Raw genomic sequence first — 142,224 nt, 5'->3', positions numbered from 1 at the left:
CAGGATGATGAGACAGAACAACAGGAAGGAAAAGCTTTGCTATAAAGAGCTGGGCATGGGGAGAGTGTTACTGTTCAGTAGACTGTCTGATCCCCAGAGGATGTAACCGATCCCCAGAGGCACTGCCATCAGCAGCCTTCATTTCCCCTCCCTCCTAAGATTATGACTCCCCATACCTACCCCCACCTTGCCATGTCTTTCCTCAGGATGCCCTAGCAGCCCACCCTCTACTCTCTAGACCCTCCCTGAGTCAGCGATAGTCCAGACAGGCTGGGCTTGAGCAAGGGACTGAGCATATGGCCTGGGCTCAGGCTAGAAAGCAGCCAGGTTTAGCACTGGAGCCTGGGATAAGATGCTTCCAGACTCCCATGATGCTCCCTTCCCCGCCCGGCTCTGCAGCTAAGGAGCACGTCCATGTGGGGGCTGTGAACAGAACTGTCAAAACAGTACCCTGGTTCCCAGGCTGCGGGCTTATATAATGCAGCCTGCCACCCCCACTCTCTGTCAGCCCCTTGGCTGTATCACAAAGTACAGGGCCACCAGGAAGCCACAGCCAGAGCATTCATGGAATTCAGTGCCTTGGACTCACAAGGCTCTGGGTGCAAGGCTGCCATCCTCTCTGGCTCTCTTTCCCCTGCTATATTCTCTACCTTCAGTATCCAGGACATACATGCCAGCCAGGCAAATATAGATGAATGAACTAAAAGCATCAGTAATACTAACACAACCTCAGAGAAAATACCCTGGGCCCAGCATTGACACATTAATCCTAAACTCCCACAATGTAGGTAGTATTAGCCCCACGGTATAAGCAGTTGGATGCAGGCACACATGAATGGACAAGCAGGTGGACAGAAAATACCACATTCTCCCCCTAGAAAGGCACTGAACCAGGAGAAATCAAACCCATGCTCGGGCAGAATAACAGAATGTATAAGTGCAGGAAACAAGGAGGAATAAATACACTGCTGCACAAAAACATGTCTTTTGATTATTGCATCAGGCTAGAAAGTCCAGAAACATTGTCAAAATCCTCATTTCTGATCAGTATTAGTTAGGATAGATGAGATTAAGACGAGTAACAAAAGAACCCACTGTCTCAGCACCATAAAACTAAGGCTAATTGCAGGGGTGAAGACAGAGTTCTCATGCTGTTCTTCCTAGGGACCTGAGGTGGCTCTGGTTGCTGAGGAAGAAAAACGGCTAGAGAAATGGCACATTAAGCTGGGCGGTGGTGGCGCATACCTTTAATCCCAGCACTTGGGAGGCAGACGCAGGAGGATCTCTGAGTTCAAGGCCAGCCTGGTCCACAGAGAGAGTTCCAGGACAGCCTAGGCTACACAGAGAAACCCTGTCTTGAAAAACGAGAGAGAGAGAGAGAGAGAGAGAGAGAGAGAGAGAGAGAGAGAGAGAGCGCGAGAGAGAGCGCCAGTCACTGGATCACTATACATTTTTGCTCTTTCTGAGACAGAAAGGTTTCTCTGTGTAACCTTGGCTGCCCTTGATACTCTTTGTAGGCCAGGCTGGCCTTGAACTCAGAGATTCTGCCTCTTTTTTTTTCTGCTACTTTTTCATCCATGTATTATTGTGCGTATGCATATACATCAAATGTTTTGTTCATCTATGTTGTTTGATTGGGACAAAAATTCCAAACATGCTGTCTCTAAAATCATCGGAGGCTGTCAGGTTCCCTTCATTTGGATGCCAGCTTTGCTCCATGCTGAAAACTTAACATCTCTGTGCTTCCGTTTTCTGTGATGGGGACATCCATTTCCTTAGGTCAGGAAACCCCAGTGAGCAGCAAGGCCTTTGATCACAGACAGTGGTGATCACTGGGTCTACTGGGTTGCTGAGGCCCAGCAGGGAAGCTTCTGGATTCTTAAGGCTGGATTCTGGCTGAGGTTCCAGGGAGACTGCCAAAGAGCCTTGGGGCAGATCAAACTGGGCTTTACCTGGTATTCTTTCGCCCCCTTGTGGACGCCAAGGCAGGCCAAACTGGGCTTTACCTGGTACTCTGCCCCCTGGTGGACACCATCCTCCTAAAGCTGCTGACAGAGTCAAGCAAACCCACATATAACAAAATGTCCTTTTGGGAAATCTTTGAAAAGGGGGCCATTGGGCATAGTGTACATCTTTAATCCCAGCACTCAGAAGGTAGAGGCAGAGAGGTCTGTAGATTTGGGTCTATAGAGAGAGTTCTAGGACAGCCAGGTCAGAGATTGTGGGAGGGAGGGAGAGATTTTTAAAAAGACAAAAGGAGGGCAAGGCGAGGGACAGATAAGTTTCACAGGCTTCTTGGAGCACCTAACCCAGTACACAGATGTTGGAAAGCCTGGATGTTATCTTCAGGAGTACAGACAAAGAGAGACCAAGAGTGCCACCGTGGGACACAAAGCTTCAAGCCCTGCTCCCCAGAGGACTAAGTCCATCTTTGATAGATGGAGTACAGGGACTACCTGTATGCACACACGCACGCGCACACACACACCCCAAGAGCTACCTGTCACTGAGGGGCAGTACATTACTCTTAGGGTTGTGGGGCAGGGGACACTGCAGATTGTGTGGGTGTTTCCTACTGCTTGGAACATAGTGAGTGCAGTAGTGTCACCACTCACTCATAAGCAGGTGCTGAGAAAGCCTACCACCTGCATGTGGACTCCAGAACATCTTGGCAGAAGAAAGCACTGGAAAGCTCTGGCCCCTCCACAAAATGCTTGCCCAGACCCCTCTCCAAATCCTATGTCCTCACACCACCAGAGCAGAAACTTGGTTCACTGTTGCCTGAGGTTGTTGACTCTTGAGCCACTTTGCTCCCCATCTAATACCCGTTCCTCTTCATGGTGTCACACAAGGAATCTTCCAAGTGCCCTTAGACACACTGTTCGCAACTGGGACTTGTACCCAGCCCCCCATTCCTTCTGTCATAGATAGAAGTCGTTTACCCCACCAAACTCATCAAAAACCCTAGACCCCAGCACCTCAGACCTAAATACAAGCATTTTTTTAAAAAAAGATTTATTATTTATATAGTATTTTGCCTGCATGTGTATGCCTCCATACCAGAAGAGGGCACCAGATCTCATAGATGGCTGGGAATTGAACTCAGGACCTCTGGAAGAGCAAATACTGCTCTGAACCTGAGCCATCTCTCCAGCCCTAAATACAAGAATTTAAGAAAGTAGTTATGGAACAGGTATAATAGCACTTGTGTTTATTTCCAGCAGAGGCAGGCAGATCACAGCAAGTCCAAACCAGCCACGCTACATAGTGAAATCCATCTTTGAAAAAAGATACCTGGTGTGGAGGTGCACACCTGTAATCCTAGCAATCTGGAGGCAGAGACAGTCAGATCTCTGAGTTCAAGGCCAGCCAGAACTACAAGAGAAACCCTGTATTGAAAAACCAAAAAGAAAAAAAGTGGGCTCTAACTATCATGATTGATATCTTTCCATTATTATAACTTGCACACACACACGCCAGAACAGGGGACATGAAAAAAGATACTGCAGGCTAGATTTCAGACACCAACCCAGCCATTCCTTGGGCCTGTGCACAACACCCTTCCCCCTTTGCTGACTGGAGGACATGCAGAATCCCAACCCACCCTCATGGCTGTTCTGAGCTCTGAGAATGGAGCAACAAAAGGATCCTAAGCTGCCTGTCCTTTGGGATTTAAGTTCCCTAATATGTCTCCAAAATTTGCTGTCAGACAGCTCATCAGTCCCCAGCAGAACCTGCCCCACCCACTGGCCCTGCCACATCCTCAGAAGAGTATTCACACCATCCCTATTTCTGTCTGTCTGTCTTCTTTTTCCCCACTTCAAGACAGGGTTTCTGTGTAGCCCTGACTCCCCTACTTGCAAATGGGAGGAGAGGGGGGGTAAAGTGCAAGCCCAAACTATGTCAGCCATACTTGCAGGGCTACAGTAGCTTAGCCACACCAGCTCACGTCAGCATCTTGTAGAATTAAGGGTTAGGATCCAGTTCAGATTCAGAAACCAATTAATCTTGAATTCCTAGGTGTTTTCTTGGCCATTTTCCCTCATGCTGCTGCAGTCTGAGCACTGCCCACTTCTCTGCAAACCAAGTTTGTCATATCCCTTAGCACTGTCTGTCAGCCATGGTCTACCAAGAGACGGGTACTGTACTGGTATCTTCCACTCAACTAACCACTCCGACAGGCCAATGTGACTATGCATCCTACTCAAAGCCTCAAGTACCCACAACGAAATGCTCGTGCCAACCTGCCTTCCAGATAACAAGCACACTCCATTCTGAGTTTGCAAACCAATTAAAAAGAAATGGCTACCAAAATGGTCGGGAGCCAGTACAATTCTAGGAGGCAAAGAGGCAAACACCCCATCAACAGTGATTTCAGCACAGGACACAACTATGAGAGGCTTGTTTGTACTTTCTGTTCTCCTACAGCGGCTTTCCTGTCAGTAACTGAAGTGTTTCAGCATGCTATGCTCACAGCTCATTTGATGCTTCCCATTTATAAGCATGCTTAAAATAACAAATACTTTATTTCAATGACATTTTCTTAATTTTGTGAATTCTAGACTTCTAAAAGCACAACAAAACTCTTTAGTGGTATCTTTCTTTAACAGTGCTGTCACTAGTACTTCCTACCATGCTACCTGGGTCAGGCCCTCCAGCTCCTCTACTGACAAATCCCAGAGTGCAGGTCTTCTCCTAGTGATACACGGCAGAGGTCCGAGCAACTCTTCTAGCCCACTTTGCTGTAAATACATCCCTATTGATGGAGGCTTTCAACACTGCAACCTACTTGAATTTTTACAGCCACTCACTTGGAGATTAGGAAACTGAGGCACCAATAGGTTCAGTGAACGGTCCAGTTGTCACGACAGGTGCTGCTGAAGAAAGCTGAATTAACAAGCTGGTACTTCACACAGTACTACTGTCACACTGGCTCCACTGTCCTTAGCAGCCAGGGACTCACTTTATTTCTTCTGAACACATGAAGAAGCTTGGCAGCCAGGCAGCCCAGGAGCCACTATACAGACCTGTTTACCTCCTGAGCTTGTTCCTGCACCAGATGCATCTTGTTGAGGAGGCAGGACAGGGCCCAGGCATGCAGAACAGAGCCTCAGACACCCACGCAGTATATGAGGCCAACATAAGAAAGCCCATTTCCAGGGACTGCAGATGCACTGCAGACAGCACTCTGAGGCAGTGAGGAAGGACAAAAGGAGGTATAGGGAAATGCAAGACAATGACTAGGAGGTGGGGTGGTGCGGCATTCCAGGTTTGAGGGTTGATGCGCAGTAGGATCACTTGAGGCGATAGAGCACCTTGCGCTGCATGCGGTGTTGGACCTCACCCCTGCGCAGCATGAGCTGCAGCACCTTTCGGATGGCGTGTTCTGGATATTTCTGTAGGAGGGAGTACAAGACAGATGCAGATGTGTATCATCAGAACCCAAGAAAGCCCATGAACCCCCTTATCAAAGACAACTTTAAAGCAAGAAGCACCCACCACCTTCATTCTCATACTTCCTGATGTGCCCACTTGCCCACGTGCCAGGTAAGTATAGTCCTTTATCAACTTTACACAACTAGCATTAAATACAATCTCATTTATAAAGGAACAAACAGGCAGAGAGTGCCACTCATCTGAGGTCACACAGCAATTAAGTGAGCTTAAGTCCCTGTGACCTCAGAAATCAATTTCCTCCAGCCCCAGGAAATGCTCATCTCTTCACCTATAGAGTACGGCCAGCACCAGTTACTGTATAAATTACTTTCAGGAGCAAACTGAGGGTACACAGGAAAGGGAGCCAAGAACAGAAACCAGAGCTATCATAATGATTTTAAAGGGCACAGGCTCCTCCTCGCACATTATCTCCTCTGCATGGGATTGGTAGCCCTCTCCACAATGGGCTGCAAGGCTCATTCATCTGGTTCTGGTCCTCCCTACCCTATAAGGAGCCAAACAACAAGTGAAAGACTAAGAGAGGGGGAAATTAGGTGTTGGTTTCTCTGGGCCTGGCTTCTTCCTTTCCTAGTTCATGGGACACATACACGTAGTCAACCTCAACTGTAGACTGTAGCAGTTCCTAGGGAAGGAATGGTGGCTCAAACACCCCAGGCCAGCATCCATCTGCTGAGCATATACACTGTGTGTGATGGCTTACCGGGAACTATTAGGACACCCTCTGTATCCTGGGCCTGCCTTGTAGACCCCAGTGTCAAGGAGGCTTACCTGCTTGGTGAAGTCCTGGACAATGCTGTGTTCAGACACCTGGGAGCCAATGGCAAAGCGTCGCTTAAGTTGCTTCTCAATGCGGCTCAGCATCTCCTGGTCCTCCTGGCTAGTGAAGCCTTCCACTCCTGAGAGTATAGCAGGGAATTAGGTGATAGAAACCCCAGTTCATTCATACTGGGAAGGGCAGAGAAATGACAGCCTCTAACTAGAGTGTCCTGAACCCAGGCACCGTATGCCACAGTATGCCAGGTGACAGCGTGGGCCTCACCAGGGAAGTCAGAACCAAGCAGTATCGGGAAGAGTGTTCTAGGCAGAAGAGAAGGTAACAAAGGCCACGCAACAGACCCAGCATTGGGTGGCAAAGACATACCCCCCCATTGTAACTGAGAGCTAGATGTCATGAGGCCTGTGTCATGAGGCTTCCACAAGGAAGCAAAGTTTTTGTTTGTTTGCGTTTACTTATTTATTATGAGGAAAGGTCTCATTTGTATAGCCCTACTGGCAGCAAACCTCACACTCAAGAGATCATCCTGCCTCTATACCACCATGCCCAATGAAGCATAAATTATGAGTTAGAACAAGAAGCGGGGGCTGCCCAGGGTCCAAATCTGGGAGATGCCATCCATGAGAATCCCCTGGTAGGCAGCACGCTTATCATTTTTACCAGATGGGAAAGGGAACCGGTCCTTCTCGAACACACCTGGCTCAGCTGCTGCCACTCTCCCCCATTCCTTTCACTACCTATACCTGTGCCCTCACTGTAGCCCACCAGGAAAGATGATAAAGCCTGTGGAATGGGCCGGAAGGGACCTTGGGAACTGACTGCTTACAGCTTTGGCACCTAGACAGTGATTGGCAAATGCTAAGCCAAAATCACTACCAGATTGGGGTGGATCTTCTAACTCTAAGGAGGCCACACATCACCAGTCTCAGAAGGCAGAATGAAAGCAGGCAGGAGATGGCAGGGCTCAGGGGCCTATAGGCCTGTGTTGTACTAAGACTGGTGACCATGGCACCAAAGAAGCTGTGTCAGTCTCATCTCCACAATGGAACATGACAGCCTGGTGTCCCAGACGTGGCTGTTGAGAAGAATGAGGCCAGACTGGGAAATGCTACAGCAGTTCTGAGCACAACAAGGAGAGAGCTGACAGCCATGCCTCACCAGTGATGGGCCTATACAATTACTTTTAATGAATTGTCTCAAATCTAGGGAGAGGCTCTTCCTCCCACAATAGTGAAAAGAGCCAAGGGAGAAGAGGGGAAATGTTTTTATCAAGCACATCCAGACAACATCCTGCAGGCCACCAACTAACTATATCTCTTCTCTAGGGTACAAGACCACAGCTCAGCACTTACTCACCTGACAGATTGCCAGACAACGCAGCATCCAGGGTGGACACCTGGAATAGCCTTAGCGCCTCCTCCACATCAGCCTCAGTGGCAAAGGGCTGTAGTTTCATCTTACTGAGGGCCTCAGCAATGCGCACAATAGCCTCCAGCTGCCTGTTGGAGCAACAGAGCATTCAAAGACCTCAGCGCACATTCCCTCCCCTGATCCTCCAGGAAGGAGCATGACCAAGGTAGTTAGGACTATAGGCGAGTTTGCTGGCTATCCTCATAATCTCTTACCATTCATTCTTAGTACTAGAACCCTATTTTTATTCTAGCACATGCTGCCTGCTAAAAGCAAGATATTTCTTGCCTCTTTGGTCTAGGTGTCTGTGACCAAGACATGGCCTTGGAGTTCTAAACCCATGTATCATATGAAAATGTCAGAAGTGGCTTAAAAAAAAAAAAAAAAAAAAAAAAAAATCATGTCCTCGCCAGGTGGTGGTGGTACACACCTTAAATCCCAGGCAAAGGCAGAAGCAGGTGGATCCCTGAGTTGGAGGCCAGCCTAGTCTATAGAGTGAATCCAGACAGCCAGAGTGGCAAAGAAACCCTGTCTCAAATAAACAAAAACAAAAGTATGTCCTCCTCCCAATGCCTGTCCTGATGTCCAAAATGTTGAAATGATGATAGACCATCTAGAACTGTATGGGACTGAAAGGCTGGCAAGGGTGGACTGGACGTAATGGGGCCCAGGCTGACAGTTCTGGGGGGGGGGGGGGAATCACCAAAAACTACTACTTCCCAAAGTTTAATAATGAAAATAAACTCCCACCTCGAGCTACTCTCTTCAAGTTTCATTATACACAACGAAATCTACTTGCAACTAATCAATGCTAGAGGCAGGGGCGAGCTTAGGTAGGCCCCAGCTCTTACTCTCCATATTGTCTATAAACGCACAACCTTAGCAGGATAAGTATAAAGGAAAGTTGAGACCCAGTGAAGATCAGTTTCCCTGTAGTTACATAGCTGGCCAGAGGCTGGCACAGAGAGAGACCTTGCTTACCTCCAAGGAAGGAGTCCTCCCCTAACTTCAGTCTGCCTCTCAGACAGGGAAGCCAGGCAAAATACAGGCCCACCCAGGCACCCCCAGGCTCAAGCATACAAAAAATAGAGAGAATTAGGAGGCCACAGCACACAGTCCCACAGGCCCCCCTGCCCTGCTCTGTGAGGTGAGGCCCACTTGCTCACCGCACAGTGATGGGGATGCTGGAACGGCGGTCGTTGTCCCTCTCATGCTGACGAGCCCCACTCCGCATGATGATGTAGCGGTTCTTCAGCTTCTCTGCTGCCTCTGCTGAGAGCCGAGGGCCGCACCTCCTGCAGATTGCACAGTGAAATAGTGAGGCCAGGAAGGAACCTCTCAGATTGCTTACCTGCAGACACAAACGTTCCTACCGCACAGCTTCCTCGTCATACAGTTGGCAAGCCATTGGCAAGAGATTGAAGAGAAACTTGGACTGACTATGAGCAGGCATCAGAGATCTTCATAGCATCTCTGAGAAAGCAGGCAATGAGACTCTGAGCAGTGTACAGAAAACTACTCTTCCTGCTGCTGGCTGAAGCATGCTGTCTAGCCACCAGATGTGTACTCCTCCAGCAGCCACGGAGGGCTCCACAGGAGCAGGAGGCCCATGAGGGAGCAGGCTCTCCAGCAGTCTCCAGCTCCTTCACTCCACCTCCCCAATTTAAGATGAGGATCTCCCTCAAGGCTTCCCAAAGCTCAGAACTACCACAAAGACACAGGAACTACCGGGCTCCAGTGCACACTCACTCTGGCAGAGGTGGTGCATGAATGGGGAGCCACTCAACTGATGACTGACAAGAACCCCGTCTCTGGGACTTAGCCCTTTTGAAGATAACAAAGCCTGAGAACCTGAATGGGGAGGCTAAGGGCGCAGCCTTTGGAGCAGGTACCTGTCCGTCCCCGCTACTCTCGCATACGGCATCAGACATGTCGTCTAACCTTGCCCCACAGTTTTCTAGAACAGACCTACAGGTCATTTATATACAAAAACCAGAACCATGCCTAGAACAGAAGAAACACCATGTGTATGGTCTGATGACAGTTACAGCTGAAATCTACTGAGTACAGATCTGGTGCGGGAAGAGGCCAAGAACAGAATCATCTTGAGGAGTCCTTATAACACATCAACCTTGGGACAGTGAGGCTCAGAAAGCTTGAGCAACCTGCCCAAAGCCATGCAGTGGGGTTGTGGAGCCCACAACTACAGTGACCTTGATGCAAGGAAACTTAAAACTCAGGGAGAAGCACAGTGGCAGATGAGAACAGAACAAAGTTCAGAACAAGGTTGCCAGGTAATCCTGGGTAAGGAGCACAACAGGACTGGGCTCTCCCCCATCCAAAGAGCCCACCATGTCTCCCGTCAGGGTCTTCTCCCAGCACTCACGCTCGGCAGTAGGCAATGAACTTCTTCATCTTGGCCAGGTCGATCTCACCCTCCACAGCCTGTGTCTGTGTCAGCGCACTAACATGCAAAGTGATCACATGTTTGGCCAGCATCTGAGGAGCACAGGGAACAGAGTCAGCTCACAAGTTTAACAGACATGATGAAATCATGTGCTTCTGTTCCAGGCACTCCGGCCTGTCTACCCTCACTAGGCCAAGTGTCTACTTAAGGACAGACCCTGGACATAACCAAGCCAATGAGTCCATTCTGGGGCTTTTACCAACCTAGTGGAAAAGGCTTCTTCTCATCCTTTTGTGACAGTTAAATCACCAGCTAACAAGCTGAGTATTTTTTTCCTTTTTTCTTTCTTTTTGGGTCTTTCTTTCTTTCTTTTTTGTTCTGTTTGCATGTACACCTGCACACCAGCTCTCATTATAGATGGTTGCGAGCCACCGTGTGTTTGCTGGGAATTGAACTCAGGACCTCTGGAAGAGCAGCCAGTGCTCTTAACCGCTGAGCTATCTCTCCAGCACCACCCCCCCCCTTTTTGGTTTTTCGAGACAGGGCTTCTCTGTGTAGCCTTGGCTGTCCTGGACTCGCTTTGGTGACCAGGCTGGCCTTGAACTCACTTCGATCCACCTGCCTCTGCCTCCCGAGGCTGGGATTAAAGGTGTGCGCCACCATCGCCCAGCCGAGTATTTTTATTCTTTTGGAATTGAGAATTGAGGCAGGACTTCTTACATACTAAAGGTGCGTTCCACCACTGAGCAAAATTCCCACCCCTTTTTTATTTTACTTATTTTGAAGTATGGGTCTAAGTTGCCCAAGCTGCCTTAAATTTGCAATTCTCCTGCCTCAGCCTCCACTGGAAGTACAGGCCTACACCCCTCAGCCTGGCCAAGGCAGGGTTTGTCTTTATTCTCAGGCAGTTGTTCCAAAAGGGACATAGAAGCAGACAGAGCGGAACCAACAACCCAGATCCACATGGGCACTAAACCTATGGCCTTACCAAATTCCATAAGCTACTTTCTCTCAGAAATTTACTAACAACAAAAATTTACTAACAAGGACGAGGAGCAGAGTCCAGTGGTTGCTTCTTGCTAAAATCACACAGCACCTCCCTCAGAGCATTAAGTAGAACTAGGCCATAGGACTCTAGGTCCCTCTCCAACACTCTGCAAGCCACTAACAGCCATTTCCTGTGCTTCCCACTGACAGACTAACTGAGCAGCAGCATTTCCGTGACTAAATAAATCTCTTGTTCACTTTCAGGACCATGAGCCCATGGAGGTTCCAGCCCAGTCGCTGAGACGTACCATATCCCTCTCCTCATTGTGCTCATCCTTGACAATGAAGATCATGTCAAATCGGGACAAGATGGTAGGCATGAAGTCAATATTGTCCTCCCCTTTTGTCTCATCCCATCGGCCAAACACTGAGTTGGCTGCAGCCAGAACAGAGCAGCGAGAGTTCAAGGTGGTAGTGATCCCAGCCTGGAAGGGGAGTAAAAGGAGGAGACAACCAGAACTCCTGGGATAGGCCTCTCTATAATATATGGACTCATACATACACACCCACATGCTATGTGTGCATGCTTATGGTGTATATACATGTGTGTGTTCCCTCTCTCTCCACCCTCCATCCAGGCCTGCTGCTCTCAGCACAATCCTGGGTAAAATGGACTTGGCACACCCACCAGAACACCTGAGGAGGACCACCAGGCCGGACTGCTAAAGAATGGCTGCCAGAAAGGGCCACTCACCTTGGCAATGGAGATAGTCTGCTGCTCCATGGCTTCATGGATTGCCACACGGTCATCTTCCCGCATCTGCATTGGAAACAGATATCTATCAGAAGCCTCGCCCAGGCAGGAGAAGGTGGCAGAAGAGTAGCTAAGAACTGCTACCCTTCTGTAGTTGACTTTAGGTCAGCCAATAGCAGACAATTTCCAGAGTATCCCAGAGAGGTAAAGCATCTCTAAGTTACCCCAGAGGCATGAGCACAAGAAGTGGTATCTGCTACCGCACCTGAGGCCACACACCCCAGTTCTGTGACTAGAAGACTTAGACTCACCTTGTCAAACTCATCAATACAGACAACCCCACCATCGGCCAGAACCATGGCTCCACCTTCCATGATGAAGTTTCGAGATGAGGGGTCCCGTATCACTGAGGCAGTCAAGCCAGCAGCACTACTGCCTTTCCCAGATGTGTACACCTGCAAGACAGGAGAGGTGTCAGTACCTAGTGCTAGTCCTAAAAGTCAAGAGCCCAGAAGGCGGTAACTTACCATATCACACCGCAAAGCTGGTTGTATAGCACAAAACCCAAGGCCCAGCTGGGCCTCAGCCTGGCCTAAGGGTCTCTTTGAAAGAAAAATGGCTCACTTGAGGTAAGGCACAGCTCTCAATCTAGGCATTAAAGGCCACAAAAGAAAGGATACATTCCAAGCCGACCTGAGGGCTAGGGACTCCTGTCTCCTAGGTTGCCTCTACCCTGAGTCCATCATGTGTGAAGACCTGTATGCTACATACATGCTGCCAGACCCCTTAAAATATCCTAAGTCCAGCCCGAGAAGAAAGGCCATTGCTTTGGGGAGCTTGAAGCTCCAAGAACTGGGAGCTTTCTGGACTCTGCCCTGGAACTTTCTGAATTGTCTTGTCAAGTGCCAGGCCATAGCAATTCCTGTTCAATTTGAAACAAGAGGCTAAGCCAGGTCCTAGCACTTGGGAGGCAGAGGCAGGTGGATCTCTTGAGTTCAAGGCCAGCCTGCTCTTCTACAGAGTGAGCTCCAAGGCAGCCAAGGCTACACAGAAAAACATCCCAAAAAAACAAAATAAGAAGAAAAAGAAAAGAAAGAAATATAATAAGTCCTACCTGAGGTGCATATAAAGTGAGATAACACATACATACTCAGATCTAAGTGTTCTATACTAAGCCTGGGATGCACCTCAGTGGCAAAATACTTGCCCAGCACGCAAGATTTTGGATTCCACCTACACTGAAAAAAATTGTGTATATTAAACAACAGGTTAAACAGATTATACAAATTAATTTTACCTATTCCTGTATTTCTTTTTTAAATATTTATTTATTTACTATGTATACAATATTCTGACTGTATTTACAACTGCACACCAGAAGAGGGCACCAGATCTCATTATAGATGGTTGTGAGCCACCATGTGGTTGTTGGGAATTAAACTCAGGACCTCTGGAAGAGCAGTCAGTGCTCTTAACCTCTGAGCCATCTCTCCAGCCCTACTGCTATTTTTCTTTTTCGTTTGAGACAGGGTTTCTCTGTGTAACAAGCCCTGGCTGCCCTGTACTCACTTTGTAGGCTAGGCTGGCCTCAAACTCAGAGATCCGCCTGTCTCCCATGATGGGTTTTAAAGGTGTGAGTCCCCACATCCAGCTCGCTCTATTCTTACTTTCTAAATATGGCTACTACCAGATTTACATGGCACAGCTCATATTTTTCAGGCCTTGATGTTTCTATGGGTTGGTCCCAACGTGGTTAACTTAGCACACACCCTCTCTAGCTAAAACCACCACTTCTCACTGCATAGCCCACTGGCCGGTTTTCACATCCATCCCTAGCCTGATCCTCCCAGACCCAGGGAACCTGGGTGATTAGACACACTGGCCTGAACCTTGCTCTAAAGTTTCCCAGCAGTGGGATCTCGAGCAAGACACTTTACTGCTCCATTTCTACCTCCAATGCATAAATAACATGGGTGGTATCACTCATAAGGAAACTGTTGAATGAATAAAAACTTGGCAGGCTCTTCAGGAAGCATCTGGTCCTTCTTGATTCCAGCTATCATTAGCAGTGTCATTATGCGATAATGGATAAGCTGATGCTCAGGGAGTCTGGGCTACCTCTTCCAAGTCTACATGAGACTACTGCCAGGCTGAGAAGTAAATCAGGCCTGACTCAGTCCAATGTTCTTACAACCCATTCCTAACCAACACACACACACACAGCCTTCATTCTCACATACCCTCTATCATCCTGACCACAGCAAGAGGATCTGGTTGAACCAGATCCCACAGATGTCCAACCATACCTAGGCAACCATACCTTCTTTCCTGCTGGGACAACCAAAGCAGGGAGAAAGTTATTCCCAGCCACTTACACCAATGGGAGAGCACTTCTCCACAAACTTCAGAAGCTGTGACTTGGCTGTGCCAGGGTCCCCCAACATCAGCAGGTTGATGTCACCTCGCCGAGTGAGTCCATCTGGAAGCCTAGAGACAACAAGTAGGTAGAAGAATCTATCTGAGGGCTGTCCTTTGAATTAATAATGATCGTCCCTCCTCAGTCTTCCAGATTCTGGGATTATAGTTGTGCATCACCACTCCTGGCCTTGTGTGGGCTGCTTACCCTCCCCTAAGAGTCTCAGAACAGGCGGAAATGAGTCTGGCCCAGAAACATGTTCACCCACTTCTTTAGTCCCTAGCCTAACACTGGAAGGCAAGGCTCATTCACTTCCCAGGTAGGGCAGTAAAGGAAATAGCATTGAGGGATGTGCACACTGGATTCATTCCTACCAGCTTTGAGGGGACCCAAGCACCATGCACACTGCACAGAGTATCCACAAGGCAGGATCCAGCCCAACCTGGTACTGAGCAAGTGCCTCAGTTTCCTCATCTATGAAACAGACACAACAGCAACATGCTTGTCGTCTGCTGAGGACAGGATGGATTCAGGACACATTGAACACTTCAAAGAATGCTCTGAACATACAAAACATGTATTATAAACAGCAGCCAGTAGTACACTGTCATTGCTGCTGTCTGTAATTCTATTATCTTAAGAGTTTCAAAAGGACATAGGAACCCAGATGGTGACCCACACCTATTATAATCTTAGACCTGAGAGAGAAAGCAGGAAGGTCGTGAATTTCAAGTACAGCTTGATTACATGAGAACTGTTTCAAGAAAGAAAAGTAGAGGGGATTAGAGAGATGGCTCAGCGGTTAAGAGCACTGTCTGCTCTTCCAAAGGCCCTGAGTTCAATTCCCAGCACCCACATGGTGGCGCACAACCATCTATAATGAGATCTAATGCCCTCTTCTAGCTTGCAGGCATATATGCAGACAGAACACTGAATACATAATAAATAAATCTTAAAAAAGAAAAAAAATGAAAAAAAAAACAAAAAACAAAAAACAAAAAAAACAAAAGGAAAACCAAAACAAAAAAATAAAGAAAATGGACACACGAAACCTTCTAAGTGTCAAGTACTTCATTTGACTCATGCATAAAAACTTTGTTCCGGGCTGGAGAGATGCCTCAGCCATTAAAGGGTAGGCTCACAACCAAAAATGTAAGAAACTTTGTTGTTCCAAGATGGTGTTCCTTACTCTAAGCCACAGGCCACAGGCATCTAGAGCAGAGTACAACTCCTTGGTCCAAGCTCAGTGCATTCCCACTGTGCTCCCCAGTGCCAGCAGGCTGAAGGACCTGGCAGACATGGAAGAACATCTGGTCCTCACACAGATGGCCTCCTGCAACAGTTTGATCATCAGCACCCTCCTCCCAGGCCCCTCACCTCTTCCGGGAACCCCCAAAGAGCAGGCAGGCAATAGCCTTCTTCATATCCATGCCCCCAAAGATGGAGGGGGAAATACTCTTGGAGATGAGCTCATATATGTTGGGGAGGGCCGCCAGGCGCCGAAATTCTTCCTCTTCCTGTGGGCTGACAGAGCTGGTAAAGCTGCGGCCTAGGACAGAACAGGTGCGTAAGTGAGCAGGAGGCTTCTCTTTCAGCCTACTGCTAGGCCTCACTCTACATCAGGAACCTCCTTACCCCTTACTATACACACACAAACAGAAGGTCCTCAACACCAGCAAGACAGTCTCACTCAGGAAAGTTAGAGTACAGGGCTATCCAAGTCTTCCAAATCAATAGTCAAGAGAGGAAGGAGATTCCAAACCATCAGAGGCCTAGAACATCTGCCCACTGGGGACCACTGGCAAGTCTCTCCTAACTCGGATAAGGTAGAGAGCCAATGCAATTGCTTAACCACTTCAGGTGCTGAGGAATGGAGAAGGTAGGACCAAGTGGCGGGGGCTTGAAAGAACATCTAGGAGAAAGAATAGGACTCAGACCAGGGTAGTAAGAAGTTGTCGATCCTCAGCATGAGACAGAGCATGCACGCTTGCAGATGAGATGAAAGGATTAAAAGGTGGGTAGGTTTGGGACTGAGGAGGACGTGGAGGGTCTGCTGAGCAAGGGAAGGGAAATCTAAGCAAAAACCAGTGTCAGAAGATGGAAAATAAGTGTTTAACTGTAGCCACTTAAGTCTGGTATGGCAAGTCAAAAAGAGTGAGATTTAAGTTTAGAATATGGCTAGATGAACAGGTGGCTTTTCCAGTTTTAACTGAGGGAGACCCTACCAACATGGAATATGGACACAGTACTCAGAACTCCAGCATTCTAGACCAGAGTTTGGGACCAATCCTCAAAGTGGCTCCCCCACTGCCCCTGGGTGCAAGCATGAGCTCTCCACTCCACACTGCATCTACTGTACTGAGTCATGCAACTCAAGCATGCGTTTAGGCAACAACCCCAGGACAGGAGCCACAGCTACACCAATAAATACACAGACATTTTAGGCAACAAATTTTTGCTTACTGTAAAAATGAACACCCTGGGATTGGGAATATAGCTCAGGGTTAAATAGTTGCCTGGTATGCACAAGGCTCTAGATTTGAGCCCCACCACAAAAAAAGCAAAACACATCCTAACGGTTTGATTTAAGAATCAAGAATGCCTGGGCTACTGCATGAGCAGCGAATTAAGGGAAGTGTAAAAATTCAAAGCAACTCACCAGACCCATCTGTGTCCACCTGGATGCCCAGGACCCGGATGTAGGAACTCCGGATACCTACACCCACCCTGTCCCGGCCCTTGCTGTGGTTCAAGCCAAACTTCTTGATAGAATAGATGCCCATGATGGTGACCCTGTTCCCAGGAACAACCTTGTCACACAGGTACCTGAGTAAAGTGCAGGGGAGGATAAAGAAAAGCAAGTTAGTTGGCTCTGTCCTCACACAGCCTAGAGCAGAGACCATTCCCTACTGCCGCTACCCACCCATGTCTGTCTGGATGGTTAGTTTATGATGCCAGGCTGACTCTCACTGAATTTAAGAGGTCAGGTGTTGTACTGCAGAAGCTAGGCTCAGTGTCCTTGCCCAGCCTTCAGAAGCCATTCTAGCTGTGGCCAGCCTCAAAGAGTGTCTCCACTTTGCTTCCTTAGGGGAAGCCTTTTCCTCAAATCCTCAAAGACTACTTGCAAGAGCCACCTCCATTTTTGCCTCTGCAACACTCCCTGAGCTCAGTCAGGTCAGTCTGCCTCTAGATTTTTAGTCACTTCTTTTTTTGTTTTTGTTTGTTAGTTTTGTTTTGTTTTTTTAAGATAGGGTTTTTCTGTGTAGCCTTGGCTATCCTGGACTCACTTTGTAGGGCAGGCTGGCTTCAAACTCACACCTCTGCCTCCCAAGTGCTGGGATTACAGGCTTGCGTCATCTTGCCCAGCTTTAGTCACTTTTTAAAAAAATAACATGCTAAGTGATTAGAAGCCCTCCACTCCCCTTTCCCCAGAAGCAGTGTGGCTTAAAGGAGCAGAGTGGCTGTGTGAACTCAGATATGTCACTATGCTTCTCTGAGCTTAGAGATGATAACCTTAACTCAACTATTGGGAAATCAAGCAAGGTAACAAACTCAAAGGTATTCCATATAGACTACCAAATCATAGTCTCACAGAGGACTCTTTCCGCCACCTATATGTCCTATTAACCTCCTCCTACTCCTTCCATGACTTAGTTCTCAAGCCCTTTGGATACATAAGAGAATACTCTAATCCCTATCCTCAATTGTGCTAAGGAACTGTGTTCCTTAGACACACATTTTCAGGCAGGCTGAGACAGTCCAGGCCCTGTTTTACAGAGGGGGAAATGGAGCTTAGTGTATAGCTCTCCCAAGATCCTGAGCTTGCCAGTGATAAAGAGGACAACTGTGGATCCCTCACTCCCCAGAAAGCTTTACATCTGCACTTGACCTCAGGTGTATGAGGCTAGGTAGGATATTACTCAGGGATCTATAGGCCTTCACCCAGGTCATTTCATAACTACTCAAAAAAACCCACAGACAGATTCTTAGCAGGAAGACTGGTGAGAGCAGTAGGATGCATAGGGATGGAGACTGGTCCTGGAAGATGCACAGACCTCACTTCCACTCACAAAGTCATCTGACCTCCCCCAGGTACAGTTTCCGTGTAAAATAAATAGGGGTAGACATGCCTTGCAGACTATGGGAAATGGGAAACAAGAGGTAACAAAGTCAGTGAGACACAGACACAGCAAGAGCTCCACTCTGTGTACTGTGCACCAACCCATAGCCCCTGCCAACTTACCTGTCACAGTAGAGCTGCATGTGCCTGGGCATCTCACCATGAGGCACTGCATCGGGCAGCTCCTGTAGTTTCAGGGTCTGGAAGTCCACACACTTGCACTTGTCAGGCATGATAAAGTATGGGTCCAGTGGGCACTTTGGACGCCCGGCCTGATCCCTAGGCAGGAAAGGAAGTTGTCACTAGAACCACCCTGAGAACCCAAAAGAAGGGCTCATCCATTCAGAGTCAGCCTTGAGATGCAGCAGCAATGAGGCAAACTGGGATACATTTAGGGAAAGGCCTGGGAAGGACAGTTTTCATGATAGCAGGATGCTAGATCCAAAGTCAGAACTTCAGGTGTCTTAGATTCTCCATGGCCCACTGAGGTGGCAGTCACTCATAGTTCCCTCATCATAAGGCCTCTTGTCCCCATAGGTGAAGGAAAGGCTTTATCATCAAATCCCTCACTAAACTCTATCCATAGCCCAGGATCTTTCCCAGTGAAATTTTGCCACCTCTAGACCATTCTGTGGGTGCAGACTCTCTGAGGCCTATACAGTAAGTCTCTTCAACAGATATAGGTGGAGACATAGCAGTGAACCAAAAGTCCCTGGTCTGTGAAGCTAAGTTCCCATCAGGATTGAAAACTATCTGCATAGTATAATGGCATGCAGGAAAAATAGGCAGGTGGGTGTGAGCAGATATATGTCTTCCAAAAGCAAGCATAGAATAAGGAAGGCATCTTTGGTGAGAGGACATGTAAGGAGCCTGAAAAAGAGGTAGGGACACTGGCCGCCTGAGGGAAGACCATTTAGGCAAAAGAGAAGGCAAGAGCAGACCCAAGGCAGCCTGTGAAAGGGCCAAGCCACCTAGCTCCTGGACTGGGGAAAGACTGAGGAGCAGTGAAGGTGCACATGGGGATCGGGAGGGGCTTCTCTGTGCCCCAGATGAGAGGGTAGGCAATAGCCTAGGATAATGCTAGCATGCCTCAGGCAATGTGGAAAGCCAAAAGCAGCCAGGATGCAGGTAGAGTTTATTAGGTCAGAGTTAGCAAACACTTTCTGTTCAGAATAGTACAGTATTATTTAAGTCCTAACTGGAAGACCATGCTTTTCAGTCGCTATAGTGAAGCAATACATTTAAGTATTAAGTAGCACAGCCATGCTTTTGTCGGTACAGTGGGAACACTGAGTCTAGGCCAGCAAGTCAGTTTGCTTTAGGATATTCCATTTAATAAGCCAGGCATGGTGATGCAACCTTTAATCCCAGCACTTGGGAGGCAGAGGCAGGTGGATCACTGAGTTCAAGGCCAGCCTGGTCTACAAAGCAAGTCCAGGACAGCCAAGGTTACACAGAGAAAGAAACCCTGTCTTAACCCCCCCAAAAAACAACAAAAACAAGCACACCCAAAAAAATTCCATATAGGGGCTAGAGAAGGCTCAATGGTGCTCTTCCAAAGGACCTGAGTTCAATTCCCAGCACCCACAAGGCAGTTCACAACTGTCTATAACTCCAGTCCTAGGGTGTCTGACACCCTCACACAGGCATACATGCAGGCAGAACACCAATATTCATAAAATAAAAAAATAAAAATAAAAGATCCATATAGACAAATCCCCTGGACAATTTCCTCCCCAACCTTGGGGTTCCTTCCATACACAGGCTGTGTGGACATCCAGATAGGGCAAAAGTTCAATCACATGAAGGATGCTGTGCTGGGTTCACAGGCCCTGCCCAACCCCAGGATACAGTGCTATGCAGCCCCTCCCAGAGCTGTCAGCTTTTTGATGCCTTAGGTCATTTCCTCCAGAGTCCCTCCTGACTATACACTCACATATTACACTTCCTGGGAAGGGCATAGCCCTCTAGGCCTGGGCGCATGGCGATATTAGTGAGGGTGTTATGACAGCTGCGGCACTGAATGGAGATCCGAGTAGCCTTGGCACGGACTGCGGAGGCCGAGATGATGATGCCAGGGATCTTCACCAGGTGTGACATCATGTCTGACTGTAACAAAGCCACAGGGTGGTTTGATTATTAAGGAGAAAACAGGAGACATGAGCAAGATCTGGAGGAGGTGACAAAGCCATGGCTCATAGTTTAACTCAGACTTTCCAGAGCACCCAACTAAGGCCTGACTACCTGGACACCAGGTTCACAAACCTCAGGCATAGGCCTTCACTTTCAAGGGCCTTGCAGAACAATGGCAGAAGACTGGGGAGATAAAGGAAATACGAAACACATTTTACAACAATCCAGAAGATCCAAGCCCCAGCTGACAGTAGTTTACTGCGCTGTACCAGAGAACTGACATGGGACAAAGGCCCAGTGTTTCTATCTAGCTCCAGTTAGGTCACCAGCTGCTATGGACCTTCTGTCAGCCTTGGAGTTCCATCTCAATGACTACACCTCACTGGATACTAACACTAATTGTTAAGTATAATATTACCAAACTTAGGTCACACCTATACACCAAGAAGCCAGGTTCAGCTACCCATCGTCAAGTAGCCAGTTAGAACAGTAAAATTCATAGTAAAAGCCGAAAGAGATTTATTCAGTAAGGCCACACCAGGAAGAGCAAAGACTCACCAGGCATCCTGAAGAAAGAACACTTTAAAGAGAGACAGGGACATATCTATCTATGCAGTCTTGATCAAGGTGGGTAACCCCACCTACCACTGACCCAATGATTCTGTAATCAATCTCTCTTTTTCTCCATCTCTCTCTGGTTTGGTTTTTCGAACCAAGATTTCTCTGCATAGCCTTGGCTGTCCTGGACTTGCTTTGTAGAGCAGGCTGGCCTTGAACTCACAGAGATCTTAAGCCTTTTAGAGAAGAGTTTCCACTGATGATCCAGACTTCTCTTTTCTCAGTGTAAGATTTGCAAGGAAATTTCAATTTTTGGGGATCCATTGTTTTAATAGTCTGATAGCTAAAGTGTTTCTTTAGAAAATGTACTCATTTCGGGCCAGGCGTGGTAACACATGTCTTTAATCCCAACACTCGAGGCAGAGGCAGGTGGATGGCTGTGAGCTCAAGGCCAGCCTGGTCTACAAAGTGAGTCTAGGACAGCTAAGATAGCACAGAAAAACCCTGTCTCGGAAAAAAAAAAATAAATAATAATAATAATAATAAATAAACAAAATGCATTCATTTCTACCGGGCCATTTACAGTCATGCTTCAAAAATTATTCCTTGCTGGGCGGTGATGGTGCACGCCTTTAATCCCAGCACTTGGGAAGCAGAGGCAGGCGGATCGCTGTGAGTTAGAGGCCAGCCTGGTCTCCAAAGCAACTCCAGGACAGCCAAGGCTAACACAGAGAGGCCCTGTCTCGAAAAACGAAAACAAACAAACAAAAAAAGATCCCTTGACCCAGGTGTGGTGGAGCACACCTTTGATTCCATCACTTGAGAGGCAAAGGCAAGTGGATCTCCGAGTTCAAGGCCAGACTTTATCTATATAGTGAGATCCAGAACATCTTTCAGGGATGTAAACTGCTAACAGTTTCACGTGAAATGACATGACAGATCAGACTTGTTTCAAGAGTTCCAGGGCCTTCTAGAGACAGAAAGACTAGCCTGTTACTAATCACTAAGCTGGATGACAAGTACCAAAGGACACATCTTCTTTTTATATTCTATTTTCCTTACTGTCAACATTCTCACATTCTGTGCTGCTCGTGCCAACCTCACAGAGTCTACAGGACTGAGACAATCTCCTGACATCTCTCCACCTTAGGGTATCTTGGCCTAGATAAGAGGACACATGAAGGAGCTACGGGAATGCCAGTGACTGGGTGTAGCACAAAGCATCAATATCACCCATGAACATCCTGCTCAGTATGTTAAACTGGAAGGCAGCCTGAACCAACCTTCAGGTTCTAAATAATACAGGTGTGCTTCAATCCAGCCAAGCAGGCTACAATATAAATCTACAGGACCACAAACTCCTCCAGGAGAGCCAGCCCTTCCTCTTCCACAAGCTGGTAACTGAAAAAGGAATTATGTTCACAAGTGTAAGGACGGTTGCTCTGGAATAAGACACTTAAGAGCAGTAACAACCTAAGACAACACAAGCTATGAAACCTAAGACTACACATTCAGTATCATCACCCTCATACAGGCATACATGCAGGCAAAACACAAATGTGCATAAGATAAAAATAAATTTTAAAAATTAAATGGTGCATCTTTAATCCCAGCACTTGCGAGACAGAGGAAGGCTGATCTCTGTGAGTTTGAGGCCAGCCTGGTCTACTGAGTGAGTTCCAGAACAGAACTCACAGAAAAACTTGAGTGGGAGGGAAAAAATAAAACAGCCAGGCATGGTGCTATATACCTTAAATCCCGGCACTTAGGAGGCAGAGGCAGGTAGATCTCTCAGTTCAGGGCCAGTCTGGTCTACAAAGTAAATTCCAAGACAGCCAGGACTATGTTTAAAAAATAAAAAAATAAAAAAAACTGTCTCGAAAAACTAGGGGAAAAAAATTACATACTGGGAGGCTATCAGGTGGCTCAGAGGTTAAGGGCATTGACTGTTCTTCCAGAGGTCCTCAGTTCAATTCCCAAAAACCACATAACAAGCCGGGTGTGGTGGTGCAGGCCTTTAATCCCAGCACTCGGGAGGCAGAGGCAGGCGGATCGCTGTCGAGGCCAGCCTGGTCTACAGAGCGAGTACAGGACAGCCAAGGCTACATAGAGAAACCCTGTCTTGAAAAACCCAAAAAAAAAAAAAACCCACATAACAGTTCACAACCATCTATAATGTGATCTGATCCCCTCTTCTGGCATGTAGGTGTACATGCAGGCAGAACAATGTATATATACTAAATAATTTAAAAAAAAAAAAAAAGATGATTGAACAGGTAAAAACATTTGTCATCAAGATCAATCCCCAGGGCCCTCATGGAAGAGTCCCTCATGTTGTCCACTAACTACCACACTGCCCCACACAGACACAACCAAATGTAGTAAAATATTGGGTATTTAAGGATAAAATGTCATGTGTAATTTACTTTTTTTTTTGGTTTTTCGAGACAGGGTTTCTCTGTGTAGCCTTAGCCGTGCACCACCACGCCCGGCTCCACCTACTGTTTCTTGAGCCTGGCGGATGGAATGAGCTTCCAGGTTTGGACCTGGCTGGCTACACATCACTCGGCATCAGTTCCTCGCATGTTTTCCTTGTCAATCTCCACCCCTCTCAGCCATACCCACACCACAAGCTCTCACTATGTAGACCAGGCCTCTGCCTCTACCCTCCCCAGTTACGGATGGCATTTACTGGTGTGTTTGCTTGTTTGTTTGTTTGGGTCTCCCTGATAGATAGGAATTTACTGTTGTTCTGCCAAGACTGAACTGTGCCTTCCCCTTGGGACATCAACCCACAGAGGTAATTTTACAGAGGAGGATAAAGGTTTATTAGTTAAATGTCTTGGTCAGGGTTACACATCTGGTCCCCCAGGCTACCTGTCTCAGAAGCCTCTGCACCACACTGCACGCGTGCCACCCTGACTGACCACTCAACAGACTCCTACCTTCAGAATCCGAATGCAGGAAGGGCTGGCATCTGACTTAAGCATGACCTGGATGTCCTGCAGCAGCTCATCCCCGGCAGGCCGGGGCCGGGTCACCTCATCAGCCACCTCCTTGGCAGCTTCCTCAAGCTGAAGAAGAGCAAAGACATAAGCTGGTGGTGATGGGACAGGGCCGGGCAGTAGGGGGGCTCAGAAACGGGGCTACTCACCAGCTGCAGATGCTCGGCTGGCTGTTTGTACAAGTAGTCAGCCAGTTCCTCGTCAAAGCTGGCCAGATCCTCCATCTCCACCTCGATCCAGTATTCCCCCAAGTTGTAATGCCGCTTGAGTTCATCCCTTTAGTGGTTAACGGGGGGAGGGGGGGGGACGGACGGACAGGAAAGAGGGCATTGAGGAAGCGACAGCAGCAGTTCACATGCTCCTCTGGCATCGGTCCCCACACAGGCACCAGTGAACCACCCCCCCAAAAAAAACCAAAACACCTAGTTCTAGACCAATCTATCCTTTTTAGGACGGAAGAGAGACTGCCAAGAAAAGGCGTCTTCCTAAGAACGATTCGCGGAAGCGGTCCCACCTGTACTTGAAGGTGAAGCCCGTGCGATCCGTGCCCACTCGGTACTGCCGTAAGAACTCCTTGAAGCGCTTCTGCAGCTGCGACTTGCGGGCCTGGCCCTCGTCGGCGCCGGGGTCGCCACCGAAGCTGTCGCTGTAGAAAATGCCGGGATCGTCGAAGCCCGACATGATTGCACCTGGGGCAAGGAGACAGAGGGCTGAGCGGCCTGAGGCAGCGCACCTGCCTCAGCCAGGCCTCCGAGGTGTCTCTCTGCCCCCTCACCTCAACGCCGCGCCACAGAACCTCAGTCCACCTAGAGGAAGCCGACTTTCGCGGGAAAAAAACAGCCTCGGCGTTCGTCTGCCGCGGTTTCTGCGCTCCTATTGGCTCGTCCGGTCCCGCGGACAGCTATTGGGCCGCTCTCGCCGACCAAGTCCCGCCTCCGAGACCAGGTTCCCAAGATGATTGGCTGTGGTGTCTCAGTGACGTCATATCCCGGCTTCTTCCGGTCTCCATTTTGTGAGCGGAACGTTTTGGCGCGAAACTTCTGAGCGAGTGGGAAGCTGTAACCCTGGCGCGAGCCGAGCCACGCAAAGATGGCTGTGAGGCGTTCCAGCTCTCTGCACGTTTCTTAAGTCTTTTAGGTCTTGCGAGAAAACCAAGCCTAGCGGCGCAGGCTCATCAACCCCATTACCTGTAAAGTCTAGGCAGGAGGAACGCAAGTTCAAGGCCAGCCTGGGCAACTTAGGGAGGCCCTGTCTCAAGTAAAAGGGAGACTGGAGAGATGGATCAGTGGTCAAGAGCGCTTGCTGTACTTTCAGAGGACCCAATCTCTGTTCTCAGCACCTATGTCGGGCGCGCACAACTACCTGTAACTTCAGCTCCAGGGGCTCGAACATTCTTTTCTGGCCTCTATGGGCACACATACACTTACATACATACATACATACATACATACATACATACATACATACATACATACATACATACACACACACACACACACACACATATATATATATATTATTTTATTTTATTTTATTTTTTAAGTAAAAACAAGCTGGAGCATTGGCTCTGCACTGTAAAGAGCGTACTGCCCTTCCAGAGGACCTGGGTTTGTTTCCCAGCACCCGTATCAGGCATCTCACAATCCTGTGGCCTCTGCAGACACTAGCACTTAATTGGATACACAGACACACATAAGTAAAATGTAGTTATCAATCTTGTCCTATGCCCACCGAGTATGGTGATTTGTTCTACCACTGGGGAGGTTCAAGAAACCCTGCCTTAAAAAAAAAAAAAAAAAAAAAAGAGCCGGGCATGGTGGTGCACGCCTTTAATCCCAGCACTCGGGAGGCAGAGGCAGGCGGATCACTGTGAGTTCGAGGCCAGGCTGGTCTACAAAGTGAGTCCAGGATGGCCAGGGCTACACAGAGAAACTCTGTCTCGAAAAACCAGAAAACAAAAACAAAAACAAAAAACCTATGTAGAAAATGCATGAGAAAATGACACCTTTCCTAGCTACTGGGACAAAGGAGTATCCGGAGAGGTGTCTTTTTGCCCCAGCCAGCAGGGCTGCCAGCTAGGCAGCTTTTGAGGCAGGTCAGTTCCAATGCAACTCGTGTAGCCAAGGCCAGATGGTACCTAAACCTAAGTTGCCAGAGGTTTTCTTTCATCCAGATGCTAATGAATGATGACGATGATGATGGTTGTAGAAAGTTTTTAATTCTATGGCAATACTCAAAGCATGCGAAGTTCGGCACGTGAGGTGGCGCCCGCCTGTAATCCCAGCACTAGGGGAGGCAGAGGCAGGCAGATCTCTCTGAGTTCAAGGCCAGCCTGGTCTACAAAGGGGGTCCAAGATAGTCAGGGCTACACAGAGAAATCCTGTCTCAAACAAAGAAAAGCATATGAAATTTCCAAGTAGAAATCTTGCCGAGGGAATGACAGACTTGGCACAGCAATACTAGTTATGTAATTTCCCCTTGGTTGAGTTCCTATGGTCCACATGAACAAGTGTAAACCTGTGGCCTGCACAGCCACTCAAATACGTATTTACAGAGAATAAAGTATGAGCACTTTTGCAGCTTATAAACAACATTAAGTGAATCTAAGACTTGGTTTTCTCAACATTTCATGGCCATCCCCGTGTGCCAAAACAAGTTTAACACATTCTATTTTAAGCTGCTTTATTCTCTTCTTGGACAAAGTCTAGGCTCTGAGTCTGTTCTCAACAATTGTCACCAACAGCAGAATGTAAATCCACATTGTTGGCTGGGGCCACCCTGCGGTGCAGGTGGGACACTTGACTTCCTGCACAGAAAAGAAGTTTAGGGAGAGACAGAGTGAAGCAGAGTCAGCAAGTTTAGTGGTCAAGAGACTGAGTACCGGAAAGGTGGCCGAGCAATTAAAAGGACTGGCTGCTCTCACAGAAAATCCCGGTTCAGTTCCCAGCACATATGTGGTGGCTCACAACCATTTGTAATTCCAGTTCCCGGGAGCCTGATGCTCACTTCTGGCTTCTACAGGCAGTATGCATGCATGTAGTGAACATACATAGATACAGGCAAAACACTCACACATAAATATATCTTTCAAAATAAATAGACAGGTAGTGGTGGTGCATGCTTTAATCTCAGCACTCAGGAGGCAGAGACAGGTGGATCTCTGAGTTGGAGGCCAGCCTGGTCTACAGACTGAGCTCCAGGGCATCCAGGCCTACATAGAAACCCTATGTGGGGGTGGGGGTGGGAAGCAAAAAGCAAAAACAAAAATTAAAATAAATCTTTTTTAAAGGGGGGGGGGCTGTGCTGGAGAGATGGCTTCACAGTCAAGTGCACTGTCTGCTCTTCCAGAGGTCCTGAGTTCAATTCCCAGCAACCACACAGTGGCTCACAACCATCTATAATGTGATCTGATGCCCTCTTCTACATGAGGGTGTACAAACAAATAGAGCACCTTACCCAGAAAATAAACAAATAAATCTTTAAAAAGAATTGGACAGATGCACTTGAGAAAAAATGCAGGTGTAAGTACTTCAGATGCATTAAACAGGCAACTCTGGAGCTTTGGAGTTCACCTGCTTACAGGACTGAACCTACACTAATGTGGTGGGAGGAGAGAGCAATGGTGGTCTACTCATTTCCTTATCAAAAGGTTTGTTTTGTTTTTTGAGAGAGGGTTTCTCTGTGTAGCCTTGGCTGTCCTTGTAGACCAAGCTGGCCTCGAAGTCACAGATATCTACCTGCCTCTTCCTCCCCAAGTGCCAGAATCACAGGGCGTGTGCCACCATGCCCGGCTTCAAAGGTTTTCTTAATATTACCAAAAGGGGTTTGTATGGCTATATGGCCGGGTGTGGTGACATGTGCCTTTCATCCCAGCACTCAGGAGGCAGAGGCAGGCAGATGGATGTGAGTTCGAGGCCAGGCTGGTCTACAAAGTGAGTCCAGGACAGCCAAGGATACACAGAGAAACCCAGTCTCAAAAAACAAAAACAAAAACAAAAAACAAACAAGCAAACAAAAACCTGAACACAGCATTGCTTATAACCCCAGTGCTGGAGGAGATAGGGAATCCCTGGGGCTTGCTGGCCAACCAGTCTAAGCAGCTGGTAAGTTCTAAATTCAGTGAGAGACCTTGTCCTAAAACATAGCACAGGGCTGGGAATATAGCTCAGTGGTAGAGGGCTTTCCTAGCATGTGTGAGGCCCTGAGTTCACTTCTCAATACTAAATATAAAATAAATAAAAAATAAAGTGGATAATGACTGAAAAGACACCTAATACTGACCTGTGGCCTGCACATATTTGTGCACAGCACCCCACACATGTGCACCTATACACAGGTATACACACAAGAGCTTAAGACATATCATGATCTTAAGCATGGCTCACTAGTATTTTTTAATTTTGTTGATTTTGATTTTGTTTTGGTTTGGGTTTTTTTGTTTTTGTTTTTCTGGATTTTTGTTATTTTGGTTTTTCGAGACAGGGTTTCTGTGTAGCTTTGGCTGTCCTGGACTCACTTTGTAGATCAGGCAGGCCTAAACTCATGATCCACCTGGGATTAAAGGCATGCACCACCACACCTGGCCTATTAGTCTTCTTAATAAGTTTCCTGGGATATTTTTAGTTAGGAGTATTATAGTTTCTGTGGATCGAGTCACTCTCTAGTCAGACGGTTTGAAACTTTTTTAAAAATTTTATTTTATTAACTTATTACATCTCAATGGTTATCCCATCCCTTGTATCCTCCCATTCCTCCCTCCCTCCCATTTTCCCCTTACTCCCCTCCCCTATGACTGTGACTGAAGGGGACTTCCTCCCCCTTTATATGCTCATAGGGTATCAAGTCTCTTCTTGGGAAACTTTTTTTTATATTTAAATTTTTTATTTCATCCTCATTAGATATGAGTCTTGGGGCTGAAGAGATAGGTCAGTCAGTAAAGACCTGAGTTGGAGCCCATGTGAAACAGGCATGGTGAGGGGTACTTGTAATCCTAGCACCGGGGAATTAGGGAAACAGCAGGATCCCTATGGCTGGGTGTGGGGACACACATATGTAATCCCAGCATGATAGAGAGGCAGGCAGATCTCTGTGAGTGCAAGGCCAGCTGGTCTACACAGCAAGTTCCCCCAACCAGGGTCACATAGTGAGATCCTTTCTAAATAAAAACCAAGGTACATAGTTCCTAAAAAATACCCCAGGCTGACCTCTGGCCTCTCCACCCACACATGCACATATCCCCACCCACAGTCAGTAAGATCTGCCCAACTGCTTAAAGGTCACTTCCAAATATCAAGCACAGTCCAACATTGCAGCTACCAAGCCACCATCACCTGCCCTCCTCCTTCCAGGCACCTTAGAGATGAGGGGTCGGGCCCTGTTCATGGACAGCAGAGACAAGCAGACACTAGCAGTGACTGTCAGGTAATTCCATTTATTATTTCACATAGAAGTTGGAGACCAAGGTTACAACTGTTAAATACCTTACCCACCCCTCAAAAGACAGCCCAACTTTGTTAGAAAAAAACAACACAACGAGATACCACCATTCAGGCAGAACTGGGGAAATAACAAAAACAAGACAGAAACACAAGACAGAAAATCTGCACACTGATATCAAAGTGGCCGAGACACGGGGGAAGCAGTCATGGTCAGTCAACATGGACACAGACAACCGAGGGCACTGGGCTCAGAACAGCTGCCTCTGCAGGCCACAGCTTTTGAGCTCTGCTGCAGGAATCGGGAACTGCTGGTTTCAAAGTTCAGGATACTGGCTGGATGTGGTTTGGGTGAGGGAAAAATGTGTCAGGCATCTCCCTCTCCATTCCAGAGAGAGAAGAGGAGGACACAGGAGTGGACTAGGAGCACCAAAAACTTCTTAGAGGCCCAAGAGAAGAGAGCCAGGCAAGATTCTCCCCTACAGAGAGAGAAGGCTACATTGGACAGAGTTCACAGGCCTGGGGGCCAGCCCATTTGCATTTACATGGCATAAATTCCCACTGCCACCGTTGCCACCAGAAAGCTGAGAGTGAGGACCCATCGGAGGAACGGTGACTGGGAGGTGCTAGTGCTGGTCTGGGGTTTCCCGTTGGGTGTCTCTGCAGGGGTAGTGCCTGAAAGAGAAAGACAGACAAAGTCAAACTCATGCAGCCTGTGGTATATGACATTAAAGTGCACAGAGCAGAGGAGCCTTGGTGTCTAGTCCAAGGCCAGGATTTTGCTATCACAGAGTGTCCATCCCACTAGCCACTGCTTGAACACCTTCAAAGCTAGGAGCTCACTAACTCCCCCAAAGCTGTTCATTCTTCCACACCCAGCCATGCCAAGGCAAAGTCCCCTGACCAATCAGGTGCCTGATTCCATCAGGAATGGCCACATTTCAGCCCACCAGAAGTACTACTACTAGTAACAGGGTTGTGGGGTACTGCCCCAGTTGGGAGAGGCTTAGGCAGAAGGTGGGTTAGGGTGGCATCGAGCAAGATAGCATCACATGGCCTGCCCTGCCTATCCTCTCTTCCATCACCCACTCCCTGCCAAACTCCATCCCAGGGGTGACAGGCTCAGGGAAGGCGCAGGATGTGTCGTCACGTTAGTCCTTTTGGAACTCTTTCTACAGCTCCAGCTACTATGAAACAAGGCACGGGAGAGAGGGGCTGGCACCAACAGTCCAGTAATTACATGGCTTAGTGTCCCCTGGAGGGTGAGCGCTAGAAATAGGTTCCCAAATCCTTGCCTCATAGGGGCCTGCTTGGGGGCCTTTAGTGGGTCTGAAAGGCAAACACAATCCCAGCTATTTGTCAAAGACTGAGGCAGGAGGATTGTTTCAGCCCAAGGGTGAAGAGGTCTAAAGGAAAAGATTTCTGTGTCAGTGAACTACACATTTCCCCAGTGTGGGGAAACTGAGGTAGAAGTCTTAAAGTTCATCCACAGTCACATGGGACAGGCTAACCCTGGGCCCTTGGTCTACATCCTAGTTCTAATTTAAAACATTCAGAAAAGAGGAGAGTAAAGAAACCCCAGCTGGGCCATGCTCATGCCAAGAAGAGCCATGAGCACCTTTACCTTGCACCAGGCCACCAGGCCGCCGGCGAAGCCGCTTCATCTGTGAGGAGCCCTGATCCTTGTGGTCCTGTGTCAGCAGCCCCTGCAGCTCCTCAAACAGCTGAAAACAAGACAGACCGCCATGTTAATGGGACACGCTGGAGACCCCAGCTGAAGGGTTCTTGCCTGCTGGAACTTGTTTGTTTGTTTGTTTGTTTGAGACAGAGTTTCTCTATGTAGCCTTGGCTTTGTAGACCAGGCTGGCCTTGAACTCACAGCGATCCTCCTGCCTCTGCCTCCTGAGTGCTGGGATTACAGGTGGGTGCCACCATGCCTGGCACCTGCTGAACTTCTAAGGGGTCCTTGGCTAAAAGTGGGAGCCAGGAGGTCACAAATTGGAATCCTGACCACCATAGCAACCCCATCAACAGGACACTATACCCCTCCAGCTAGAGAGATGGTTCAGAGGTTAAGAGCAGTATTTTCTCTCCAGAGGACCAGGGTTCAAAATTCCCAGTACCCACATAGCAGCTCACAACTGGCTGTAACTCTAGCTCCAGGGAACTCTAGCACCATCAACAGACATACATGCAGGCAAAACATCAGTACACATAAAATAAAAATCAGTAAATGCCACCTGAAGCATTCCAGGACCTGAAACCCTTACAATGAAAACTGGGCTATGCACAAGCTCCTCATGTACAGACACAGCCTTGTCACAAGATGCCCATCTCTTTGATGGTCACGTTCCACAGCACAAGAGCAATGCTATCCCAGTGCTTCCCTATGCCAGCGCCCCCAGGGACTGAACTGGATCAACTTGCTTGCCTCTCACACCTTGAAGATGGGTGCTAATATTATCCCTATTTTGCAGACATAGAAACTGAGGACCAGGGAGATGAAGAGATTTGCCTAGAACCATCCAGCTAGTAAGTAGCAAAACAGGCCCATGGTCCCAAGTCCTTGTGTTTAATTAACTGTGACTCCCAGACCCTCCCTCCATAAGAGGAGTGTGGCTTGGAGGAACACTGGGGCTCACCTCAATGTTGAGCAGGAATGCGCTCTTAGCCTCTTCTATCACCTTGTGCCTGACCTCAGGTGTCATCTCCAGAGTGTTCATGCGAGCACGGTAGAGCTGTTTAAACTTGGTGGGGCTGTCGATGTTGGGGAAGGTGAAAAAGGCCAGGCCCTCACCAGAGCTAGGCAGGTCCAGGGACTTCTGTGCAATCTTCTTCAGGACCTGACCCCCTGAGAGGTCACCCAGATAGCGGGTGTATGCGTGGGCCACCAGCAGCTCAGGATGAGTGCGGCCCACCTCCTGGAGGCGCCTTACATAGTGTTGTGTGGCCGGCGTGTAAGGGATGATCTCCTGCCAGTGGGGCCCATACCAGAAGGCCATGTCCTGCTCCAGAGCAGCCCGCCGGTGCAGCTCCTCAGGAAAGTAGAGTGGCGCATAGACAGGGTTCTGCTTGTTGCGTTCTATCTCCTCTTCCAGGGCCACATAGATATGGTACAAGGAGGCCATCACCAGCTGAAAACCAGAGCCAATTTGTCAGGTCCCTACATGACTGCCTTCTTCTGTCCCCACGATTGTCCACTCCCCACGCACAGTCACAGTGTGTCCTCTACTGTGTGTCTGGTATTTTCTACTGGCATTAGTTTCACAACTGTGTGTTCCTGAACTATGTAGTGAGAGCCCATCTTCCCAAAGAGCTAAGACTGTGGGTCGATGGAAGAGACCCAATCCAGCCTGTGCAAGCCCCTGAGTTAACCAGGTCAAGAGTGGTACATGCTCGGAAAGGAGACTGTCTTTGTTTGGGTTTTGTCTTTTCCACATCGAGAGGTGCCTTCCCCGTATCTACTCAAGACTGAGATAGGAGTATAAAGCGGCCACCACGGAATAAGTGCTCACTTAGCCACCTTGCTGCCCAGCTCCTCCACCAGCGTCACATAGAAAGCCAGGAACTTGCTGTGTGACCCTCTCATCTGAGCTACAGCATCAAAGTTAGTAAGATGACTTCCTTGGACAAGCCCTCGTTATTCCTGGCTCCAATCTCCCCATTAAACTATTGGCTTAACCCCTGATATGCCCACTGTATATATCCTCCCCCATGCTCTGGTCAACCTACATGTCACATACCTTAAAGCCTTCCCTGGTCACCTGACCCTTCTGAAAGTTCCGCATGAACTCGGCATTCTCTGCTTGGACATGCACCTCCTTTGTGGCCTCCTTCAAGGCCTCAGACAAATCCTGGGGCATGCTGTGGAAGAAGGGAGGAGACTCAGTAGGGGTGGCTGTGAATGGTTCTCCCCAAGCCAAGCCCTCCATGCTGGGACCTCATATTCGAAGATTACACCTGCAGAACAACTCTACCCTCCACTCTAGACCAAGCCATGGTCTTAACCACGCACAGATGCCCGTCGTTCAATACTATGGGAAATAGTCCCCCAAACCACAGGGAGAATTCCTATCCTAGTTATTCCCAGTGAAGGCAAGGCAAAGTATGGCCTGACCACACTGAAGAGCCACACTAGTCTGAGGACCATGCTCAACGGTAGATAGTTTGGAGAGGGGGGGGTTATTTGCTTGGTTTGGGTTTTTTGTTGTTGTTGTTTTGGTTTTTGGTGTTTTGAGACAGGGTTTCTCTGCGTAATCTTAACTGCCCTGGACTCGGTTTGTATACCAGGCTGGCCTCAAACTCACATTAATCCACCTGCTTCTGCCTCCCAAATGCTCGGATTACAGGCATGCACCACCACGCCCCGGCTAGGAAGACTATTTCAAACAAAACAAAGCAAAACACACTCAAGGAGTACCCACATATTACACTCAAAAGTGTCTGCATTAAACAGTCTGAGTAAGCAGGCCAGAGTGGCACATGCCTGTAATCCCAGCACTTGGGGAGGCAGAGTCAGGCTGATTTCTGTGAGTTCCAGGCTAGCCTGATCTACAAAGCATCTAGGACAGCCAAGGCCACTTAAGACTCAAAACCAAACCAAAACAAAAAACCAAGAAACCCTGTCTTGGAAAAAAATGAAAATAGTCTGGGAGATCCAACTTTAATCAAAGAAGTCCAGGAGAGCCTGGGTGACTTAGTAGGACACTGTGTTTAAAAAGTGCTGATGCTGTGCCTTAACAGTAGAATGCTTACCTAGAATGTCTGAAGTCCTAAGTTCAATCATTAATGCTAGAAGTTGTCTGGAGTGAGGGATAGACAGCCTGAGATGCCTCAACTAGGAAGGCTATCGTGCCTGATAATCCTATCTTCCTTGGAACCCACACAGTGGACGAGAAGTGACTCCCTTCAAGTCCTCTGACCTCTGCACGTTTAGTGTGGCACACATGTACAATAAATAGAATGTAGTAAGACACTTTAAAAATTAAAAAGACTAGCATTATTATATAAAAGAGAAAAGAGCTGGGCACGGTGACATGGGCCTTTAATCTCAGCACTAGGGCGGCAGAAAGCAGGCACATCTCTCAGTTCGAGAGCAACGTGGTCTATAGAGTGTGTTCCCGGACAAGCAGGGCTACACAGAGAAACCCAGTCTCAAAAAGCTAAGCTTGTTGGCAGAGCACCTTCAATCTCAGCACTCTGGAGGCCAAGGGAAGCGGGTCTGAATTTAAGGCCAATCTGATCTACATATGAGTTCCAGGACAAGTCCAGCCTGACAAGTGACCACTCCTTGCCACCAGGAGAGCCAAGCACCCCGCCTAGAATGTAAGTCCAGGATCCAGGACTCAGCAGTGTGTTCACCAGCCCTCAAACCTGGATACTCCCATTCCATCACCCCTAGAAGGGTGAATCACATTTTTTCCCTCCAGCGTAGACTGGGCGTTAACTAGTCCCTTGGCCCCACAGCCGACATTCCCAGGCTGAACAGGGTCGTCACAGTTCCCGTCCCCGCGCAGTTGCTTGCCTGTCTGGCTGTGGGCGCTCCATCTCCGGGCTGGGCTGGCTCAGGCTGGTTCTGCTCGCTTCAAGCCCCGGGCTATACTCTGCTCCCGCAAGTTCCACTCAGTGGTTGGTTGGCTGCGGAAACTCTGGAGGCGACTGGCGACCGTGAGCTGCTGCGGCTGCCCGCGCCAGCCCTTTAAGTAAGTGGGTCACGTGGTCGCCGCCCAGCTGAGACTGCGTTGTGGCTCCTGTTGCAACACCCCGCCCCGGGGCGGGCTGGTCTGGCCAGCAGTCATATGACTTTTTTTTCTCTTTTTTTCAATTTGAGTGAGTTGCCTCTGGGCAGGATATAGGTCCTTTCCAGAACCCTCTACTCTACTCAGTGACAGGAAGACAGGAATAGCCCCCTCCAGGCTCTGGAAGGTTCCAGAACTAGCAGGCAATGCTTGTCAGAGTAAGATACTGGTGGGCAAACTCACCTAGGCCCCCCCCAACTCCCCCGAGTCTACCTGAGTCTGCTTTCCCAGAACCCTGAGGACAGATGGTTGTCTCAAATCCTTTACGTACATTCACCCCTGCTCCGTTTGCCAGCACCTACGAAGGCTAACTTTTGGGTAGATGGCTCAAGTTTTACAGGTGTGGAAATGGAGTTGGAGGATGAAGTGTCCTGCACGGGGTCTCGTGTAGAACAGAATCCAAGTGTCTGGTTGTCTCCTCAGCTCTCTCCTAGAACCTGGTCCACAAAATCACTTCCTAATGCCTAAATCCAGGAGACTGTGGAGTCAGAACATAACATTCTGGCCCATCTATCATCACAGATACCCAGTGAAGCTTAACAGGGTAGGGCTTGGACAATTACCTGAATTCTCGGGGAGGAGGGCCCCTCACCAGGACACCAGAGTCACCAAGTGATTCTTTCTCATCAGTTCTGGACAGAGAATACATAAACATTGGGTGCTTTGGATGCTTCTTCAAAGCCTCTACAGTTCTAGCTGTTCTTTTTTGGTTGTTGTTAAAAGTAGCTTCTCTAAAAAATATTATTTGCAGGATGGTGATGATGCATGCTGTTCATCCCAGCACTTGGGAGGCAGAAGCAGGCCGATCTCTGTGAGTGCTGGGATTAAAAGCGTGCACTACCGCACCCAGTAGCCTTGTTATTTTTTAAGAACTATAACTCCCAGTTTTCAGAGCAGTTATCTGGTTCCTGGGCAGGTGGGGCTTACAGATTAATTTTGGGTATTGCAGTTTCTTCTATTTTTAAGGCTATCATTTAAAACTGGTGGTTGCAAGTCCTGGGCTCCAAGAAAAGGAAAGCAGAGATTGGCAACTGCCTGTCAAGGATTAATCCCCCCACAGAGGAGAATGGGATGGCCAAGTCTCACCTGCGTGTGCCCAAGAAGCTGTGGTACTTGGCAAAAAATGCTGTCATCATCTCTGCTACTCTGAGCAGTGACAACAAAATAGCAGCTCACAGGAACTGAAGACCTCTTACAGGCAGACAACTCACTTCACACTATCAAAAACTCCACCAGAAGCTGGGTGTGGTGGCGCAAACCTTTAATCCCAGCGCTTGGGAGGCAGAGGCAGGCGGATCACTGTGAGTTCGAGATCAGCCTGGTCTACACAGTGAGTATAAGACAGTCAAGGCTACATAGAGAAAGAAACCCTGTCTTGAAAAAAACAAACAACAACAACAACAACAAAAAAGAACCCCAAAGAACTCCACCAGAGCCAGGAGTGGTGGTGTATGCCTGTAATCCCAGGGGAGGCAGAGACAGGCCAATCTCTCTCTTTTTTTTTAAAAGATTTATTTATTTATTTATACAATGTTCTGCATTCATGTGAGCTTGCACACCAGAAGAAGGCACCAGATCTCAGTATAGGTGGTTGTGAGCCACCATGTGGTTGCTGGGAATTGAACTCAGGACCTTTGGAAGAGCAGACAGAGCTCTTAACCACTGAGCCATCTCTCCAGCCCCCAGGCCAATCTCTTAAAAAACAAACCACCCTCCACCGGAGAAATTCAGGGATTAGCCTGATTACATACCAGGACACTGAGGCTTAAGGATGTGAATTCACTTTAACAGAACAGCTTCTACGTTCCTAGAAAGCGGGTGGCATATCTATAGCCTGTGAACGGTGTAGTCAGGGCAAGCAGCTATGCCCATTGCCAACCAGCAGATGCTTCTCCAGGTGTTGTGGAAAGGACCGTCTTCCCCAGGATGATGAAAGCAAGAATGAGCACAAGGGCTCCTCCTGTGAATGGGGATGCTATTTGGCTGTCAGGACACTGAGCTGCCAGAAGAACTGAAACTAAGCTACAACCACAAAGTGTAATCCTAGCTAACCTTTGTGGAGCACTTGCTGTGTGCAGCTCACCTGATCTTGACAGCAGCCCACAAGATCTGTACAACTGCCATTTTCTTCCCTCTTCTAATTTAATTCTAATGAGGAACAGGGAAGTCAAGGAATTTCTTGTCACATCGCTATATTGATGGCAGAACCAGAATTCTAGTCCTAGTAATAGGAAGCCAGATCTCCCTCCTGGCCACCCTACCAAAGCCCTTTCAAGTACAGGACTTTAAGGGGCAATAATGAAAAGCGTATAGATCTAGACCCTGTTATTCCAAGGGCCCCAGAAAATGAAACACATGTCCCCCCTCTTTTTTACATGGAGAACTGGGGCACCCAAAGACAGAGGCACTGCCTCAGGCTGTGCACTCATTAAGAGACACAAGCTTTGCTGACCCTGAGTATCTGAGTCCTGGCTTCCAGAGGGGAGCCCCAGATGTATCTAGAATATGGACTACCCACCATTCAGGATAAAGGTGGGTAGGCCAGGCTGTTCTCGTCCCTTCTCAGTCTCTGCCCCCGCCTCTGTGCCCACGCTGATTCAGCTTTCTGACTTCCTTTGCCTCATACACCAGAAAGAGCCCAATCCATGACTTTGTTCCTCCTGCAGGGGCTAGCTGAATATTCACCCCTGGACCATCCCTCAGAATATAGATCATCACAAAGTGCATGACAGGTTCAGACACAATTGATGGGTAAGGAAAGAGAGGAGCAGAAGAGGACAAGAAGACTGCTGTCCTGCCTTCCATAAAGATGGGAGACACAGCCACAAGCTAAGATGCACAGGCAGCCTCAGGAAGCTAGAAAGACAGGGAATGCCCACACCGAGAACCCATCTCACAGGCTGTCACGGTAGATTTCAGAATAGGAAAGACCTAAGAAAAAAGTCAGCTGTAACTCCAAAGATTTCCACTTGGCAGATAAGATTGCCAGCGTCTGTAACTGAGAAGCATGGGGCTAACAGTAGCAACTGTGTGTGTGTGTGGTATGTATGTATATGTGTGTGGTGTGTATGCACGTGTGTGTCTGTGTGTGTCTGTGTGGCATGCATGAGCCAGCTCGAAGTGTTTCAGACAGGGCCCTGCACACAATTTAGAAACACAAGAGGCTTCTGTGCCTTTCTAGAACTTTCACTTCCTCCTGCCTGAAGTTAAAGCACTCCCCTTTGACCAACTGTTCAGAGGCAGGCTGAGGAAACAGAGGGTGACTCAGCAAAATCTGCCTTCCCTTTGTCTGCGATTTCCCCCTCCCAAACATGACACAGCAAAAAGCAGCTGCAGCGCAGTGAGGAAATCAGCAACTCAGCATCCCAGCCGCTATGGGAAAAAAAAGTTCATGCTCCACTGGGGGCTGGAGTCCTGGTCTGAGCTGGGGTTCTTTGTGCCTTTTGTCCCAGTTAGATGACAGTATGTGGGACTGTGTGGGTGTCTTAAAGGAGGAATCCTCACAGAGGGCAAACTGACTACACTGTGCCTGACACAGAGCAGGCGGGAACATGTCGTCAGCCCTGGAAGACAGGGGACTCTAGTGAAGATTATAGCCTATATATACACAGTTTATCAACAGAGCAGACAGTCCAAAGCTGAGAAACACTCAGCAGCCTGATAGGAAACCATGGAATTCCGATGACAGGAGCATCCGTAAGTAGGGTAGAAACCCTCTGACAGGCAGGCAGACATGTAGGACAGAAAAAGAGCATTCCTAATAAAACAGCTACCCAAAGCAGAAAGACAGCTGGATCCCAGAGGTCCATCCCTCCTTTTCACCCTGCTTCTCTTCCTCCTGTCTGATGACTTTATAGGACAATAACAGAGGAAGTTGTCAACACCTTTCAACTGTTCCCAGCTGCCCCTTTATCCCACCACTCCTGGCCCTTTGAGATCTAGCCCAGCCTACACTTCCAACAGAGGGTCCTTATTCCATTCCGTGCACACATCAAGCATGCCAGGCTCAGGAGTACCTTCCAGCCGTGAGCCAGCAAGACTCTTATCCCCAGGCTTTGCTAGCCTCTCCTAGAACACCACTTTTGCCCAGAGACTAGTCGGTGCGTGCTTGTAACCCAGCAGGTAGGAGATAGAAGCAGGAGGAACAGCCAATTCACCAAAGGCATAAGGGCTACCACCTGTATACACACTCAGTATGGGAGAGAACAGTGAAATGCAAGTTCAGGCCACAGTGGGCAGTGATGGTGCATGCCTTAAATCCCAGTACTTGGGGGAGGCAGAGGCAGGTAGATCTCTGAGTTCAAGGACAGCCTGGTCTATAGAACTAGTTCTAGAACTGCTAGGGCTACCCAAAACAAAACAGAACAACACAACCCAAGACTCCTCTTGTGACTGATCTTGAGAGTGAATAGAACTCTTCTTTATTGCAGATGACTAGATGGTACACTAACAGATGCTGTGCTAGCACAGGGTTGTTTTGTTTTGTTGGGGTTTTTTGAGACAAGGCTTCTCTGTGTGTCCTGGACACATTTTGTAGACCAGGCTGGCCTCGAACTCACGGAGATCTGCCTGCCTCTGCCTCCCAAGTGCTGGGATTAAAGGCATGTGCCACCATGTCTGGCTGCACAGGGTTATTTTGTACTGAGGATAATAAGCCCCCGAAAGCTCTGTGCCCTCCCTGCCCTCATTTGCCCCCAATCAGGCTAGCATCATCATAGTGTATAGAAATAGAAATCTTAGCTGGACACGGTGGTGCGTGCCTGTGATCCCAGCACTTTGGGAAGCAGAGGCAGGTGAATTTCTGTGAGTTTGAGGCCAGCCTGGTCTACAAAGCAAGTCCAAGTCAGCCAAGGCTACACAAAGAAACCCGTCTCAAAACAAAACAAATGAACAAAAACAAAATAAATAAAGAAAAGCTATGTAGTAGCACTTGCTCTAATCCTAACACTCTGGAGGCAGAGTCAGGCAGCTCTCTGTGAGTTCAAACCCAGCCAATCTGGTCTACACAGCATGTTTCAGGACAGCCAGGGCTACACAGAGAAACCCTGTGTCAAAAATCCAAAAAGTGGGAATGGCCCATTTGCTCCATAATTCCATTTAGATAAGAATATGTATAAAATATCACTAACATAACACGTACATACAAATAAACTAACATAAACATCTAGAAAATGCCAATTAAATTAATCAGGGTGTTACCTGGTAGAAGGTGGGGCTCACCAAGGGGGGAAAAAACCTCTAAGAGTGATGAATATGCTCAGAACCTTGAGGGTGGGATGGTTACACAGATTCTGGGGTCTGAACTCACCATGCTTTGTAAATACGTAAAGCTTGTTACAGCTCATGAAGCCATAAGACTCAGCTGAGGCTTTCCTGCTTGTTCTCATCCTCAGTCACCTTAGGGGTCTGCCCTAAGCTCCATGTGCTCCAGACACCCCACCTCACCCAGGTGTGAGCAACAAGACGACATGACATGGGCATCACCTTTCTAAGGTATCCACTCGAGGGCATGTGGGGTGGGGGAGGGGCTAGATCAGTTAGTATCTTTTTTTTTTCTTTTTCCTTTTATTTATGTATTTTTTGGTTTTTCAAGGCATTTTCTCTGTGTATCCTTGGATATCTGGACTCACTTTGTAGTCCAGGCTGGCCTTGAACTCACAGCGATCCGCCTGCTTCTGCCTCTGCCTCTGCCTCCCGAGTGCTGGGATTAAAGGCGTGTGCCACTTTGCCCAGCAGATCAGTTAGTATCTTTAAGAAGCTCAGAACTGTGTGTGGCTGGGGAAGGACAGAGGAAGTGCCCACTGTGGCAGTGGTCTCAGAGAGAGCCAGTTCCCCTTTCACCATTCAGTCCCAGCTTTTCTCTAATTTAGACATTTCCAAAGGTTCTGCCTCTGGGTGGGGAAGTCACTAGCATCTGGCAAACAACTGTTCTCCACCACAATTGTGAATGTTTGCTTCCTATGTCTCTTTTCATTCGTTTATTTGCAAGATGGCTCCCTGGAGAAAGGGAACGCCAAGCAAGCCTGACAACTTGAGTTTGATCTCTGGAACACATGTAAAGATAGCAGGAGAGAAGCAACTCTGCACAGCTGTCCTCTGACCTTCGTGTGTGTACCTTCCCCTCTTGTCTGGTATCCACCAGAGAAAACTACTCGAATATGTGTTTAAGCCAATAGAAAGTCTCTGTTAGCCAGCCAGTGACTACACTGGGTGTTCAGTACCCCACTGTAGCCTTTCTCAGGGTGAGCTAAGCACTGAGACCATGCCTTGGGATGACACACTTCAGCTAACAATAACAGCTGGCCAGAAGCTGAACTACAGAAGCCAAGGAGCAAGGTTAGTATGTTTAGAGACATTTTCAGAGCTATAGACCTTGATGGACTCAGTCTTTGTTTTCGTTCTGGCCGGTGGTACTGTCTGCATGCTGCATTTTAAGGCCTGAATGGTACTTCCATTATGGTGTCAGTTGTTTTAAGGTCTGGGGGGCTGTTATACTCCAACAAACCCTACACAGAGAAAAGTAAATTTTTCTTGGGAAGTAATTTCAAATGTCCAGAAGAGCAGAAAGAAAATAAAAATGAACAAACAACAACAACAACACCCAAAGAATTACTGTACATTGGGGTACAAGAATTCACACACACATACACACAAAGAATTACCACACAAGCCAGGTGTGGTGGTGCGTACCTTTAATCCCAGCATGTGGGAGGCAGAGGTGGTGGATCGCTGTGAGTTTGAGGCCAACCTAGTCTATAAAGCAAGTGTAGGAAACTCTGTCTCAAAAAAATCAAAACAACCCCCCCCAAAAAATAAAAAAACAAATAAACAAACAAAACAACAACAACAACAAAATCGCCACACAAACCACTTATCCACTAATCTCAGTGAGACATTGATTTTTTTTTTTTTTTTAATTATGTATACAGCATTCTGCCTGCAGGCCAGAAGTGATGGTTGTGAGCCACCATGTGGTTGCTGAGAATTGAACTCATGACCTTTGGAAGAGCAGTCAGTGCTCTTAACCTCTGAGCCATCTCTCCAGCCCCCATTGATGGTTTATTAAATGCAACACCCCAAGACTGACCATGGCTGGGGACACAGTGGACTGTGAAGTTGTTCTGCTTCTAAGGTAGGCTTTTTATAAGGGCTCTCAGCCACGTCTGGGAGTTAACTGACACAACTGGTTACCAGGGAGAACAGATGCACATGTATGTAACATAAGTGTGCAGAGACAGGGAGAACCATTTGGAGCTGGGCAGTTCTGGGCAGTTAGGCTGAGGGGTAAGGGAATCCTTCACAAGGCAAGGAGGAGCCCTAGGAAGACAGTGTTGCTGTACCAGGACTAACAGGTAATACTCATCCCAGCTCCTGCTTCCTGACCTCCAGGAGACCACTGCTTTCCTCCTGGCCTGTGGGTGGTTCTGCCACATGGACGCTAGATTTCCTGTCTTTGTTGTTGTTTTGTTTTAAATATAATTTGTCTTGTTTTGAAAAGAAGGGTCTTGCTTTGAAGTCTTGTCTGGTCTACTTAGCAGGAAAGGTATTGCTGGAGTGTGTGTGTGTGTGTGTGTGTGTGTGTGTGTGTGTGTGTGTGTGTGTGTGTGTGTGTACTTAAGACTGCATAGCATGGGGCAGGTCGGCTCTGCCTGCTGTCTGTGGGAGCAGCTGGCTCACTTTGCACCTTAGGCTAGCCTTGAACTCACTAACTTGCCTTCTGCCTTAGACTCCCAAGTACGCCCGGCCTTGGTCTTTTTTGTTGTTTTTTTTTGTTTTGTTTTCAGGGTTTTTTTGTGTGTGTGTGTGTGTGGGGGGGTGTAGCCTTGGCTGTCCTGGACTCACTTTGTAGACCAGGCTGACCTCAAACTCAGAGATTCACCTGCCTCTGCCTCTGCCTCCCAAATGCTGGGATTAAAGGCGAGCATCATCATGACTGGTGCCTTGGTCTTTTTTCAACTAAACTTTTTGTTTATTTATTCTTGGTGGTGAATGTCTTTAATCCCAGTATCCAGGAAGCAGAGATAACTGAGTTCTAGGCCAGCAAGGGCTACATAGTAAGAACCAATTTTTTAAAAAGTCTTTAGCACAAAATAATCTTTGTGCCAAGGGGTTAGGCTCAGTGGGTATGATAGGTGCTTGGAGTGCACCCCTCGCAACCCTGATGAAGTTCAATCCCTGGAGACCCTGAAAAGGTGGGAGTGAACTGAGTCCTCTGACCTCCACTCAAATTCAAATGCCCCCAACATCGCACCCCACCCTGCATATCTCTCTCTCTCTCTCTCTCTCTCTCTCTCTCTCTCTCTCTCTCTCTCTCTCTCTCTCTCTCTCTCTCACACACACACACACACACACACACACACAAATAAAATTTAAAACAATTTTTAAAATGCAAAATGTATACTTGGGAATAGTTATTTCCAAATAATTTATTAATTTAAAGGCAAGCGGTTTGAACTGATTCTCTTGCTACCACCTATGGGAGCATCCTACTAACTAACCTATGTGCCCTCAGCATGCAAACTCTTTCAGACATAAAGCCCAGGGCTGTCAGTGACCTGGATGGTAGAATGTGTTCCTAGCATGTGTAAGGCCCTGGCTCAATTCACAACACTAGGGGAATTCCTCTTTTTAAAATTCAGTGTATGCACAATATATAAATTCAGGTTATACCCAAATCCCGTGTATCTGAGAGATGGCTTTGGAGTTTCTGTCCTCTGTGCTCTCCTTGATGTGAAAAACACAAGCCAGCTGTTTGCTTGACGTCCCTACATAGCTCCCTGACTTTATGTGGTGCATCTGAGCCTGAACCCTGGTGGCCTCCGCTCAGCAGAGAAGACGTGCTGGACGAGCACGTCCGCTTTCCTTCTGGCCAGGACTCCGCCTCTAAGGGTTCAATCTGGAGCAGCTGGCGCCGTGACTCAGCGAAAACAGACCTCGGGACCGTGACTCAGCACCACTCTTCCCAGGACAGTGACTCAGCACCACACTGCCTGGACCTTGACTCAGCAGAAAAGGCACGCGGTGGGGGGGGGGGGGGGAAGGAGCGGGCAGGGCGGGGCAAGGAATTGCTTAGGACTGCAGAGCACTCAGCAGGCAGGCTGACTTTGCTCCTCTCCTCTTCGAGCCCCGAGCCTCGGAAGCCTGTATAGGAGAAGTGATCTGGGGACCCTGCCTAGAACCTCAGGAGGGTGGGAACCAGCTTCAGTCACCGCTGAAGATTGGACCAAGTCAGTTCCACACACACACACTTGCTTGTCTTCCTTAAAACTGTTCAACTGGCTCAGCGTGGTGGCTAATCCCAGCACTTTTGAGTTCGAGGCCAGCCTGTATTTATTACTAAGGAGCCAGGACAGCCAGGGTCACAAAGAGAAAAAACAAAACCCTGCTCAACAGGGAGGAGTCTGGAAACAACGTTCAGAAACTATACTTAGCAAGGGGAAGGAAGGGGAAAAAGGAAGAATAAGTCATCAGCCTTGACCCTCAAGAGGCATTTGCCACATGCATCCTCCAGTGATGCCGTTGTCCATGTTACCGATCTTTCTGAGTAGGAAACCATCTGACAAATGACTGGTGGATTGAAAGTAAAGGCTGACAAAGGAGACTGAGTCCTCTCCATATGCATGCAGCCATGTGGCAAGATGCAAGGGCTAGGCATCACTGCCCTGCATGTCAAACCCCTGCCTCAGGAGGGATCAGGACCGAGACCCCTGGACTTGGAGCCTGGCCAGCTCTCAGAGTTCTTGCTCACTCAGGGGTGAAGATTGGGGGCATTGAGGATACCAACCCATCCCTTCTGACAGGAAGCGGGGGAGGGGGGGGGTCGTTGTGCTTGACCCCTGTAAACAGGACTTCTCGAATTATTTTCTGGTAAATTGCTCTGTGTAAACTAAAAACCAAAACTGCTCAAAAAGGATTATTCTTGGGGTTGGAGATTTAGCTCAGCCCTGGGTTCGGGCCTCAACTCTGGGGGAAAAAAAGGACTATTCTGCTTCAGTCTGCCTTCCTGTGATGTCATTGCCTACCTACCACAGGAGCATGGCTCTGCCTAGGGCTGTATAAAAAGACAATCCTACCTTGCCCCCCCCCCCTTATTCTTACTCTTCCTGTCTGTCTGTCTGCCTGTCTGTCTCTCTCTCCCTCCTCTCTACCCTCTCTCTCTTACTCTTTCCCTCTCTGTCTCTGTCTCTTTCTGTGGTACCCCTCCCCCTTTCCCTTCTCTCCCCATGCTCATTTAATAAACCTCGTATTCTAATATCTGGTATCTGGTACCTTATTATCATTTTTTTACTTTAATCATAAAATAGGTGAATTTTATGATTAATAAATAAGATATAAGAATTCTTCTACTTACCCTATCCTTGGCTTTTACATAAACTTTTTTGTTTGTTTTTTATTTTTATTTTTGTTTTTTTCAAGACAGGGTTTCTCTGTGTAGCCTTGGCTGTCCTGGACTTCTTTGTAGACCAGGCTGGCCTTGAACTCACATCTGTCCACCTATCCTGCCTCTACCTCCCAAGTGCTGGGAGTAAAGGCATGTGCTACCACACCTTGTTTTTTATTTTTTGAGACAGGGTTACTCTGTGTAGCCTTGGCTGTCCCGGACTCACTTTATAGAGCAGGTTGGCCTTGAACTCACAGATACTCACCTGCCTCTACCTCCCAAGTTCTGGAATTAAAGGTGTGTGCTACCACGCCCAGCTATAAACTTTTTTAAAAAATATTTTTATTTTATGTACATTGGTGTTTTGCCTGCATGTGCCCGTGTGAAGGTGTCAGATCTCCTGGAACTAGAGTTACAGTTGTGAGCTGCCGTATGGTTGCAGGGAATTGAACCTTGGTCCTCTGGAAGTGCAGCCAGTGCTTGTAAGCCCTGAGCTATCTCTCTGGCCTCCTACATAAACTTTTTAAACTTTAAAGCATGCTCAGAGCTCCATGTTCCACGTCGGGTAGAGCAAAAAACAAAACACCCCAACAAAAAACATTTTAGAGCTACTAGTTGTGGAAGTGGTTCCTGGTGGGCCTCCGGAGGAGCTGGCTCAGTGGGCAAGAACCACCTCCTTTGGGAGTGCTAGGTTCAAAGGTGAGTACCCCGTGCCCAGCCTGCCTCCTGAATTATTCTCTATACCCATAGTTAGTGTGCCTCTCAACTCAACTCTCACCAGAGAAGCTCCCCCGCTTCTCCCCTCCCCCCAGAGATGTAGATCAACACAAAGATTAGCAACAGGCTAATGAGCAGAGACTGTGGAGACAATTCTAAATGGGACACCACTCCACCCCAAATACTAAGACTCAGAGATCATCTCATAAGAAGGGTTGGGAAACCACAGGGGGTGGGTGTTTACAGGGGAATCGTCTTTGCTGGACATTACACTGCAGTTGCACATGTGAACTCACAGTAGCTTGGATTGCATGCACATGACATGCTTAAGACCAAACCAACTTCAAGTCCCAGCATGCACTGGGGTGGGGTGGGGGACTCCTGAAGTCCCACCTCTGTCTGAGGAGCTGGTGGCAGTTGGTGGCTGCTGGAAGTGCTGAGTCAGGTTTCATCAGGGATGTGGGCCCTGAACTTGAGGGCAGAGGTGGTAGCTGTGAACATCTCTAGGACACCAACCCTCAGGCCAACTGCTGCTCACAGCAAGAGACTCAGGCACAGGTCTGTGTGAGAGCATGGAGGACATAGTGAGGGCGCTCCTGGAGCAGGAGATGGAAGCAAAGAGTTGGGCTCGTTACACAGCAGGATCTTCACACACACACACACACACACACACACACACCACAACAGAAGAAAAACCAACCCTAGACCTGGCTTATAATCCATTAATAATAAACTTCCTCTTTTTTTTTTTTTATTTTTATTTGTTTTGGGGGGCAGTGTTTTTGAGACAGGGTCTTCCTATATTGCTTTGGCTGTCCTGGACTTACGTTGTAGACCAAGCTGGCCACGAACTCACAGAGTTCTGCCTCTGCCTCCCAAATGTGAGGAATTAAGGAGAGCTGCCACCACTGTCCAGCTTCTTTTTTGTTTGTTGTCCATCCCCCCTCCCCTCCCCAGACTGGGTTTCTCTGTATAACCCTGATTGTCCTAGAACAACCCTGGCCTTGAATCCAGAGATCTGCCTGCCTCTGCAGTCCACCATGCCCCAGCTCCTTGTCTTATTTTAGATTTACTTATTTGTTGGGTGGGGCACTGAGATGCATGTGGAGGTCAGAGGACAACTTGGTGGAGTTGGTTCTCCTTTTCTTCTATGTGGGTTCTGGGGACTGAACTCATATCAGACTTTATGGCAAGTACCCTAACCCAGGGAGCCATCTTGTTAGGCCCTCTTCTTCCTTTTATGGTGCCAGGACTTAAAAGCAAGGCTTTGCTTGGGGTTAGCAGTGGCTTTAGCAGCCCCTGAGGGACACAGATACAAGAGTGTTCAAAAAGCAAACTGTACTCTTTTCTGTGTCCCCCTCCAGTGCTGTGTCATCATTCTTCCTCTCTACACTTCCTCTTTCTTCCTCAGCCTCATCAGCAGCTGCTGTCCCTTTCCCTGTCCCAGCTTCCACAGTTTGGGCCATGCTGGGAGTGAGGTGTTCTTGTTACCCTGACTTGTATAAACACCATGCTTACAGGTTGGACATCAGGCTCATGAAGCAGGGGGCAGAACTGGGCCAGCACCAACCCCAAATGGTATGGGTGATGCCAATGTGATAGCGGTAAGAAGTGGGGACTATGTAACATTGATCACTGTGCTCCGTAGGTGGACCCTGGTGGCTGGAAGGGCCTGGGGCTGTCCCCTCCTCTTTCTTAGTAGCTTCGGCTGCTTTCCTGCACAGGTGAGCCTACCTTAATGCTCATCAGCAGATACTCCTGGGAGATGTTTGGAGGATTTGAATGGGTGTTGGGTGCTTAGATCTTTCTGGTACCAAATGAGTTACATACTATCTGTGCGACCTTGGGAGGTTGCTTGCTCATCAAACTCACTGGCCATAGATGTTAGATTAGAATTCTGGAGCCCACAGGCCGAGCAGGCTATGTGAGTGACAGGTGCTGGTGTCCAGTGACTGTAGCCTTACGGAAAACAATGACCCTCACTTCAGAACAGGAGGGCTAAGAGACTTGGAGCTGCAACATCGAGCCAGTGTTATTTTCAACTTTGCAAAGTTAGATGTCAGCCTAAAGAAAAGGCAAAGCATTCCTAGCACTTGGGAGGCAGAGGCCACCTTGGTCTACAGAGGGAGTTCCAGGACAGCCAGGGCTACATGGAAAAAAACCCCATCTCAAAAACCAGAGAGGACGCTGTCTTGAAAAACCAAATGAAAACCAAACCAACCAAACAAACAAACAAAAAACAAATCCAGAGAGGAAGAGGAGGAGGAAGAGAGAAAGCTCTATCCTCCTGGCTGGTGGTATGAGGCTCTGAACCAGCCAGCCTGTGTCTTATGTTCTTTAGTTGGCTGTGACCATGGGCTGTGGGTCCTGAGGTGGTGGTGGCTCAGTTATAACAACTCCTGCCCCCTCCTGTCTTTGTTAGCATATGCTGCTCTGTCACCTGACATTCCCTAGAGGCCAATAGAGCTTGGGCCTTGTATCATCCTGTGCTGTTGTTATCCAGGAGGGCAGGCAGTTCACCAGGGCCAACACCCAGGAGGTCAGCAGCCCAGCTGGCCTTCGTGGGGACAGGAGCCCTAGGGTTTCTATCAATCAATTTCCAGGCAACACTCACTTGTCTCCAGGTTGTCCTTATGTCTATGGGTCAAGGAAGGTGATTCTTCCCTCGATACATTCCCAGAGCCCATCGTACTGGGTCACAACACAGGAGGGTGACCGGGGCAGGAGAGTCCAGGGGACAGGGAACAGATGTAGTCTGAAGCTCTTGGCTGTGAACCTGGGTGGCAGGAGTGTGAGCAGAGGAGATGACAGGGTGGGACAGGCATTCACTGAGCTACCTCTATTTGCTCATGGTGCTGGGGATGGAACCTAGGGCCTTGCCTCTGCCACCTGCAAGCACTCTTCTTCAGAGCCACATCCAAAGCCTTCTGTCGGCCCAGAAGCGTACCCTATAATCCCGGCAGGGGCAGGGGCAGGGGCAGGCAGCTTTCTGTGGGGTCCAGACTCACCTGGTGTAGACCAGGCAAGGCTACATAGTGAGACCCAGTCCCAAACACTCGAACAACAAACAAGCAAACAAAAATAGAAAGTAGCCTGTTTGTTTGAAGTCATACAGCTTGCACACTGGGAAACTCAGAGGTTTGTTGAAAATTGTGGTGCACACCTTTAATCCCAGCACTTGCGAGGCATAGGCAGGCGGATCGATGTGAGTTTGAGGCCAGCCTGGTCTACAAAGCGAGTCCAGGACAGCTAAGGCTACACAGAGAAACCCTGTCTTGAAAAACAAACAAACAAACAAACAAACAAAGCTAGGGGAGTGGCTTGCTTAGTAAATTGCTTGCTGTGCAAACTTGAGGATCTGGCTTTGGCTTCTCAAAACTCTTGTAAAAGCCAAGGCTGGCAGGCTAGAGAAGTGGCTCGGTGGTCTAGAGCAGTTGTTCTTACAGAGGCCCTGGATTTGATTCCCAGCAACCACATGGTGCCTCACAACCTTCTGTAACCCCAGTTCCAGAGGATCTGATGCCTTTTTCTGGCCTCTTGTGGGCACCTGATACATCTATATACATCCATGCAGGCACTTGTACATATAAGTCAAATAAATAAATCTAAGACCAAAAATGTTACTAAAACCAGAGCTGGGGAGTTGGAGACAAGAAGATGGCTGGAGCTCACTGGCTAAACAGTTTAGCCCAATTGACCAGCTACAGGGTTAGTGTGAAGCCCTGTCATGGAAAATAAAATATAGAGTGAATGAATAGGACACTAGACATTGACTTCTGGTTTCCACAGGCACACATGTACATGTAAGGACATACACAGGAGCAGGTGCACATACCAGAACCCAATGGACTCCAGTCAATACACATAGCACTAATTGACCTCTATGGTTTAGTTTGTGGGCAGTGTTGGGAGTTGCTGGGAGAAATGGCTCCCAGATAGATGGTGAATGTCCTGACAGTGGAAGTATGGCCGCCGATAAGAACTAGACTGCTGTGGCATGCCAGCCTATGACTGTGTGAATCTCTGCCAGTTGCCAGCTGGAAGCTGAGGCAGAGGCCAATCTCTGGTTGCTACTGAGAAGATAGGTTTTCTGTAGGGTGGGTTTTGTGCTTCTTGGGGGACATGCTTTGACCTCAAGGACAGGCTCCTTGCATCAAAAACTAGCTGAACAATAATCAGGCTCCCTGTCTCCCAGAGTCCCAAGTTTAAGCAGGCCAATCAAGGTCCATGGCAAATGTGGGGAGCCTATTTTTGCTCTTAATCATGTCATCACCTTCTAGAACTGTCCAATAGCCTTCTCCCATGTATGTGAGAGTGAGCCTGAGAGTGTGAAGTACTTGACAATATGACAGGTTCTGCTCCCAATTGCCACCCCCTCTTCCCCACAATGGACCTCCAGCTTGTTTTCATGTGGACAATAAATACAGGGATGGTAGCACAGAGCCACGAATGAGTCACACATATCTAAGGTGTAGTAAGCATCTTATGATCTTTCCATTCATCTTGCTATTGTAAACAGAGGATTCCATGATGGCTGAATGGTCAGATCAGGAGGTTAGAAATGACTTGTCTGGAGGAGGTGACACACTGAAGAACAGGTGAGACAGTGTGGGAGGGTCATGTTCTACAGGGAACAACAAACATCTTGTACAGAGGCTGTTAGAATCAGGCATAGGACTTTGAGGTGTGTGTGTGTGTGTGTGTGTGTAAACTGCCTTTGTTCTGGGTGTTACTGGGGCCAGAAAGTGAGTCTTTAACTTATGTGAAGGATTTGATTTTGTTGAGGTTTGAGGACGCCATTTATTGTAAAACATTGTCAAGGCCAGTGAGATAGCTCAGTCCTAAAAGTTCCTCCTGCCAAGCTTGGTGAGTTAAGAGAACCTGAATTTGTTCCCTGGGGTCCACACAGCAGAAGGAGAGAGCTGAAAACTGTCCTCACCTTTTGCAGGCATGCATACATACATACTAGTAAAGAAACAAATGAATATAATTTTAAAATTAAAGAAAAAGTACGTGGTGGCACACGCCTTTAATCCCAGCACTCGGAAGGCAGAGGCAGGCATATCTCTGTGAGTTCGAGGCCAGCCTGGTCTACAAAGAGTTCCAGGACAGCCAAGGGCTATTATACAGAAAAACCCTGTCTTGAAAAACCAGTCCAAACCAAGCAAAAAACAAACAAACATGGTCAAATTTACATGGCGGGGGGTTGTTGAAGAGACAGCTCAGTCATTATAAGAAGTCACCCTACACTCCCAGAGGACAGTTTGGTTCCCAGTACCCAAACCCCACATCATGTGGCTCACCATGACCTGTAACTCCAGCTCCACGGAATTCAGTGCCCTCTTCAAACATGCACTATGCTCACATACACAATATTTTAAAATTAGAATATGTACCAATAAAAGTATTTTTTAAGAGCATCCTGGCGGCATGGAGGGCTCCATCCCAGAAAGGGCCGTGCCCAGTGACTAGGCATTGCTTTTTTTGTTTGTTTGTTTGTTTTGTTTTGTTTTTTTCAAGACAGGTGGGCCTCGAACCCACATGCCTCTGCCTCCCAAAGCTGGGATTAAAGGCGTGTGCCACCACTACCCAGCTAATAAATAATTCTTAAAGAAATGAAAAAAAGAAAAGACTAACATGCAGGCATGGTGACGCACACCTTTAACCTTCAAGATTCCTCAGAGCACTGGCCTGCCTGAGCATGCTCCACTCCTTGTATGAAGCCTGGGCGGGAAAATGTTTCCAGACCTTGTCACCTGCTTTTTTTTTTTTCTCATATGTTAATCTTCTTAAAAAACTATTCTGATGTGTATTTCTTTTGTTTGCATATATGTCTGTGTACCTCTCTGGTACCTGCAGAGGCCCAAAGCTCACTCCACATTCCATGGAACTGGAGCCAGAGATAGTTACAAACTACCATGTGGGTGTGGGGAATTGAACATTGTCCTTTGCCACATGCAGCTGTGGGGACTGGAATGCAGGCTGGCCTCTGGTAGTGGCAGAGTGAGGACTGGCTAAGCGAGGAAGGGGAGGACGGGCTCCAGATGCATGGCAGTGAATCCTGCTTGCTGAGTGCTGGTGCCACTCTTAAATGGGTAGGCAGTCCTAGGGAGCAGGTGGAAGCCCCAGACACATTCCCTGGACCCCGCCCTTTCTGTCTCCTGCTCTTGTTCTGCTCTAGCCTCATGGCTGGCTCCTGGGTTCCCACGGCTCTGGAGCTAGGCTAGTCACCTCCAATTTCCATGAGAGCAGGAGTGCTCTGTACAGTGGGAGAAATGTATGACAGCCATGGGCAGGATATGTCCTTCCGAATGCACATGCTGAAGTCCTCAAGGCCTCAGTGTGACTGTTTAGAGGTGACTGAGGTGCAGTGTGGTCACTGGATAAGGGGCTAATCCAATGTAACTGATGTCTTTGTTTTTTTTTTTTTTTTAAGACAGGGTTTCTCTGTGTAGCCTTGGCTGTCCTGGACTCACTTTGTAGACCAGGCTGACCTTGAACTCACAGCAATCCACCTGACTCTGCCTCCCGAGCGCTGATGTCTTTCTAAGAGGAGGAAATCAGGGCAACACATGGGCCTTTGTTGTGACAACACAGGAGAAAGATGGCCATCTGCAAACCAGGGAGAAACACCTCTGCTGCATCTGGATCCTAGACTTTGCAGTTTCCAGTGTGAATGAATGTGTGTTGTTCAGCCAGCTGTGGCCCTTTGCTGGGGAACCATGCAGGGGAACTGCATGGACAAGGATCTCTGTGGAGCTTTCTGATGCTGGAGGTGGGGAGGCCTTTTCCAAGGACAAATCCCAGAAGTGGCTGGATGTGGAGTTTGCCCAGACAGTAGGATGTGGATGTCACCTCTTCCATCTGCCTATCCCAAAGCTGTGAGATGAGTGGAAAGATTGCCACTGATAGTGACGAGATTGTGGTGGTCCAGCGTGGGTTCGAGAGCTTGAGTCAAGGGAAGACTGGTGTTTGGTCAGGGCCTTGGGGCCCAGTGCCTGGAGGACTGCATAGGGACGGCAACAGATTGGTGGTGATGGGACTGAGGAAGTAGCAGCAGGAGTGGACCAGCTAGACCTGGGGATGCCTGAGACCACAGCACTTGGAGTTTGAGGAGGCAAGTTTGGAAGTTTGCTTGTTCAAAAAACAAAAAACAAGAGCGGGAGGTGGGGGTGGGGTGGGGTGAGGGGTGGCGTGTGTGTGTGTGTGTGTGTGTGTGTGTGTGCGCGCGCGCGCGCGCGCGCGCGCGTTGGAGCATGCTTTTAATCCCAGCACTCGGGAGGTAGAGGCAGGCGGATCGATGTGAGTTTGAGGTCAGCCAGATCTACAAAGTCCAGGACAGCCAAGGCTACACAGAGAAACCTTGTCTCAAATAAAACCAACCAAACAACCAAACAACCCCCTCCAAAAAACCAAAACCAAAAGAAACAAACAAAAACAAAAAAACCAAAACCAAACTGAGGTGGTGGTGGCACACACCTTTAATCACAGCATTCAGAAGGCAGAGGCAGGCAGATCTCACGAGTTCGAGGCCAGCCAGGACTACAGGGTGAGTTCCAGGCTAGCCAGGGCTACACAGAGAAACCCTGTTTCAAAAACAACAAACAAGGGCCAGGCATGGTGGTGCACGCCTTTAATCTCAGCACTAGGAAGGCAGAGGCAGGTGGATCTCTGTGAGTTGGAGGTCAGCCTGTTCTACAAAAACACATTCAGGACAGTCAAGCCTACACAGAGAAACCTTGCCTTGAAAAGCAAAACAAAACCAACAAAAAACAAATCAAACTAACCAACCCACTCACCCCAACCAACTGTCCTACAGTGAGATTGCTCCTCATTACTGAAGAAGGGAGCAGCAGGAGACGCTGGGGTCTGAGGACTGTGCTGGGCCCTGCTGGGTGCCATGGTGCCCCTCCTGATGTGGAAGCAGCTGCAGCTGGACCCTTGGACAGAGGAGCCTTTAGTGTGCACACCAGGCTCTATCAGGAGCGTTGGGAGATGGCCTCAGTCTGTTGTGTCTTCTCTACAGCCCAAGAGTTAGGAGTCTAAGAGCTAAAGCTTCTGGAAATCAAGCCCTTAGCTGGGTTTTGAAAGGGGGACTCCAGCTCCTTCAGACTCCCACTCCTTGTTCCACCAGTCAGAGAAGTGAGTGCGCATAGGGAGAATTATGTGTGTATACATGTACATGTGTGCTCGTCCACACGGGGGGGGGGGGGGGGGAGGCTGGGACAGGAGAGAGAGACGGGGTGGTGGGGGGTGGGGCTGGGTGGGGCGAGCGTGTGCGCAGGGGAGGGGGAAGAGAGCTCCCATGCATGCAACAATGTCGCCACCTTGTGGTCACAGTGAGACACTGTCTTGAAACCAAGCCCACACAAGTCAGAGCAGAACAGCCTTTCAGCTATTGGAGGGCTTCACGAAGTGCCTGCCTGGGCAGAACTAGATCCATGGTCATCCTCTGCTTCATTCCCATTTCTGGGATCCAGTCAGTTGTGGCCATCGTTTCAAAGGGCATCCAAGGCGGAGAGGAGGGACTGGTACTACCCTCTTGGTCTCCAGCAGTTGTCCTGAATGGCTGCACCCTGGGAGCAGGGAAGCAACGCTGCTGGCTGAGTTGAGCTGAACTGAGGAAGCAGCAGTGCTCCAAGCCATGCTGCTGTCAACTGGCCACCTGGAGACTTCCCTGTCTTGGTGGTAGTCTGGGAACTGACCATCGTTAGCCCAGCAGCCCCTTTATTTTTGTTTTCTGTTTTTGTTGTTTGTTTTTTTTTTTTTTTGAGACAGGGTTTCTCTGTGTAGCCTTGGCTGTCCTGGGCTCACTTTGTAGACCAGGCTGGCCTTGAACTCACTTCGATCTGCCTGCCTCTGCCTCCGAGTGCTGGATTAATGGCATGCACCACCAAGCCTGGCTTCAGATCTCGTCTTTATTGCCCTTTCCCTTCTACAAGTTCCCAGGCAGGCAGGCACATTTGTCACATCCCCTGCACTGAGGCGCCACGTCGGCCCTACAGCTATCACTCAGAAAACACTGAACCCTGGTAATACACAAGCTGGTAGTGTAGCTTTTGGTATGCTGTAGGCTTCTGGAGTGGTCTGTGGAAACTTCCCTAGGCTTCCTTTCTAGCGTACACAGGAAAGCAGCAGCGTTGCCTTTGATCATTACAAAGCCAGCTTCCCTAACGGGCCTCAGATATGGAGAGAATGAAGGAGGCAGGCAGCGGAGTGGGCTGGTGTCCTCTTCCTCTACGACTTGCTAAAGTGTGCCTATGCCATAAATGCTGTGGGGCCAGGCCAGGGGTGGCTGGGCTTGGCCTGGACATGCACTCAGCCCTCCCCCTGTCTGAAGATGACTAGCCTGGGCCCATGTAGGACGTCCCTAATCTGCTTCCTTTACCCAGCTATCTCTAGAAGGCTGGGCCAGCAGGTGCCTATAGCTAAGAACAAGGCCTCTTGAGAGTTTATGTAGAACCAGGGACGTCTGGGTACTCATATGCAATTTACATGGCACACAGTGGCTGTGTGCCAAGGCAGCCTTGAGTTCTAGTCACCAGCATGCAGTGTAGACAATGCAGAGTACCTGGGCCATGGCAGGCACCAGCACCCTCCCTGTGGCCTGCTGCCCAGACATGCTAACACTGTCCACCACTACTAGGTTTCCTCTCTTGACCAGCTTCTGTTGTAGGGTGGGCAGAAGCTAGCTGCTAAGGTGAGTGGTGTGTGCAGGAACCCATACAGGCAGATGGCTCCGCTGTGCAGAGCAGAGGCTGGGCTTGTGTAGTGACGCAGGGGTGCCGAATGGTCTCTAAATGCCACCTCTCAGAGGGCCTCTAGCTCAAAGCAGGCCCTGTCCCCCTTGAGGTCACATTACTTCCTGCCAGAGCAGATCATCCTGGCAGGTGGTTTTCTACTTTATTTGAGGATATAAAAGGCACCTCTCCCTGTACCTGAGGACCAATCAACAGGTGAGTCCCAGGTAGGTGGAGCCCTGCTGGAGAAACAGAGCAAGGGTGCGGAAAAGGCAGTGGAGGAACTGGGGGGCTCTGGGTACCTAGAATCCCCGAGGACTCATCTTGACACCTGGTCTGGTGAGGTCTTTCCTCACTGGGTGCAGCTTCGTACCTAGTCAGTGGACAGCCTAGCAGGGGCCAACATAGCCACCCTGAGAGTCAGCCAAAGCTTTCTTCAGGCCCTACTCTGCAAGGGCAGGGGATAGGGGATGGGTGAGGCTATGGTAATGTCTCCTCTGTTGCCTAGACTGGTAGTGTGGATTCCAGAGGGTTCCTGTGGGCTTCTCTGTGGGAACCAGGGGAATTTGATGAAAGCAGCCTCACACCAGGTCAATCAGGTCACACCAGGTCAGCTTGTCTGGGGGCCTAGGCCTCAGCAAAGTCATAATAGAAAGCAGGATGGAGAAGGAGGCAGGACGAGTCAGATCCCAGTGCAGGGCTGACCTGTCCCCCAGTTCATCCCACTGCTGCTCAGACTCCAGGAGGAGAGAAGCGGGGTAATAAAACACCCCCAAGCAGCTTTAACATCAAGGGAGGGAGGGGCCCTGGTGGACATGAGAGTACCAGGCCCTGGGCTGCAGGATGCTGGGCCCTGCATTCATAAGGCAAACAGCATGTCATCGTCCTTCTCCTGGGTCTTCCTCCGAGGGGCTGTGCCAGAAGGCCTCGGGGGGCCCTCGGCTGAAGGGCTGGCCAGGTTAGGCAGTCGATCGGCAGCTTTGGCTCGTTCTTCCAGGAATTTATCAAATTCTAGTGGGAAAGGGTAGGCTTGTAGGCAAGAGTGGGGGTGGGGGGGGAGGTGGGGATGGGGATAGGTCAGGACTTTTACTTTCAGGGGTGGATTAGGAAAATGGGGTGGACTGTTACCTTCACTGGTGACACCAGAGGGCTCCTCAGCACTGTTCCCCTGAGAATGCAGAGGGAAGGAGACGGAGGTTATTATAGCTGGGAGCATGCACCGCTGGCCACATGGTGGGGTAAGCAAGGGATCTTGGGACCTGACCAGTGTTGGTGTTGTGCTTAAGAGGACCCTGGTACCAGGACATAGGCCTTGGTTCACCCCCTCTTGAGCTTCAGTGCCCAGGTGTTCCAATTTCTCTGAGCCATGACTCTTTTCTCCTTTGAAATAGGGAGGCTGGGGTTAAAGAGATGGCCTAGTGGTTAACAGCTCATACCATTCTCAGAGAAGACCTGAGCTCAGTTCCTAGCACACATATCAGGTGATTCGTAACAGCCTGTAACACCAGGTTCAGGGGACCCAGTGTTCTCTTTTGGCCTCCGTGGGTAAAGCACCTGTGTGTGTGCATGTATGTGCATGTACACACACACATAGACACACACATGCGTGTGCATACACATACTCACATACAAAACATAAAATTGGGGCTGGAGATATGCTCGTGGTTAAGAACACTTGTTACTTTTGTAGAGGACCCAGATTCTGTCCCCGTATGACAGTTTACAACCAACTGTAACTCTAGTTCCAAGGGATCTGATGCCCTCTTTTGACCTCTTCAAACACCAAGCATGCATGTGATGCACATACACACATGCAGGGAAAACAATCATACATGTACAATAAATAAGTATTTTAAAATTAAGTATTTTTAAAAGTTAAATGTCAAGAAACAGGGAGGCTGGGCACAGTGGCGCACACCTGTAATTCCAGCAGTCTGGGAGGGAGAGACAGGCAAATCTCTGTGAGTTCAAGGCCAGCCTGGTCTACAAATTGAGTCCAGGACAGCCAAGGTTACACAGAGAAACCCTGTCTTGAAAAATCAAAGAAAGGTAGCCGGGCGTGGTGGCGCACGCCTTTAATCCCAGCACTCGGGAGGCAGAGGCAGGTGGATCGCTGTGAGTTCAAAGCCAGCCTGGTCTACAAAGTGAGTCCAGGATGGCCAAGGCTACACAGAGAAACCCTGTCTCGAAAAACCAAAAAAAAAAAAACCAAAAAAAAAACCAAAAAAAAAAAAAAAAAAAAAAAAAAAAAGAAAAATCAAAGAAAGAAAGAAAGAAAGAAAGAAAGAAAGAAAGAGAGAAAAAGAAAAAGAAAAGAAAGAGGAGGATGGCTGGTCATGATGGTGCACGCCTTTAATCCCAGCTCTTGGGAGGCAGAGGCAGGAGGATCTCTGTGAGTTCATGGACAGTCTAGTCTACATAACAAGTTCTAGGACAGCCAGTATTACATAGAGACCTTGTCTTAAAAACAACAACAAAACAAAGCTGGGCATGGTAGTGCACACCTTTAATCCCAGCACTCAGGAAGCAGGGGCAGGTGATCTCTGTGAGTTGGAGGCCAGCCTGGTCTACAAAGTAAGTCCAGGATAGTCAGGGCTACACACAGAGAAACCCTGTCTTGAGAAACAAAAAACAAAAAACAAACAACACTCCCCTCAAAAAACCCCAAAACAAAAACCACAAAGGGGATGGAGAGCTGGCTCAGCAGGTAAGAGTACTGCCTGCTCTTCCAGAGGACCCAGGTTCAATTCCCAGCAAGCACATGGTGGCTTACAACTGTAACTCCAGTTCCAGAAGGCTTTTTCTTTTTCTTTTTTTTTTTTTTTTTAAGATTTATTTATTTATTATGTATACAGTGTTCTGCCTGCTTGTACACCCGCAGGCCAGAAGAGGGCATCAGATCACTTTATAGATGGTTGTGAGCCACCATGTGGTTGCTGGGAATTGAACTCAGGACCTCTGGAAGAGCAGGCAGTGCTCTTAACCGCTGAGCCATCTCTCCAGCACCCAGAAGGCTTTTGACCTCCCTGGACACTGAACACCCACACACATTAAGATGAACATAATCTTTAAAAAAAAAAAAAAAAAAAAAAAAAAAAAAAAAAAAAAAAAAAGGAAAGGAAAAAAAGGAAAGAAGGAAGGAAGAAGGAAGAAAGAAAAAGTGCAGCCGTGGCTAAACTGGTCGGTGCCGGAAGCTAAGCACAGAACGTCGAGCCCAGGTGTGGTGCTAGCAGCACATTCCTTCCCTCCAGGGTCCAGAGATTGGGACTGTCTAGCTCCATGGATGAAGGCTGACACCCACACACTGGGGCTGTTTGGTCTAAAGCTGTGCTCAAGTCTGGTTGGAGGTAAAGCTATAACCCATCTGAACATGTAGTAATCCACATGTAGATGAGACTTCTGCCTTGTTAGCAGGCCTTTGGAAACAGAAGTGTGCAAGCTCTCATTGTGTCTTTGGGATCCACAGAGGTGATGGCAGAAGCTGAGGAAGAAGCACTGATGGCAGAACTGATTCTGACTCCTGCTACTTCTATCCTCGGGAAGTAGCAGGGTTTGGGGCAGGAGGTCTGGTTCAGCGTTTCTGTCTTCTGGTCATGCCCCTTTAGAAAGTGGTGGCCATAAGCTGAGTTCCCTTGCAGTTACCAGCCTTTCTGATATGAAATGAGACAGTGATGATGCCTCTCTCTGAGTGGCTTTAGGTCTCCAGCGGCTATTGTGGTGACACAGTTTAGTACTCTCCCTGGTCTATAACTAACTGGGAGAGGGAGGTTGCTGCCTGGGAGAGGACTGTGGGTGACTAGATGAAGACATTAATGCTTGCCTCTCTTCATCAGTCATTCACCAGGCCCCTCTACAAGACAAAGAGATCCTTGCTTGGTAGGCAAGGGTGAGACCCAACTTACCACATCTGTGGACAGCCACTGCTCAATGTCCTCCATGATGCGGGCCTGCGTGGCTGGGATCTGGAAGGAAGGTAGCAGTGAGGTAGGTATGGGCAGTGGTCTGGGTGCCAAGAAGGAAGCTGAATGGTTCTTGAAAGTCAATCAAACACCCTGACCTGAGCTGGGGCACAGATCCTGGGATTACCTCTTCCAGCTGCCTAGGACCACTCTGCCAGTGGTGCCAGCTGTGGACGAAGGAATTCAGATGCAGAAGAAAAAGCCAGGAATGTGCTCCCAGTGCTGGAGCAGGGCAAGGGAGCTGTTCCCCACATGGAATGGTGCTCCAACGAAAGGGGTTTTATGTCTTAGACCAGGCAAGGGCAAGCCTGGTCACAGGTACTCAGAGCAAAGCCAGGGAGACTCTTGTCTCCTGGCACCTTGGCAGACTCAGTTAATGGCAGAAGCAGGAACAATGGGATCCAAAGGAGGGAAGTGCTGAGTGCTCCAGAACACCAGTGCTCCTGGTCCCAGGGGCAGCTTTCTAGGTGGGAACAACTGACTCTGGGCTTCCTCTGTAAGTGTCCACAGTGTCATATGTCAGAGGTCGTGAGCACAGACAGACATGTGCTCCAGCCCTCAGAGTGACTCCTGGCATCTTACATAATGTTCTTGACTTTTCCTCACATGACAGCATGATGGCCATCCAGAGTGCTGCCAGGCGGAGGCAAGGCCAGCAGAGAGCCTGCAGGGAGGAAGCCTGGGGACGCTTAAGTTTCTGTTTGGCAGCTTTTGAACAGAGGGAGGAGAGCTGGAGTCTCTGTCCAAACCAGTTCAGCATCCTAGCTTATCACCTAAGCTACCCAGGGTGCCTCACTATGGGAGAACCTTGGTAGGAGCACAGAGCTGCCAGGCTGGGGCAATGTGGAGAGCCAACAAAACAAAACAAAAAACAAAATGAAACCCTCCTCAACATTCCCATGGGTCTCTGAAGGGTGGCCCTGGCACTCTAAGCTGTAGAGCAGCAGCTGCCAGCCAGCTTCGGGACTGCCAAGGGCTTCTGAGGGGCACCCAGGTTTCGGAAAGGCTTTGTCCACTGGCTTCGTAACTACCATCAGCAAAAGAGGAAGCTCCTGCCCATGATGCACTGACCTCGTCCACTCTACACAGACCAGTGCAGGCCTAGCCCACTGCTGCTCCAGGGAGCGAAGGAAGAGAATACGGCCCTTGGTGTACACCTCACGAGGTGTGAGTTCTGCTGAGCCTTGGTCAAAGGCACCGCTCACCAGCTCCAGTTCGGATATTGATCTTGCAATCCCATCCAGGTAGACAGTAGGTTATGTGGCTTTGCCTGTAACCAGACTTAAGCCCTTTGAAATGAGTTCTGGCCTGATCTTCAAAAATCATACCCCAGGAGCTGGGCGTGGTGGTGCATGCCTTTAATCCCAGCACTCAGGAGGCAGAGGCAGGCAGATCACTGTGAGTTCGAGGCCAACCTGGTCTACAAAGTGAGTCCAGGACAGCCAAGGCTACACAGAGAAACCCAGTCTTGAAAAGAAAAGGAAAGGGGAAAAAAAAGAAAGAAAGAAAAAATCATATCCATAAGAGCACTGACTGCTCTTCCAGAGGTCCTGGGTTCAATTCCCAGCAACCACATGGTGGCTCACAACCATCTATAATGTGATCTACTATGCACTGTATACATAATAAATAAATCTTAAAATAAATCATACCCAACAGGTGGCTGCCCAAATAGAGGGTAGTGGGTAAGTGCATGGTCCTGCTTGCCAGTGAGTGCAGCTGTGCGTGTCTTTCTCACTGGGGGCTACCGTGAGGTGCTGTGGAGCCTGGGACCCCAACACTGGCTATCCTCTTGGTTGCCATTTGTCCTGGGAAGATGCCACCATCTCTGGGTGGCAGCAGGAGTAGACTGTGTGGCAACTCTCATGAGAGGAACACAAAGGCTTAGCACTGGGCCAAGCACAGAGCACAGGCTCAATAAATGACAGCTTGGGGTTGGAGAGAGGGCTCAGAGGTTAAGAGCACTGGCTGCTCTTTTGGAGGTCCTGAGTTCAATACCCAGCAACTATATGGTGGCTCACAACCATCTATAATGAGATCTGGTGCCCTCTTCTGGTGTGCAGGTTTACATGTAGATAGAGCACTCGTACATAAACAAAAATGTAAACAAAACAAAACAAAAACTCATTAAAAAAAAAAAGTGATGGCCCAAAAGAGGGCAGAGGTACCAAGCCCTGGCACAGGTGTGTTCTCAAGTATCTAATAGAGGCCCTGGGACTCCACGAAGCCTGCCTGCCCTAGTCTTCTGCACCGGCTCTGCTCTGAAAGAGACCCCAAGCAAAGGGCTCAGGCCCAGGAGTGCAGGTGCAGAGTTGCTGGAAGTCACCAGCCCCTGCCCCGTGTGAGCAGCACCTCTTAATGCAGCTCTGGCTTCCTTCTGGAAGTCAGGTGAGGTTCCTCTGTGCTCAAGGCTTTTAAATGGCTTCTGCCTCAGCTAGGTCAATGTCCATGGTCCTAGCCACCTCTTAGATTTCTTCTTCCACTTCTCTGGCCTACTTGGCCTCAGGGTCCATCTGCCACACTCCTTTACCTCCTCTGCGACCTCCTTGCTCTCCTCCAGCTCCTGAGTGGGGTGTGCTCTTTCTAGCTATCTCCCCCAAGTGGCTGGGCTCACTATAGAGTATGCTTGGAGATCTTGCCACTGAGGAGGGTGGTCACAGTGTGCTTAGTTCTGGGCATGTGGCTGCCACTCAACACACAGTCAAGAAATTAACTGGACTTTAGCTAATGCCTAGGATTTTTGTTCTGTTTTGTTTTGTTTTTTGAGACAGGGTTTCTCTGTGTAGCCTTGGCTATCTTGGACTCATCTGTAGACCAGGCTTCGAACTCACAGAGATCCGCCTGCCTCTGCCTCCCTGAGTTCTGGAATTAAAGGCGTGCGCTATCACACCCAGCTAATGCTTAGGAATTCTGTTGTTGTAGGGTCTCATTTTACTCCCTTCTACCCATGCTCCTGTTAGTGAAAGGTGTCTGGAGAGGCAGTGATGGAGAGCAGCGACAGAGTCCTGCCCTCTCACAGTACTTCTACTGCTGTTAGAAGTTCCGGGTAAAGATGAATCTGAGGGCTAGCAGGCTAATCTGCGTGAAGTGCGATGTGAACCCAGGACCACAGTGGACACCAGTTCTGAAGCAGGATTGTGTCTGAATCTCTGCTGGGTGAGTGCCTAGCTTCTCAACTGGGAATGATCACATTAGCCACAAAAGGCCAACGGAGCTAAGTGGGAAAGAGCTATGCTAAGCCAGTGCTGGGTGCATGGTGGACTCATAGTCCCCTCTTCCTGCAAGGTTCTGGGTAGAGCAGAGGCTCTCTGCTTACCGCTCCGGTGTTCTGCTGCCGGGCATCCAGGGCCCCAGCCAGGCCATCTGTGGTTTGGGGGGCTTCATACTTGACCCTGAAATACAGAACAGCACGACATCAGATGCTGCCTGGCAACACCAGGCCTGACAGGCAACGTGAGAACTGAGGGGGTGCGGGGAGCCAGACTTGGGTTGGCCTGGGGCAGGAAGAAGAGGCTCCACTTTCTGCTGTTGGGGATTATGCTCAGATATGTACCGCATAATGACATGCATTAACAAAACATGAGGATCCAGGGACAGCATGTGACCGAAGACCAGGAACAACATCACGCATGGCTGTGAGCACGCTGGGCCAAGCTGAGGGACTGGGAGATGGATCTGACCCCATGTTCATGGACAATTTTTATAATTTCCGTTTTGCGCAATTCCCATCTGAATTTCATCAGCTGTGTTTCTGTATAAGGACGCATTTGAATAGAATCCCTTGTACTGCCAAAATGAGTGTGCAAGCTGCGAGGGCCCATCTGACACTGGCTTGCCTCTCGGGTGGACTGGTCACAGCTTTTTCATATGTCCCCAAAGGAGGCCAGCTAGCTAGGCAGGTGGAAGGCTAGGGCTGGGAGTGGAGGGGCTGGCTCCTGGCTCCTGGCAGGTGAGGACAGGGAAAGAGTGTGTGGTGTGTCTGAGTACAGTCTCAGGGGAGTGAGAGAGAGACTGGACATCTCTGCCTGCTGCTGCAGTGGTGATGTCTTGGGGGAGGGAGGACTGATGCTGGAGAGGAGCCCATTATTCTAACTAATGGCCAGCAGAGAGGAAGCCAGACCCCAGTCCTAATCAGCTGAGCCTGGAGGTGTCAAAGGGGTCCTGTCTCAAGGGGAAGACAGGCACTGTCAAGAGTCGGGAGAGGAGTTTCTTTCCAGGGATGGGGGCTGTTACTCTGCTAATGCCAAGCTCTTTAGGAATGGGGGCCTTGTCACACTCAACTTATGCAGTGCTGATGTCCTTCTTTGGGAGCAGTGTGGGCTGTTGTTAGGAGGCTCTTTGAATAAAAGCTCCAACTCCCAGGCAGCTATTCCAGGGACACTGCTGTCACTCTCTTCCCAGGAGGCCCACTTATAGGGACAGCACTGTCTGGTTCATTTCCCTTGGCCACACAGCTCCTGGTCACATACACAACAGGTTGGTGATATCTGCAGGGCTGTGCTAGAGCCGCCTTGGAGCCACAATGAGGCTCAGCATCTCTAGCTAAGTCTGAGACAGGACAGCTGGCAAGAAGGCATGCTGGAGACTACACCTGTTTTTTTAATTCCTCCTGCTCATCACATCCCTGCTCTCAGTCTACAAGTGTCACCCGAAAGGCCTACTGTGTTCCTCTGGAAAGCCCAACATGACCTTTGTGGGCTGCAGACCCTGGGCTATGGGTTGGCCATCCCATACCTGAATAGGAAGAAGGGAGTCTCTACCCAGACAGTCCTTGGTTGCTGGGCAGGGCTGGGTCTGAGGGCACTTGGGACAACACTTGTTTAAGGCTTCTGAGGAGGCTGCTGGGCAGACAGCACTGAAGGAGGACAGCTGGCTCCTAGGGATAGCAGGGAGGATAGGAAGGGGGAGCATCCTAACCCTGGATGCTTTCATTACACTCCAAGTGGAAGGGCCTGGTCAGGAGAGGCTGTGGTATTGATGTGGAGCAGCTGGAATGGAAATAGGGGTGCTGACAAGAAGCTGGCTTTCCTGTGAGGCCCACCAGGGCCAGCTGCAGGCTGGCATGGGATGAGGAGGCTGGGAGGGCAACGAAACTATCTAGGCAGAAAGGTCATCCAGGTGACCAGAATGGGAGGGTCCATCACAGTACAAAGGTGGGCTAGCCAGGCAGGAGAACAAAGGAAGGGCCTCAGAGCTAAGGCCCAGCCCTGGCTCTGTGGGTGCATTCTGTAGGATGGGGACCAATGCATAGTGAGGGCTGCAGGAAAACCAAAGGCCTAAGAGGGCATAGGATGGCTATGCCAGCCAAAGGGAGAGTCAGATAGGCAAATCTGCTTGGGAACCTTTCCCCTGGCCCCTAGAGCCAACATCAGGAAGAACTGTGTGATCGCTCAGCATTTGCTCCCTTCCTCACACATGTGCCCTGTGAAGGGCCAGAGCTCAGTTCGTCCACCTTGCCTCTGAGCTTTTGTATATCCTGTTCCTAGAACCTGAAATGATCCCTAAACCTGTCTGGCCTTGAACCTCCTCCACACAACAACGGCCATACACACTACTACATGAAGACTGCATGCCCTGAAGGGCAGGCTGCATGTGTACGTTCCCTGTGTAACAGTGCACCCCAGACAGGCTGGCAGACCACTTCAACATTAGGCACTCTCCAGTGTGCCCAGTTGTTTTGTACACTGGGGCCTATGTGGAAAGGCTGCCCTCCCGAGTGCAGGTCTCAATAGATTCATTAGTTTTTCATCAGCATAACAGGCCAGCAGCATCCTTAACTGCAAGGCTATTATAAGCTGCTAGTCACAGGGCCTTTGGGCTTGGAGTACAGACTGCTTAGGAAGAGGACAAACCTGGTTTACAGCTCAGTGCGGACCCAGTTGGCTGTAGACTGTCAGACTGTACGTGGATCTGCAGTGTGACCAGGGAATCCTCTCTGGCCAGTGTCTGCTGTCCAATGACAAAGACAGAACAGCTACTAAGGAGCCAAGTGGGACCAGCTGGGCAGCTTCTTTAATCTATAACTTTCCTTGGCTATAAGAACCTTAGGTGCCCACAGCTTAGCCAATGGTTCATAAGCAAAGGGATAAAGAAAATACTAACTAAGTTATTTCCTTTAAGAAGCATATGTGGACCCTGAAAATCTTCACTTAGCAGAACTTCACTTCACTTGGGATAAATGCTGGGACTTCCTATCGGTACTCCAGGTGAGAGAGGTATGGGAGAATGGGGCAACAGAAGGATCCAGAGGGTCCTAGAAACCCACAAAGAGATCATCAAGGCTGGAGGATCTGGACCCAGGGGTGTCTGCTCAAACAACTGTACCAAGTAAGGACAATACATGCAGTAAACCTAGAACCCCTATCCAGATCTTGCCGATGGACAACACATTCTCCACAGCTGTGTGGAGAGCAAGGACTAACTCTGACATGAACTCTGGTGCCCCCTATTTGACCACTTCCCCTTGGTGGGGAGGCCTGGTGGCACTCAGAGGAAGGGTAAGCAGGTTACCAGGATGAGACTTGATAGGCTGTGACCATATGGTGGGGGAGAAGGTCCCCTTCTGTCACAGACCTAGAGGCGGCGAATAGGATGAAAGAGGGAGGGAGGGGGTAATGGGAAGATACAAGTGAGGTGATAACAACTGAGATGTAATCTGAATAAATTACTTAAATAAAAAGAAGAGGAAGAAGAAGCTCATGTGGAGCCAGTATGAGATAAGCCAAAGCAGGGAGTGGCCCTTGGAAATGTGCTGACTGATTACAGTGCCTCTCTGAAAATGGGCAGCTCACAGGGAAGGGAGCCAGAGTCTCCTCTGTGATGACGGGTGGCTATGGGACAACAGTCAAAACCTGGAAGTCGCTAAGGCTTTCTTAGGGCCTTCCCTGCCCCTGGGGGCCTGACACTGGCTGCACAGTACATAAGAAGGTGGGCAAACCAGACACAATATACTGTGCAGCCAGTGTCAGGCCCCCAGGGGCAGGGAAGGCCCTAAGAAAGCCTTAGTGACTTCCGGGTCTTGACTGTTGTCCCATAGCCAGAAGCTCCCAACCTGGTGCTGCCAAATGCAAGCCGCTTATCCTGTGGCTTACAGCCAGCTTCTCAGAGCCTTGGTCTGATCAGATGTTGGCATCCCTTCCCTGCCATCCCTTCTTGTCCTAGGCCATGCTCGACTGAACTTAGGGACTGTGTGTCTTTTCTCCTGCCCACCTCCAATCCAGATTCAGGGATCCCAAGGACGCTTTCGTCTGCAGGAGAGCAGGATGGAACAGGTAACTTACCCTTTCCGTTGGTCAGCCAGCGAGCTGCCTCGAGTCAGAGCAAACATGTCAAAGTCATCTTCCAGGTGACCTGAGGTCTCCAGAGACTGCAGGCCAGCTCTCACACTGCTGGAGCCAAGGTCTGCAGAGAAAGAAAGGCCAGGTGAGAGAGCCACCTGCTGTCCCACATCCCATCTAGGTCTAGGGTTGTCTGCTAGAAGAGCATCAGGGGTTAGGTAGTGGGACTTGGATGGGAAGCTGCCTGTGGGGCAGTAGGAAGCACTTTCTTTCTTTCTGTTGTGTGTGCTCATCTCTAAGGTGGGACCACATAACCTCCTCCCCCTGTGGGGAGGAAAAATGCTGCCTGTGACACTTGCTAGAGCAGCAGTTCTCAACCATGGGTCAAGACCCCTTTGGAGGTCAAACGAGCCTTTCACAGGGGGTCGCATATCAGATATTTTATATTACGATTCCTAGCAGTGGCAAAACTATAGTTATGAAGTAGCAAAGAAAATAATGTTATGGCTGGGAGTCACTACAGCACGAGGAGCTATATTAAAGGGTCGCAGCATTAGGAAGGTTGAAAACCACAGAGCTAAAGGAACAGGCTGGCCAGTAGGATGGGGATCAAACCTGACTTTTTATAAGTGTATTGTCAGGTATTCTAGGTGGGAGGTGAATGGCTTCCTGGGGCTTAGCATGGAGCAGGCAGTCAAGAACATTAATCCCAATCACAAGCAGGCCTGATGGTCTCCAGGGGAGACTGAGGCTAGCCTGGGTACCAAGCACATTCAAGAACAGCTTGGGGAACTTTGTGAGGCCATGTCTCAAAATTAAAGAGTCAGGATAGAGCTCAGTGATAAAGCACTTAATTACTATACTTGAGGCCTTAAGGTCAATCCCGAGCACTGTACAAAACAAAACACCAAAAGGATAACAAATCAAAACAAAACCCAATGACAACAAAAAGACCAGTATGATGATTGCTAATGTTTATCAGGAATACAGCCAGGGGCACCCACCTGTAATCTCAGCATTCAGGAGACTGAGACAGGAAGATGGAGAAAGTTTGAGGCAAACTAATCAGGCTACTAAGTACTTAGCAAAAACCTGGATCAAAAGCCGCCCAAATCAAATAAACCTTGAACTATCTAATTCTCAAAACAAAGCACCAAAAGAAAGCAAGATGGCAGCCAGGTGTGGTGGTGTATGCCTTTATTCCCAGCACTCAGGAGGCAGAGGCAGGCAGATTGATGTGAGTTTGAGGCCAGCCTGGTCTACAAAGTGAGTCCAGGAAAAGTCAAGGCTACACAGAGAAACCCTGTCTTCAAAAAACAACAACAGCCCTCCCAAAACCAACCAACCAACGAACAAACAAAAAAGCAATCTCGGAGTATAGCTCAGAGGCAGAACGCTTGTTTAGAATGTGCAGGGTCCCAAGTTCCACCCTTCCCCAGCCCTCCCCACCCCCACTATCACCGGAACAGAGTGCCTTCTGGCCCTGCCCTGATGGAAGCTTCTTCCTGGCAGCCTCTGGCTCCACCCTCCCAACATTGAAGAAGGGCCCATTCCTTCTGAGGCTGAGCAGCAGACTGTCTGAATTGTTCAGATGGGGGGAGGGGGGTGAAGGAGGGGGAAATAAGTACAGAGGGATGGTCAGAGCACAGCGGTATTTATGAAATCCAAGGGGATCAGGGGCCTCTGTGCTTCCAGGGCATTCTCACAAGTTTGTCCAACCATGCAGCAAGATTTGGCTTAGGATCCCCGCAAAGTAAGATGTGGACCAATGTTCTGCTATTGGGGAATACAGGAAGGCACCCCCAGACCTTTGAGGCCACCCACATGTTCTAACATACCCTTGGCTGGAGCCCCAGTACACTTACTCATTCCTGCCAGTTGGGATGAGAGGTTGCTTGTGGCTGCGGGGTCAGGACCCATGTCAATCAGGTCAGCAGCTAGCGCAGCGTCACTGGAGGCCTGACAAAGGAGAGGCCTGGGTGATCCTCTCTGGATGCAGTGATCTGCTTCCAGGCCACAACATCTCAGAATAGGAGCTGGGGAGTTTCTCCTCCTCCACTCAGGCTCCAGATGAGGTGTGCCCCCAGGAGGCTGGGAAGGCCCTGAGGTACCAACTGGTGGTGGCAGAGCCTTATTTCCCTTAAAGGGGCAGTGGTGTAAGAAGTCAGAAATAGGGGCTAGAGAGATGGTTCATCAGTTAAGAGCACGGCTGCTCTTCCAAAGGACTGGGGTTCAATTCCCAGTACCCATATCGCAATTCACAACTGTCTGTAACTCCAGTTCCAGGGGACCTGACACCCTCACACAGACATACACGCAGGCAGAACACCAATGTACATAAAGTAAAAAAGTTTAAAAAAAAAAAAAAAGGCAGGAGCAGATTTCCCTATGAGCCTAAGAAGCACCAGTTTCCTGTGCAAGGCATCAGGGAGAGGGTGACAACTTCCCTCTTCCTTCTTACCAACACAGCACAACCTAGACACAGAAGAGATGCCTCTTACCTTGGCAGTCTGGCCTGTTCTGAAGCGTTCAAACCTGCAAGACAGAAAATACCCCAGTCAAAAGAACAGATTGGCAAGCTGGGTGTGATGGCATGTGCCTTTAATGCCAGCACTTGGGAGGCAGAGGCAGGCAGATCTTGAGTTCGAGGCCAGCCTGGTCTATAGAGTGAGTTCCAGGACAGCCAGGGTTATGCAAAGAAACTCTGTCTTGAAAAACCAATAACAAAACAACAACAACAACAAACAAACAAAAAACCTAACACCCCCCCCAAAACCAGAAAGAACAAAAACCCAAACCCAGATCCAAACCCAAAAGAGGACAGACTGAGATTGACACAGTCCCCAGAGGACCCCTAGGAATTTTGTAATCACAGATCACTATCAGGGTGACATGTATACCAGGCTACCCTAAGAAATGCAGTGTCTATTTGCTGTTCCCATGTCATCACTAGCAGAGCCCCTCTTTCACTTGCACAAGGGCTGGGAATTGTAAGATCAGCTACAGGACCACCTTGTAATGGTCAGCAAGAGACAAGCTGACAGGAGCACAGAGAAAAGCAAGGGACACTCAGCGAGCAGAGGCGAGCACTGCTTTGTCTCAGTTGCCTACTCAACACTTGTGTGTATGGGGGGGGTGGCTCTCCAAGGTGACCCCTTGTGTCTAACCCTGACTACTTAAGGGCTAGGGAGGTGGATGAGGAAGACCTCAGTGCGCAGCCTGTTGGAGCTGTGGCCTGGCATAAAGGACATCACTTCTGAATTCATCTGCTGGTCTAATGCCTCTGGGTACCTGCTTGCCAGGCACGGTGATGGCTGAGTTGAAACACTGCATAGCAGTGGCTGGCACTGGAACGAACTGTTGAATTAGGGAGGGGCCTGATGCTAGGGTATTGGGGGACTACCACACAGTGTACCTGAAGATGGCTAGGAAGAGGCTAATGAACAGGAGAAACTGGTGGTTGCTGGCTCACAGGGGCCCAGCCCCTCTCAACTGACTGCAAGCCACACAGCAGGTGGGGAAAGACAAAAAAGAGGTACAAGGAGTGGGAGGCAGCCAGATAATAAGCCTGTTCCCAGGCAAGCAGCGCACTTTGCTGCCTGCTTTCATGACTCCCCACTACCCAAGCAGCTCAGTGGCGGCAGGGAGCTGGAGGCACATGCCCCTGGTAGCTTGCTGGTGCCTGAAGAGGGCATAGGGAAAATGACTATGGAGAAGCCAAGGCCAGGGCCCAGAGGAGGATGGGGTGGTACTACCGTTCATGGCGCAGAAACACGTTGTTGAGGTTGTCATTGACCATGAGCAGCTCTTCGGTCAGCTGCTCATTGGAGATGCGTGGGATGAGCTCCAGGACACGCTGCTGCATGGCACGGCAGGTGCGGTTGAGCTCCTGCAGGGAGAAGTGGGACATTGAGGCCACATGCACAACATCAGTCTGGCCCTGTCCTGGAGGAGGGGTCCTCATGGTACCACAGAACAGCTTTTGAGGTTCTGCAAGCCTGAACCGTTCAGGTGCTACAGGGTAACTACCACCTTGAATTGTGAGATGGGCTCTCACTTATGTTGCCAGGTTGCTCTGGGGCTCCTGGCCTCAAGTGACCCACAATAGCCAGGAGAGAGTTAGCTTCACCCTAACATTTAAAGTACAGGCACTCAGCCGGGGTGTGGAGGGGGTGGGAGGCGGCATACACCTATTACCCCAGCACTCAGAGAAGCAGAGGAAGGTGGATCTCTGTGAGTTCAAGGCCAGCCTGGTGTACAAAGCAAGTCCAGGACACTCTGGGATACACAGAGAAAGCCTGTCTTGAAAAATCAAAAAATCAAGTACAGGAACTCAGCATGCTAATGATTGTGCTGCTTTAATGGTGCAGACTGCAGAATCAAGTTTCTGCTGCCATGTTTGCTTACTGGAAAACAAAACAAAACAAAACAAACACACCTCAGACTCCTAGACCAGCTAGTCTGGCACATGTGGTGAAACAGTGCAAACAAGAGAGACAGTGCCTCAAACTGAGTGAAGGAGAGACGCTACTCCCTCAAGCTGTTCTCTGACTTCTATATGCATGTTGTGGTAGTCACATGCCCTTACTCATAGAGACATCATGCACACAGGTGCACAGCAAAGGGAAAACCGGAGAAAGAGGGTGACGATGATGGCAGGCCTGAGAATGGGGGTGGAGGAGTGTGAACTGGTTGTAATTTCTCCAGCTGTTAACCCCACATGTCCTGATTTCAGTTCTTGCCTTGTTATTCTCATTGACTGACTTTTTTCTCTTTTGATAAATTTCTTATTTTTGGAATAATTTTTCAGATTTATTGAAGAGCTGTAATGACAGCAGAGAGGGTTCGCATTTGCCTTCACTCAGTTTGACATTTGTCAAAACTAAGGCATCAACACTGGTAGTAACTAAACTACTTACTCACATTTTACCGCTTTTTCTATTTCTGCATCCTACACTATATTTAGTCAGAGGTTGGGTGTGGTGCTATGCACACAGCCCTAGTGTGTCAGAGAGGCTGAGGCAGGGGGATAAAGAAAGGTCAAGATCAGCATTGGCTGTATCATAAGACCTTGACTCAAAAATAAGTAAAACAAACCTCTTTTGGTCTATAGGCAACTGGTCAAACTGGTCACGTCTTCCCCCAGTGCCAGGCCCCTTGTCCCCAACCTCCCCTAGGTCAGCCTCCTGAGTTTCTTCATCCGCTCAGGGTGACTTTCGACACGCCTGGGTTCCCTTTGACTTCCTCCCATGATGAAGCATAACTGACGGTTACTTCCTGCTTCTGCATGGCCCCTCTGGACAGAAGAGCACAGCTTGAAGTCTTTGCTCCCTCCAGCCACAATGATGCTAGGCATGTTCCAAGGCCTCTCTCTCTCTTCCTTAGTTCCTGCTCTGGAGAATGGGTGTGGCCAGGGCTACAAGTGAGTATATATTACATACCTACACTGAGCTTGACACACGCAGAGTGCTCATAATGTGAGTGCTGACCCCGTGTCACCTCGCCAGCTGGCTGCAGCCTTCTGACTCTCTCTGACATGTACTCATATCCACATGGACTTGGCTTGGAACATATAAAACTAACAACCATCCTTAGCCAATCCCCTTTCTTCAGCTAGTTTTCACACTCAGGAGTCCACTAAGCTAAGACACTCCTACTTTACTCCCCACCTTCAAGGGTAAGGATCTCTGAGCAGTCACGGGGACATAAAAGTCCTGGCCTCAAAACTGCCCTCTGAGGGCAGGTAGGAGTGTTCCGCACACAAAGCATTCTGTCCCTCCATGCACTCTGGAGACTCCTAGGCTGTAGCAGTTTCCAGCTTTCTTGTTGCCACCCTGAGTGTCCTTCACTCTGGTGCCCCACCCCATATGAGGACAGGATCATGGAGCATTATCTAACACACCTAGGTACAAACCCCAGCGTTTCCCACCTGCCTCAGCTCCCCAGGCGCAGACGCTCACTCCTCTCAAAGCTGGCATTGCTGGCCTTCCTGCTTGCTACCTCAAATACTGTGAGAGCTAGAAACCAGCCCATGCTCTTCCACACTGAGTGTAGGACTTGATGTTTCATGCATACAATCGCATTTAATTCTCATGTCCACTTGTATCAAAGCAGGCACACACACAGAGAAAATGAGGGGCTAGTTTGTTCAAGTCAGAAGTAGTAGAAGTAACATCTGAATCACCATCTGATGCAAACCCAAGGTTCCTGGTTGTAATATTTTCTATTGCCTCAGAGCTCCCAGCAAAACCAAAAAGATTGCAATATGGGCAGTGCAGACACAGGTGTAGATGCACATGGGGTTACCTGGGTAGGGGCTGAACCTGGATGCAGGCTGTTGCTCACCTGTAGTAGCTCCAGGTCTGCAGGCTCTACCTGGGTGGGCACCAGCTCTGTCAGCATTTCTGACATCACTCGCACATTTCCGCTCACCATCTCCAGCTCACTGCGCAGCTTCCCAATCTGAAATGCACATTGTAAGGGGACAGAGCCCACATGGCTCCCTCAGCTGTGGGGCCCAGGAACTGCCCCACCAACACACCCTCCACACAGCTTCCCTCCTGACTCCTGGGGATAGTCTGTACTCAAGAGCCAGCAGAGACTTCATCCCACCACAGAGCCCCCTCACAGAGGTGCTACCAACCGCTGCCATCTCCAAACCAGGAGCCAGGTACAAGGGTAAGCTGAAAGAAGTGTGACAATAGGAAGGGAATAAGCGAGTGAGTGTGGTTGGAAGAGCGCCAGCATCTGTTGGAGCCAAGATGGCAATTAATGAGGCTCGAGGGAGTGGTAGTTCTCTCCAGAGAGTAGGGAGGTAGGCTACAGCTGCCTTATGGCTGGGAAGACAGAGTGGGCTCTGTTTGTCTTTCCCTCCCGTAAGGGAACCGGGATTCTGTCTTGCCTCTGGTCTACTTTAGGGCCCAGGCTCATCCAAAGTAAGTGCCAGGCCTGCTACCCACTTGAGCATGAACCTCAGATCCAGGACTGGTAACAGTGATCTAAGGGAGCTATGGTTCAGACCTGGGGACATAACAATGAAGTGGTCAGTGTCCTTAAGCAGATGAGGTGTCAGGGTCTCTGTGTAGTGTATTTTGTGAACCCCCAGGGATTTCAAATGCTCATTGACACTGTGTCTGTCTACTTTGATTGCTGAGAATCATACGAAGTCCCTCCCCCCATATGTATTTGGCCGAAGAACCATCTTATAATGCATGGGCTGGCTCATGAATCTAGTGGCTAGGAGACTACACTTTGGAAAATACTGGTATATTCTAAATTATGTGTCTGAATGACAGTGAATTTCAGAATTTGAATTCATGGTTGTGACAGCAGCTACCATTTACTGACTAGTTAATAAGTGCCAAGCACTGAACACATATCATCATAGGTAGGCTCAGCCACCTTTATAGAGTTTGAGGATGAAGAAACGTGCAAAGACAAGTACCAAATCCACTGCAGGTGACCAACAGCACAGCCCAGTGTCAGGCAGAATGACTCTTAGTGTGAGTGGACAAGCTGCTTATCACCAACTTGCCACATCCAAACCCAAAGGACTCTAACCACAAAGGAGCCTAGGAGTTACATCACCACACTATGGCATCCTAACATGGCCCAAGAGGCAGAAGGGGCTGTGAGTCAAACAAAATACTCAGCTTTATTTGACAAGAACCTCCTAGGACTAAAATAATCAGTCTTAATACACAGACTTTAGGAAAATTAGTTAAAATCAGAAGCAAGGTAGGTAATTGTTTTGGATCGCAGATAATTTTACAGGCAGATAATTTTGTAGGCTTTAATTACTTGCTTGGTGTGCCAACCATCTCTAGTCATGCTTGCTGTGTGTGTGGTTTCATAACTTGCTCTAAGGTAACAGAAGCTTCTCTTTGTGGGGCTGAGACTGCACTGCACACAAGTGGTCAGGGGACACTTTTTCAGAAAGGATCTTTTCTCATCTGCATAATGTTTGTGATTCATTACCACCAGCACACGCAGCAGCTAAGTCTTCACACTTCTTCGGTAATGGTCTAAGGTCTGTGAAGGCCTCAAGCCCAGCCCAGTACTACATCTCAAGTGACAATGGTCTGGATTACAGCTACCTAGTCTGGAGCAGGTAACCCTCTAGAGTAGCCACAAGCTAGGGAAACTTTCCCAGAATCTCATGCTAGGCCTCCAAGCTTCTTCATGAGGCTTGTGGGAGACCTCAGTGCACTACAAATGCAATTTCTTATTTTGTACAGATGCAGTGCTCTCTCTCTCTCTCTCTCTCTCTCGCTCTCTCTCTCTCTCTCTCTCTCTCTCTCTCTCTCTCTCAAGCGCGCGCGCCCCTGCCAAGACATGTTTTCACTATGTAGCTCTGGCTATCCTTAAACTCTCCATGCAGACCAGGTTGGCCCTGAACTCACACAGATCCACCTACTTTACCTCCCAAATACTAGGATTAAAAGCATGCCACAATCCCAGAAAGCACACAGATCTTTTTTGTTTGTTTGTTTTTTTCAAGACAGTTTCTCTGTATAACAGCCCTGGCTGTCCTGGACTAGCTTTATAGACCAGGCTGGCCTAGAACTCACAGAGATCTGCCTGCCTCTGCCTCCTGAGTACTGGGATTAAAGGCGTGTGTCACCACGCCAAGCTACAGATCTTTTAAAGTTGTCTTCAATTAGAACCTCAATTCAGATGAAATTCTATGTGAGCCTATTACCACACAAATAAAGTGGAGTGGCCCAAGTGGACTGGAGTGCCTGCCTGCTGACTGTCTCCTCTCCATGGAAGAGTTTGGAAAATGACAGTGGTATTGGACTGCACCCCAGGAGTCAGACAGATGGGGACCTGAATCTGAGCAGACTGGGTGAGCCTTATCCTGAACACAGCAGAAGAGCACACATCAGTGGGCTGCTGAGAGGGCAAAAGAATCGCCACAGTGCTAGGCACCATCTCTGACACCTCCCTGGACCTTTTGGCTCTGCCACAGGCTTGTCTGCTTACCTGCTCAGGAGTTGGTGTGATGGGTGAGTCACCGGGGAGAAGAGCTGGAATGGGCAGAGGGGTGGCATGCTGGCTCAGGTCTCCTCCATGACTGCTGTTGGAACCCACAGAGTTCTGTCCGGATGGTGGCTCTGAGTTGAACACAGTCTAGGCAGCAAAAGAAAGGGTGAGTGAGGCCTGCTGGAAAGGTACTGAGCCCCTCAGGATACCTCCTGCTCCACCCAAAGGTCTCCTCACCCTCTGGGGTGTGTGGATGGGTGACAGCATGTCCAGGTCAGTCATGGGGAACTCCAGGCCCTTCCTTCGCAGGTCCTCATAGACAGCAACAACACCTGTCAAATCAGGCGAGCTGCGGAACGCGTCAGCCCAGGACTGAGAAGGGACAAGGGGACATGGCTGGTAACCACTGCTCACCTTCCTTTGTGTGAGCCTGCCCCACCCTGGCACCCAGAGGACAGAAATGCTTCCCTCCTCTTCTTTCTTATGCGTGGTTCTCTAACCCTGTGCACCAGGCTCAATGATAAGGCCTGCTGCACAGGTAAGCAGTCCACTAGCAGACAGTGGCAGAACAGCCCTGGCACTCCCCCTGCCCGAGGCCACTGAGCTGCCACCCTGTCAAAGAGCGCACCTGGATGAGGTTCAACACCTTGTCATGCACGATGGTGGGTGGATTGTTCTTCGGCAGGATGGTCCTCACAAGCACATTCTCTACGAAGTCTTGGCTGGCCACCAGGACATGGAAGCGGTGCCCGCAGTTCTTAACACACGTTTCCAAGACCTGTAGGTCAGGGTACCCGAGAGAGTGAGCCAACAGAGGAGGGGAAGTGGCCTGCCACTCCAGTGAGCCTCCTTTTCTATCCCGGAGGGAAGCCTAGCAGAGGAAAGGAGGCTTCTAGAAGGGAACCCCAAGGACATAGGGATGGGAGCAGTGCTTGCCTTGTAGGGAACTAGGACACACAGAATGATGTGACAGACAGGACTGCCTACTAGGCTAAGGCCTGCTACAATCTAACCGTGCTTTCTAGCTCACATGCTATAGAGCAGTAGTTTTTCTTTCTTTCTCTCTTTTTTCTATTTTTTCTTTTCCTTCCCCCCTCCCCAAGACAGGGTTTCTCTGTGTAGCCCTGGCTGTCCTGGAACTCTCTTCGTAGACCAGGCTGGTCTTGAGCTCAGAGATTCACCTGTCTCTGCCTCCCAAGAACTGGGATTAAAAGCACGTGGCCCCATGCCCAGCTAGCGCACTACTTTTCAATCTTCTTAATGCTGTGACCCTTCAGTATAGTTCCATGTGGTGGTGACCCCCAATCATAAAATTAATTTTGCCACTACCTTTGCTACTATGAACTGTAATGTAAATACGTGGTATGCAGGACATCTAATATGTGACCCTTGTGAAAGAGCCAGTCAACCCCAAAGGGCTGCGGCCCACTGCTTGAGAAACACAGTTCTAGAAGCTTAGCGGTTCTCCAGGAGGACTCAGAGACAACTTCAGCTTCCCCTGTAGATAGGTACCATTGTGAGCCAAGGTCCAAGCACTGAGCTCTCCCCACAGCCTAGCAAGAGCTGTCTGCACTCTGCAGGGTGGCACGCCCATCTGAGTCTAAGCATCACCATGGTAGAGGCTGGGACAGGCTGTTTTCCTGCCTACTCCCCAGCCAGGCTGTCATGAAGACAGGAAGCCTAATGCTTGGCCCAAACTGGCCTGGCTCAGAGCTGAGGCCAACACTGTTCTTAGACACTGCATTTGTTATATGTTCATTTTTTAGGGTGTAGTTTTAGAGAGAAGAGGCCCAAGTGTTTCTACTCCCTATCCTAAGGCTGTGAATTCCTTTTCAGTTCCCTCCCTTTGTCACCCACCTCCACCCACAGTGTGAGTGGGAAAACAATCTGCCCATGGTCCCTTCCTTCCTCGCCTTTAGATGAGAAACCCAAGCGTGGACGGGGTCCCACTACATCTAACTAAAGGGAAGCAGCTTTCAGCAGACCATGGTCCAGCCATGGCAGTGATCACGGAGGGAGGGATAGACAGACAGGTAACAGGACACTCACCGTGAGGGCCAGCATGACCTCGTGGAAATTCTTATTCCCCACAATTCGCTTCTTTACTGCTCGAAAGGCATCTTTGGGGCTGGCAAAAAGGATAAAGGGAAGGAGGAGTTTAATCATAGGACCTTCTTCCCCGGCACAGCAGGCCTAGGGCCCATGTTCAGGAGACTGTGCGAAGCTGGGTGGGATCTTCCCGCCTCCCTGCGCCTGACCTTTGTGCTCAGGTTCTGACCACACCAGGATCCCGCTGCCCGAGCACTGCCATCTCAGGAAAGCCCGACAGTCCAAGCACCAGGTAGATCCTGAGCCTCTGCTCACAGACTCATGTTGGGCAAGGTGTGGTGAGTGCTAAGGGTACAGACTCCCAGGCCTCAGCTGAGAGTACCAGACAGAGCTTGCCAATGGGACAGTCCCAGAACTTGCTTATTTCTCCTGCACCCCACAGCTCTAAGGGCCTTCTGGGTGTTGATGCTAAGAACAAATGACCACAGGCAGCGTGTTCTAACACCACAGCTTAGTCAGTTCTACTATACGAGCACCTATGTGCATGCATGTGTGCATGTGTGCATGTGTGCACATGCCCATATACTGCTTCCAAGGATTCTGCGATAACTGAAGAAAGAAGCAGTTTCAGGGAGAATGAAGTAGAGGCCAAAAGGCCCTCAAGGAAGTAGCCAACCCTAAAGGATGGGGCGGGTGAGTGGGAAGACAGCCAGTGACTCAGGTGCAGGGAGCTTGAGCTAGGGTTTGGTGGGGAGAAGCTGCTTTGGAAGGTAGATAGGAGGCAACAGTGCAGAGGCGGTGAAGAGCCAGGAGCTTGGATTGCCTACATACAGCAGGTGCCACAGAGAGCCTGGTGGGCTCTGGTTCTCCCTGTCCCACCTGCTGAGCCTCCTCCTCCTTCCCTGCCCTGAAGGCCTGTGTTGGATCCTGTCCCCGACCTCCAAACCCCTCAAGGGAAGGTCTGTGAGGCTTCCCTGGGGGCTGTCTTCTCCAGTGTGCCCTTCACGGGACACTAATCTATCCAGGCAGAGAGGGCAGCTCTTCGAGGACAGGCAGTATTCTGTCTCTCAGCAAAGCCTGGGCTTTGAGGTCTATTCTGACTTGGCCTGTCTGTCAGTGCTGACCTTTAATGTCTGCAACAGGACAGTATGGAATCCTGCTAAGGCCCTCAGCAGAAGTGAAGGCAGAGGCCTTCAGGATGGATCCTGCACGGAGGCAAAGCTGTGCAGTGGTCACTGCTACAGTGGAGGAGCCCAGGGAAGCGAGGGAGAGGTGTGTGTGTGTGTGTGTGTGTGTGTGTGTGTGTGTGTGTGTGTGTGTGTGTGTGTGTGTGTGTGTGTGTGTGTGTGTGTCAGGGCTGTCAAGAAGGGTGAGAACAGCCTGTACTCAGAGCACCTTGGACAGCTCCCTGCCTGTTCCCTGGCCAGTTCAGTAGCAGCCGGTATCAGCTCTTGGTGTCAGCGCTGCTATAGTGTTTGTATCCTAATGTCCCCATAAAAGCCCAGATGTTTAAGAAATGCACTGATGAGTCATTACAGAAACTCTGGGGCAAGGCCTAGGTTGGGGGTACAGTTCAGAAACAGTGCTTGTCCAGCATATGTGAGGACCTGGGTTGGGGTGGGGGTGGGAAGCTGGAACCTGCTGGGTGAACTTTTTGTCATTAGACATGTGACTTTGAAGGGTGCCATGGACCCCTGATCCCTGTCACTCTTTTGTTCTCTGGCCATGAGGTGAGTGTTGTTGGTCATCACACACACACTCCTCACCATGTACAACATTAAGACTGTGAGACAAAAAACAAACAAACAAAAAACCCTGCTTTGGTTCCACAGTGAATTTGAGGCCAGGGAGGCCCTGCCTCAAAAATAAACAAAATCCAAACCAAACCAAACTGAAAATGAGATACAAATTTCTCTTTATAAGCAAAGCTTCTCAAGGGCATTGTTATAGTTGGAAAAACTGACAGACACAGGTGCTGAGCTGTGTACCACTTCAGTACTTGAAAGGGACGTATTCCACCCCACCCCTCATGGGGTGGCCTGGAGAAAAGGGGACAGCACTGGACGTGGACTACGTATTGCACAGAGACACAGATGAAGTATATGGCCATCATATGACTCCACCAAAGATACAGAGGTTTGGATAAGATTGGTGAGGCCAAGGGTAATGCCTGCCATTGCCCACTGCTGGCTCCTCAATGCCTTGTGCAGTGTCTGGAACATTTAATGCTCCATGGACAGCAATATAGCCAGTGAACTGACTACAGTACTTCCCAGGTTCATCCCAGAGAGGGAAACACTGTCTCCAGATATTGCAGGGACTTACAGCACCCCATCCAGAAAGCTGCTAGGCCTTTCCCGAGGCTCAGTAGGCATGTCTAACTCCTGTCTTTTTCCTGTGGTCTTATTTGTCCACTTGGACCCCACTCTCAGTATAACTCCTGATGAGGATGTGGGGGTGAACCACACAGCACAACCGTGAGGGACTTTGGGGCCTGGAGGTATCATCGTCTTCTAGCCTGAGATACCCAGTCTCCCTGAAGTTCAAGCTGCACTCCTGCCACTCTGTGCTAATCTGAACTTGACTAGGAAGATGATCTGAGTTACCAGAGCAGAGGCCTCATCTGGCCTGCACTTCCTGTCTGCCATGGCCACCCATACTCCACCTCACCTTTTCTGCTCCACTCAAGGGTTTCAGCTCGAGTTCTGGCAGAACTTAACAGAGGCTGGCTGTTGAGGAAAGAGCCCTGGAGAGGTAATGTAACTTGTCCAGGGTTCCATCACACAGATGGCCTACGTGCATCAGGCAGAAGAAGACAGGACTCCAGCGTCTCTCCCACAGCACATGCTCTGGCTGGGCTCAGTGTTCTGAGGGAACTCAGGGCCCCATAGCTGGTCTCCTGCAGGCACCTACCCCGACCCTGATCCACAAATCTGCTCTTCCATGACTGGCCTCTGTGTACCCCCGATGGGTCTGCTGGCTTCTAATCTTAAAGAAGTACACATGTGTTCTTGCTCTCAGCATGCAGAAAGGCACTGAGTCTCCATCTGGCCTTGTCCCAGGGAGGTGATGCACCAGGGCTGGGGCTCCAGATCTGTGTGACATCTGGCCTGCTGTTCGGAGGTGCTGCATGGGTCACAGCCCCAAGAGGCCTGCTGGCCACACACTATGTCTTTTTTTGAGACAGAGTTTCTCTGTGCAGCCCTGGCTGTACTGGAATTCGATATGTAGACCAGGCTGGCCTTGAACTCAGAGACCCACCTTCCTCTGCCTCCCAAGTGCTAGAATCAAAGGCGTGAGCCACCACCAACTGGCTCACATCGTGTCTTTGAACTTTATATTTCTGAGCTTTTCATCTACCTGATGATGGCACCGTACTGGCACATGGTCCACAGATGTTTAAAGTACCATGTTACTGTCTAGGATTGAGTATGGATACTGCACACAGGGTTAGACTTTGTGGCTACAACAGTGGGGAGCCTAGGGAGGCTCCATCTGGTGGGACATAGGTGTGAATCAATGCTGGTGTGTACTGTGTTATAGTTGCCTGCCACAGCCCACAGCCTGCAATCCCTCCCCCCAGGGTCCTTACCCTTCCTCCGTCTCGTTGATGATGTCACAGATCTCCATGTTGAGGGCCCAGTCCTCACTCTGCAGGGAGCCATCTGTAGCTTTCTCTGTGAAGAAACTGTGAGTCACAAAGGTATGGGGAGTCCTAAATGGGCAGACTCAAATACTGGAATGAGGAGGGAATAGATAAAACAGAAGATCACAGATGCTTTCTAAGCACTCAGGTTCATATGCCATCCCACTTGTCATTGGACTGTACCAGCCATATGAGGTCAGAAGTATCCTTACTCATTTATGGATAAGAAATCTGGCCCAGAGAGTCCCAAGTGGATGAATGGGACCAAGAACTGCGACAGGCCTGGCCTTAGAGGTCAGCAGAGCCCCAGCACTGCTTTACTGTGCAGCTAAGACGCCCCTCTTTACTTCCTAGTATCCTTTGAGTTGGAAGCAGTTACAAGATTCAAAACATAAAAAGCCCCAGAGAAGTAGTCAATGGGGAGCAGCTCTCTCTGCCCCTGCCTCAGGCTCTTATCTCTTACAAGCCCCACTGTAATCCGTTTCTTCTACTCTCTCCCAGGGGCACTTTTTTTAATGGGACTTGGCCTTCCACGCCCCAGGCACAGTTTCTCTCCATAGACTGGGCCAATGGCAATGCTTAAATGGCTCTTCCTCACAATGGCTGTACAGTGAATGATCTAGCTCGTTCTCTTCCTCTTCTGGTACTGGGCTTGAACACATGGCAGGCAAGTTCCCTCCGACTGAGTTACCGTCCTAGCCCATTCTTCCTTTTAAATTAACACAAAAGCCACACAGCATAATTGTATAGTCAACTGGTACAGTCAATTCTGTGTGAGCACTTCCACTCCTCATGGTATTTTTCATGCTGGGATGATTTTTAGGGTAAGACCTCTGAGCCAAGGCTGAGCGTGGTGGCACACGCCTTTAATCCCAGCACTTGGAAGGCAGAGGCAGGTGGATCTCTTTGAGTTCGAGGCCAGCCTAGTCTACAAAGTGAGTCTAGGACAGCCAAGGCTACACAGAGAAACCCTGTCTCGAAAACAAAACAAAAAAACCCCAAAAGATCTCTGAGCCAGGAACCAGCTACAAAATTCTCAAGGCTTGCAATGAGTAAGTGAACATGGTAGCCTGCACATATAATCCCAGCACTTGGAGGGCAGAGGCAGGGAGACTGAGAGTTACTGGCCATCCTGGTGCTACACTGCAAATCCAACTCCAACCCGGGCTACATAAGAAGACCCCATCTCCAAGAACATCAATGGGTGTTAGGTAGACCTTCTCCAAGCCCCCTCCACCCCCCGCCACACACACACACACACAGAGAGCTATGGCTACTGTTTACAAGTGACACCCACACTCTGTTCCACTTCCTGTCATGCCCTGGCTGGTATGGCAAATGTATGTATTTTTCCACAGGTAAACTATGTGATAGGTTAACATTCCATACTCTGAGGGTGAGATCTTTGGTGTCTGCCCACATTCACCCCTTCCTTAGCTGTCATGCTGTGTTCTCTGGCCTCCAGACTCTGGCTGCATATGTGGTGTACTCACACACCTGCTCATCAGGCAGTTTGGCTGGTGGTGTCACTTGTCTTTATGGCTGGGTGGTGCTGATAGCTTACCATTGCACAGTCATTGGTAAGTCAGGCCCATTCCAGGCACTGAGATGCCTGCTGGACAAAGATACATTCTTGCCCCATGGTGTCCAGGACAGGCCTTGGCACATGGCACATTCTCAGCAGGCCTAGGAGAGGATGAGGTGATCTGTCTCCACATGACTGGGTGGGGCTCTTCCAATCTGCAGCAGTGCCCCTGACGGGCTGACCAGGGAGCCTGCTCTCTAACTGGCACGCCTTCAGTTCCACCCTTGCTTCCTGCAGCCAGACAGATGCTAGTGTGGCCAAACACATGACAGGAGGCTGAGACAGAAGGGCGGATGCTTTGCCGCTGGCTTATGGCCAAGGGAAGAACCAGGAAGGTGTCTCTGTAGTAGGGCTGGAAGACAAGGCCTAGTCTTCTCAGATAGCTACTGAGTGTGGCTTTTGTGTTCCACTCCTCATCTTGAGGCCAAGTGTCCCCTTGAGCAGGTTGTGACTTGCTACAGAGTGCCTGGGGCAGGGGCTGCTTAAACATGAAAACCTGAGTCTCTTCCACGGGCTGTACTCAGCCAGATGGCTAGTTCTGAGTCATGCTTGACTTCAGACCTATGTGTAGTAGTCACAGTGCGCTGCCAATGCCACCTCCCAAGTCTGCATTATGCTCATTCTCTTTCTCTCCCTTCCAATGCCCACCCTCCCATTCTTCAGCTGCTGAGAATGGCCATGTTCTTCTTGTGCCTCAGAACCTTCCAGGGTTCCCTCGTCTTTGCCTGGCCTACACACCCTTCGGTAATATTGTAACCTCTTAAACTATATTACACAACCACCAGCATAATTAGCTAGTTATAATAAGCATGAGACTTAATTGTCACCCCATGAGGTGTACACTACCACCTCCACCTCACTAATGAGGAAACCAAAACAGAGGGGTCAGCACCTGAAAACAGCCACCCAGACTGGCCACAGTGATGTCACCTTTAACCTCAGCACTTGAGAGAGAGAGGCGAGGCTGGGTAACAGAGCAAGGCCACCCAGAGCTACATGGCCAGATCCTGTTTCAAAACCAAACCAAACCAAGGCCGGGCGGGTGGCGCACACCTTTAGTCCCAGCATTCTGGGGCAAAGGCAGGTGAATCTCTGTGAGTTTGAGGCCAGCCTGGTCTACAGAACAAATCCAGAACAACCAAGGCTACACAGAGAAACCCTGCCTCATAAAACAAAATAAAAAACAAACAAACAAACAAACAACCTCAAGCCAAGACCAAACAAAACTCAGAACAAAACAACAGCATTGTATGGTGAGGGGTGGTTGGTTCTTTGCAACAAATTCCTCATGCCTGCTTTGCTGCCTGGGGTCAGGGTATTCCAAGGCCCTGCCCTTCCTGGGGTCGTGCACTCAGCCCACCCCCAACCCAACCCTCAGCCCTCTTGTTGGCGCTGATGATGGCCATCAGCACACCCTCGTAACTGAGCACCTTCTCCTGTGGAGAGAGCTGAAGTTTCAGAAGGGGCTTATAGCCATGTGAAAATGCTAGTGGCTGGGGAGGGAGAGCTGGGAAATCACATGTGGGGATGAGGCCAGTGCAAAAATAGTCTAATTGGTGTGGCGAGGGTGCCAGCAGAGATCTGGGTGACAAGCAGGGAGGAGGAGGACTGGAACCTCAACAGAAAGGGATATAGGAGGTGGTGGCAAAGGTAAGATCATCTGAGTGGCTGAAGTGGAAGCTAGCTGAAGGGCGGCCTGGTGGGCCCACGCAGACCACTGCTCCTCCAGGCAGGTCCCTGGGTCTGTGTGTAGCTGGCAGGACTGAGGAGCTACAGAATCCCGGGATCCCTTCTGACTTACCCCGAGGAGATGTGCCCTGTAAGTGTGGTTTTGAGAACAGGGTCGTCATGTTTTGTTTTTAACCATGAAAGTCACTTGCTATTTTAAGAAGGAATGAAAATGCTCACTGTGGATACCAGCCTCCCAGAGCATGATAACTGAGTCAGTCCTCCACCCCTGGCTGCTGGAAGTGACTCTGAAGGGCCGCTGGGCAGTGCCTCCTGTCTCCTAGCTCCTGCAGCTCTCTGTTGTCACTGAAAGCTTGCTAATGCTCAGGAAGAGCAGTTCTGTGATCAAGAGCTTGTCCTCTGTTGGACCGGATGCAGGGATGTTCTGTCCAAAGGCAACACCTGCCAACACTTGCCCCAGGCCTGGACTGCCACCTATGCCCTTCTCCTTTAATGCAATTCTAATCAGTACTCTGCTGAAAAGTTATCTAAAGTCCTTGCTCCCAAGGGTTATAACCCGAACTCTTTAGAGTGAGAGGAACAGTCAATGCTGAGTCCCCACCTTCTGCACCCCTTTTCTTTTACATCCCTGGGTGCTGCTGGAAGTCCATTCTTCATGCAGCCAGACACCCAGTGTTCTCTCTCTCTCTCTCTCTCACACACACACACACACAGAATACCATGTGCACTAAACACAGGAGAGAGAATGTCCTGCAGGGTAACACCACACTCAGAACAGGCTAGAACTGGGGGAACACAGAGCTCTAACTTGTCTGCAGCTACCTGGTTGGTAAGCTGCAAAGCAGAGATTCCTACTCCAAAAAGTCTACGTCTCAAACCCACAGACCCTTTTGTGTGGTGTGTGAGTGCGTGCCTGAGTGCTTGTGTTTTCTTTGAGAAAAGATCTTGCTTTATGTTACCCTGCTGACCTGGAAAGGCCTCTGTAGACAAGGCTGGCCTAGAGCTTACTCTGTAGACATGGCTATCCTGGCACTTACTCTGTACAGAGGCTTGAGATTTACTGTGTGTATAGTCAAGGTTGGCCTGGAACTTCCTGAAGACAGGCTGGCCTGGACTTATTCTGTAGACAGTGCTGGCTTGTATTAATCCGCCTGGCTTTGCTTCCCACTTGGCTTATAGGCTCAAACAGACCTGTAGCCACTGTCACATGCCCCCCAAATGCCTTGAAACATGTCCAGACTCTGGTGAGCAAGGCCAACAAGGCCCTACTATCAGCAAATGTGCAGTCCACTGGAGGCTATAGTGGACAATGCGGGAAGTGTGGCTGAGTCAGCACACGGGCTGTGGGGCTAAGGTGCAGAAGAGGAAACGAGTCTGGTGATCCACAGCCCACCCTCCCTGCTTGTCCTGCACTCCGTGGGCCACCAGTGTTCTGCATCCAGTGCAATCTCAGCTCTGTCCAGTAGACTCCTCAGAACATATGTCCTTTTCATAAGGATGTGAGTGCATCTAGGGGCACATGAGAGCTCATGAGTCTCTCAGTTCTCTTCACCGGATGAAGCCTGCAGGACCTGCTTGCTAAATGACTGGTTGCTGATGAGGCTGTCTTTTCAGCAGTCACCATACGGCACTTTAGTTAAGAGAAGCACCTCCACCTCACATTTCTTGATCCCTAGTAGCTACTGAATAAAACTCTAATCTGTGAGAAAATTCCAGGTCTGTCCTTCCATCCATCCATCCTTGCTTGCCGCCCCCCGCCCCCCTCCCCACCCCAAGACAGGGCTTCTCTGTGTAGCCTTGGCTGTCCTGGATCAGGCTGGCCTCAAACTCACAGAGATCTGCCTGCCTGTGCCTTGTCTGAGTGCTGGGATTATAGGTATGCCCCCACTGAGCCCAGCTCCAGGTTCCTTCTTAACCTGTGCTCTAGCCTAACATCTTCATCCCTGATGTGAGTCCATGCTGGACATGATCCCTCCCTCAGTGACTCCTGCGATGCAGACTAGCTGTGTCAGCTACCTTGGAAGTGCAGTGTGGGAATCCACAAATGGCTGCAACTCATCTGCCCACAAGAGATACTAGTCTGTGGACACCTGACATGTGACATTCATGAACACCACTGCTGACTGCTGCTGCGAGACAATCTCTCCTGGTTTACAGTGTTTCACTTTCCTAGTCCCTTACCACTCTTAGCTACTTGAACATGAGTGGGAGTCCCTGGATAGCGCTTGAAGGCTCTGTTCTCCTGGCAAAGATATCCAGGCTTCTAGTGCCCTCATCAGAGCTCCCTGTCCTGGGGAGGAAATTGGTGTGGAAGAGGTAGGAATACAGGAGTCACTAGTGGACACATACATTCTAGATAGGCGCCCTGTGACTCAAAGTAAGTCCCTTTCAGTCCTGTGGCCAGCAGTGAAGTAGGGTAGGGAACTAGAAATATGTGACATGAACTGACAATTTCCAGTGTAGGCACTGACTTTACAGCCAGGAGCTGTGTGACCGTGAGTGAACGCCTCACCCCCTCTGAGCCTCACTCCTCTTTTGAAGGATAGGTAACCCACCTTCCAGGGCTGTGTGGGGCGGGATGGAAGTGTGCATGTTCAGCATGTTGTGTCCACTGACTACGTCGTGAGCACCAAAAACAAATGCTATACACTACAAAAACAACAGCCACAAAAACTGCAAAATGTTAAGCCTTCCCATTAAAAAAAAAAAAAAAAACAAAAACTCAAGAATCATATAGGGTAGCCAGCTTTTCCCTCCGTCTAGTCAGTAAGTTGTCTTGAAGCCTACTTTCCAAATGAACAATTCTTTCCAGACACAGCCTGGAAAGTTCTATCCATCTCCTAAGTTGCTAAGGCATCCTTTCTTAAGCCCTGGCTGTTTCTCCCCTATCATTTTTTTTTTTTTTTTTTTTAACCACAGGCCACAGAGAAACCTTAAAATACCGTATGCCTCCTTATTTTTCAAGTAGCTGTAACTAACTATAGTCTTTGCTGAAGAAAGTTTTGATTAGACAAAGGAGAGTTTCCTAAACTGCTCAGGCAGGAGGGAGCAAGACAACACAAGAGTTGAGTGTTGGCGGCCTTCCCTACCTCAGCTGTGACTGTGTAAGATGTGAAGGCAGCCTGGGTACATACGGGGGGGGGGGGGGGCAAGGAGCAGAGAGGGCTCAGGGTTAGTGATGGTCCGGAGAAAAGGAAGGAAGGGCTAAGGAGACAGTCTGCTGGGTCATGGGCTTGCTGTGGGAACATAAAGGCCTGGTTTCTGATCCCCAGCACTATCTATGTAAGAAGCCAGGTGCTGTGGTGTGCCCCTGTAACCACAGCACTGGGAGGCAGACACAGAATAATACCAGGAGCTGCTGGACAGCTAGGCTTGCTGAATTGCTGTGTTCCACGTTTGGTGAGAAAACCACTCTCTCTTTTTTTGTTTTGCTTTTGTTTTGTTTTGTTTTTTGAGACAGGGTTTCTCCATGGAAGCCCTGGCTGTCCTGGACTCTTTTGTAGACCAGGCTGACCTCGAACTCACATCGATCCGCTAGCCTCTGCCTCCCGAGTGCTGGGATTAAAGGCGCGTGCCACCACGCCTGGCAGAGAAAGCCACTCTCAAAAGGGTGAAGAGCAATCAAGGAAGACATTTACCACTGACCTCTGACTTCCACACTTGACACAAACACACGCACATGCATACACCATGCAACACATGCATACACAATAAAAATAAAAGAAATGGAAGACTGAGAGGGTACATGAGAAAGGGGGGGAAGGAGCATGCAAATACCAGTGGGTACATGAGAAAGGCAAAGAAGGAGCATGCAAATACCAGTGGGCTCACTGATTTTAACTTTAAGGCGTGCACTCATAAGACTGCAGAGGCTTGGCAGGTCCAGTCTCAAGCCAAGTAAGAATCAGTGTCAGACCTGTTTGCTGGCAGAGTTTCCCTTGCTTTGGGGATGTCAGTCTTTCCAGGAAAGTCTTCAGCTGACTAAGGAGCATCCACATTTTGGATGGCCATCTGCTCCAGTCAAAGCCTACTGTTTCATTATTAATCTCATCTAAACTTACCTTCAACAGGCTTGGCAGATGGCTCAGTGGGTAAAGGTGCTGGCTGCCATGAGGTCACAGACATAATTAAGGATGGGGCTGAATGAATGTGAGTGAGCCAATTAAAGGAAAACCCCATGAAAACAAGATTAAAGGAGGCTCCCAGATAGATACAAAAGGTCAGAAGGTGGCCGATGAGTGTGGCAGTTTGAGAGCTCTGACCTAGACAGGACTTCACTGTAGGATTGAGAGTTAGTGTCCTGGCTGGGCGTGGTGGTTCACGCCTTTGATTCCAGCACTCGGGAGGCAGAGGCGGTGTCTGGTCTGTGAGTTCGAGGCCAGCCTGGTCTACAAAGCAAGTCCAGGATAGGCAGGGATACAAGAGAAACCCTGTCTCAAACCCCTACTCCCCAAAGAAGAGTTAGTGCCCTGGATTCCAGGCTCTTTATGGAGTTGCAGCCCAAAGCTAGTTACACATGGAGGGTTTTAGTTTAGCTGCCAGTAGTACACAACCCTTGAGAGCAGAAACCCAGGACTTTACTCTTACTTCTCAGTGTTCCATGTGAAAACAAAACCAGCTCAACCCACAGTCCAGCTGAGCCTTCAATCCCCAGGAGAACTGGCTCTCCTCCACAGCCTGAAACTCAACCTGCCTGTGAATGTGCTGTTACTCAGGCAGTGACTGCTCACACCCCAGTGACACAAAGACCAACACAAAAGCTGTACTGGAGTCCCGGCCCTGCAGCGTTACCGTAGCTCTGCTACTTACTAAGTGTGCCCTAGGAACAGTGACACCACCAGTGAGAATCCCTATGGCTGACAGCTGTGGACGGCTCCTGGCTGGCTGGCACCAGGCCAAGTGCTTCAACTGCCACACACTGCACAGCAGCCCCAGCTGACAGGTGCTCTTATTCGCCTCCTTTTTACAGATGAGGAAGCAGAAGATAATGAGGTTAATAAGCTGCTCCGTGTAACAGAGCTAGTGTTCTGACTCAAGGTCACCTTGGGCCTTACTAGTATTTGCCCAGCCAAGGCAAAGCCCTACGCAGACACTGTTTGAGATAGGGTCTCACTATGCAGACCAAGCTGGCTCACGGATCTGCCCGTGTCTGCCTCTGCCTCCTGAGTGCTGGGATTAAGGGCGTGCACCACTACTCCTACAAGATCAGTGTTTAATGACATATGGAAATGACATGAAAACTGCAATTCCATGGCTCATATGATTTTATTGGAGCATGGCCATGCCCATTCATTTACCTGTTGTCTCTGGCTGCTCTGCAATAATGATCTTGTTGAGTATTTTCAACAGAGACCATATGGCCTCTAAAACCTTGGGGATTCATTGTGTGGCCCTTTGTAAAGTGAGCCTGGTCTAGTCCAATCTGCCAGCCGATAGGACAGTTCTCTGAGGCTCCCTCACCTTTGACCTTTACCATTTACCAAGACTGGGCAGGGAAATTCATTATGAACAAGAGAGCTGGCCAGTCTCTGACAGGTGCAGCGTTGGCTGTCTGTCCCAGCCCTGACTTCCTCTTGTAACACCACACTGCCTCTCTGCCAAGCAGCTCTGAGCCTTGCCCATTCCCACTACATTTCAGCTGGTGTTCCCAGTCCTTTGGGAAGGGAAGGGAGTTGCGGTGCCTCTGCTTCATTACAGACAAGGATGGGAGCTAGGACTGCAGTGTCAGTAGCAGACGGACTGTGAACACCTCTCCTGACCCAGCCCAGTGTCCACAACCCGGTTGTTTACTAGCAGATATCTACTCTGTGGGTTTCCAGCTTTCTGCCTCAAAGGGACCTTAGGACCCTGACGCCGTCTTTGGGAGCCTGGGTAGGGTTTGGGAATCCAAGGGCATTTCCAAGGATGTGGGGAGAAACTGGGAGTAGAGGTAGGGGAAACTGTAATCAGGATATAATATATGAAAAAAAAATCTATTTTCAATTTTAAAATGTGTAAATGCTTTGGATAAGAGCATATGAAAACACACACACACTTTAAGGACACACACAGGTTTTCTCTGTAGCCCAAGCCGGCCTGAAACTCATGGCAATTGGCTTGTCCCAGTCTAAGTACCTGCATTACAGGTATATGCTAATAAATCAGGCTGAGCTCTTCCCCTCCTCTCCCAAGTTTGGCCTCAGGCCAGGGAGCTACAGCATCCTAACTCCCAGGAACACATTTGGAAGGGGAGGCTGTGCTATCACCAGGTATAAGCCACAGGCTGCTGCCCTTGGGAAACTCTCCTAGAGCCAGGCTGAGTGACTTAGAAGTGTGTGGAAACTCATTTAGCAGGCTCTACTCTCTGGTAGATTAATAACAGTTTCCTGTCGCAGGGCTCGGCTAGTATAAATTCAATATAGGAGTAGACTGCTGTGTTCACTGGGGCTTGAGTAGCTTGGAGCTCTCTCCCTTCTGTCAGGTCTCACACCTGGGACAAATGACGGAGATGCCTGGGACAAATGACGGAGGTGCCTACTTCACACCAAGCAGCCCTGGCCTCTAGGTTCTCCCAGCATCCTTCAGTTCCTACCTGTTACAGGGTCCTCCTGGCTGGCACACCCTGGCCCCCTATCCCTATCCTAATCTTCTCCAGCCCAGGTGATGAGCTGGTCTTCCTTCCCTCCAGCTAGCCTTCTCATATAATCCAATCACTTTGGTTACCTGGCCTTTTTTTTTTTTTAAACCTACCCTTTACCTTCCAGGCCTTAGTCTAGCCCTGTTCACTCTGGACTCTCCCAGAGGTCTCTGTCTCTGCTCTCCCTCTTATCTACAATAAACTTTCTCCTTCACCATTCCTAGGAGCAGTCATGGCCTCCTTTTCTCTTGTTTTCCTTCACCACCTGCTAGATGCTGAGGCACCAGGAAAGGGTTGGGTAGCCCCTGATCTCAAGTCACGCCTAGCTGAGGACAGACTGGCTGGGACAGTGGCACATCAGTGTGGTGGAGGTGGAACCAGGACAGGCTATGAGCTAGCCAGAGCCGACGCTTCCCATGACCTCTCACTGCACACTTGCTCTCTGAGGGACTGGCTTTCTTACAACCGCTTTTAAGCAAGAGAGGTCAGGTTTACACACTGAAGTTCCCAGTAAAGCTACAGCTTTGTTAAAGTTGTTAGAAGGCTGACTATACTCTGTGATTGTGGAGAGTTCCGTGTTGCAGACCTCGAGAAAAACTACCTTGCTTTAGACCCTTCAGTACCCACCTATCGCTCATCTCTGTCTGACCTAACATGTCTGTGACTACCAGGTAAATGCTTTTTGGAATAAGTTACTAGAAAACTAGTGTCCACCAACCCAAGAGCTAGGAATGCCACAGGCTAGCACCTGAGACAGGCAGCAGATTTTCATGCTTTGCTGTGACACAATCACTTGATTTATGGCTTACTTTTGTTTTGTAGCTACAAAAACATTTCTGCACTGGAACATGTTATTTGAGGGGAATCTGTGTTCCTGGGTCACGGCAATTCATACCTGGTTCGGGGATTAACTATCTCGGATTTCCCATGAGATGAGAGCTGTTTTGTGCCTACAGGAAGCAGAGCGAGAGAGAATGAGAGAGCAGAGATTGGATCAGGAGTTAGGAAAGGCCTCAGGGGAGAAGGTGATGGTGCCAGGTGCTGCAAAGGACGAGCCCAGCTCCTCCCAGAAGCGGACACTCCAGGCAGTGAGACCAGCAAGTACCAAGGTGTACGTGAAGTGGAAGGCCAGTGATCCTGGGCCCTGATTTTAGCACTGTTTAATGACTGCTAGGATGCCAATCATACAAGACTCCGCTCTCAAGGCACGAGATCAGCTGACTTGAGAAGACACCATTTTACTCCTGTAGCAAAGAGGGGCCTGGGTTACAGGAATACAAGCAGCACAAACCTGGCCACCAATCATCACATCCAGCCAGGCCCCTTTGTACAGGCACAAGGTCTTTGCTACTTGGAAGCTGACAGGGGTGGGGGGGGGCGGGGGGAGGGGAGGACAGATGTTCAAACTCCAGAGCTTCTGTCTCTACACAGGGAAGAGTATGGAGCATGATATTGTCGTCGTTCAAGGAAGGGTCTCTCTGTGTAGCCGAGGCTAGACCTGAACTCCCAATCTTCCTGTTTCAGCCTCCTGAGTGCTGGAATTATAGGCAATGCTCTTTTACAGCCTCTTCAGTAGCCCTGGAAGGCTCACTTCAGCCTTGCTATCAACTCACTCAGGTTTTGGGTGCATCGCAGTCTTTGTCGCTTTCCTCTGTACAACTCAATCCCCTCCCCTCAGTAAAGGGAAGTGGGATGTGATTGAGAAAACTGGGATTTCTGTTTTCAAACAGGGTCTTACTCTGCAGCTCACACCGCCCTGCAACTCATTTTGGAGTCCAGCTAGGCCCAGACTTTGTGGCAATCCTCCTGAGTTAGTTCCCTGAGTGCCAGGATTACAGATGTGAGCCACTGCTTCTGGTAGGAAAGTATCAAAATTTATAGTCTCCCAGCCTTGCAGAGAGCAGTACTGGGAACTCCACAGCTGCCGGTCCCGTATGGGTCCAGCCTATTCTGACATGAACTGCTCAAGGCTGAGGGTCCGGCAGTGAGATTTAGTCAGTGATCTGAGGTACCGATGTAAGCAGCACTCTGCCCAGAAGTATTTCTAGCCCAAGGCAGGCAACCCCTCAGGGCAGGAAGAGATCCTGAGCTTTGAACAATTGATGTGCACCCTGAGCCCAAATAAGCTTATCCAGAAAAGTCTCAGGACTTTGTGGCTGCCTTTGAAAGCCAGACTAATTTGCCTGTTTTTACATAGGAAGTCTGTGAAGAGGGCTGCCTCCTCTTTCTGGGTCTCAAACAAGGATTTACAGTGGGGCTTTTGTGAAGCACCTGGGCTTCAGGCATCAGCGGTCCCTTGGAGAACTGATGTGAACCATAAAAGAGCCACTAACAGCTGCGGTGGTTACAACTCAGAGCTGGGCTAACTACTTCGGGGAAGCTTTGCTTCCAGATCCAGCATTCCCAGTCTGGACCCAAGGCGAAAAGCCATCAAAAATAATTTCACAATGCTGTCGGTACCCTTCTAGCAAGAGGGGGTCACACCCAGACCACCCATCCCTGGGGAAAATGACTCCACCTGGCCGACTCTCAGCACCTTCTCATGGGCTCCAGATCCACTAGGTGGTATCGCAGTGGCAAGGACAAGCGTTAGCCATGTACCAGGAAACATCCTCGGTTCCCCGCACTTAATAATGCATTTAATGATCAAACAAGCCCAGGAAGGCCAGGCCACGGTCCCTTAACTACCAGCAAGTAACACCAAGAGGGCGACGTCACACAGATCACACAGACCAGTCTTCATACCGCGGGGACAGAGGCGCGGCCGAGCCCAGACACCCCGGCGCCCCGGCATGTGAGGGACCCACAACGCAGCGAAGGACCGGAGCGCGGCCAGCACAGGAGGGGCTTTCAGTCTGCGCGAGCCCGGCAGTGGCGCGGCCCAACGCCCGCACACCACAGCAGTCCCTTTAACCCAAACTTTCTCCCTCCACTCTGGACCCCAGCACGCACACATTGGATGAGCCACATCCACCAGGACCCACCTTCTGCCCCTGCCTATTGGTTATCTCAAGCATCAATCCCCAAATGAGACTTCGGATTGGCCCGTACTCTTGTCAATCAGATGAGGGTCATGAGAGGGGCGGAGCCAGGTGCGCCGCGCCAGCCTCGCCGCCTATCCTCCCTCCTTCCATCCCTGACTGTGGACTCCGACAGGTCCCAGGGCGGAGGCCAGAGCGGCACACAGGGGCGGGGCTGCGCGCAGCTCCCGGGACTCACCGATGCGCTGTCCCACCGGAGAGCTGAACGGGTTTCCTAGGAGAAAGTCCATTGCCGCGGCTACAGCTGCCACCAGCTCCCAGAATCAGGTGACAGCAACCGCCGGCGCCGCCGACCCGTCACGTGACCCGCTGGCCGGCCCGCGGGGAGGTACCGGCAGGGCGGGGACTCTGGAGCGCTGCCACGAGGCCCGGCCCTCTATGGGCCGTCCCTCCGCGGCTAACGCCACACCGGGGCGGAGCCTGGCAGCGCCGCTTCTAAGCCACGCCCCCGAAAGGCTTCAACGCGCGCCGCTGCTTTGGAACCTGTTAGTCTTCACATCCGGAAACTGGGTCTCTGGCCAAGGAAAGACTTAGATTGGGTTACGCAAGCTCAGAATGGTATTAGTGTCTTAGTTTAGTCCTGGGGACCTAGCCCAGAGGGTGACGGCCTCCTTGCCCCTGTTGGAGTCGAATTTGGTGGCTTTCTCTGCTCCAAGAGCCACGTGTTTGTAGCCCAGAGGCGGCAAGGGTTTGTGCCTGGTTTCTGCCCAGAACTGTGGTAAGCGTCCTTACCCGACAAGCCACCTCACCTACACCCATGGTCTTACTTGGCAAATGGGAAAAGTGCTTTTTCTCCATCTGCACCCCTCACCTGTAAAAGGGGGACAATATCCATAATGCTTTGAGTGTATTGAGCTGACAAATTACTCAATAGGCATTCCGTGATGGTGGCTTCCTTTCTGTATCTTTATAAGACACTATGTTTAAAAATTTTCACAATTACTGCCCCCTCCTTACTCCAGGTGTGTGTGCCATAGTGCATACACAGAGATTAGGCCACAGTGTGCAGGAATTGATTAAACAATTGCTTTTGAGCCATCTCACTCCTCATCCTCCTCCATTTTTGGCGATCAGACCTAGAACCTTGTCCTTTGCAGCCCTTCTTTTTTTGGGGGGGTGTGGGATAGGGGGGTGCACAATCTCCCTAGGTTGGTCTCCAAAGGCACATCTCCTGGATGCTGGAATTAGTTGTTCACTCTATAAATTATCTTTTTTTTTTTTTTTTTTTTTTGTAGACAGGGTTTCTCTGTGTAGCCTTGGCTGTCCTGTACTTGCTTTGTAGACCAGGCTGGCCTCGAACTCAGAGATCTACCTGCCTCTGCCTCCCTGAGTGCTGTGATTACAGCTGTAATCCAGCATCCAGGAGATGTGCTGGGTACTTCTTGATTTAGGCCATACCATAACGTACGTGGTTTCATTTGCCAAGCATTGGAATCACAACTATCAGATTCTCTAGTTTTACAATATACAAATAATATTTGAGAGCCTTTACATATGGTGTGTTTACCCTGAGACCTAAGGGCTGCATGGCCCAGGATAGGTAGGCATATGGAAAGTTGACCTGTATTTCAGAGTTTTGCTTTAACATTTTAAAACTTAATTATATGTGTATGTACCTCTATGTGGGCATATGCACTTGTGTGCTGGTACCTAAAGAGGTGACATTCAGTTGAATGAGTACTGGGACTCATTCAGAACAGGAAGTATTCTTAACCAGTAAACCATCCCTCCAGCCCCCATCCCTTTTAGAGGAAAAATTAGGATAAAAGAGTGAATGACAGGTTTTATAATTTTAAAGCAACTATGATTAACCCAATTAGGGAAGAGACAGCTAAGACTGGACTACAAATATTAAAAATGAGATCTTTAATATAAGTACAAAATTTTGTTTCTTTATACAACTGTAATAGGATTTGGATCAAACCACTAGGATTTATTTAAAAAACAAAACAATCATATAAAAACAGCAAGAAGGCCTGAATCTAAAGTTTTTCCTCTAACAGTACCAAATACCACAAGGTACAGATTATTATACAAATGTGTACAAATCTTTAATACAAATACAACAGGGCTAGGCTTCAGAGAAAAACAAGCACGAGAAAGCCGGTTCTCATCAGGAGCTCACTACTGTCTGTAGCAATGACACGAGGACTGGCTGCTTCCTGCACTACACAGGTCTTCCTGGTCTCCTTGATCTCCTGTCTCTCACAGGAAACTTCTGCAGGGTCAAGTGAGGTTCTGACATGTTAGCTCAAATTTAAATTTCTGCTCTTCTTGATTTCAGTTCTCATATATTCCTGTTTCTTTCTCCATTTCCCAGATTAACTCTCAAATCTGCTCTGAGCTGAGGAAGGGATTTCACATCCACAACACCCATGAGAAGGTCAGCTGTGACAGTACAGTGAGGCTATGGGAAGGTATTAAGTAGGACGCCACCAGGCTACATGGTCCCTGAAGGTTTAGTGTGATGCTGCCCTATTCCATCTAGGCCAGAGGAAGAAAACATGGATACCTCAGCCTTGTTTTGGCAGGGAAGTGAATCCCCTCACACCAAGTTTTCAATCATCCCTGGAGTGCTCAACCATCTCTTAAGTGTGGGGAAGCAGGTCTGCTTCTTTGGGAGTAAGGGCAGTTGGGAATGGTGACATTCCTTTGCATTTCACTTCTGTAACATTATTGAGGGCCATGAAGCTCCTTTCTGAGTCACAACACCGTAACATATGGACGACTTGAGAGCTTTTACACAGACACGAAGAAATGACACATCTGTATGCTCCACATGCTAATGCTGGTGGAAGCTTCTTATTAAATTATATATACAGAAATTTACAGGATAAATTAAAATCTAAGAAGTTCTAAAGAGTTAAATACACATAATTAAAATATACACTCACACGCACATATAGATAACCCTGCTGAGGAGGAGGAAGTCTTCATGATCCACCTGTGTGTGGAATGCAGAACACAATCTGCCCACTAGGGGAACCAGAGCTGAACCAAGAACCACCAAGCAGTTAAGCAGCAGACTCTCAGATTTGGTGGTGACAATGGAAGATACCAGCTTTGGTTTCTATAGACCAAGCCTTCTTGACCAGCCAATGCAGGTTCAACGGGTGGCACCAACAGCTTTGGTCTCTACAAAGTATTTCTCTGCTGCCTAGAATCGCATAACTGAGGTGACAGATGGTACCAATGTCTCTGTGGCACCAATGGTTACAATAAAATTGGAGACCTGTTTAGTAGGAATTGAAATGACTCCCTTTCTCAGTCCACCTAAGCTATCTCCACCTCCCCACAGGTCATTTTGAGTGGAAAAGTTTGTAGTCAGCTGGTCTCCTCCCATAATCTTTACATTTCCGGTGATAAGACAGGTAAGGCAAATGGTCAGTGATGGGTCTGAAGGTGCCCCAGGCTTGGGGGAGGGGACACATTTTTAGCTGTCTATAAGGAGATAAACATGGCACCCAGAATAAGCCCCTAGTCCCCAAATTACACTGATTGTTAAGGCAGATTTTTTTTTCACACACAAAAAAATAATCCCAAGCCCACATTCATGCCAAAGTTTCCTTTTAGCTAAACTTTTGCCATTTCATAAAATTATTAAAAGCAAAGTAGTTATAATCCTATGTATATACTGTACATTATATATGTGTATATATAGATATAAAAATTTAAAACCTACACCCATACGTCAGTGGAGGATCTAGAACAGTCATATATACACGAACTAGCGAAGGGTAGACAGGCTTCTGTCCCAGGCTTCTTGGAGGTCACAGTCCAGGCATGATGTACGCAATGTTGTCCAGCGTGTTTGACTGCAAACAAGGAGAAAGGGCTTAACTGTGGCACACCTCACTCGATCCCTGAGACATATCATGGTTAAGGGCGAGATGGGAAAGAAGCGGACAAGAGACACCAGCACACTGCTGTCAGCTGTGCCAGGAGTGTCTCTGTCCTTGTCTCACATTAGCCCCAGCAGCAGGAAGAACTTTCTGTACTGCCTGTGAGGTGCAGCCCAAGGGCTAGCCTAGATTGCTTTTCTCCAATGTACTATTGAATGACCTGCAGTTGATGATACAGTGCCCTGCTCTGTGGGGCAGTAAGGCAATGAGAGTGCTGTGCGCCTCACTAGCATTGCTTGGCAGTGCTCATTAAAATAGGGCTTTCTGGCTCTCAAAGGCTCTAGCCCTAAAAAGTTAAGGAAAACAACAACATAACTCACCAAGACCTGTCTGGGACAGCCATTCAGTTCAGGTAGTTGTGTGGTCAGGCATGCCAAAGGGCCAAGAGCACAGATAATGGAATCCAGGAGCACTGACAAGCTGCCGGACACTGCTACCATGCCCTGCAAGAAAGGCAGACAGCAGCTCAATCAACTCTCAGTTGCTCTTTCTGCTCAACGTTTTCCTGTTGGTAAACAAGCAAGATCTCAAGAACCATGTACTGAGTCTGTCACTTGTTCCTTCTCCTCATTGCTGGTCTCTTCACTCAATCTAAAGTAGATTTTCTCAGAAGGCCAAGTAGGAACTCTAACACACCCACCTTACTCATAAAAACTGCAGGACATTTCAGATCAGGAAACTACAAACACTTCAGTGTCCACCAAGACATGTGGGTCGGGTGCTGGCCTTGTCTTCCTACCTGATGTATCTGCTATATATACAGCCCGCTTCCTCGACAGTTAAGCAGAAGACTCTTCCTAAGATCTGTTTAAAGTGGGGCTGGGGGCCTAAAGCCTCAAGAGACCTTCCTCTATTTTCCTCTGCAAAAGACTCCAAGAATGAGTAACCAGCACGTGCTGTCTGCTACTCGCAGCATCTCCCAGCTATCGGCCTGATGCACCCCCTAGGCCTGACTCCTCTAACATGGAGTTTTTCTTTTTCTTTCTTTCCTTATTTTGAGGCAGGGCCTCCCCCCCCCCCCTCCTCTCTCTTTTGGCCTTCATGGACAGTGAACGCACGCATGCACGCACGCACACGCACACCCCCCCCCCCCCCCACGGAGTTCCTTGTTTCTTTCTGGGGTAATGAAAATGTTTTAGAGGGTGAATTTTGGCCAGTGAAACATTGTATTAAGGCTGACAGAAAAGGTAAGTGGACAAGAGAAGCTGTAAACCCTCCCCTTTCTGGTTGTACTAGCCACTCCTTATCTGCAGTTTCCCTTCCATGGCTGTAGCTACTCAGATTTTGGGGGCAGGAAGGGGTTTGTTATGGTTTGGTTTTTTTTGTGTGTGTGTGCTGCAGATTGCCTTCAAAGGTGCGATGCTCCCACCTTAGCCTCTCTATGTCCAGGGTGACAGGTGTGCCCTACTCTCAGCCCTAACTCCCAATTCTAAACTGCAGACAAGCTGCTGGAGCAGCCTGCAGCGGTCTGTCCTGTGTGGACTGTGAATGAGCGCTACTCAGCATGTCCATGATGCGCAGGCTACCAGCTGGTTAGATGCCAGTAACCATCTAACTACATCAACCTCATGGTACCACTAGAAGTGCTACCTGTGGTTTGGGGCATGCAGCTGAGTGTCTGGGGCCTGTGGTATGCACACAAACTCTCAAAGCAGCCCTTATATATGTGCATGCTGTTAATCACATAAAATTGTCTTTCCAATTAGACTGCAAGCAGCCTAAGACACCAAATAGACATTTAGATTTTTCTGTTCTGTAAGTTCTTGGAATTAATCTAAGAACTCAAAAATAAGCTGGACATGGTGGTGCATGCCTTTAATCCCAGCATTTGGGAGGCAGAGGTAGACAGATTGCTTTGAGTTCGAGGCCAGCCTGGTCTACAAAGTGAGTCCAGGACAGCCAAGGCTGCACAGAGAAACGCTGTCTTGGAGAAAAACAAAAGAAACAAAAACCCATGGATGTGTATGTGTATGGGCACTTTGGCTGGGTGCATGTCTGTGCATCATGTGCATACAGGTCCTAAGGAGGCCAGAAGAGGACATCAGATTTCCTGGAACTAGAGTTGTAGGCAGTTGTGAGCTTCCTTGTGGCTGCTGATATTTGAATCCTGGTATTTGGGAAGAGCAGCCAGTGCTCTTAACTGTGGAGATCTCTCTCCAGCTCTTCCACAAAGTTTTAAAACCTAAAATCCAGCTACAGGGTATCTTGACTTCTTTTTAGTGCCACTGTTTCTACAGGATGGTATAGCTGTATAAACTCTAGAGCCAATAGGCAGAGTCTGTAGACATCTTTTTACCACATGATGGATACCTGGCATTATTTTGTATAAAGTAGTTGCTCATTAAATGAACAAATCAATCTAAATAGTATAAAAACAGAAATCCTACTAATGAGTGCTGTGCTTACCTCTGTCTCCTGTAGGCGGTGTCCAATGAGGCTGAGGGACTCTCCCAACAACTGGAGATGAGCAGCAACGTCAATGGGCTCTGTCTCAGGAGTTTTGGCTGGTGAGGCTGGCAAAAGCATTGTGGTGGGCGGGAACTTCTTTTGGGGTGACAGTACTCCCACAGAAGAAGCTGAAAACAGAAGGATGAACATTTGCCTATGGTCTTCAACATCACAAAAACAACTGTTTCTCTTGAAAACTATGCATTAGGCATTAGCTAGCCTATGTTTGTGAGCTAAAATTAGCCTTACTTCTTTTGTGTGACCCATGAGATAATAATAGTTTTACTTTTAAAAAAGATTTATTTATATTTATTTTATGTGTATGAGTGCTTGCCTAACATGCGTGTCTGTGCTCCCACATGTGTGTAGTGCCCACAGAGGCCAGAAGAGGGCATTAGATTGCCAAGAACTGGGGTTATATCCTGCTATGAGCAAGGTAAAGGCTGGGATTTAAGCCCTAGTCCTTTGCAAGAACAGCTAGTGCTCTTAACTGCTGAGCTATCTCTCCAGACCCTAGTTGTTTAAGTTTCAAAGGTTGTAAGAAAAGCAAACAGATGCACATGTGCCTGGGAGTGCACATAGCATATAAAGGTGTAATATTCACTTTCTGGATCCTTTATATTTAAAGAGAGGTGTCAGTGTAGTCCAGACTATCTTGAACTTACTTACCACTCTTTTGCTTGCTGGATTATATATAGGCAGAAGACGCCATCCCTGGCTTACTTTCTGGATCTTTACGGCAAAGTCTGTGACTTCTTGCAGTTTCTAAATTTGAACTATTTTTATGCAGCTTTTAATATTTAGTAATACTTAAGGATCAAGACTTATTTCTATTATAAGCTGTTTGCCTGCCCAACTTCCTAGCAAAGAAGAATTCACAGTGCTTTGGAGGAAATCTGTTCAAAGCAGAAGAGAGAAGTGGCTGTTACCTCTGACTTTCATGGAGCCTTCTGTATTGGATGCTTTTCTTTTCACAGTTGTGGCTTCAGCTTTGTTCTGTTTATGCTGCAGATACTGAGCCTTTTGCTTCCAGATCTGCAATAGATCAGCCACACGGAATTTAAAAAAAAAAAAAAAGGGCAAAGTGGTTAGTAGAAAGGGAGCAAGGAGCCAGGCATGGTGGCACATGCACTCGGGAGGCAGAGGCAGGGGGATTGCTGTGAGTTCAAGGCCAGCCTGGTCTACAAAGCAAGTCCAGGACAGCCAAGGCTACACAGAGAAACCCTGTCATGAAAAACCAGGGGGGAAAAGGAGCAAGGAGCTGGGAGAAGGTGGAGAGGACAGAGAGCAACTAAAGTGTCTTCAAGGCTGATAGGTTCTTAAGTGCAGGACTACATTTACTCTTCAGTGTAAGGGTCAATGCTCAGTACCGTTAGGCTAACAGTACAGTACAGTTTAGTAAGGCTAAACACCCACTGGCTGAGTATACTGTCCTATGGCTAACCACTTCCTCTATCCTCCTTGGCAATGAAAAGAGCAAGCTATCAAGAATAATCTTGGTGGAAAAGAGTTGTTTCATCTATTAAAAAAAAAAAAAAGCTATGCTTTAAAGTAAGAATCGAGACAGGGTTTCTCTGTGTAGCCTTGGCTGTCCTGGACTTGCTTTGTAGACCAGGCTGGCCTCGAACTCACAGCAATCTGCCTGCCTCTGCCTCCCGAGTGCATGTGCCACCACACCCGGCTCCTTGCTCCCTTTATACTAACCAGTGATGTCATGCAACTATACAATTCAGGCATGACATCACTGGCTTTTCTACTTTTTTTTTGTTTTTTAAAGGCTGACTTGTGATACAGCCCAAGTTGGCCTTGAATCCTTAATCTTCATGCCTGTCCGCTAAGCATTGCAATAACTAAGCATGAGCCACCCATACCCAGAAGTCTTATTAGTTCTTAATAGGAGAATACATTGCTAATGGTTGATGGTCTGGCAAGGGAATCCCATGCTTTCTTTTTTTTTTTTTTTTTTGTTTTCGAGACAGGGTTTCTCTGTGTAGTCTTGGCCATCCTGGACTCACTTTGTCGACCAGGCTGGCCTCTAACTCACAGCGATCCGCCTGCCTCTGCCTCCCGAGTGCTGGGATTAAAGGCGTGAGCCACCACGCCCGGCTCATCCCATGCTTTCTTATGTAGAAGGTGCTGGGTCTCTGACCCAAGACCATGACTGACTGGCATTTGCAGTAGGGTACTGTAACTTTAGATTTTCTTTTAGAAATAGTTTAATCAACTGGGCTCTGTTTTACTTAAATTTGGTTTGGGGGGAAAAAAGTAGACACCAGTAGAAAAAGACAAGTGTCCTTATAGCAAGAACAGCCCCTGACAGCAGCCATGTCCTCTGCTACCCACTTCTATGGCTTCTTTCTCAATGTTCTCAATGTGGCTGGTAAGCAAAAAGCAATGAAAACTATGTAAGAAAATATACTTACCAGTTTGTCTTTTTCTGGCAACTGCTTCCATACTTCAGCCAACTTTTTACTAAGTTCCCCAAAATCTGATATAAAAAGTTAAAAACAAACAAACAAACAAACAAAAAACAGAACTGTTAAGAAAACAGAAGTCTGGGGAAGTAGAAACCAGAAAAGGTGGGACAGATTTCTTCATTTTTTTTTCTCCCGAGTCAGGGCTTTTCTGTGTTGTTCTGGTTGTCCTAGAACTCTCTTTGTAGACTAGGCTAGCCTCAAACTCATAGATCCACTTTCCTCTGCTTCCCAAGTGCTGGGATTAAAGGAGTACACCACCATGCCTGGCAATGGCTAATTTTTCACAGGACTTTGTATAGTGGACAGTCATTTTATTCATAAGTTTAATGAGACAGACAAAAGTGACCTGTGAAAAGCCAGGACTGTGTCTGCTCATCTCACTAAGTGCTAACACAGAGACAAGCATCTGTACTACACTACATATGCAAGAGAACTCAAGGAGAAGCCTATGCTCTTAGAAATAAAACACAGTTTGCATATTTATGTGTGCTGATGCATGTGCTTTTTTGTTTATTTCTTTTCAGACTAGATCTTGCTATATAGCCTAAGTTGGTCTGAAACCTGTGATCATTTTAGATTAGCCTCACCAACCCAGGGATTACAGGAATGGGCCCAGCTCTTATATTTGTTTAATTTATACTTTTATTGGTTAAGAAATAGGTACTGTTGTCGGGCAGTAGTGGCGCACGCCTTTAATCCCAGCGCTTGGGAGGCAGAGGCAGGCGGATCGCTGTGAGTTAGAGACCAGCATGGTCTACATTGTGAGTTCCAGTACAGGGCTACACAGAGAAACTCTGTCTTAAAACAAAACAAAAGGAGAAACACATACTGGGAAGATGGTTCTATGGGCATAGTGCTTGCCATATAAGCTCCAGGCCTGAATTCTGATTTCCAAAAACTGTAAATGTAAAATCGTACACAAATGTAAAAGCTGGGTGTGGCAGTGCACGTCTAGAATCTCAACAGAAACACAGAGAATCTTGGCATTCACTTGCTATCTGGCCTACAGAAGAGATGAGTTCTAGGTTAAATGAGAGACCCTGCCTCAAAAAGTAAGATGAGGCTGAAAAATGGCTGAGAGTAAAGGTACTCACCACTGAGCTTGACGAACCTAAATTTGATTCTTCGGGCATAGATTGTGTAGAACAGACTCCTACACGTTATCCTCTGATCACGCGCGCGCGCGCACACACACACACACACACACACACACACACCATAAATTCAATAAAAAACAAGTGGAGCTGGGCATAGTGGCATATACCTTTAACCCCAGGCAGGAAGAGGCAGGTGGCTCTGTGAGTTCAAGAACAGCCTGAGCTACATAGGGAGTTCTAGGACAGCTAGATTACATAATACAAAACAAAACAAATAAAATAAAATACTAATAATAGATAAAAATGAGGTGGAGTGCAATTGATAAATACCTGATAGCATCAATCTCTGGTGTGTACACACACACACACACACACACACACTGTTTTTTATACACAGAATTGAGGAAATACATTTGTCTCCTTAAGGCAGGAGCATACTCTGTAGCACAGGCTGTGGCTGCTGCCTCAGCCTTCTTGGGATTACAGGCATGAACCACGGCAACTACTTTCAATTTGTATTCTAATGCAATAAGGGGAAGCTGCCTGGGATAAAGTAATTAAATGCACTGCTTTGGAGAGTAGAAAGTAAAAACCAAACCAAACCAAACAGAAAAACAAACAAAACCCAAAACTTAGAAGGGTTCTTACCTATACCTGGATGGTCAGCCACAATGGTTACCCGATACTCTTTACAGAACACCTGGTAGGCAGACATGTTCTTCTTTTTTGGCTAGTGCCGCAAAGAAAGCAGAGCAGGGCAAAAGGTGATTAGGACCCAATAGTATATTCTCAACAGTCCTTCTCCAGTCACAGAAGCAGAAGTCCATCCTATGAGCCAGCCTCCTTGAAGAGGACAATCTAACTTGTTTTGTTTTTTCAAGACAAGGTTTCTCTGTGTAGCCTTGGCTGTCCTGGACTCACTTTGTAGACCAGGCTGGACTGTAATTCAAGGAGATCCCCCTGCCCCTTCCTCCCAAGTGCTAGGATTAAAGACGTGGGCCACCACCGCCCGGTGATAATCTAATTTTTAATCCATGTTACTTACTACTCAGAGGTTAACAACTGATCTATCTTTGGAGTTAAAAGCCATGCGCTAAGGCTCTGTGAATAGCATCATTATTACGTAAAAATCCCATGCTGCATATTTCTTTGACCACCAAGTACTGACAAAATAAGATCTCCATCCTTTCCTGAGGAAACTAAATGTTTTATCCCTGAGAATCAGAGTCACACAACTTCCTTTTCTTTCTTTCTAGGTTTTTTTGAGACAGAGTTTCTCTGTGTAGCCCTGGCTGTCCGGGAACTCTGGAGACCAGGCTGGCCTCTACCCCTTGAGTGCTGGGATTAAAGAGATCTTGTACCGTACTATAACTCAAAGGTAGGGTTGGTCAAATGTTCCACACTTCAGCAAGTGAGCAATGATGTTTTGGTGGGAGGAAGAATTCCAAGATATCTTCCAAGACTGCTCCCTGGTGTGCGTATCATGTATCTGTGCTTTTGAAGAAGGTGCTAAATAAGGCTTCTGTATATCACATTACAGGGCAGAGGAGATTTTGCAGACATAATTAAGGTTATCCAGTGAGCAGAATCTAAGTTAATCAAAAGGAAGATTTTTCCTGAATAGGCCTGCTTTTTCTCAGGTGAGCCCTTAAACACTCTGGAGGTGGAGGCAGGTGGTTCTCTGAGCTCCAGCCAGGTCAATCAGATAGCTACATAGTGAGGCCTGGCCTTAAAAAATGTAAAACAAGAGACAAACCCACCATGTTATTTCATACCTATCACAAACTGAATCAAAGTTTGTATACAGAGGTAAAAGACCCCAGAATAGCCAACATATTATTTAAAAAAAAAAAAGTTCCATGGGCATCACTTACCACAGTACTGACAGGCACAAAAACACACACTCATACAGCACAGAGCCCAGAAATACTCACAGCAGTGCATACACTCAACTGATCTCTGACAAAGGAACAGGCAATAATACAACAGAGAAAAGACAACGTTTAAATGAACAACTAGATATTCCCACTACAACAAAAAAACCTAGACACAGACTTTATACCCTTCAAAATAATTAAGATAATTATCGGGACAGCAAGACAGCTAGCTGGGGGTGGGGGTAAAGGTATTTGCTGCCTAACCTGAGGACCTGAGTTTGATGTTGGGGCCCATGTGGTGGGTGGAAAGAACCTGCAAGTTGTCCTCACACATATGCACCATCTCCTCCCAAAAATCATAGAACTCTTGAAAGATAAGACCGCAGAAAAATCTCCATGACCTAGATGTATTTAGGATGAGATACCAAAGGCTTAAGTCCCACAAAAAGAACTGATAAATTGGACTTCCTTAAAATAAACATTAATCTGGATGTGGTACATGCTTGAATTCCAGCAGGCCAACTTCAAGGGTTTTTTTGTTTTGTTTTTTTGGTTTTTCGAGACAAGGTCTCTCTGTGTAGCCTTGGCTGGCTGTCCTGGGCTCGCTTTGTAGTTCATGGTGGCCTCTAACTCACAGAAATCTGCCTGCCTCTGCCTCCCAAGTGCTGGGATTAAAGTCGTGCACCACTGATCCACTGTCAAAACCCTTAACTCAGCTGGGTGGTGGTGGCACATGCCTTTAATCCCAGCACTCAGGAAGCAGAGGCAGGCAGATTGCTGTGAGTTCAAGGCCAGCTTGGTTTACAAAGTAAGTCCAGGACAGCCAAGGCTACACAGAGAAACCCTGTCTCAAACAAAACAAAACAACAAAAAGCAAAAAAGCAACAACCAAACAAAACTCAAAAAAAAAAAAAAACCAAAACAACAACAACAAAAAAACCCAAATCCAAAAAACTTAACTCTTTTACTCTGTAAAAGTCACTGTTAAAAGAAAGAGTCCACAAACCAGGAAAAAGCACTTGCATAAATTTGATTAGGTACTATTACCCAAATGCACAAAGACCTCCTAAAAATCAACAAGAAAATAATATAAACTGGACCAAAAGTTAAGACACCTCACTGAGAAATCAAAACCGACAGTAAATGAACACAGATAAAGGATGCCCCATATCATGTCATCAGAGAAGCTCGTACTAAACACTGAGAGTACCACGCAGATGACTGACCATGATCCGAGGATGTGGAATAACAGAGGCTCTTTTCAGGTTCAGTACAAGTACTGAGACAATTTCCGGACTGGCCGCTTACAAGGGAGGAAGCTGGGACAGAAGAGCTAACAGACACCCAAGAACAAAGGAAATGCCTTTATATAGCTTAGAGGGGAGGGGTTTCTGAGCTTTGAGGGAGGAGTCCATGCTTAGCATAACAGTAGGGTTACTAGATAGGACAGAAGGCTTTAATTCAGAAAGCTATCTATTGTCCCACCCTGCCTTGTGGCAGCTGCTAAGACTTTAGCTGAATAAGCGAGTACTAACTAGATGGATATGAGGTGTGGGGTGGCGACCTCTGCAGGGGCGGCAGTGATGGTGGTGGTGGTGGTGAGGGGAGGGTGTAGAATGGGGACAGCCACTTTGAAGACAGAAAAGTGTTTCTTTTTCTTTTTTTGTTTTTTCGAGACAGGGTTTCTCTTCTAGTCCTGGCTCTCCTGTGTTAGTCTTGGATGTCCTGGACTCACTTTGTAGACCAGGCTGGCCTCACAGAGATCTGCCTGCCTCTGCCTCATAAGTGCTGTAATTAAAGGCATGCACCACTAACTGCAGCTAAGTAGCTTTTCTTAAAGTAAATATACCTCATCATACAGTCCTTCTTGCTTCTTGGTATTTACCCACTGGAGCTGAGAACATCTCTCCACATAAAATAGACCATGGACGACTATAGAAGCTTGAGAGCAACTCAGACAGCCTGCAGCTGGAGAACAAATGAACTGTGGCTCAACCAAACAACAAAGCCACTATTTAGAGCTGAGAGGACAAGAGACAAACTAGTATTATAACATGAAAAGGCCACCTACAAACAATTCTAATTATGTATCATTCTGAAAAAGGCAAAATACAGGGGAAAAGTGATGGAAACAGGTAAAGAATTGAGTTTTTAGGGTATTTAAAAGTATTTTGTGTAAGTCAGATGTGGTGGCACATGCCTTTAAAATTTTTTTTTAATTTATTATAATTTATTCAGATTACATCCCTGCTCTTGTATCTTTCTATTCCCATCCTCCTTCCCTCTTCCCCTAGACTTCTGACAGAGGGGACCACCTCCCCCACCCTATGACCATAGCTTTTCAGGTCTCATCCCGATAGCCTGCTTCCCTTTCCTCTCTGTGTTGCTGGGCCTCCCCACCAAGAGAAAGTGATCAAACGGTGGCACCAAAGTTCATGCAGTGAACCTAGACCCCCAGTTCAGATCTAGCCAACAGACAGCTCATTCTCCACAGTTGTGGGGAGTGGGGACTGCCTCTGGTGCACGCCTTTTAATACCAGCATTCAGGAGGCAGAGGCAGGCCTCTGTGAGTTCGAGACCTGTCTAGTCTACAAAGGGGAGTCCAGGACTGTTAAAAAAAAAAAGGTATCTTGTGTTGCCATACTACGAGACAGAGCTTTTTCTGCACTCATAGAATGGACAACACTGAGTGCAATCATAGTTATATTATGGGCTTAGATGAAGTTGTGTCAATCTGAGTTTGGGTTTATTAGCTGTAACATGTACATTGGTGTAGGATGTTGATGGTGGAGGAGGCCATGTGTGTGGGGACAGGAAATATATGGTATATGTCCATATTTTCTTTCTCAGTCTTGCTGTGATTCAAAAGACTTTGTTTTGTTTTTCTTTTTTTTGAGACAGGCTTTGGCAGGCCTGGAACTCACTATGTAAACCTGGCTGGCCTCCAACTCAAAGTAATCTATCTCCCTCTGTCTTAGAAGGCCTAAGCACAATCACTGCTAGTTCAAGGTCAGCATGAGCTCTCAAGGAAACTAAAAGTAAAACAAATAAAAAACAACACCCCCCACAAAACATAGCACTATTAGATATAAAAGAATAACATTCAAATGGAATGTTGGAGAGAAAATAATGTCCTGTGGGTTCCACAGCTACAGGAAACCCCATGCCAACACCCTGAGTACGTCTTAGAGGGGAATGCCATCAGCTGAGCATCAACTTCAGTCTGGTGAGATCCTAAGCACAGGACCAGGATGAGCTATTCAGGCTTCCACTCTGCAGAATTGGGCGGGAACTCGTGAACGCTGCTTTAAACAACGAAGTTTTGATAGCCTGTAAACTATGCCGCACTAGTAATTGAATGGTTCTTTTCATTCCTTCTGTACATTTAAAAATAGAAGCTGTGGCATCCAGGAAGCTAATACAACGGGGATGACTGAGTGAAATGTTTGACCTACAAGAGACAAAACAAGGAGAGCCCCAGCAAGAATTTTCATTTAAATAATAAAGGTCAGGTGGGGAGGTGTTACAGACCTTTATTCCCAACATTTGGGAGACAAATGAAGGCAGCTTTATTACTATGAGTCCAGATCAACTTAATTCAGTTCTAACTCTGACCAGAAAAACAAGTAGGCTAACTGCACACCTTCACCTCTTGCCCATTCCTCCAAGTCCAGCCCCCCAGTCTCATCCCTAGCTCTGTAGTAGACCCCCTGCTGTGGCCTCTCCTTACTCTCTGCTCCACTCCCAGGTGACTAAGCAGACACTAGTGGAACACCATGCTTTCATCCCTCCTGTGGAACCCCCCCACCCTCCCTGTTCCTAACTGTCAGCTCCTAATACCAGAAATTCATTTCACATGCTCCCTACCCCACCAGTGGCCACACCTATCAGGACATAAAGGATTTCCTACTAGGCAACACACAGCCACCACACTCTCCTAAGAACCAGAGAGGAAACAAACCCAGGATTAAGACAGTTGAAGACCCGAAAGTGGAAACAGAATCAATAAAGAAAATCCAAACTGAGGAATTCTGGAAATGAAGACTAGGAATTAAATAGGAACCAGAGGAAGGCCTCACCAACACAGCACAAAACACGGAGTAAAGACTCTCAGACACTGAAGAGAGAAAATGGATACACTGGGCAAAACATTCCTAAAACATTCAGGAAGCCGGACTTGGTGGCACACACCTATAATCCCAGCACTCAGGGAGGAAGGGGCAGGCAGATCTCTGTGAGTTTGAGGCAAGTCTGATCTACAAAGTGAGTCCAGGACAACCAAGACTAACACAGAAAAACCCTGTCTGGAAAAATAAAACAAACAAATAAAATTCAGGAAATCTGGGACATCATGAAAACATCACACCTAAGAATAATAGGAATAGAGGAAGGAGAAGAAACCCAGGTCAAAGGCACAAAAAAATCTTCAACAAAATCATAGAAGAAAATTCCCTGGGGCTGGAGAGATGGCTCAGTGGTTAAGAGCATGGACTGCGCTTCCCAGAGGTCCAGAGGTCAATTCCTAGCACCTACATGGTGGCTCACAACGAACTATAATGTGATCTGACTTGTGGGTGTACATGTAGGCCTAGCACACTGTATATATAATAACAAATAAATAAATCTGAAAAAAATATCCCCTAACATAAAAAAGGAAATGCCTAGCAAAATACAAGAAGCATACAGAACACCAAATAGATTATACCAGAAAAGAAAAGTCCCCTCAGTATATAATAATCAAAACACTAAATGTACAGAACAAAGAAAGAATTTTAAAAGCTGCAATGGAAAAAGACCAAGTAACATACAAAGACAGACCTATGAGAATTATACATGAGTCTCAGTGGAGACTCTAAAAGCCAGAATAGCCTGGACAGATGTGCTACAGACTCTAAGAGATCACAGATGCCAAGACTACTATACACAGCAAAACTTTCAATAAGATATTCCATGATAAAAACCAAATTTAAGCAATAACTGTCTAAAAATCTAACTCCTATAGGAAGCACTAGAATAAAAGCTCTAACCTAAAGAGAAAACACAGAGAATAAATAACCTCAGAAGAGCAAATCAAAAGAGAGAAAGCACACAACCACCACCAATAATAACAAAATAGTAGGCCGGGCGTGGTGGCGCATGCCTTTAATCCCAGCACTTGGGAGGCAGAGGCAGGTGGATCGCTGTGAGTTTGAGGCCAGCCTCGTCTACAAAGTGAGTCTAGGACAGCCAAAGCTATCACAGAGAAACCTTGTCTCGAAAAACCAAAAACAAACAAACAAAAATAGTAGGAATCAACAAACACTGCTCATTGATTGATATCTCTCAAAGTCAATAGTCTCCATTCCCCAACAGAATGGATGGGAACCAGGAGTCACCCTTCTGCCGCATCCAGGAAACACATCTTCACATCAAGGATAGATAGCAACCTCAGGATAAAAGAATGGAAAAAGATATTCTAAGCAAGCTGGTGTAACCATTTTAATATCCGGCATTTCAAACCAAAACTAATGAAAGAGATAGGGAAGGACACTACATACTCAAAGGGAAAATCCACAAACAGACTTTGTGGTTCTTAACATCTATGTACCAAACACAAGGGCAGCCAAGTTCATAAAAGAAGCACTACTACAGCTTCAATCACAGACTGGCCCTCACGCTGCGAGCGGGAGACCTCAGTACTCCACTCTCACCAACAGACAGATCATCCAGGCCAAAACTAGAGAAATGCTGGACCTAACATGTTAAAAACCAAACAGATCTAGCAGATATTTACAGAACATTTTACCCAAACATAAAAGAATATACATTCTTCTTAGCACTTCATGGAATCTTCTCCAAAGCTTACCATATACTCGGCCACAACACAAGACTCAACAGATACACAAAACTGAAATAACGCCCTGCATCCTGTCAGACCGCCATGGGTTAAAGCTAGATGTTAACAACAGGAACCAGAAAGCTGACAAACTTGTGGAAACTGAACTCATTATTAAATCAAAAATGTGTCAAGACATAAACTAAGAAGTGAAAGCCTTTCTAGGATTGAATGAAAATGAATACACAACACACCTAAACTTACAAGACACAATGAGAGTAGTTCTAAGAGGCAAGAGCATAGCACTAAGTATCTATATTTAAAAAAAAAAAAAAAAAAAGGAGAGATCTCATACTAGCAACTTAACAGCACACCTCAAAGTTCTAGGGAAAAAAACAGAAATCACACCCAAAAAAGATGGTAAGATATAATCAAACTCAGGGCTGAAATGAATAAAATAGAAACAAACAAAAAACAATACAAAGAATCAGTCAAACAAAAACTCGTTTTTCTAAAGGAAAAAAAAAATTAAGTAAGATTGAAAAACCCTAGCCGGGCACAGTGGTGCACACCTTTAATCCCAGCATTTGGGAGGCAGAGGCAGGTGGATCACTGTGAGTTCGTGGCCAGCCTGGTCTACAAAGCAAGTCCAGGACAGCTACACAGAGAAACCCTGTCTCGAAAAACAAAAACAAAACAAAACAAAAAACAAACAAACAAAAAGAAAAACCCTAACCCAAATGACTAAAAGGCAGAAAGTAAATATCAAAACTAACAAAATTAGAAATGAAAAGGGGAAGATAACAACATTGAGAAAATCCAGAGAATAATAAAGGCATACTTTAAAACTTGTATTCCACCAAATTGGAAAAATCTAACAGAAATGAATAATTTTGCTGAAATATACCATTTAACAAAGTTAAATCAAGATCAGAAAATCAATTTAGACAGATATATAATTCCTAGTGAAATAGATGCAATTATTAAAAGTCTCTCAGCTGCTGGTTGTGGTGGTCTTTAATCCCAGCACTTTCAATGCAGAGGTAGGCCTCTTGACTTCAAGGCCAGCCTGGTCTTCAAAGTGAGTTTCAGGGCAGCCTGTTACACAGAGAAACCCTTTCTGTTTGTTTGTTTCTTTCTTTCTTTTCGCTCTCTTTTTTCTTCTTTTGTTTTGTTGTTATACAGAGCTCTTGAACTCACAGAGATCCGTCTTCAGTGCTGGGCTGAGAAACCCTTTTTTCAAGAAAACAAAACAAAACAAAACCAGTCTCCCAAGCAAAAAAGCCCAAGGCTAGATGGCTTTAGTGTAGAACTCTACTAGACCTTGTAAGAGTTAATGCCAATACTGTTCAAATTATTCCACAAAATGGAAACAGAAGGAACATTGCCCAATTCATTTTACAAGGCCATAGCTACCCTAATACCAAATAAAAACCCAACAAAGACAAGAGAACTGCAGATCAGTTTCCTTTATGAGCATACAGCAGAAATGCTTTTTTAAAAATTCTAAAAAAAACAAAACAAAAAAACTTGCAAACTAAACCCAAGAACACATCAAAAAGATGATCCATCATGAGCAAGTATGCTTTATTTCAGAGATACAGGGATGGTTAAGTATATGAAAATCAATAAATGTAATCTACCCGGTTGTGGTGGTGCACACCTGTAATCCCAGTAGTCGGGGAGGCAGAGGCAGGTGGATCTCTGTGAGTTCGAGGGTAGCTTGGTCTACAAAGCAAGTTCAGGACAGCCAAGGCTACACAGAGAAACTCTGTCTTGAAAAACAAATAAACAAAAAAGTAATCTATCATATAAACAAAATGAAAGATAAAAGCCATATAATCATATTAGATATAGAAAAGGCCTTTGACTAAACCCAATATCCCAATCATGATAAAAGTTCTGGAGATTAGGGATACAAGGGGTGTACCTCAACATATTAAAGGCAGTTTATAGCAAGTCATAGCCAACATTAACTGAAATGTAGAGAAACTCAAACAGGTCTACTAAAATAAGGAACAAGACAAGGCTGTCCACTTCCTCTATATCTATTCAATATGCAGTAGTTGAAATTTTAGCTACAGCAATAAGACAACTGAAGGAGAGCAAAGGGATATAAAATGGAAAGGAAGAAGTCAAAGTATCTTTATCTGTAGATGATATGATAGTGTACATAAGTGACCCTAAAAATTAGACTGGGGAACTCCTATAGCTGATCAACACCTTTAGCAATGTGGCTGGACACAAGATTAATTACAAAAAATCAGTAGCCCTCCTATTTACAAATGACAAATGTATTGAGAATGAAATCAGGCACTTTTCACAATAGCTGAAAATAACACAAAACATCTTGGGGCAACTCTAACCAAACAAGTGAAAGACTTGAATGATTAAAAACTTCATGTTTTTGAAGAAAGAATTTGAAAAATATAACAAAAGATGAAAAGATCTCCCATACTCGTGGACTGATAGAATTAATATAGTAAAAATGGCCATCCTACCAAAAGCAATCTACACATTCAATGCAATCCCCATCAAAATTCCAATACAATTCTTCACAGATCTTGAAAGGCTAATTTTCAGCTTCCTAAGGAAACATACACATGCATGCACATGTGCGCACACACACACACACACACACACACACAGAATAGGTAAGACAATCCTGAATAATAAAAGAACTAGGAAGTATCATTATTTTCAACTTAAGTTGCACTACAAAGCTATAATTGATTAAAAAAGAAAAAAAGGTATAGTACTAGCACAAAAACAGACACATTAGTTAGTGAAATCAAGTCGAGGACTCACACAGAAATCCTGGGACACTTGATTTTTGATAAAGAGTCCAGAAATACAAACTGGAAAAAAAATACCATCTTTAACAAATAGTGCTGGTCAAACTGGACAGATGCATGTACAAGAATCCAAATAGATTCATACTTATTACTCCATACAAAACAACTCCAAATCAACCAAAGACCGACAACATAAAAACAGGTAAACAGAACCTGATAGAAGACAAAATGGGGAGAAAATTTAAAATAAATAAATAAATAAATATAAAAATAAAAGGAAGGAGAAAATGGGGAGTAGCCTTGAATGCACTGGCATAGAAGACTTTCTAAACACCGATAGCACAGGCACTAAGATCAACAATTAATAAATGGGACCTCATGAAACTGACAAGTTTCTGTATAGAAAGGATACCAGCTGGGCACCATGGCGCACATCTGTAATGTTAGTACTCAGGGAGGTAGAGGCAGGTGGGATCTCTGCGAATTCGACACCAGCCTGGTCTACAGATAGCCTAGTCTTGAAAAAGAAAAGGAAAGAAAACAGAACAAAAAAAGAAAAGGGTGCCATCAGCCTAGTGATCCCAGCACTTGGGAATAGAGGCAGGTGGATCACTGTGAGTTTGAGGACAGCTGGTCTACAAAGCAAGTCCAGGACAGCCAAGGCTACACACCCTGTTTCGAAAGCCAAAAAAGAAAGAAAAGGATACCATCATTACGACAGAGGCAGTATACAGAATGGGGAAAGATTTTTATCAACTAATTACACATCCACTAGAGGGCTAAAATCCAAAATACATAAAAAACTAAAACAAAATTAAAAACCGGACTATCTATGCTTGGATACAATGTTACAGGTAGAAATGGTTTTGGTGTTTGATGAGCTAAATCACAATAGGGTGTTAAAACAAACAAAACAAAACAACAAGAACTCCAACTAACTCCTTTGATGATATTGTTAAGGAATCCCATTCAACTTTTTTGTATCACAGAACCAAGAATCCAATGAAAATCCCTCTTCATGATGATAATTTAAGATGTAGTTCTTCAAGGTTGCCAAACACAAACAGCCAAAACACTATGAATGTAACATGAATACAATTCCCAATTATTCCTGTGTTCTTCCTGTATGTAGTTTATTTTATGTATGTGTAATAATATAAATGTATATGTAAAAATTATAATTAGAAAAACTAAATAAATAAGGGAAAAAAAGGTGTAGTTTTAACAATGAAATATCTTGGGGTTAAAACACAGCATAGGTGTCATATGAATCTTAAAACTGGGGGTTTGAAGAGTAGCTCAGTGGTAGAGTACTTGTCTGGCATGTGAGCTGTATGGGTTCAACTTCTAGCACATACTCACATGCATATGTGCACACATGCAGAGTTGGCTTTCTCGTGTTAGGAAGGAAAGGTAGAAGTCAAATCCTTTTAGTCTCCCTAAACTAAAAGCTGTGGACAGTGCCTCTAATATACCAGCTGTTGACAATGGCTAGGAAGGAGACACTTAAAACTATACCCATTTAAGCTTTGCTGAACTGAGGTAAATTTTATGCTGGAAAGCCAGGGGCTGAGAGCCAGAGTACTAGACCACCCTTTGAGAGTGTGGTTATGTAGCCCAATATGACCTCAACTTGTTCGCTTCTTGCTGCAGACTGAGTGCCAGGATTACAAACATGAGCCACCATGATCAGCTCTGATATTTTGTTTTCTTGGATTTAAAAATACTTTTAGGTTTGTCAAATATGAATTATGGGACAGACACAGTGGACCTTGCCTGTAATCTTAGCACTTTGAAGGCTGCGGCAGGAAGATCATAAATTCAAGGCCAGCTTGGGTTATATAGAGACCTGCTTAAAACAAAACAAAAAACAAAGATTGGGGATGTGTATCAGTGGTAGAGCATCTGCACACTATGCACAAAGCCTTGGGTTTGGCTTCCCAGCACAGTAAAAACAGAAGAGAAGATAATACTAAAACTAACATGGTGCTCAGTAGCCATGTATGTATAGTGGAAAAGATTACAGGCGCAGAGGTGGTTAAGGGATCTATGGGGAAGTCTGGCTCCACACCCATTCAGATTCCTTCTTTTGTCAAATGGGGTAATGATAGCAATCAAATCAATGATGGCTGATAGATAAAATGCCTAGGAAAGCCTAACTCATGCAGGAACTCAACAGAGAGGAACTCTTGCCCTTTATTTTTGTTATTCAGGCTTGGTTTAGCTTGAGGAAGAACTCACACAGCAGTGCACTAGGTCTAATGGTAACTTAGATTTTAGTGTCTGAGCACACTGGTACCCTACTCCATACACACAGATAAATAAATGACTATAATAAAAGCTTTTTGTTTGATTGTTTTTCGAGACAGGGTTTCTCTTATAGTTCTGGCTGGCCTGGCCTGGCTTTGTAGACCAGGCTGGTCTTGAACTCAGAGATCCACCTGCCTCTGCCTCCTGTGTGCTGGGATTAAAGGCGTGCAGCACCACACCCGGCCTTTATTTTTATTTATTTATTTTGGATTTTTGAGACAGGGTTTCTCTGTGTAGCCTTGACTGTCCTGGACTTGCTTTGTAGACCAGGCTGGCCTCAAATTCACAGGATTTCCCTGCCTCTGCCTCTCAATTGCTGGGGTTAAAGGCATGTGCCACCACCTCCTGGCCCCACACCCGGCCTTTAATAAAAGCTTTTTAAAGGAAAATCTCTATCATGATGGGATTAGCTTTCGATGGTAATCAATATGTATACAAGTACTAACCAGGCTCATGGCATCTCCTATTCCCCATTATTGCACACATACCATCTGGTTTTTATTCTAGTTTTAACTATTCTCCCAAATTCTTGGTTATACACACTGCTCCCGCCTAGATAATGATTTTAACAACTAGCATTTATTGAAAGCTAGCCATAAAGCTAGCTATAGCAAAGACAATGTTGCCAAAGGTTGTGGGTTCTTAGTGTCCAAGTGTTTTCCACAGTGCTAGAGACCAAACCTAAAGAATTGGGAATGAAAAGGGCTGTAGTGAGTCCAGGATGGCCAAGGCTACACAGAGAAACCCTGTCTCGAAAAACCAAAAACAAACAAACAAACAAACAAAAACAAACAAACAAAAAAGGGCTGTAGCATTGAGCTATGTTTTGATTTTTTATCCCAACAATTCCAGAAAACAGTCTTTTTACGGACACTAGCATGGCTGAGACTACCTTGAGAGGTGCTAAGGACCTAAATTGTCAGGGCTGCTGCTTCCCTTTAAAACACCTACAACATGCAGCAGTGGCTGAGGCAGGTCCTCAGAGAGCTACAAGCATCACCTCATTTAACCATCAGCTGAGTACTTACGTTACCCTGGGCAAGTTACAGAACTTGTCTAACAGAGCTTCTGTTGTGAAGTACAAAGTTTATCTTGCATTTACTTACTTATTAGGGGGAGAGTGTTATGTCCTGCTGTGCATGTCAATTCTCTCCTGCCAGCAATTTGTGTTGAACTGAGGTCTGCAGGCACCAATACCAGCTGAGCCCTCTCTGGCCCATCCCACTTCTGAGGGGAAGCGCCAGGACTCAGAATCAGTGGTCTTGGCTCCTCAGCCCACACCTTCAAACACTTACCTATGTTAAACATCTTGTGCTTTTTTCTTAAAATCTCAATGAAAACCACTGTCTGCCACACCAGTCATTTTCCTAATCCTTATTTTTGCTATAAACCATCACAGAATGTAAGGTGAAGTTTTAGCCTTGCCAGGTGGCCATCCAGTCTCTACCTGTTTCTCTTATTTCTGAGGGAGCAGGCCCAAAGCACTCTTCCTATTTCTGGATGAACTTTTCCCTCAACTTATTTTTTTTTTTTTTAATGTGTATGTGCATGTTTGAATGTGCAGGTACATAAAGTTATCAGAAGAAGATGTCAGATCACTGGGTGCTGGAATTGGAGGCAGTTGTGAGCCACATGGATGTGGATGCTGGCAACCAAACTCAAGTTCTCTGCAAGAGATCTGAGCACTGAGCAACTGAGCCATCTGTCTAGTCTCTTCCTTGATTTAAATTTTCTTTTTTCTTTATTTAAACATTTATTAATTGAGCATTTACGTATGTGTATGTGCATGCATGAGAGTGTCACAGTGGAGAGGTCACAGGACAATCTGTAGGAGTCAGTTCTCTCCTTCTACCACGTGGAACCTGGGAAGTAAGCTCGGGCCTGGTGGCAAGTGCCCTTCGTACTCTTTAAGCCATTTCCCCTGCTGATAGTTAATTTTTATAAAAAAGCAAGAAAAGATACATTTTGAACTTCATAAGGAATTTTATGTCTAGGTCAGGTTAAAAACATTATATATGTACTATAAATATTTGTTGAATATATGATTAGATCCGGCACTCGGGAGGCAGAGGCAGGTGGATCATTAAGAGTTTGAGGCCAGCCTGATCTACAAAGCAAGTCCAGGACAGCCAAGGCTACACAGAGAAACCCTGTCTCAAAAATACAAAAAACAAAACAAAACAAAAAACACCCAAACCAAACCAAAATAAGATTATTTTACCCAAAAAAAAAAAAAAAAAAAAAAAAAGATTATTTTACCCTTTATTCTCCAGCTCCCCACTTGTAAGGCCGTGTTCACATTTCCTTCAGTCTCTTAAATCTATTCTTTTTGTCTCTCCCAGGATTCTATCAGTGGCCTCTGCAATACCATAATCCTAAGCTGCTAGGCTGGTCTATTATACCTACCTGTGTGTTGTTCACTTTCACTGGGAGCATACCAAAATGTGCCTTAGAAACTATGGTTAACTGCCTTAGTTTTTATTGAAGAGGTTCTCTACAATCTGATCCCAGTCTACCCTTTCAGTATTATTTCATTTTTTTCTTTTTTTGGTTTTTTTGAGGCAAGGTTTCTCTGTGTACCCTTGACTGTCCTGGACTCACTTTGTAGACCAGGCTGGCCTCGGACTCATAGCAATCCGCCTGCCTCTGCCTCCCAAGTGCTGGGCTGGAGAGGTGGCTCAGAGGTTAAGAGCACTGGCTGCTCTTCCAAAGGTCCTGAGTTCAATTCCCAGCAACCACATGGTGGCTCTCAGCCATCTATAATGAGATCTGGTGCCCTCCTCTGGCGTGCAGGTTTACATGTAGGCAGAACACTGTATATATACATAATAAATAAATAAAAATCTATTTTTAAAAAAAAGGCGTGTGCCACCACTGCCCAATATTATTTCATCTACTCATGACACAACAACAAAGCCAGTCACCAGGAGGATTGTCCAGCTTAACAAAGAGAAGATATATAAGCCAACCACAAGGCTGGGAGTTTGGTAATGGGCGAGGGAACTCTCTAGAATGAGGATGTCTAGCTTAAAGATGCGGTTACACTGGTATGTGCATTTGCCAAAGATCATATCAGATGGTTTACTTACCAAATGAACATTTTGCCCTATGTGAGTTTTATCTGGAAAAAAAAGTCAGTAGGTGATAATCTCATTAAGCCCTGACCTGCTGCCTTCAATAAATTATTACAGGAAAAAAAGAAAGAAAGGAAGAAGAGAAAAGGAAAAAGAAAAGGCCTTGAAAATTCAACTCAGCAAAGCTACACAGAGAAACCCTGTCTTGAAAAACCAAAATAAATAAATAAATAAATAAATAAATAAATAAATAAATAAATAAAAAATAAAAAAATTCAACTCAGGTTCATGACATACAAGTTGCAGATGACCATGACAGTCCCAGCACTCCTAAGGTAGAGGCAGTAGGATCACCTCAAGTGCATGGCCAGCCATGGATGCGTGGCCAGATCCTGTCTCAAAACCCCAAAACAAACCTAAACCAAACAACACAAAAGGAAAATGTGAACTGAGAAGTCTTTGACAAGGGCCTATGCTGCTCACTATAAATTCCTTCAACTCTTGTTTAACAAGTTTCATAAAACAGCAAGAAAAAAGATTTCATTTTGAATTTGGGCTGACTGGGAATACAGAGGGAGGTAAGGGGGAGGTGTGGGCCTTGTTAGTGCTCAGCTAGTGACATAAGGATTTGAGGCACCAAGGGACCAGGAGACATCGGGAGCAGGATCTTAGTGGAGCTGCTTCCTCGGCATCCATGACTTCTACTGCCCGCCATTCTCTGTATCCATGACGTCTACTGCCCACCATTCTCTGTATCCATGACGTCTACTGCCCGCCATTCTCTGCATCCATGACGTCTACTGCCCGCCATTCTCTTCTCTGAGCGCCCACACTCAGCCCTGTGATTTGCTTATGGCATTGTCATCTACCCTATCATAAGCAGGGCTGCTGATACCAGAACCACACAGATTATCCACCAGACTTCATCAAACAATTTGTAAACGAACAAATAAAACCCGCTGTATCCAGATGTCTGTCCTGACAGGCAGAGCACTGTGACATGATAATAAGTAAATAAATACATAAAAATTTTTGTTCTGGTTTTTTTGAGATAGGGTTCCTCTTTGTAGCCTTGGCTGCTCTGGACTCCCTTTATAGACTGAGCTGGCCTCAAACTTACAGAGATCTGCCTGCCTGCCTCCCTGAGTGCTGGATTAAATGTGCACACACCATCACGCCTGGCTAAGACTTCTTTGTTTTATTTCTGAGTTTATAAATTTACTTTTCCTTTTTTGTTTTTTGAGATGGGGTCTTACCCACACTGGTTTTGAACTTTTCCTCCTCCTGCCTCAGCTTCCTGAGTATTAGAGTGTCCTGAATGGGCTATCACACCCAGCTCTAAGTTTATAAACTCTTAATAACCATATCCTAAAACACATCCATTGGGAACCTTCCCCAGGGGTCAGGTGACTGACTTCTTACTCCTATCTCTCCAATGGACAAGGAGCTCCCCAGCTGGGCGTGGTGGCGCACACCTTTAATTCCAGCACTCGGAGGCAGAGGCAGGCAGATCACTGTGAGCTCGAGGCCAGCCTGGTCTACAAAGCAAGTCTAGGACAGCCAAGGCTACACAGAGAAACCTTGTCTTGAAAAACAAAACAAAACAAAAACAAACAAATAAAAAAACAGACAGGGAGCTCCCCAGTCAAGAATCCTGTTCTTGGGCTGGAGTGACACACTTGGCTATTAAGAACACAGGCTGCTCTTACAGAGGACAGAGGTTCAGTTCCCAGTACCGATATGGCAGCTCAAAACGGTGGGTAGTTTTCATTCCAGAGGACTAATGCCTTCTTCTGACCTCTGAGTGCCACTGCACGGGCATGTGCGCGCGCGCACACACACACACACACACACACACACACACACACACACACACACACACACACACACACAAGCTCATAAACATACACATAAATAAAAAAGAACTGTATTCTGTTGGTCTTTGCACCCTGACACAGTAAGCACTCACACAGTGAAATGATACTTCAGATACCAGAAAGGATATGAAGGAATATTTCCCACTAATCCAGACCAGTTAAAATAAAGGTGTGAGCTCACTTTAACTTGATCAGTTTAGGAAACCTCCTCCAAAATGACCTAACGAGCCATCTTTTCACAGTTCTCAACTGCCCCGACAGACAGAGGGTGCTAAGGGAAAGAAATGGGGTACAGTTACTTCTAAGAATCATGGTGTTCTTAAGCCTTTGATCAATAGGTTAGGAGAACTGCTCTAGTAAGACAAGCCAAGGGGGGCAGGGCCGGAGAGATGGCTCAGTCATTAAGAGCACTGACTGCTCTTCCAGAGGACCTAGGTTCAATTCCCAGCACCCACATGGCAGCTAACTACTGTCTGTGACTCCTGTTCCAGGAGATCTGACACCCTCACACAGACATGTGTGCAGTCAAACACCAATCTACATAAAATAAAAACAAGCCAGGAATAATTAAATTGCTGTCACTTTTCCCTAGACAAACCTGGCAATTGGTAGTCTTGTTTGCCTTGTGCCATCTCATCAGTTCAACGGTGGCTGTCACTTGCTTGGCTCAAGGCTACTTCCTACCCAGGAAGAACCCATTTCACAGATACCCCTTCCCCTTACCTTTTCTCCCCTCTCTCTCTCTCTGTCCTTCTCCTCTCTTTTCTTTTTCTTCTCCCCATGTCCGTCTGTGTGGAGAGCAGAAAGTGGCAAGACAGGCATACTGGAGGCAGGGCCGGGCATTACTGGATGCTCCCGAGAAGAGCCATGCTCTCGGGAGGAGCTTGACGGCAGCCCTGAACTTTTCTTGGTCCGAGAGTGCCGCTTCTCCTTGTGTCTGTCCTTGTCCTTCTTCTTCTTGCTCTTCTTGGACTTCTTCTTCTTCTTGATTTCCCTGTAAGAATCATCTATCACCAGCTCCCCAGCCTCCAGCTCTCCACCAGAGGACGACTCAGACTCTACTAGAATGGGGTCCAGCCCTGTGATATCAAGGTTAGTACTGTGGGATTCTGGAAGCTGGGAGGTATCAGAGCCACAGCCCTCGGGGCCAGGAGATGAATGCGAGTCTGAGGACGACTTGTGCTTTTTCCGAGCTGTTTTCAGGAGGTTCTGTAGCTCGTGTCCTAGGAGTAAAGCACCTTGCTCGTCCCGAGCTAATTTCTTGGAGGACTTTTTCAGAGAAGCCTGTTGGGCAGGGTACTGAAAAGCTTCCTCCTCCACTGAGCTGGTTCCCTTCTCCTTTGGGGACAGAATAAGTTTCATCTTTAAGCCATCGGGCTCACGAAGTGTCAGTGTCTCTGTGTTCACATAGAGTGGCTTCATTTTTTTGGGTTTGTGGGCACTGCTGTCCTCCAGGGAGAGCTCTCCACTGCTTCCGTTGCCCTTCTTCTTGTGGTGTTCCTTTCTGCTCTCTGAATGGCTTGAAGAACTGGAGGATTTCTCCCCTGTCTTCTTGGAGGATTTGGCACCTGCTGCCAGTGGGGAGGTGATAGCTTTCAACAGGTCCATTGCTGTGTCGGCCGACTGTGGGCTAGATTTCTTCTTTTTCTTCTGTGATGATTCCAAAGACGAAATGTCTAGAACAATCAAGAGAAATACTGTCAATAGCACAGGAAGGACTTCTAGCAAGTGTCCTTCTCAAATCATAATCACCCAACTGGCACGAGGAAAAGGCTAATAGGAACAATTTTGAGGGGAGACACTTTGGTTCTAACATTCAAAGAGAACCCCGTGGTACTTCTTGGCTTGGTAGATTTGGCCTTTGGCCCTGGAGACCATTCTTGCCACTAAAGCTGATTCTCTTCCTTGAGTCTTCACAAGAGACAGAGAGCATTCTTGGAATAGAGCTGTGGGATTAAGGGTAGTTACAATCTGGAGTAGATTGCAGATGGAGCATCACTGGTTCTTGTGCTGAGGACAAACTCATTCTAGAGGTTAGTCTCATCAGCTACACATAGAGCATAGCTAAGAACATGGGTTTTGTGAGTGGATCAATGCTGAGGAAAGCCCCACAGATATGTAAAGGGCCCAAGGATTGCATTTGGCAAAGGGACGCTAAGTAGCAATGGCATAGATAAGTGGATGATTGGGGGGAGAAGGAACCTGGTACCTTGTGTATCACAAATGAAGACTGTTCTTCTATGCTGAATCCTCCAAAATACCAGCCCTCCACCTCTCTCCTCCTTCACACTGGTTTATCGGCACTCAGAACAAGAACCACTGTCCTGTTAAATAGGCCACTGCGTCAGCAATATCTGGGATCCCTTCCCCTACCCCGACTCCAAGAACCAGAGATGTGCATGTCCCACCTGCAGCGCAGTCCTATCCTCACCTCCATAGTAGTAATCATCAGGGGAGTGCTTCCTCTTCTTCTTATGTGTGTCCGTCCCCAAGAAGAACAATTCACTATCCTGTGGTTAAAGAGGAGAAGAATTGGCGAATAATAAGACGGCGAGGTAACAGTTTGGAGCCATTCTTCCAGGATTCCGGCTTTTGAAAGACATCTGGAACTGACCTTTGACTTCTTCTTGGAAGAACTCCTGACCTGCGCAGCAACTTCTTCCTCTTCCCTTAGGAAGTCTTTGTAAGACCGCTTCTTTTCTCGTTGGCTTCGGCCAGCTGCAAGTCCTATGTCTTCAAAGCTGTGATCACCATCAAAGCAATCTAGGAAGCACAGGTTCATTTAGGAATGGAAATGACAAACGAGCATAACAAGCAAACGCCAACAGTCCCATTTCCAAGTTAAAGTTAGGTCTCAGTGCATCCACTGAAACGCAGGGCTAAACCTAGAGGGCCAGGAAGACTTCTGATGTGCTGGCTGCAAACACAAGACTCAAACCTGAAAACGCAATGCGTCCACGCTACGCAAATGCCCAGAGTGCGTCCTCAGACATGGTTTCTTAGTAGTGATTTGGCAGGCAGATACAGACTTGCGAGGGAAGGCTGAAAAGGGTAAGGATTCATGTGCTGTGCTGCTCTGCGGGAGTCCAATGTGAGTCCTAGTCCCAGACTCCTGGACACTGGAGCTGGCGAGGACTAAGAGTGCTGCGGGAATCACCCCAACGAGCTAAGGCTCTTATTTCAGACTCTGGTGTAGGAACCCCTGTCCTGGTTTTCATGTCCATGGGCCCAGTCTGGGGATGATGCGGAGGCTGTGTCTCACACAGTACTCTGGAGCATCACTTGGGCTAGGCCGTGGTGCCCAGTCTTGGTTTCTACATCCATGGACTGCAGGGACGCAAGAGGTTATGCCCTTTGGAATGCTTCTGAGTAAGGGGTCATACCTTCTTTCTTCATGGAGTCATCATAAGCCATGGTGGTCCTGCAGGGCCTTTGAGAATGTGTGGTGCCACTGTCCAGGCTCCTTCCCGTGAACAGGACCAGGTCTGAGAAACAAAGAAGGAAAACCTTCCTGTAATGTGAGATCAGGGTGGAGAAGCAACCTTCCAGGTGGGAATTCCGAGTAATCCGAGGGCTGACTGGAAGGGACATGGGAGTGTCTCGTCAGCTCCTCACTGTGCAGATACTGGAGTTGAGCTTGCAGGGAGGATGCTAAGCTTAACCGGATCTAATTCATGTATTAAAGTTGTCATTTGAAGAAATATATAAAACACTTAAAGAAAAAACTTCCAAAATTAATGAGAATTTCTGGAATGCCAACAGAGTAATGACACTGAGACAGGGTAGAGACTGACGTTAAATCAGAGTGATAGGTTCAACCATGGTCACAGGATGTACAGATAAAGCCAGATGCAGAGGAGGAGAGAGTGCCCCAAATACTGAAAGACCACAAAGCCTTACTGAGGAGATGAGCTGATAAAGTATGCTGTCATGCAGCATGTATACAGATATTAGTAATTTTAAAGCTTTGCATTCTGCTGGGCTTAAGACCTTGCTCAAATTTACTTATGAAAATGGCATACTTCTCAAATGTGTTGGCTACATGGAGACTTCCAAGACTAATGAGCGTTTTCTAAAGGCTAGTAAGAAGTATGGAGGATTGCCATTTAACCACTAATACTGAAATTTATAATTTTAAGAATTTTCATTATAAGTACTATAATTTAAAAGTTCAAAGTACTGGGTTTTTTGTTTTTTCTTTTTCTTTTTATAAAATTTTATTTATTTATTTATTTATTTTTGGTTTTTTAAAGGCAGGTTTCTCTATGTAGCTTTAGCTGTCTTGGACTCACTTTGTAAACCAGGCTGGGGGCTGGAGAGATGGCTCAGAGGTTAAGAGCACTGGCTGTTCTTCCAAAGGTCCTGAGTTCAATTCCCAGCAACCACATGGTGGCTCATAGGCTTCTATAATGTGATCTGGTGCCCTCTTCTGGACATGTAGGCATGTACAAATAATAAATAAATCTTAAAAAAAAAAAAAAAAAAAAAAAAAAAAAAGTAAACCAGGCTGGTCTCTGACTCACAGAGATCCACCCTCCATGAGTTCTGGTAATATATGCATGTGCCACCTTGCCTAGCTGGGTTTTGTTCTTTTTTGTTTGTTTGTTCGCTTTTTTGGTTTTTCAAGACAGGGTTTCTCTGTGTAGCCTTGGCTGTCCTAGACTTGCTTTGTAGACCCGGTTGGCCTCAAACTCACAGTGAACTGCCTGCCTCTGCCTCCCAAGTGCTGGGATTAAAGGTGGGCGCCACCACCGCTTGGAGGGTTTTGTTTTTTAAGACAGGGTCTCCTTATGTAACCTTGGCTGGCCTGCACCTCATTATGTAGACTACACTGGTCTAGAATTTACAGAGATCCATCTACCTCTGCCTCTTAAGCACTGGGATTAAAAGTGTTCATCAATTTACATAGTTCCAAGTATTATATTATTTAAAGCAGTGGTTCTAAACTTGTGGGTGAAAACCCCTTGGAGAGGGGGGAGTCAAAAGACCCTTTTACAGTGGTCATCTAAGACCATCGGAAAACACAGATATTTATTCATAACAGTAGCAAGATTACAGTTATGAAGTAGCACCGAAAATAATCTTATAGTTGGGGAGGTCACTGCAACATGGGGACTGTATTAAAAGAGCTGCATCGTTAGGAATGCTGAGAACCACTCATTTAGAACTTTTGTGGCACTGAAGTTCAGGTGCCCATATTGACTTTGAAGGTGACAAAGTTATATATTGCACTGTAAAGTCCTAAAATTACCTTTTAAAAAAAGATTTGTTTCCTTATTACATATACAGTGTCCTACCTGCCTGTAAACTTGCACACCAGAAAAGGGCACCAGATCTCATTATAGATGATTGTGAGCCACCATGTGTTGCTGGGAATTGAACTTAGGTCTTTTGGAAGAGCTGCCTAGTGCTCTTAACCTCTTAGCCATCTCTCCAGCCCCGTTAAATTACCTTAAGGACAGAAAATCTTTGCAGAACTTTTCTTTTTACCAGACAGTCTCACTAAGTAGCTCTGGTTGGCCTGGAACTCACTTCTTTGCAGGATATTTAAAATAACTCATTTGAAAATGGTTTCATTCACCAGCCAGGCGTGGTGGAGCACGCCTTTAATCCCAGCATTCATAAGGCAGAGGCAGGTGGATCTCTGTGAGTTTGAGGCCAGCCTGGTCTACAAAGTGAGTTCAGGACAGCCAGGACTACAAAAGAAACCTTATCTTGAAAAATCAAAAAAGAAAAAGTTTTCATTCAGCTAGTCAAGTGTTTAGAAGTTAATCTGATTGGTAATTTAATGTAACTTTACTTTCATTATTATAAATGGATTTAGGATTACTAAAGAATTATTCTAGAATACATTATTAACCTCTTCAGATAGGTGTGGGAAAAAACAGAAGTATATATTTTTGGCTAAAGAAAAGACGAACTGGATTAATGAGAAGGCGTCATAATTTAACAGTTAAGAATTTTTATCTAGTGAGGCATGTGATGAACACCCTCAATCCCAGCACTCAGGAGGCAAAGTCAGCTGGTTCTCTGTAAATTCCAGGCTAGTCTGGTCTACATGACTTGCAGACCAGCCAGGGCTCCAAAGTGAGATCACCCTGTCTCAAAAACAAAACAACAATAAAAAGAATTTTTGCTTAAAAGCCACATAACTACAATATACAGGTAGACGAAAGCTGAAAGTACAAAGAAGAAAAGCATTGCAAGGTTTTCAAAGTCTAAGAAATATAAAATGTGAAATGAAGAATGAATTTGCCTTAGGTAAGGGGAAGCCAGAAAGTGAATAAATAACATGAACTGAATTGTTTAAAGAGAGCAGGCAGGGCTGGAGAGATGGGTCCAAGGGTAAGGGCACTGGCTGCAAAGGTTCTGGGTTCATTTCCCACCAACTGTCATATGGTGGCTCACAACCATCTATGATAAGATCCAGTGCCCTCTTCTGGCCCGCAGGTGTACATGCAGGCAAAACACTGTATACATAATAAATCTTTTTTTAAAAAAGAAAGCAAGCGTGAGCAGGCACACTGTTTGCTCATTTCATGAAATGAAAGATGAGAATGTAGGGTCGAGCCTCATATGAGAAGGTAAGGAGAAAAGATATACCATGTAGGCATTTTTTCCTGTTCTAGCATTACATTATACTAAACTTTCTTAAATAGAAACTGTTCTTTATTTCCCACCCATTGGTGGGGACTTAAGAGGAAGTGAAGGTAGGTCACTGAAAATGATAGTCATCTAAAAATGACAGTTTCTGCCAGGTGGCACACAACTTTAATCCCAGCACTTGGAAGGTGGCTCTCTTGTGAGTTTGAGGGCAGCCTGATCTACATATTGAATTCCAGGGCTATTTAGAGATACTCTCAAACAAATATAACAAAACAATGGCAATCTTCTCACTAGGACAAAAATGATGAGTTTATTAGGAAGCCATAGATACCTTGGCTTTCAAATGCTGATATAAGCAAAACAGCTGAAATTTCAGGCTTTTCATGCCAGATGAATTTTGGTATAAAATTCCTGAGAAATAATGCCCCCTCTCCCCAATTTCAACAACACTCTTATTTAGTCTCATAATATAGCCAATCTTCTCTGGTCAAACACCAACACACTTTTAAATGTAAGCAAAGGCAGGCCCAGAGACTCAAAAACAGGCTTTCCCCTTGAGAACATTAAAACTAATGTGAAATAGAATTAATCAATGTCATTGGGGAGGGAGAGGACACTGAGCTTTTTACTAGGTATGAAAAAGTTATTTCCTGACTGCTGTAAAAACTAGTAGTAAAAACTAGGAAACGCTTCTGAAGGCAGGTCCACAGATGTGCTGGCTTTTTGGACTAGGATTAGGCCAGCTACTACTGGAAATTTCTCTTCTAAAGAACATTTTACAAAATGCGTGTAGGAAAAGTGAGTAGGCCCTGAACAAAGTCCAGAACTTTTGAAATACCATGGATAATGCAAAGGCTGGGCAGACTGATGGGCCCTGAATCCTGGCTCAGGGTTCAATAGTGGCTGACTCCTAAGAGAAAGACAGTGGGGGTAGGAGGGTCTCAAGCAGCAGTGTGGAAGAAGGCAGAGTGCAGGCAACATTTATACAAGATTAGACGAACCCCTGATAATCCTTCCAAGTCTCAGATATTATCCAAGATAAATTGAGGGTTCAGAGGAAGAAAGTAAATTGGGAGGGTTAATGAAGATGAAAAAAATTTAGGTTTAATATTCACATTAGAAAACAACTACATCAAATGTTGGCAAACAAAGCAGGTGCTAAAACCCATTCTCTTGAATTCCATTATTTTGGAGTTTACAAAATTGCATATTGTCAACTTCACAGGACAGGATAATTTTAAAGTTAGTATTTGTCTTAGTGTGCAAAGAAATGACAACATATAAAATTCACTGTTTCATACTGTTTATGCCATTATAAAAAGTGAATGCTTAGGAAATTTGAGCATTGTGAACTGGCTCTTCCAAGCCTTTTCTTCAAGCTACGAGAAAGAAAGAGGCTGCTGGTCCACTTGGAAGTAAAACTGCAAGTCAACCTTCAGGCACAGGCTTTTGGGATAAACCACGTAATTATGAAAAAAGTTATAAGCTTCAAAGGTAGTATTTTGTGGAAATTCAAACTGTTAACTATTTTTTTTTTTAAAGTTTTGGAAAATGATTTTCTGGAGGTAATCTCAGTTCCAGCAATCACTAACAGTACACCATCCCAGAATAGATAGAATTGAAAAAGAAAATCCACTCAGTAAATCGGCCAAGGAAAATCCGTCTGCTCCAGATGGGAGTTTCCTCCAAGGCTGTTCTCAGGAACTCAGATTGCCAGTCCATGCAGGCAAAGAAGAAACACATCCAGCTGTTGGCAGTTTCTGATATTTTGTTGCTGCTTCTAGGATAGCACAGGTGAATCTTGTTTCAGTGGGTTTCCTTCCATCTCTGATCTCTCGGAATTCTTGCCACACCCTTTTCCCAGGACCTACCTATGCAGCACTCCTAGCCCCTGCCAGCTTCGGAACCTGCAGCGAGCTCCACAGCTAGAAATGCGCATTGAATCTTCTCATTGCAATGCAATTAAGTGGAACCACACTGGCTGCACAGATTGGCTGATAACACAGTTCCAGGAGACCAGCGATCCAAATTTTGACAAGCCATGTGCGATCAACAGGCTTTACTTCGGATGCAGTTTTTAAATTTTATTTTGCTATGAGATAATAGACTCGGCCAGCAGCTTAGAAATAGGTGTGGGGTGAGTAGTAGACATTTCTTGTCTTCTATATAATATAAAATAAAGTGAAGCTACAAGTAGTGGTTGTGGAGGGGGAAATGGGCCTGTGTGGAGGAGACTCCAATTAGAAGGCATGTCCAAACTGAGTCGCACGCAAAGAACACACACGGTACGAGATCGTTTATCCACGCAGTCCCCAAGACCACCGTTCCCGGGGTCCTCGCTGTGATCCCCCCGCAGGTTTGTTGCTACTTCAACAAAGCTCTGCGCGGCGCAGGGAGCTCCGCGCATCCTCTCCCGCTCGCCGCGCGCCCAGCCCTCCCGCCCGCCCGCCCCGGGACCTCTCCTCCTGACAGCCCCCAGCAGCCCGCGCCCGGGGTCCGCAGACGCGCTCCGCCCGCCCCGGGTTCCCGCGTCCCGTCGGCCTCCGGCGCCCCGGAGCGCAGAGCGGGCGGCGCAGGGGGAGGGGCGGCGCGGACTGCGGGTCCCTGGGGCGGCCGCACGCCCCCTCCCGGCCCCGCAGCTTTCCCGCCTTCCCCGTTTGAACAGCTCCCGCCGCCTTCCTCCTGCGGCCCGCTCCAGCCCCTTCCCCGGGGCGGCTGCGGCCGCTACTCCAGGTCCCGGCTTGGCCCCCGAGCTAGGCCGCGACGGGCCTGCCGCGCCTCCGGGACGGTGTCGCGGGGCCGGAGCGGTGGGTGGAGGCCGGGCGGGGCCGTTGCCGCCCCGGGGTGGGGGTCCGGCAGGGTCTGGTGGGGGCTCCGCTCGCCGCTACCTTCACTAGGCTCGCTCGGATCCCGCCTCAGCGCCGCCGACAGCCGCCATCTTGGAGAAGGAGAGAAAAGCGCGAGCGACCAGGGAGCCTTAGTCGAGCCCAGAGCGCAGACTCGTACTGCAGCGGGCCTTTCGCGCCGGCGAAAGAGCGTCGAGCACATCGAATAAAACCTGCTTGCTGAGCGCGCGGTCGCGGTAGCCTTCGATAATACACTCAATGAATGACAAGTTTGGGCCAGAAATTTATCTAAACGTATCTTTTCTCAAGTGTTATGATTATTGGTCAATTTAAAACTTCTCTGCAAAGAAATCGCAAATAAAAAAATACTAGATAGCTAGATTAATGAAGCCAAGCACCTGCCTCAACCCAGTCTTTATAGCTCGGTGAACTTCTGTGCAGTTAGAACAACCGTTCTGCAGCGGTGGAGCCTGGCTCTGGATTTTACACGTTCTCCATCAGTTACATTTCTTATGCACTTATCTACCATATGCACACAAAACCCGAAAATTCCACTGACAGACTTAGAAAACCAATCAGCTTTGTATTCTCTTTCACAAACTCATAGGTCCTTACCTGCATTCTCCGTCCGTCGTAGTCACCTAAAACCACCTTCTCTTGTTCTCTCTTTACCCTTAAGTCTTCTCATAATGAAGACTGTTTTTTCCAGAGTATCATGCGGTTTATTTCAAGACAGTCCCCTCTTTTCCGGACTCAGAGCCATGAAGATTAATAGAAGTATTTATTTGTAGTTTAGCACCAATATCTAGAGAGTAGCCCTGTGGGGTGAAATGGAAGAACATACATTTCTAAGTATGCTATAAATTTTCCCCCCACCAAATCGTTACATTTTCCCCACCCACACAAAATTTTTGTTTAAATGTTTACAGGACTGGTAAATTGCTTCAGTAGGTTATGGCATTTTATCTGGGTATGTGTTTGACACCAGGAGTCCACATGGTAGAAAGAGAGAACCGATTTATGCAAGTTTGATTGCCACAGAAGGCCTTCTAAATACATATAAAATGAAAATAAATAAGTTACTCTTTCTCAAAGAAAGAGTAGAGATATAACTCCTAATCAGGAGGAAACCCGGTTTCTTCTGATTTGCTGAGGAGAATTTAGACGTGTAAGAACTTACAGTGTCTAGACCCTGTTTTTCCAGCATAGCGTTAGTATACAGTGGCCTTCGGTGGGAACACTGAACTCTCCATCAGGCCAGGCAGAAGCTGGTGCCCTAGTTACTGGAAAGCCCCAGCTTTCATCCATACTGCTAACAATATCTCTAGGGAGGAAGTTTTTCTTTTTTTCTTCGTCAAAGTCACAAGGGATAGTTTGGCATTTTGGGGGGTGGGGGTGAGGACTGGTCTTGCTTTATAGCTCCAGATGTCTTGGCACACATGATGTAGACCAGGCTTGCCTAAAACCCACAGAAACCCTCCTGCCTCTGTTTCCTGAGTAGTGGCATTAAAAACATGCACCATCACTATGCGTACTATGGTCCAGCAGGTTGATTCTTTTTAATTAAAGTATAATCACACCACTTTCTTTCCTTTTAACCCTTCCCATTTATTTCTCTCAAATTCATGGCCTCTATTTCTTTAACTGTTGGAGTGTGTGTGTATGTGTGTGTGTGTGTGTGTGTGTGTGTGTTCGTGTTCATGTGTGCATACTCATGGAAGCCAGACAAAAATACTGGATTTCCTGGAGCTGAATTATAGCCAGTCGTGAACTGTTTAATGTGGGTGATGGGAGCTGACCTCAGGTCCTCTGGAAGAACAGTGTACATTTAACTTTGGAGCCATCTCTTCAACTCTCCAGTCTGTTCTTGATCACAATTATACTATCAGCTTGCTCCCAGTCTTGGATCACTGTAAGTACGTTCATTCATTTATTCATTGACACAGCCCTTATGGAAAACGCAGTATGTATCAGGCACTGGGCTAGGTGCTGGGCACTGAAGAGAGAACAAAGTCAGGGTACTTGAACCCCAGCAGCTTATATTTTACTTTGGCTGGGAGTGGGCAGGCAGAAAATAATAAAGATGTGTTATATTGGGTGGCGCTGTGCTGACTGTGTAAGAGCAGTACCAGGTGCAGTGAAGAGGGGTTCTTGTGATGTGGTGCCTGCTGAAGCTTGCCTGGCCAGAAGAGGATGCAGTGGTGGAATCCAGGACACCAAGGCTGTGGGAACAAGGTCATGCTCCCACTCAGAATTTTGGGGGATGGGGGAGAAGTTTCACTGCTGCTGTGAGCATCCTAGCATAGTTCTCTGGAATTTGGTGAGAGAAGGTGAAAGAGAGCTGACCCCACAGAGTTCTTTTTGACCTCACGAGCGCATGTGCGCGTGCGCGCACACACACACACACATACCACACACATCAATAAATGATTTAAAACATTTATAATCATTCAAACCAAATCAAACAAGAAACTCAAATAGTTAAGAATCAATTAGTTAGCCGGGCAGTGGTGGCACATGCCTTTAATCCCAGCACTTAGGAGTCAGAGTCAGGTGGATTGCAGTGAGTTCGAGGCCAGCCTGGTCTATAAAGTGAGTCCAGGACAGCCAGGGCTACACAGGGAAACCCATCTTGAAAAACAAAAACCAAGCAACCAAACAAAAGAATTAATTGGTTGTGGGGCTAGAGAGCCGACTCAGAGGTTAAGAGCATTTGTCTATGCAGAGGACCAGAGTGTTTTCCCAGCATGCACACAAACACCTTCTCTAACTCTAGTTCCTGACCATCCAGCGCCCTCTTCTGGCTTCCACAGACACTGCATGTGCATAATGCACACAGATGTACAAACAGGTAAAAGAATAAATCTACATAGTGTGAGAAACTGAATAGAGCACATGATGGAAAAAAAACTACCCATGAAACATCTTCACATGGGTGTGGTGGTGCATACTTTAATCCTAGAACATACAAGGCAAAGGCAGGCGGATCTCTGTTAGTTACAGGCCAGGTATCACATACCAAATCACACAATGTTCCTACTGCTCAGCGCTTCTCTCATGAAAATGAAGATTTATCTTCACCCCAAATCTACACAGAAGCAACCATAACCTAAGAACTTGCTGTGGTCAGGATTTCTCTTGCTGTGATGAAACACCATGAGCAAGGCAACTTGGGGAGGAAAGAGTTTATTTCAGTTTACACTTCCAGGTTAATAGTCCATCACTGAGGGAAGTCAAGGCAGGAACTCTAACAGGACAGGAACTTGGAGGGAGAAGTGTAGCGAGCGTGGAGATAAGCCTTTTGGAGTTCCATAGAGATTTGTGAGCGAAGCGTCAGCCGCTCCTAAGTCTCCTCAAACGGTCCTGACGCACTGCACATGGTGTTGATTTACTAGGGACTCTTAGCACACGAGTGAAGTCTCAAAATGGATCCGAGGCTAGGGCAGTGACTGCTTCCCCTTCTTTACAGAAGTCTTCTGAGGTGACCTTGTCCCCCCCCCCCCCCCATTTCCTCCTATCTACACCAACCTGATTGATTGCTATTGGTGCTTGAGACTAACATGGGATAGTCTGATTGGCCCTTCAGCTGTAGAAAGGCTGATACACTGCACAGTGAGGTTAGATCTGCACCTTTGAGTCTAGGCTCTGGAGTCTGGTTCTGTGTGGGCTCTGTTGACATTCACCTCACACTCCCATGCAGAGGCCATGGAGGAGTGCTTCTTACTGGCTTGCTAAGCCTGATGTCTTCTTTGTTTTTGTTTCTCAAGACAGGGTTTCTCTGTGTAGCCTTGGCTGTCCTGGACTCACTTTGTAGACCAGGCTGGCCTGGAACTCACAGCGATCCACCTGCCTCTGCATGCCGAGTGCTGGGATTAAAGGCCTACACTTGGCTCTCAGCCTGCTTTCTTATATAACCCTGGACCACCAGCCCAGGATAACCCCACCCACAATGGGATGGGCCCTCCCCCTATCAATCACTAAGAAAATGCCCTATAGTCTTGCCAGCAGAGGGATCTTTGGTTGGTTGGTTTGGTTTGGTTTTTCGAGACAGGGTTTCTCTGAGTAGCCTTGGCTGTCCTGGATGCTATCATGCCCCTCCTGCAGTCAGAACTTATTGAGGCATTTTCTCAATTGAGACTCCCTCCTTTCAGATGACTCTAGCTTATATCAAGTTGATGTAAAACTAGCCAGGACAGAGCTCAAAGAGAAGACAGTGTAAATATACTGAAATTACCAAGTCCTTACACAAACTTTGGTATGCTTGTACAACGGAATACTATTAGGATATGAAAAGAGACAAACTTCACAGAAGGAGCTGAGTGAGAAAGGCCAGTTCCCAAAATGACATGCTGTTCGACTCCATTTAAATAGCATTCTTGAAATGACAAACGTATGAAAAAGAACTGTTAGTGGCACATCTAATCTTTGTTTGGGGCATGATATTGTCAACAATGAAGTTCACACCGGGGAACTGTGTGATCAAGTCACCAGAAGTTGATGACTTTGTGTTGGGCTATATCCATAGTTCTCCTGGGGCCCACACTTCCCATGGGCTCATCTGGTAGAAGAGATTGATAATTAAAGACAGTGATGAGTCAGGAGAGAGGTGGGTGTTCCTCCTTTCAGAAAAGCCACTCTGAGACATTTGGAACAAAGGGACATAATAGGTCTATTTTACTATAAAATGGCTCAACAAGTAACTATACATGAGAGAGGAAGGAGAGACTAGTGCACTGAACACGGTGAAGTGATAAGAAAGACAACTTTGGGGCATAAAGAATGCATTGATTATATTGATTGTAGTTGTTGGTTGGTGTTGACATAAGTCAAAACTCTACCAAATCTCACACTTTAGTACATGACAATTTGAAATATCTCAGTTATTCATCAATAAAGGTATCTAAATGTCATATAAGAGACACAAATCCAATTCCTAGAAGTGAAAGCTATAATGCCTGGGATTCTTAGATAAAGTGAATAGCCAATTAGATGTCAAAGAGGAGATCTCTTTAAGACCCAGAAAAGACACCCTCTAACTGAAATGTACAGAGGAAAAGCCCCAATGGAGTTTCAGTGACCATGGGATAACTTTGAGCTTAAGACAAATGCAATACGAGGAGTTTAAAAAGGAAAGTATTATTATTATTATTGTTGTTGTTGTTGTTGTTGTGTTGTTGTTGTCATTGTTATTAAATGTAGGCACCTACAGTGGTGAAGAACACGGGCTGCTTTTCCACAGAACCTGAGTCAGGCTCCTAGCACCCACATGGCCCCTCACAGTGGCTTTAACTTCAGTCCCCAGGGAGGATCCAATGCCCTTTTCTGGCCTCCAAGGATACTTCGCTCAGGTGGTACATAGATCTACATGCAGGCAAAGCACACATACACATAAAACAAAAATAATTACAATATACAAAAGATGTTTAGAGGGCTAGATATAATGGTACACACCTGTAGCTACTTGGGATGCTGAGGCAGGAGGATTTTTTGAGCCTGGGCAACCTACAGACAGCCTAACTCTTACCAAAAACTAAAACAACAACAGCAGCCGAAAAGGGCAAGCAAGATTTCTCAGCGGGTAAAAGCACTTATTAGGCAATCCTGATGATCTGAGTTCAATCTAGGAACTCTGATGTAAAGAAAGAATGGACTTCCGAGAGTTGTTCTCTGGGGCTGGAGAGATGGCTCAGAGGTTAAGAGCACTGTCTGTTCTTCCAAAGGTCCTGAGTTCAATTCCCAGCAACCACATGGTGGCTCACACCCATCTATAATGTGATCTGGTGCCCTCTTCTGGTGTGCAGGCAAAACACTATATATGTAATAAATAAATAAATCTTTCAAAAAAGAAAGTTGTTCTTTGACCTCTACATGTCCACCTAAGGCACACATGCATGTCCCCTCATCATTATTATCATTAATTTAATCTGCTGGATGTGGTGGCGCACGCCTTTAATCCCAGCACTTGGGAGGCAGAGGCAGGCGGATTGCTGTGAGTTCGAGGCCAGCCTGGACTACAAAGCGAGTCTAGGACAGCCAAGACTACACAGAGAAACCCTGTCTCGAAAATCCAAAAAACCAAAACCAAAACCAAACCAAAACAAAACAAAAAACCCAACAAAAACAAAAAGAAAGAAAAAAAGAGAGAAAAGTAAAGAAAAACCAAACCAACCAACCAACCAAACAAGAAAACAGCTAGAAGAAAAGGATATGCGAGCCGGTCGTGGTGGTGCACGCCTTTAATCCCAGCACTCGGGAGGCAGAAGCAGGCAGATTGCTGTGAGTTCGAGGCCAGCTTGGTCTACAAAGTGAGTCCAGGATGGCCAAGGCTACACAGAGAAACCCTGTCTCAAAAAACAAAAAACAAACAAACAAACAAAAAAACAAAAAAGAAAAGGATATGCATACAAGAACCGTTTAACATGGTGTGTTGATTGTTGTCCTCCAACTGCTTGCAGGTGTTGATATTGGCCATAGGCTTTGGACAGCTGGACTTTGGGGTGGAGCTTTGGTTTTATTGCCCTTCTGATTGAAGGCTGAGAATTCTGGCTCATGACCAGTCAGTCATCCAGAGAACATATCCCCAAAACCCTTTTGAATGCATGCACAGCCTGTACGTACAGCAATAGCTTAGAGCCCTCTGCTTAGAGGGTCCAGTTCCCCCTAGACATTTCCAGATTGTTCCAGGTGCCTATCTAACTGGTTTTTTTCTATGCTTGGGCCCAAGAGCCATGTGGAAAAGGGTCTTGTCCCAAAGTCGGTAACAATTAGTTCTCTGAGGAAGATGAATAGCCAGCCATGTTTTGTCCTCTAGGGTTGACTTCAGTGCTGGGTGGCTGGATTGTCATTGCTCCCTAAAGACACAAACCTCAGAGCTCAGTCTACATCATTGGTCCAGAGACCTATTAAATATCCTTTAATTTCCAGTATCCCATCTCAAAGCAATCTGCCTCTTAGTGCCTGCCTTTTCCATAAATCAGACTGTAGTTGAGGTTACTCTGGTCCACAAGATGTGTTTTAATGACTTTAAGCATCAGAGGGAAGATAATAGAGTTCCCTTTCTTTATTCTCTCAGGAGCAGTTCTCCTGTGTAAAATGTACCTACAAGTAAGTAGCAAGTAAGTGGTGTGATGACAGAGGGCTGCCAGCCCACTGCTTTCCTGTTGGCCTGTAGGAGCAAGTTCTGTGTCATTGAGAAAGTATTTAGTTCAGGCTGGAAATATGGCTCCATGGTTAAGAGCATGAACTGCTCTTCCAGAGGACCTGAGTTCACTTCCCAGCATCCACAACGGGTGGTCCATCACCTTCTGTAACTTCAGCTCCAGAGGATCTGATGTCTCCTGGCTTCTCAGTCAGGGGTACATGTGATAAAAAGAATAATACAAATAAATCCTTTAAATGAAAGCATTTAGTGGACTGAGGATGGAGTTCAGTGGTAGAATACTACGTTCATAACGGGGAGAATGTGGGCCTATCGCTCAGACTACAAAGAAATCAACAACTAACAGCAAATACAAAAACAGCTTAGATCCTTGTCTACCTCAATTCATTTTCTTTAGTCTTGCTGCTCAAATCTATGGCAAATTGACAATGAAAATAAACAACGGTAGCGACAAACTATAGCCCTCCTCCCCCTAATCCACAGGGGACATGTTGTAAGACCCTGGAGATGACAGAAACTATGGACACTATTGAATCCTGCATACACTGTGTTTTATTCATGTAATACATATATGTGATATAGTTAGAAAATTCAACTTATAAAGTAGGCAAATGGGGCTGGAGAGAATGGCTCAGAAGTTAAGAGCACTGGCTGGCTGGGCATGGTGGCGTACACCTTTAATCTCAGCACTCGGGTGTCAGAGGTGTGCGGATCTTTGTGAGTTCGAGGCCAGCCTGGTCTACAAAGCGAATCTAGGACAGTCAAGATAACATAGAGAAACTCTGTCTCAAAAACAACAACAAAAGAGAACTGGCTGAGCCGGGCGTGGTGGCGCACGCCTTTAATCCCAGCACTCAGGAGGCAGAGGCAGGCGGATCGCTGTGAGTTCGAGGCCAGCCTGGTCTACAAAGTGAGTCCAGGATGGCCAAGGCTACACAGAGAAACCCTGTCTCGAAAAACCAAAAAAAAAAAAAAAAAAAAAAAAAAAAAAAGAGAACTGGCTGCTCTTTCGAAGGTCCTGTGTTCAATTCCAGCAACCATATGATGGCTCACAACTGCCTATAATAAGAGCTGTTGTCCTCTTCTGGTGTGCATACAGGCAGAGCACTGTACAAATAATAAATAAATCTTTAAAAAAATAAAGTAGGCAATTGAGATGTAACAACAGTTACACTAATCTACTATAATAAAAGCTTTGTGAATGTGATTGCTCCTGACTCTAAATATGTCTTTGTGCATTTACCTTAGAGAAAGCACCTTTCATATTTTCTTGGGCATACCCTAACTGCCAGCTACTCATTTTCCCCCACACAGGGTTTCTCTGTGTAGTCCTGGCTGTCCTGAAACTCACTCAGTAGGCCAGGCTGGCCTCAAACCCAGAGATCTGCCTACCTGCCTCTGCCTCCCAAGTGCTGGGACTAAAGGCGTGTACCATCATGGCCAGATACATCCCTACTCTTATTCACTATTATTCACTAAAACAAGGGGGACTTAAACTCACAAATTTTCTTATCATAGTAAGATTGGTAACTGACATGACTACTAAAGTAATGTCTAATAGGAGGGTAGCATATGTCGTGTGGACACACTGGGCAAAGAGATGACTTACTTCCTGAGTAAGATGCAAAAAATTCAGGACACTTCAGTGATGTAGTTTTTTTGTTTTTTTGTTTTTTTGTTTTTGGTTTTTCGAGACAGGGTTTCTCTGTGTAGCCTTGGCCATCCTGGACTCACTTTGTAGACCAGGCTGGCCTCGAACTAACAGCGATCCGCCTGCCTCTGCATCCCGAGTGCTGGGATTAAAGGCGGGCGCCACCACGCCTGGCTATTTTTTTTTTTTTTTTTTTTTTTTGGTTTTTTGAGACAAGGTTTCTCTGTGATAGCTTTGGCTGTCCTACACTCACTTTGTAGACCAGGCTGGCCTCGAACTCACAGTGATCCACCTGCCTCTGCCTCCCAAGTGCTGGGATTAAAGGCGTGCGCCACCACACCCGGCTTGACAGGTGTGCCTTTTTTTTTGTTTTTTTTTTTTTTTTTTTCGAGACAGGGTTTCTCTGTGTAGCCTTGGCCATCCTGGACTCACTCTGTAGACCAGGCTGGCCTCGAACTCACAGCGATCCGCCTGCCTCTGCCTCCCAAGTGCTGGAATTAAAGGCGTGCGCCACCACGCCTGGCTTGATGTAGATTTTTAACACACACTTTCTATGTAATATTTTTAAATTAAGGTTGCCCAGGGTATCTGTGACCACAGAAAGGGAAGTCTGGTTAAGGAGGACTACTACCCTAGCAATGTAGGAGTGACTGAGCTTACTAACAGAAGTAAAGGAAGGTAAGAACTGGTGATGATGATGAGAGCAGACCACAGATACTGAGACCTCAGAGCTATTTCAGGAGGAATGTCCTTGCTGGAGGGCAAGAGAGAGTTCCTGCTTCCTGCTCCCTTATCTCTTCATCTAAATGATCACCTCTGCCTGGAATGTGAACCTGAGTACAGGAATGAAGCTGAGAGGAGGCACCTGTATACCTTACCCTTGAGCCCAGTGGAGTGAGTAACTCACCCCTCCCCCTGTGCCTCACCCAGTTTCTGCCATAACTCCTTAATAAAGACCTGATACAAGAGCCACACCATTTTCTGGGACCCACTCCTGCTATATGGGAGTGTTTCATTCTTACCTATTAAGTGCCCACCTGTGAATCTATAATAAACGTTATTTTAAAGACCATCCTCCACGGCCGGGCATGGTGGCGCACGCCTTTAATCCCAGCACTCGGGAGGCAGAGGCAGGCAGATTGCTGTGAGTTCGAGGCCAGACTGGTCTACAAAGTGAGGCCAGGACAGCCAAGGCTACACAGAGAAACCCTGTCTCAAACAACAACAACAACAAAAGACCATCCTCTGAGCCAGGCATGGTAGTACACGCCTTTAATCCTAGCACTTGGGAGGCAGAGGCAGGTGGATCTCTGTGAGTTCGAGGCCAGCCTGGTCTACAAAGTGAGTCTA

The 142,224-nt window shown here is 47.4% G+C and overlaps 4 protein-coding genes across 8 annotated transcripts; all 4 read right to left on the bottom strand.

Annotated features, from left to right (window-relative positions):
* Positions 1–5,246: 5,246 nt before the first annotated feature.
* Mcm5 (minichromosome maintenance complex component 5) lies at positions 5,247–24,786 on the bottom strand. The gene is made up of 16 exons (XM_051168916.1): positions 24,537–24,786; positions 24,172–24,298; positions 23,963–24,091; positions 20,263–20,435; positions 18,450–18,605; positions 16,866–17,032; positions 15,584–15,755; positions 14,166–14,277; positions 12,102–12,245; positions 11,791–11,856; positions 11,345–11,521; positions 10,029–10,141; positions 8,809–8,937; positions 7,589–7,731; positions 6,226–6,353; positions 5,247–5,396 (listed from the first exon to the last, which is right to left on the bottom strand). The coding sequence occupies exons 1-16, from the start codon at positions 24,701–24,703 to the stop codon at positions 5,295–5,297; spliced, it is 2,205 nt and encodes a 734-aa protein (XP_051024873.1). The 5' UTR covers positions 24,704–24,786; the 3' UTR covers positions 5,247–5,294.
* A 4,734-nt stretch (positions 24,787–29,520) lies between these two features.
* Positions 29,521–35,153, bottom strand: Hmox1 (heme oxygenase 1). The gene is made up of 5 exons (XM_051168922.1): positions 34,982–35,153; positions 33,201–33,321; positions 32,100–32,591; positions 31,082–31,181; positions 29,521–30,132 (listed from the first exon to the last, which is right to left on the bottom strand). The coding sequence occupies exons 1-5, from the start codon at positions 35,002–35,004 to the stop codon at positions 29,999–30,001; spliced, it is 870 nt and encodes a 289-aa protein (XP_051024879.1). The 5' UTR covers positions 35,005–35,153; the 3' UTR covers positions 29,521–29,998.
* Positions 35,154–56,559: 21,406 nt separating this feature from the next.
* Tom1 (target of myb1 membrane trafficking protein) lies at positions 56,560–95,277 on the bottom strand. Of its 2 annotated transcripts, none has more exons than XM_051168598.1 (15): positions 95,119–95,277; positions 81,956–82,040; positions 78,364–78,442; positions 76,943–77,092; positions 76,552–76,686; positions 76,315–76,461; positions 73,675–73,791; positions 71,085–71,218; positions 69,831–69,864; positions 69,195–69,288; positions 67,333–67,453; positions 63,369–63,444; positions 59,996–60,055; positions 57,222–57,261; positions 56,560–57,104 (listed from the first exon to the last, which is right to left on the bottom strand). In XM_051168598.1, the coding sequence occupies exons 1-15, from the start codon at positions 95,168–95,170 to the stop codon at positions 56,953–56,955; spliced, it is 1,476 nt and encodes a 491-aa protein (XP_051024555.1). In that variant the 5' UTR covers positions 95,171–95,277; the 3' UTR covers positions 56,560–56,952. The 2 variants fall into 2 exon arrangements, with proteins under 2 accessions (XP_051024555.1, XP_051024556.1); XM_051168599.1 differs by having other exon boundaries at positions 81,956–82,051; positions 95,119–95,238.
* A 1,505-nt stretch (positions 95,278–96,782) lies between these two features.
* On the bottom strand, positions 96,783–132,205 carry Hmgxb4 (HMG-box containing 4). 4 transcript variants are annotated; one of them, XM_051168544.1, is made up of 11 exons: positions 132,107–132,205; positions 125,996–126,097; positions 125,227–125,375; positions 125,044–125,122; positions 123,336–124,288; positions 105,513–105,594; positions 103,714–103,778; positions 102,220–102,325; positions 101,249–101,418; positions 99,163–99,285; positions 96,783–98,755 (listed from the first exon to the last, which is right to left on the bottom strand). In XM_051168544.1, exons 2-11 carry the CDS (start codon positions 126,024–126,026, stop codon positions 98,711–98,713), a joined length of 1,803 nt encoding a protein of 600 aa, XP_051024501.1. In that variant the 5' UTR covers positions 126,027–126,097; positions 132,107–132,205; the 3' UTR covers positions 96,783–98,710. The 4 variants fall into 4 exon arrangements, with proteins under 4 accessions (XP_051024501.1, XP_051024502.1, XP_051024504.1 ...); XM_051168545.1 differs by lacking the exon at positions 125,996–126,097 and adding an exon at positions 124,822–124,936 and having other exon boundaries at positions 132,107–132,176; XM_051168547.1 differs by lacking the exon at positions 125,996–126,097 and having other exon boundaries at positions 132,107–132,170.
* Positions 132,206–142,224: the final 10,019 nt, after the last annotated feature.

The sequence above is a fragment of the Acomys russatus genome, chromosome 26, assembly GCF_903995435.1.
Source record: "Acomys russatus chromosome 26, mAcoRus1.1, whole genome shotgun sequence".
Classification (NCBI taxonomy): Eukaryota; Metazoa; Chordata; class Mammalia; order Rodentia; family Muridae; genus Acomys; species Acomys russatus.
Note: the sequence above shows the minus strand (reverse complement) of the source record. Positions and strands in the feature narration are given on the sequence as shown.

Bases quoted from the DNA above. Each gene is read 5' to 3' on its own strand.
- Mcm5 (XM_051168916.1), bottom strand. From the start codon at position 24,703: ATGTCGGGCTTCGACGATCCCGGCATTTTCTACAGCGACAGCTTCGGT. The intron at 7,732-8,808 runs GTGAGCAAGTGG...TTGCTCCAACAG, and splicing joins AGCATCCCCATCACTGTGCG to GCAGCTGGAGGCTATTGTGC. The intron at 5,397-6,225 runs GTAAGCCTCCTT...TCCCTCCTACAG, and splicing joins TCCAGGACTTCACCAAGCAG to AAATATCCAGAACACGCCAT.
- Hmox1 (XM_051168922.1), bottom strand. From the start codon at position 35,004: ATGGAGCGCCCACAGCCAGACAG. The intron at 32,592-33,200 runs GTATGTGACATG...TCTGGTTTTCAG, and splicing joins TGACCAGGGAAGGCTTTAAG to CTGGTGATGGCCTCCTTGTA. The intron at 30,133-31,081 runs GTAAAGGTGCTC...TTTCTCTTTCAG, and splicing joins GCCTGGTGGCCTGGTGCAAG to GCACTACCCCTGCAGAGACA.
- Tom1 (XM_051168598.1), bottom strand. From the start codon at position 95,170: ATGGACTTTCTCCTAGGAAACCCGTTCAGCTCTCCGGTGGGACAGCGC. The intron at 76,462-76,551 runs GTGAGGAGACCT...TTTGCTGCCTAG, and splicing joins CCATCCACACACCCCAGAGG to ACTGTGTTCAACTCAGAGCC. The intron at 57,262-59,995 runs GTAAGTTGGGTC...CTGCATTCTCAG, and splicing joins AGTGGCTGTCCACAGATGTG to GGGAACAGTGCTGAGGAGCC.
- Hmgxb4 (XM_051168544.1), bottom strand. From the start codon at position 126,026: ATGGCTTATGATGACTCCATGAAGAAAGAAG. The intron at 125,376-125,995 runs GTATGACCCCTT...TGTGCTTCCTAG, and splicing joins TGACTCCATGAAGAAAGAAG to ATTGCTTTGATGGTGATCAC. The intron at 99,286-101,248 runs GTAAGCACAGCA...CCTTTCTTGCAG, and splicing joins ACCGCCTACAGGAGACAGAG to GGCATGGTAGCAGTGTCCGG.